Source organism: Stenella coeruleoalba (assembly GCF_951394435.1).
Source record: "Stenella coeruleoalba genome assembly, chromosome: 20".
Classification (NCBI taxonomy): Eukaryota; Metazoa; Chordata; class Mammalia; order Artiodactyla; family Delphinidae; genus Stenella; species Stenella coeruleoalba.
In genome coordinates, this window is record NC_137166.1 from 26,704,068 (window position 1) to 26,846,640 (window position 142,573).

At 47.8% G+C, this 142,573-nt stretch overlaps 3 protein-coding genes, 1 long non-coding RNA gene and 1 pseudogene across 21 annotated transcripts; 1 reads left to right on the forward strand and 4 right to left on the reverse strand.

Annotated features, from left to right (window-relative positions):
* Positions 1-354: 354 nt before the first annotated feature.
* Positions 355-5,349, reverse strand: SETD6 (SET domain containing 6, protein lysine methyltransferase). 6 transcript variants are annotated; one of them, XM_079907401.1, is made up of 9 exons: positions 4,615-5,349; positions 4,300-4,389; positions 4,074-4,218; positions 3,853-3,994; positions 3,532-3,726; positions 3,281-3,401; positions 1,473-1,653; positions 1,185-1,327; positions 355-1,058 (listed from the first exon to the last, which is right to left on the reverse strand). In XM_079907401.1, the coding sequence occupies exons 1-9, from the start codon at positions 4,639-4,641 to the stop codon at positions 753-755; spliced, it is 1,350 nt and encodes a 449-aa protein (XP_079763527.1). In that variant the 5' UTR covers positions 4,642-5,349; the 3' UTR covers positions 355-752. The 6 variants fall into 6 exon arrangements, with proteins under 6 accessions (XP_079763527.1, XP_079763525.1, XP_079763524.1 ...); XM_079907399.1 differs by having other exon boundaries at positions 355-731; positions 807-1,058; positions 4,300-5,349; XM_079907398.1 differs by having other exon boundaries at positions 4,300-5,349.
* A 181-nt stretch (positions 5,350-5,530) lies between these two features.
* Positions 5,531-85,416, reverse strand: NDRG4 (NDRG family member 4). Of its 12 annotated transcripts, none has more exons than XM_079907413.1 (18): positions 85,139-85,416; positions 84,255-84,668; positions 28,646-28,740; positions 22,759-22,803; positions 18,491-18,538; positions 15,059-15,164; positions 14,686-14,806; positions 14,536-14,598; positions 14,328-14,388; positions 13,132-13,218; positions 12,985-13,041; positions 12,431-12,534; positions 11,504-11,560; positions 11,362-11,413; positions 10,325-10,372; positions 10,106-10,141; positions 9,940-9,991; positions 5,590-7,747 (listed from the first exon to the last, which is right to left on the reverse strand). In XM_079907413.1, exons 3-18 carry the CDS (start codon positions 28,715-28,717, stop codon positions 7,593-7,595), a joined length of 1,164 nt encoding a protein of 387 aa, XP_079763539.1. In that variant the 5' UTR covers positions 28,718-28,740; positions 84,255-84,668; positions 85,139-85,416; the 3' UTR covers positions 5,590-7,592. The 12 variants fall into 12 exon arrangements, with proteins under 12 accessions (XP_079763536.1, XP_079763539.1, XP_079763540.1 ...); XM_079907414.1 differs by lacking the exon at positions 85,139-85,416 and adding an exon at positions 33,759-33,862 and having other exon boundaries at positions 84,255-84,725; XM_079907410.1 differs by lacking the exons at positions 84,255-84,668; positions 85,139-85,416 and adding an exon at positions 46,770-47,067 and having other exon boundaries at positions 5,531-7,747.
* On the forward strand, positions 60,728-62,030 carry LOC307178842. Its single transcript, XR_013825289.1, has 3 exons — positions 60,728-60,774; positions 61,185-61,243; positions 61,768-62,030. It is a non-coding gene; the product is annotated as an uncharacterized lncRNA (long non-coding RNA).
* On the reverse strand, positions 74,874-77,420 carry LOC307178840 (non-histone chromosomal protein HMG-14-like; annotated as a pseudogene). Its single transcript has one exon. The product of its transcript is annotated as a non-histone chromosomal protein HMG-14-like (transcript).
* Positions 85,417-98,502: 13,086 nt separating the features above from the next.
* On the reverse strand, positions 98,503-108,859 carry GINS3 (GINS complex subunit 3). The gene is made up of 3 exons (XM_079907422.1): positions 108,030-108,859; positions 100,739-100,972; positions 98,503-100,369 (listed from the first exon to the last, which is right to left on the reverse strand). Exons 1-3 carry the CDS (start codon positions 108,213-108,215, stop codon positions 100,139-100,141), a joined length of 651 nt encoding a protein of 216 aa, XP_079763548.1. The 5' UTR covers positions 108,216-108,859; the 3' UTR covers positions 98,503-100,138.
* Between the last annotated feature and the right edge of the window lie 33,714 nt (positions 108,860-142,573).

Genomic DNA, 142,573 nt, shown 5'->3' on the forward strand with positions numbered 1-142,573 from the left:
TTCTATGATTAAACAGTTTCAAAATGCCCATTTAAAAACGTCCTTTACCCTCATGGTGTTTCAATATTAACATCTTTATTGGAGTATAATCGCTTTACAACGTTAGATATAATTTCGAAAAGAAAAGGAGTAGGTATGTATTTAAAACTTACCTAATATATACCTTACCTTTCATGACTGTCAAGTTTTATGGCCAGAGAGGACAAAAAGTTTCAAGATTAAATAGAAATCTTACATGGGGACTTGAATGTCATTGGTGTCTCTTAAGGGTGAGTTGTGCCATCTAGGCTGCTTAAGGAATTTAAACAATTGCTCAGAGTCCCAGTGACACAGCTTATTAAATCTTCCAACAGGAAACAGTTGTTAACTAAGGGAAAGTGACTTGTTCAAAATAGACCTGGATTTGAACCAGGTCTACTTTCAAAGTCCATGTTATTAAATGCCAGACTACAACAAAATGTTATCACTATCACATTTCTGCTAACTTTGGATCAAGCTGAGAACCAAACAGCTACAAAATTTATTAGTGTTCATAACAATAAGCAGCAGTTCCCACATCTACTGTTCCCAAATCCTTCAGCATGTCGCTCTTACCTTGGAATTCATCCTAGACAACAGTTTTGCTACTTTTCCTTTTGGTATTTAGTATGAAATGCAAAACAAAAGGTCCAAATTATCCTTCAAGCATCAATGTGTACCAGCTTAGCAGAAAGTTCTTCTCCTTGACATTCCTTCAGGAAAAAGGGAACCTGCTAGTTAGTCAGTTCCAACAATTGGTGTAAGATCATCTTCTGACCATAACGAACCTGTAAGGCTTGCTGTTCCCTCCAGCTGAGTGTGGCGTAGACCTCCTTACTACTGAGTAAATCTTGCTCAGTTTTTAAGTCTGTGGCATAAGTTTGCAGGGTCAATAAAACACTGTCCCGAAGAAGCTGTCTCCATGATGCTTTGAGTTTGGGGATATTTGTGATTGTCAGGCTGTCCTCTTCCCTTTTATCATCTCCCCATCCATCCTGGTCTTTAAATTCTCTGAACTCCTCAGCAGGCATGCACAGTACCTAGAAGCAACCATGGGGCCCTTTACTTGGGTATTTCCAACCTGCCGTGACAGCATTTAAGTGTCCTCTCCATCCATGCCACCTTTCCTCGCACCTAGATCTAAAATACTTATTTTGAGCATTTACCTTGAGTGTCATGGCCAGTTCCTCTTCTGTCAGCACTTCTTCCCGCCCAATCACAAAGGCTCCCTCTTCCCCTACCATCTCCAGTTTGCATAAGAAATCCCAGCGTTCATACAGTAGGAGCCTTTCAGCTTCAACTTTTGTACCTGTAGACAGAAAGTACTGGTGTGAAAGTCAGTATACCCAAGAGCTCATTTCTCCTTAGTCTACAAAAAGGGAACAACTACTATTGGCAGAGCACCTGGGGCAGGGATGGAGACATACACCAGTGTCCAAGGTTTAATCACTCACCCTGTAACGCTGCTTCACGAACCGTCACCATCTGAATGTCAGCCGTGTCATCCGTGTTGTCAGGATACGGTTCAGTAAAGCCATACATGTGAATCAACTGCCAGTTAGCCATTTGCCCATAAGTGTTGAAAATCTCATGGCCTTTAGGAATGGGCTGAGTGGCCACCATCCGAAGACAATTCTGGGGTGGAAGGGAGAAGCTGGGGCCAGGCCCTTCCCAGGCCAGCGTCATGAAGATTACTTCCCTCCTAGGAGGGTACAGTTCCCTCCAGCAGGTATAGTTCAGTGATGGTGGGACTGACACTATACCTACCAACATTCTACCTTTAGTTCTTGTTAAGACCCTGTACTGTAGAATAAAAGTGGTGAGACTTAAAGGTCAAAGGTCATCCCCATGGTTTAGTAGGTAATCTTTGCTCAGTCATCTCACCGACACTTAAAAAGTTGCTAGCTGGCTTCCCTGGTGGCACAGTGGTTGAGAGTCTGCCTGCCAATGCAGGGGACACGGGTTCCGTGCCCTGGTCCGGGAGGATCCCGTGTGCCGCGGAGCGGCTGGGCTCATGAGCCATGGCCGCTGAGCCTGCGCTCCGCGGCGGGAGAGGCCACAGCAGTGAGAGGCCCGCGTACCGCAAAAAAGAAAAAAAAGTTGCTAGCTTTGGAGACTTCTCTGGTGGTCCAGTGGTTAAGAATCCGCCTTCCAATGCAGGGGACGCAGGTTCAATCCCTGGTGAGGGAACTAAGATCCCACATGCCACGGGGCAACAAAGCCCGCACACCACAACTAGAGAGAAGCCTGTGCATAGCAACAAAGAGCGTGCGTGACACAACTAAGACCCGACACAGCCCCCCCAAAAAGTTGCTAGCTTTACAAAAATGAAGAATTAGGCACTTCCCTTGCAGTCCAGTGGTTAAGACTGCTGGGGGGGCCCAGGTTCAATCCCTGGGCGGGGGGAACTAGGCTCTGTGCAGTGTGGCAAAAAATCAGAAACAAAACCCAAAAAACCAAGATCAAAGTAGGAACAGCAAATGGACACAAGCTTTTAAAAGTAATAGCCAGGGACTTCCCTGGTGGCACAGTGGTTAAGAATCTGCCTGCCAATGCAAGGGACACGGGTTTGATCCCTGGTCCAGGAAGATCCTACATGCCACGGAGCAACTAAGCCCGTGCACCACAACTACTGAGCCCGTGTGCCTAGAGCCCGTCTTCCGCAATGAGACGCCCACACACCACAACGAACAGTAGCCTCCCGCATGCTGCAACTAGAGAAAGCCTGCATGCAGCAACAGACCCAACACAGCCAAAAATAAATTTATTTTAAACAGCCATTTCCTGATTTTTAATCCCATAAACTTAGATCTTTTTTTGCAACTTTCCACTTAGCAAATAGAATTGATACAAACACAGCCTTGGTATCATCTTAAACCGGTCTTATGAACATCCCCTCTTGTGAAAAGTATTGACACTATGGCTGTTCCAGATTGCTGTCCACAGGGCCCGGAAACAATCTTGGCTCACTAGCACTGCACAGAACAACCAACCTATAGAACCAAATCAGTGAGGGTGCAAGGTTTATCAGAGGATTAACCCCAGCCTTCTTGTAAGGTTTTGAGATGTTTTCAGTTCAGGCGATTTCAGTGGAATACGCAAAGTACACAGAGGAGGAGATAATTCCACCTACACATTTTTAGTATGAGAAGAATGGAGTGTTTAGCTCAACTGCCAGGCCAGCATAAATAACACACCGGTTTGAATCACATGCCCAATCATCCAAGCACATAAGAACAAGAACTGGGACAGATCCACTCACTGGAGAGTATTCTAGATTGGCATTGTGATTGGCTAAGTGGTTTAGTACGTCTGCAGCAGGCACCATCAAAGGGGAGTTTGGCTCCTTTTCATCATCCTCTTCCTCCAGTGGTTCCTGAAAGCTGCCACAGAGAGAACTTTGCTAAAGCCCAGTGCAGGGTGAGAGACGAGTGGGGTTCACTGTTCTTTCCCTTCTAGTCCCTCAATAGAGTTCTAAAAAAAAGGGTCCTTTTTAAGGCTCCGCTCACTGACCTGTAGGCCATCACAAGAGCCACGAGCTGGCGGTAGAGTTCCAGAGAGCGAACCCTGGGGCTGAAAAGATCGGGGTGGGCTTCCATGAAGGGCAGCACGATGGAATAATACTCGCTGCGGATGTTGGCCAAATCCTTCTCCACAGCCTCGGGTACGCCGGTGCCCTGCAGCAATCGCCGGCGCTCCTCCTCTGGCCTGCAGTGACACCCCCACCCAGGTTCTTCACACCACCTACCGGGACTAGCGCTTGGAACCCGTGTCCCAAGGGCAGGGCGGTTCGAGCCAGGCTACCTACGGTGCTGCCTCTCCTACGGCTCTCACCAGAACATGGGGTGCTCCAAGCGGCCCAGCTCGGGCCACAGCGCAAAGTAGGGGCTCCAGGGCGAGGCCGGGGCCTGCAGCTCGTGCAGCAGCGCCAGCAGCAGCGGCACCCATCCCGACTGGCTCTGCAGCGCGCCTCGCTCTGAGGGAGACGAAGAGGTTAGGGCCCCGGCCGGCCCCGCAGGCCCGCCTCGGCGTCCCACCCCCGCCGGCGTAACCACCTCGCTCCAGCAGGCCGCTGATTGAGCAGGTGTGCTGCGACAGAAGTGCGGCCCGCGGCACCGCGAACAGCAGCTCCCCGGGCTGCACGCTCTCCCGGGCCACCATGCCGTAGCCGGCCACCGTGCCCTGCCGGCTCACCGCCACCTGAGCAGGGAGAGCGGCCGGTCAGAGCTACACCGCGCCCGCTTCCCCGCCGCGCCCGCCTCCACCCCGCCCCCCACTCACCTTGGGACTCAGCTCCAGTCCTACCCGCCGGCACCAGCTCAGGAAGCTGGCCACCGGGGCCGGGTCCTCGCTGCCCGCAAGCCCTGCCACCTGAGATAAGCAAGCGCAGTGGCGTTGCCCCGCCCGGAAGAGCTCGCTGGGGGCGGAGAAGACGGCGGCGCGCGCGGAGGAAGGGCCGGGGTTGGGGGAGGGGATGTGGAGTGCGGCAAATGACCCGCGGCAGGCCGCGCAGCCGCGTGCGGCACGGCGCTGCGGACGGGGAAGCGGCGAGGCGCGGCGGAGAGGGGTGCTCCTGCGTCTGCCGCCACAACTCACCCGCCGGCGCTTCGCCTGGGTCGCCATGGTCCAAGGGCGCGCAGCCCCGCGACTCCGCAGCCCAGCGCAGGCGCTTCCGGCGTCTGGGGGCAGGACTCTCAGGGGCGGGGCCTATGTTCCCGCCCCGGAACCACGTGATGTTCGTTTCGACTTCCACGCGGAAGAAGAGTGAGGGTTTGCACCTGGTCGTACAACCCCTGCTGAAAACATCCTTGAGGCCGGGTGTCCCCACTTGGGTTAAGAAACCGCCGGGTGCAGGAAGATGTGTCCCCTTGCCGCCTTGAGCCTGGTCTGAGCCAGGCACAACCCTTCCCAGTCTTGGTCTGTGACAGCTGAAACCCCTGGGGGTAGAAGTCCGGTTGCAGTGCAAAATCCCATTTCTGGATGAGAAGGGAAGGCCTCGCTGGAGGCCGGCTGGGTGCGCAATTAGAGCAGTTTGTGCAGGTGTTTCGGAGTTGTGTGGTCAGGGCTCCCAGAACTATTGATAGAATACACCCGCTCAGTTTTTCATCGTCTGGTAGCACATGGAGGGGCTTATTTTTATTTACTTGCTGCTTCAGTTGCTGACACACAGCAGGAACTCAGTATCTATTTATTGGATAAATGGCTGAGTAAATGAATCAGAAATGGTGGTTAAACATGGGGAAATAGCATGCCGTTAAATTTAAGAAAATGAGGCAACGAATATAAAAGTTACAGGTCTGGGTTTTGAAGTCAAATACTGTCAAGGCCACCTCCCAGCTTGTCCTCTTATTAAGGCAAATTCAGTTTCCTCAACTGTGAAACTAAGATAATTAGTATCTACCCTATGGAATTAATGTAAGGATTGGTAAGATGATGTGACAAGATATGGAAATACAGAGATAGATGGAAATGCCTGTCTTCACTCTGAACGGTCAAACCCACCTAAACCCAAGAAGCACCAGCCTCACCAGTTTAAACATTGTCTCTTCCAAAGCTTCTCATGATGGGCATGGCATCACCATACTCAAATTCTTCTTAGTTTCTTTATTAGTTTTTCAGCACAGTTAACTCTTTCTACGTTGACAAGGGTTTTTGTTTTACATTTTGTCATCTCAAAGTCTCATGACATCAGGCACCAGAATACACAAAAGTAGGCTCTTCACTTTGTACAGAGAAGAAAATAACAAATTCCATTAATAGTTCACTTTGACCAAAGAAGACAACCTCCGATGGAAAGCCATACGCCGGAGTACCCAATATACATATATATATAATGTATAGATATTTATAGATCTCATCTGAAAGAACACGGGAAAAAAAATCCAAGATTCACAGCGCTATCTACAGTAAAAGGGATTAATTCTACCAGCTTTTCAAACAGTCACATTCTATATTCAAAGGAAGCACGTGAGTGAATAGAACTAACAGACACTCCACTGGGCTCTATAATGGCTTAAGATGACAGAAGGGGGTGATGTGTGCCAAGGAAATGTGGATGCAGGTGTCCCCTCAGCCCCACACACACCCACCCACCCTCCACAGCCCTGCATTTTTCATTGCTCTCCCCTCTTCTCTGTTTTACTCATTTGAGGGCTTGTGGCAACTGATTTAGGCTCAGAGACAAATGGCTTCTGGTTCCTAGGTCAGGAGATTCTACCCAGTAAGGTGGATGAACAGGAAGTATATGGCACAGCCCTGGGCTTCAGCTGGCTGGAAGGGGCTGGGGTGTGTGGGGAGCCTTCCTCCTCTGCCTGGCCCTTGTTCATTTCAGGAAACGTTACCTCCCACCCCAGGACCCAGCAAGCCCCAGCCTGAGCCTACTCCAAATGGCTAGGATGGTGATTTGGGACTGCCAAGTCCTGCTATCTTGGGCCAGTTTTCTCCAAATGAACTCTCTCAGTGATGCCTACGTGAAACATTGGCATAGCTTGACTAGAACTCTCCCTAGAAATGCTTCCAGTGGCCTTGGCCATGCTGCTGCTGATTAAGTTGTCCTCCATGGAACCTAGGGGTGAAAAGGGGGTCTCTGGGGGAACTCTATAGGAACTCTGAGCCACCACTGCCTGCTGGCTTCCAAAGGCAGTCACCACGAAGTTCTCAGAGGCGTACCCCAGCCTTTAACCTCAGCCCTAGTCAGCTCCCTAGAGGCAGAGGACCAGGTGACTTTCTGCCTCAGGGCCTTGGCTCAGAAACGGGACAGGGCCAGGAGGCGGCAGACTGTGGGCTGGGACAGTCTGTGGGGTCCCTGCCCTCAGGGTCCTCTGTGTTCTGTCTTCCTTGGGCAGAGAAACCCCTTTCAGCCCCTACCTGCCTGGCCCTACAGCACCAGGCCCACCCACAGAGCACCAGGAAAACTGCTGTCTGGTTGAAGCGCCCCCTTGTGGCTACTGTTCAGATGATTGTCACGGGTGCTAAAATCAGAAACAGATGTGCTTGATGGTGGGGCTCCGGGGTGGGAAAGGGGCCTGCAGAGCTCCAGGGCTCCTGCCTCTGAATGCTCCCTGCTGCTGTCTCCTGGTTCTCATGCCAGTGCCTGAGCTGGACCCCGTTCCTGCTGTCCCAGCACCTACCGTCTCAAAACCCCATCCCACCTTCAAACCTGCCTGCTTGAGGGGGTCAACCCATGCTTTCTTTAATCCAGCATATTATCCTGGATCCTGGCCAGAGAAGGACTCAAAGTCTTCCCTTAGCTAATCTCCTTCTTCCCTGGAGCCCTGCCCTGACTGTGCCTGGGCCTTGGAAAACTGGAAGAGAGGGTCTAAGTCAGCCAAGTTAATGAGGTGAGGGCGGAGGGGGGGAGGGGAGGAGTGAGCCCCTCAAACCATCTGGAGACTGTTCCACTGCAGCATCTAGGACGGATCCCCTCATCTTTTTAAACAAAAGAAAAGTAACCCCATTTCCTCCCCTTCGCCCTCGCAAAAATAAACTAAAGGGGAAATGAGCTGCACAAGGATGGCAGTGGGACGTCGATGCAGGTTGGGGGGCAGGTGAGCATCTTCGTGGGACCAAGGGCTTCAACAGGACACCTCCATGGTGTGGTTGACCTGGCCCAGCCCCTCACTGCTCTCTGAGTGGGTGCAGGCCTGCGGGCGGCTGCCGTCCACCGAGCTGGCACTGGTGAGGGACGAGGTTCGAGAGCGGGCGAGACGGGTCATGCTGGCCGAGGGCACTGCAGACAGAGAGGGCACCGGGGGTGAGGACCAGCAGGCGGGGCCGGGCGCAGGCAGGCGGGAGAAGGATTTACGCAAGCAAAGCGGCCAGCGAGACCGGTTCTTCCGACGAAGGCATGGAGGCTCATCCCAAGCCAGGGCTCTACACTTGCTCTGTCAAGCCCCAGGCATGCAACGCCAGCGACAGGGAGTGAGCCAAAGGGGCGGGGGGCCACGGAGGCCGGCAGGACCCTCCTCACAAGAGCTGGCCAGAGCTGTGGCCAAAATGGGGTGTCCTTAAGCTGGAGCAAGGATGGGACATTATTTTCAACTCTGCCTCCCTCAAGAGGATGATGGGGTAGGGGGAATGAGACCAGTTCTATAAAGAAGGGCAAGAGGTGTGATGGCCCCAGACTGCCCTAAATCCTGTTTCTGCCCTTATTCAGAGTTTTACAAGCGAGACTTGCAGGAAGCAAATTCTACCTTCCTGACCTCAACTAGCCACCTGTCCAGCTCAGGCATGGCTTGCCCCTGACCCCAGGGCCGACACCTCTGAGAAGTTCTGGTTCCAACTGCCAGAGTGTTGGAAGCCACGGGGCCCATGGCAACCTAGAAGGCAGGCTGATCTAAAACCCAGCCAATCTGGAGCCCTAAATGGGACAGAGCCCACGGAAGAGCAGGACACAAGAAGTTCCCATGGCAAGATGCGGCCTGGCTGCAGCACTGCACAGAGGAAGGAGCTGGGGCTCCTGGGGTGGCGGCGGGGGGGGGAGCTGGGGGGCGGTCCATGCATTAGGGGAGGGGATGCGGGGCTACCTGCTCCTCCACTCAGCCTTCGGTCCTTCAAGTATGCAACTAAGAGAGAAGACAGAGCCAGAGGGGCAGGGTTGGGGAGACAGAACACGGGTGAAGAGGAGGTCCGGCGAGATGAGGGCGTCGAGATGGGTCAGAGAGGAGAGGAAGGCACAGAGCAGGCTGGGGGCAGGGCCAGAGCCTCAGGAAGCCCCCTCCTGCCCACCCACCGAAGCAGCGGCCACAGAAGGAACCACAGCACTGACTGATGTCAGTCTGGCCCTAGGAGTCGGGAGAGCAGGGTGGGGTGCTCGTCTCACCCCCCGATTCTCCAGCCTGGGCTGCAGCACTGGGGGCTCACGCCCACAACGCCTTTAAGGCCTATAACCTAGTGCCAGCACCCTCTCCATTCTGCTGGGGCTCACTCTCCCCGTGGACAGAACGCGGGAGGCCCGTATGACCTCCCAAATCCTTCCCAGCTCTTGGGCTGCCTGGTGGTATTTGTCCTGGGGCCCTGAGAATGGGTCCCAGCCCCATGACAAGTACTGCTCACCCACCCGTCGCAGCAGCGTCCGCCAGGCACTTCCTGGGCTCAGCGCCCAGCCTCAGAGCCCCTGCTGGGTCTCACTGTGGGTCTTGGCCTCTTGCTGCCCTACTTCTCCACAGACAAGCTGGCAGGGGGCCCCGGTCCCCTGGGGGCGGGGGGTGGGGGTCTGTTCCTGGCTGGCCCCCCAGCCTTCCCCCACAGGCCTGTCCTCCCCAGAAGGCCCAAGCTCCAGAGGCTGAGGTCTGGGGCGAAGAAAAATTCGGGCAGAGGAAGTTTGCTTCCAGGAGGAGAGCCAGGCGCAAGGGGGAGATGGAAGGAACTGAGGAGATGCACGTGTGTCAACAAGGGGGCATGTGCGCTGGTGGTGCTCATGAGCAGTGTCTCACCCCCGCACGAGGGGAAGTCGGGGGCGGGCAGGGAGCCAGTTCCACCCCTCTTTCCTCGGGGTCTTCAGATATGCCACCCCCAGTTTGGCTGCCTTCAGCTCTCCTAACACCCAGATGGCCTCACATGCCTTCCCCAGTCCCCAGACTCCAAGTCCACTCCTCTGATGCCCCTGGTACCATCCGGCATCTTCTCAGCCCTTCTCAGGTGCTGTAGGCCCAGCAGGCGCTGGGTGGGGTGGGTGACTCACCCCTAGGCAGGCTTCCCCGGCAGGACTCAGCCCCGGGCCCTCCTCCCCAGAGCTGGGAGAAGAGTCCCCGACCCCAAAAGGCCCAGCCCTGTCAGGAGAACAGTGCCCCAAAGCTGGCCTGGGACAATCAAATTACAACCTAGGTGGAGATGCCCTAGAGGCCCCCAGGCACAGCGTCAGCCCCGACTTGCTGCCTGCCCCCCAGTCTCTAGGGCAGGGTGGGGTGGAGGTATACTTACTGTAGCCCATGCCTTGCAGGAAGTACTTGAAGGCTTCTGTCAGCTTCCCGGGCTGCAGGGCGAGGGACAGGTACGTGCTTTGTTTGCCTGCCTGGGATTCAGGGGGAGGGGAGGCTTCCCCAACCCCTGGCCAGGTAAGGGACGGAGAGAGGGCCAAGAGTCTCACCTGTGTGACCTGGGGGAGCCCCCCGGAATCTGCCATCTGCAGGGGAGAGAGGGGGGTGAGCTGAGCAGGGGCCCCCTCACACCACACCCTGCCTGTCCCTGGCACACCCGGACAGGCTCCCCTGACCAGACACACCGTCCTGCTCTGCTCCCGCCTTGGCTGGGCCCCCAGGCAGGCCCCTCCCTGTGGCTGGGCGCAGGGTGGGGAGGAGGGCCTCACCTTCAGGAAGGTCGTGGTGGTTGGATCCAGTTTGGAGTTGCACTCAACCTGGGGACAAGGAACAGGCTTCAACAGAGTGAGGCGCCCGAGGGCTATCAGGCATCCCCCTGCCCCAGATGCTAAGGGAGGGTCTATCCCCAGAGTTGCGAGGCTCTACAGGTGAGGGAGGGAGTGCAGGGGGCAGACACAGGCACCTTGGCAAGGCCAAGGCCCTGGGGATCAGGAAGCAGCCCCCTGAGGGCCTGAGACCCTCTACTGCACTCACAACTGCTGCTGGGCTGGGGGCAGGGGCTGGGCAGCGGCCTCACAGCGAGCCAGGGCCACCTTGGCGGGGGAGGCTGGGAAAGCGCAAGGCACCCCAGAAGTCGGGCGTCAGAGGTGAAGGAGGGCCGAGGGTCAGCAGGAGACTCTGAAGCCCTGACCCTGCCGGGGTCGAGACGGCAGGCGCAGCCCACAGCCCTGCTCCCCGAAGCCCTCAGGCACACGGAGGGTGTCGCAGTTTGGGTGCACACTGGGGTCTTCTCTGGGCACTCCTGGACCCCTGACCCTCTGGGGGGACATGAACACCCCGGGCTGCCTGCCCTCAGAGTTCCAACAGGAGAGGTGACAAATGATCCCCAAACATAATGGATGCATGTGATGGTCAAAGAGGGACCATTGCTGTGCTCATGAATTGCTTATTTCATAACAAGTGAATCCAATTTTAGAGAAAAGAGCGATCTTAGTCTCTGGGCCTAAAATGGGTGGAGTGTGTGGAGAGGCTGCCGTGCTGCAGGGAGGGGTAGGGCGGGGCAATCAGGTGGGCCAGTCCTGGACCCAGGCCCCTCCTGTCTCCAGGCCTCCCTCACCTGAAGGATGGGGGCTGTCTCAGGCACTGGTACCTGGCAAGATGGTGGGGAAGTGGGATGAGAAGCCCACCATCCGGCGTCCCCCCGAGGCTTCCCGGGGCAGGGTCAGGAATTGGCCCCATTGGCCAGGAGCCAGTGACCCCTTTGCCCCTGCCACCCACTGGCACCAGGGCACAATCCCTCACTCACCACCCCCTCCTCGGCAGGTGCGTTATCCCCGACCACCAGCATCACAGGGCAGCTGCAGACACAGAGGAGAAGGGCTGTCTGGCCTGGGCACCGGAGAGGGGGTTACATAGGCCTGGCAGGCTGGAGGGGGCAGGGCACTCACCGGAGCGTCTTGGCGTTGGGCACTGTTCCAGGCCGGTTAATGTCCAGGTCTCTGCGGCTGCAGGGAGAGGCGGAGGTGGGTATCCCAGGACTGCATCCCGGGCGGGGCTCTGGGGAGTGTCCCAAGCCTGACGCTGCCGTATTTCAACCCCGTCCCTCCACCTGGCAATTATGGCCCAGCAGCCCTGGAGGTGCTGGGCTGGCCCCAGATTGGGGCTTACGCTCTAGCGTCTCAACGGTGAGACAAAGCCTCACACATGCCATTGGTAAACTGGGGAGACAGAGACCTGTTCTGCACAAGTAGGGGCCTGAGGGCTCCCCTCACGTGACTTCTTCCGGGACCCCCCAAGCCATGCCAGGTGGGCCCTCACATTTGGCTCTCATTACGGGCTGTGCACCACCACCTGTGCTGGGAGTCCCGTGCCTTGGAGGCAGGCAGGCCAGGGCTTCCCTCCTTCTCCAGTGTTTCTCCAGCACCATGCACACAGCAGGCGTTCAATAAATATTTGTAGGAGAAAGAGAAGGAGGGGCAGGCCAGCGGGGGGGGGGGGGGGGGCGGCCACTCCCCTGCAGGGCAACCCCTAAGGGGCTCCAAGGAGCACTTAATCCAACCTCCTCTCAACTTAGGGATGTCAGCACTGAGGCTCAGGGCAGTGGGGGCAGCAGGTGGCGCCCACATCCCCCGCTGCTCCCACTGGCAACGCCCAAGGGAGGGGGAGGAGTGGAAGAGCTCTGCTCCCCCTCTGCCCCTCGCGGGGTGTGACCCTGGGCAAGAGGTCACCCCTCTCGGAGGCTCATCGGTCCACTCATCTACGAACTGGGAGAGTGTGTTGCCAGCCGTGGGCAGCTGTACCGGGGAGGGGGGGTCCCCCAACTGCGTGAGCGCTCCCGTCCTGGTGCCGCCAGCTGGGACCCGAGCCGCCCACACCTGTTGTACATGTTCCAGAAGAGCTGCAGGTTGGCCTGGTTCACCACATTCCCGATCTGCTGCCGGTAGCTCTGCACCAACTCTGTGTTGCTCACCAGCTCCTCCTGGGCCCCGGGGACGGGGGATGAGCGCACGGGCGGCAGGGCAGTGTGGAGCCACAGACCGGGACTGGCTCAGAGGGGGCATCTCTGGCCGGAGCGGCCCCTGCCCCAGCCCCAGAGGTGTGGAGGGAGGGGGGGAGGGGGAAGGGTGTGTGGGGGGAGGGGGAAGGATGTGTGGGGGGAGGGGGAAGGATGTGTGGCGGGAGCCCACGGCCTTGGGAGGGGAGGGGACCCCGCCCCGGAGGGGACCCCGCCCCATCCGTCTCCCCAGTCCGTTACGGGTGCTGCAGTCTCGCGGCTGATCCCGGGGTAGGGGTGAGGCATGTCTGATGCCCCATCACCCCGCCACCCTCTTCCTCCTGCCCGGCCGGGAGCGGGGGGCAGAACCAGGCCCTCGGGAGAGTCCCAACCCGCCGCTCCGGCTCCCGCGTGAGGACGGCTCCGCCCCCTTACCTGCCTGAAGAGGTGGGAGAGCACCGTGTCGGGTAAAGTGCTGGTCAGGCTGGAGAGCTGCGGGCCGAGGCGGAGCCAGTGTGAGGGACGGGACGCCCCGCCCCGCCCCACCCGTCCCCCCACCCATTCCAGGCGGACCGTGCTCACCTTGGTGGCCGCCCAGTCGATCCAGCCTTTGCCGTTGGGGTCGATGTTTATCAGCACCAGCCCCTCCACCAGGTCGGGGAAGATGAGCTGCCGGGACAGGGAGACAGGGCTTGGGGGGCGGGGCAGGGAGCCCAGTCTTCCCACCTGGAAAACGGACTGTAAAATTCTGGCCCTGCCCGTCTCACAGGCGGTTGCTAGGATCTGAAGAGAAGGCCGCGCTCTGCAAGGGCTTCAAGGTACCACTGATAACCAAGTGCCTTCAGCTGGGAGCCCCTGCCCATCCTCCTCCCCAACTGGAACCTTTCAAAACCCTTTTATTTGGAATCTATCTATGCCTATTTCGCTGTTTTTCAGCCCCTTTAATATACCTTTGAAGAGGTTACTATTGCAACACTAAGGATTAAACATCTTCAATGCAATATTTTCTTTCTTTGCTTTCATAGAAAAAACCCTAGTGATATTAAGAAACTGACCTCCCCAAAGCCTGTTTTGTGTTAGACATTGTAAAAGAGATTCGAGTTTTCTGTTCGACTGTCTGCCTGTGTTAGGGGAAAATGGTGATTTATATACAATACTGAGGTCATGTCAAGGTTGTCTGGGGGTGGCTGGGAATAGTTGACAGTTAACAAAGTGGTTAAGTACTGCAGTGGAAATTGGAGTTGAAAATTCTTGGTCAGTTTTTTTGTTTTATTCTTTTTTTTTTTGAAGAAATACTTTGAATCCTAAAAATTAAGTTTTTGCTTTTAGAGATGGAAAGCTTGTGAGCTCCTACCCGACATGATGTTTCTGAAACCTCAATTTCTTTAAACCTCGCAAACTTATCATAAGTGTAATTTTAGATTAAAAAATGATTCATGTTTAAGTATTACCCTAATTAGTGAATGAGTGATTAGGATAATCCTTGTTTAGTGGCTGGAGTAATTAGCTGTATAGTTTGTTGCTAAGGGAAAGTTTGCTTTTGGATAATGGTTGAAGCAACTTATGGCTCATAGTGTTTTAAGGAATTGTATAGAAAAAGTAACCTTGTTTTTTTTAAAGTTAATTTCCTTGGAGGAAAAAAAGAAAAAAGGACTTTTCCTAAGTGAAGAGGAAGTAGGGGGAGGAGGAAAGGAAGACAGGAAGGAAAGTTCCTGTGGGGCTGCCCCTGGGAGAGACCAGTCCTGGGATTAGTTACAGGGGCGGGTGGAGAGACTCACTGCAAACTTGGCCAGCACGTAGGCTCCGGCTCCCACGCCAATGCCAATCACGTACTTGAACCTGATAGAGAGCATGGCTGGTCACTCTAGGGGTTTCCCATGATTGCCATCCACAGCAGACCCACCCATCGCCCTCAGCGCTCAGCTGGAGCCTGCTGGCTCTGCGGAGATGGTGGGCGCCCAGGGGCAGGGCAGGGCGAGGACTCACCCAAAGTGCTGCACCACACTGGGGAGCATGGCAGCTAGCTGCTCCATGGAGGGGAACTGGTACCTGCAGGCAGAGCACCAGGTCAGGCCCAGGGCAGCCGGGGGTACAGGGCTGGGGAAAGCTGGGGAGTGGGTCGCTCCAGGTACCTACCCCTGAGGAAACTGCGAGGCCCCCACCTGCTGACCGGGGGCATCCACGTGACACACCACAAAGTGCTTGGTGATCTCCTGCATGTCCTCGAAGTTGAAGAAGGTATTGAAGCACAGCTTGTCTGCAAAGACAAAGCTCTCAGCTGTGGCTGAGCCGGGAGAGGCGGGCAGGGAGGCCCATGGATGCTGCAAGGGAGGTCGAGGCAGAGGTGATCAGCCTCATGGTTCAGCGGGGAAACCGAGACCCAAATGGCTAGGGGCACAGAGCTAAGTGTGAGTGGGGATCTACGGGGCTCTGTGAAGAGGGAGGGGGGCCTCTCTGTTCCGGGAGATTCGAGGCAGTGGAGGGCCAAAGGACACTGAGGCGCACTTACGGTTGAGACCCACGTCATGGTAGGTGAGGATGGCCGGGCGGTTCCCCTTGGGGGAGCCCCGGATCACCACGTGCAGAAGGCCGTAAGGCGTCTCGATGTCGTGCTCCTGGAGGGGAGAGACAGCGCTGGACACTCCGGGCAGCCCCCAGTCCTGGCTCTTCCGGGAAATGATGCTGTGGGGCAGCCTGGGGGTTGCTGGGCCTCTGGCGGGACTTTCACCCCCATAGGGTGGGGCGTCCCCTTCTCACCACCCCCAGCCACCCCCAAAGAGGACAGACCAGAGGGAGCACCCCTTCCCAAGGCTGTTCAGCACAGGGGCAACGTGAACTGGTCTGCATGTGAAAGTTCTGGTCTCCTCTGCAAACCAGCCAGTGGGACGAGCTGCCACTGCCCAGGCCCAGGCTCAGGCCCTGCTGCACTCAGGCCTGCAGGGTCCAGTGAAGCCCATTTTCCCATCTCATTGCAGCCCCTCCAGGACAGCTCTGCCATCGCCACTGAGTCCCGCCCCCACCATGTTCCCCCTCGACTCAGAAGCCTTCAAAAGGGCCGCAGCTCCTGAAGGGGACTGGCCTCAGCAGCTCACCTAGAATCCACGGCAAAGACCCCTTGCTAGCCAGCCCAGCCTCCCACCCCGACACCTGCCCCTGGTTCCACCTCCAGGCTCTTGCTCCTGCCCCTCCGTGATCCCCAAGGCCTCCCTCAGGCTAGACTCCCACCCCCTCCCCAAAGGCCTTCTGCAGCGGCCACTCTGAGGTCCTCTCGTGTTCACGCCTTTGCTTTCGCTGCTCAGGGTCGTCAGTTCTCCAGGAAGCAGGAGCTGGATGCTGCAGGTTCAAGACCCGCTCCGGCCCCTACTGTGTAACTCTGAGCAGGGCATGCACTTCTCTGTGCCCCAGCCACCGCTGCCTAAGCCACCTCATCAGGACTCTGTGAGAACTAAACAAGCTGGTATCTGCCGAGTGTTTAGCACTTGGAAAGGGGCCCAGAAAGGGGGCTGCCGTGGGTGGGCATCTCTAAGCCCTGGGGAGGCGCCCTGCTCGCTGGTCCTTCTGCAAACTATTCCCTCTTGGCCACTCATGGGGAGGCTCCAAGAGGGTCTGTCAAAGCTGAATAAACAGCCCTGCTGGCACCAGGGGGAGTCCTGGGAACTACAGGGGGGTGGCCCCAGGGAGTTGGAGGTGGGGCTAGGGTCAAGGACAGTCAGATGTGACTGAGCACCTACTGTGTGCCAGGTGTTATGCAAGAGAGAAGGAGCTCGTTTCCCCATGTTTCAAGTGGAGGACACTAGGATGCTCAGATTCAGAGACAACCTAAGTTCTTGCCTCCGACAGGAAAGTGGAGACTCAGGCAGGGAACATCTTCTTGGAGACTGGCCTTCTTGGGTCTGGGCTCAGAGGACCACTGTCGAGGCCTGTCTCCAGTGGGGAGAGACAAGGCAGTGCCAACCCTGTGGCTCGAGGCTGCACCCCGGGAGCCACACTTCTGGGAGTCCTCCAGGCAGGCCCGAGCCCGCCACAGCCTCCCCACGGCCCAGGCCTGTCCTCCCTCAGGGCTATCAAAACAAGGAACAATTCCTGCTCACTGACCACTGATCAGATGCTTTTCATGTATCTTCTTATTTATCCTCACAGAGAAGGAAACTGAGGCTAGGAAAGAACTGACTTGCCCAAGGCCAAGTTCCGAGAAGGCAGAGGGGGACCTTGCCAGGGGCCAGCCTCAGGCTGCTTTTTTCTGAGGAAGACCTCAGGCTCCATGCAAGAGACTTCTGAGCAAGCAGCCCCTCCACAGGGTGCGCGTCCCTGCTGGGGCCCCTGCCTCATCCCCACCCCCCAGGCTCTGTTGGCGCTGGAGGGCAGGGCCTGGGGCAGGAAGAGTGCACAGTGCTAAGGAAGGTGGGATGGGGCAGGAGGGGCACACGGTGTTATGGAGGGTGGGCTGGGGGCAGGAGAGCGCGTCCACAGCACAAGAGCTGCAGTGCGCTTCCTGCGGCATAGTTCTCGGAGCGGGGTCAGCTCTAGCCAGCAGAGCGCAAGTCAGGGCCCAGGGCGTGGTCCTCCCAGATCTCCACCGCCCCGTGGGTGTGTGTGTGAGGGCAGTGTCTGCCCCTCCCAGTCCAGGTGTGGCCGCCCAGGTCCCCATGCCCCACCAGGGGCAACGGGACTAAGTCGCAGCGCTTGCACCACTAAGGCTCAGGCCCCTGGGGATGGGCTGGGCTGGGCTGGGCCTGGACAGGCCATCGGGAGCACCAGCCCGGTGGCCCACTGACCTTGGCTCAACCCTCCACCGACCTCCCTGCACCCTCTCGACCCAGGAGTGCAGATCCAGGTAATCCTGATAGAGGCCAAAGGTCCCCAAGAGGGGGGCCCCAAAGGCCGCAGCCAGACGCGCTTTGAGTCCCCCGATCCCCAGGGCCGAGGGCTCTCATTGGCTCTTGGTGACGTCAGAGCCCGTCCCCGCCTCCAGGTGGGCGCCAGCTCGAGGCACTGCGGCAGCAAGGGAGGGGGCTCTAATGTCCTCTCTCTCTGCCTGTCCGGCTCCCCTCATCTGTGACCTTGAGCGCTGCGGGGGGGGGGGGGGGCGGGGGGGCCTTCTGAGTGCGCGCAGGGCTGCTTGGATTCCTCCCATCAACCGCATCAATAATTCAAGGACCGGGTCTGCAGCGGCGGGTAGGCGCTGACGTCGTTGCCTGGGTAGAGGTCGGCCCCATGGCCTCCGGACCCGGCAGGGCAGGCTACGGGGTAGAGGGGTATGTGTGCCCCTGCCTCTCCCTCCTGGAGTTAGAACAGCACCGAGCCTGGGCACCTGCTGCCCCCAGGCAGAAGAAGGAGGCACCCTGGTACCCCCGGGGCCCCTAGCCCTGCAGGTTCATCCCTCCAGCATTGCCTTCCTACGCCCAGAAAATAAGGCGCAGCGACCCCCTTCTCCCTTCAGGGACCCCAGCCTGACGGACCAGTTAACACCATAACCCAGACTTCCCCCTACTTCTGCCTGACTAGCACCCTGCAGTCCCCCAAACAACCAAGACAACCCGCGCAGGGTCAGGAGGTGTCTGCTGGCACAGACACGCAGGGAACAGCTTCCACAGGGCTGAGGTGGTCACAGGCGCCAGGCAGAGCCAGGTGGGCACATGCCAGGCGGAGGGCACACCGTCAGTGGAATATACACATGCCTACACACCGATCCGTACAGGCTTACAAACAAGTCACAGCCCGTTCCAGTTTGTGCAGAGATTTCAGCCTTCCCCGCCCTTCCCTGCGGACCCTGACCAGCAGCTACCCACAACCGCTGCAGCAGACCAGGGTGCCTGGAAGCTGCTGGCCTTGCCCAGTGACCCCCAAGGTGAGGCGACTGAAGGCAGAACCACCACCAGACAGAGGTAGAGGGATCCCCTCCCTCCCCGCCCGCCTCGCCACCACCAGACTCCGCACTCACCCCATCCCAGCACTCCGGCATCTTGCTGAGGGAGGCGACCCGCCTCGACTAGGAAGGGCAAACAAAGGCCTGAGTCACCAGAGTCCAGAGAGAGGGGGCAACGCAAGTAGGAGACCAGCGGCTCTATGACGGGGCACAGCTCCCGGGCCATTTATATGTAGAGCCAGGGGGTGGCGGGGGGGGGTGGGGCCCTGGGCTGGCCCCTCCTCCCTGCGGGGTTTCTGAGCAGCCACTCGCTCACCCGGAGCCCCTGCTCCCAGATTGGCTTTCAGGAGACAAACTTGGCTCTGATTGGCTTCCAAGGTTCTCACTCACCCCATCTCCTGCTCCTCCCACCCCCAGCAAGACATCAGTCTTGATGGTCCCCAGCCCCTGCAGCCGGCCCACCCCCAGCACAGAGGCTCACAGCAGCAGCTGCACACGGGTCCTAGGAAGACAAGAGGCCACGTGTACAGGTGTGCCCTGTGACAGGCACACAGGAGCCTCTCAAAGACGAGCACACCGAAGCAGGGCAGGGTGGACCACACAGGCATGCCCTAGACAGCAGAGCCCTTGACCCATACCCTGGGAGCAGGGAGGGCCCGAGAGCGCCCCAAGCCCAGCCTCCACGTCAGAAAGGCCTAGATCCCTTAACCTTGAGGGGATACGGGGAGTCACTGCTGCCTGGGGCAACCTGGGTCATGACCCTACTCCAGGGGACTGCTCCTTCTCCACCCCCAGGGTCTCCCCTTGGGCAGCCCCCACTTTGCCCACATGTATACGCAGCACCTGCTCATGCTGGGGAAATGGGGCCCGGGGGCCTGGGCAGATTGCAGGACCAGGGAGATGGTGGGCGCACACCAGCTCTGCCCTCCCCCACCCCCACCCTGCAAAAGGGGCTGGAGGCCACTAGAGACAGGAGGAGGGACGGGAGGCAGCTTGTCCATGTGGGCATGCCCACCTGCCGCAGACACACCCAGCCCTCTTTCCTGGGGCCACCCAGCCTGGGGCTTGGCTCTCGAGTCTCTGGGGAGCAGGATGCTCGAGCCGCCTCCCACCTCCCGCTGTCCTGAGCAGCAGGACAGGTGCTGGAGGTCACGTGGCTCAAGATTTGGGGGTGGAGCTGGCCAGAGACATGCAGGCAGAGTAAAGAGATTAGAAGGGGCAGGGAAAGGAGAGCAGAGAAGGAGAGGAAATAGGCCAGGGAGGGGAGCAGAGGAGGGAGCCCAAGGGCTGAGAGAAGCAAGAGCAACAGAGAGAGGGAGGGGTGTGGGCCCCTGTGCCCCCATTCTGTCTCTTTGGTGAGGGAACACGCCACTCGTCCCAGCCTATGCCGACAGCCCTGCACGCTGGCTGGCTGCCCTGGGGGAAGGTGGTCACCTCCCCATTTCTGGGTGCCTAGTGACCTGGCCAGCACCTGCCACGTCTGCTATTCCTGGCCATGAACTCTGCCTGGGGGGCATCAATAACTTTCCTTGCCCCTCTCTGACCTCTCGCACTGCGGGCCTAGTGCAGAGTGCTGGGGGCCTGTGGTCTCCCAGGGCAGCCGGGGTGTGGAATGGGCTATCCCCCAGTCCCTCCTGTTCTGTCCATGTTCCCTGTTCCCTGCAGCCACTTCGGCACAGGCAGAGGCTCTGGCAATTGAGGTGGTGTGCAAGAGCACAGCCCTGTCTGCAGACAGGCCCACAAAATCCTCCCATATGCTTCTGGAAGAGGGGCAGGGTGGGGTGGCCTCCCACCCTTTCTGCCACTAAAACCCTGCCCCTTCATGGTCCCCATCCAACCTTATGCCCACCTGAACCTCTGAGTAGCCTTTCCCACCCTTGGACCTGGGAGATCTCAGACACTGCCCACCCCAAGCCACGGCCTCCCAATTCTGCTCAGCTCAGTGGTTTCAAATCCACAGACCTGAGTTTAAATTCCAGCTTCCCCACCCACTAGCTGGGTGACCTTGGACAAGATTTTTAAACTCCTCTGTGCCTTAGTCTCAACTGTCAAATAGGAATTGTGTCTTCCTCACAGAGCTGCTAGGATGAAGAAAAGACTCATACATCACTACATGTAGCGGCCTATATGCAGGCCTATATGTAGGCCTCTCCCAGGCCTGCCCAGGGGAGAGATGGGATAATCTGCGTGTCTCTCCAACCTGTTGGCCTCCTCCCTGGAGGTTGTACAGTTGTGGCTGAATAAGGCAGGCTCAGGTCCTGCTAGCCAAACCCTGCTAGTCTTTGCTGTGTGACCTCAGGCAAGTCAGTCAACAACTCTGAGCCTCCACATCTGTAAATGGTAGAAAAGCAGTGTAGCTGCTTGCACAGGTAGCCTTAGGGAGCAAGGGTAACACATAATCTTCACAAACCTATGAGACAGGATGAAGTGCTGAAGCACAGAGAAGTAAATTCTCCCACTCAGCTGGTAAGCAGTGGAGCTCAGCACCCCGGGCCTGAGGTCACATTAAGAGTAGGAAATGCTTAGTACCGTATCTCCCACGTGCCATACTCCATCCAGATGCTTTGCACATGTTACTTTATTTTATCCTCTGAACACCCACTTTACAAACAAGGAAAATGAAGCACAGAGAGGTTCTGTAACCTGCCCAACATCACACAGCCAATGGGTACAGAGCCAGGAACCACACGCAGGCAGTCTGGCTCTAGTGGCCACTAGTCACAGCCCAGGGTCTGAGTGCCCAGCCCAAGGGCACCAACCCTGACCCTGCAAACACCCAGGGAGGGCTGAGCTGCCTGCCTCACTCTACAAATGAGGTAGTGACCTGTACTGGAGGTCAGGTGGCAGGGCCAGGACCTGGACCCAGGTCTTCCTAGTTCTAGTTTGTCCTTCTGCCTCCCCCACTGGCTGGGCCCACTGAGGCAAGGGACTGAGCAGGATAAAATCCCTGCCAGGCCTTGGCCCAGACAAGGGCCCTCCTGGCAGCTGCTTTACTGAAAAAACAATTAAAAGAAAAAGCAGCCGCTGTGTGGTGTACCCAGAGTACACAGTAAGGCACCTTTCAACACACGCTGCACTTTACCAAGCAAAGGATCTTGAGAACCAAGGTCCCACACACATGGGGTGACCACCCTAGTCTGGGCCCGGCAGATGGGTGCAGAGGACCCCAGGATTCTCATCACCTATTTCACCCTCCAATCTGCCTCCCAGGGTGCGTGTGTTTTGGGGGCTGGCAGTCAGCACCGTTGGCGTCCAGTGAGTCCCACTCAATGTCGGGCAGGGGCTGATTGCTCTGGACTTTATTTCAGCAGCCCCGTCCTGTGGAGGAGGGTCTGTTTGTTCACACATTCCAGCCCTCATTTGGAGCAGGGAGGACAAAGGGAACTCTGGCTGGGCCTGGGCCACCTTGTGGACACCTCCCCGGCCTCATCCTGTCTTCTCGAGCTCCAGAGGCCTTTGTGTTTGGAGCTGGTGCTCCCAGGAGACCAGAGCATGTGCCCAAGGGCCACTCTGATGCCTCTGCTTGCGTCCTTGAAGGACGGGTGACCCAGGGTCAAAAGCACAGTTCGTATCCAGATCCTCAGATCCTGGCTGCAGCTCCGTGCGCCTGGGAGAGGAGCCGGCAGGCCACCCCTCCTTCCACGTCACGCCTGCGTCCAGACCACAGGGCTGAGGCTGTCACGGGGCTGGGAGACTGACCCAAATTGGATGGTGGCCTGGGGGCTAGCTCCTGCCAGCCAGGAGGAAGGTCCCAGAAAAGCCTGACTTTGTTCGGTAGGTTATGATGGCCAGCGGGGCCCTGGAGCCCTGTGAGGCTCCCATTGTGTCTGCTGTCATGCCTTTTCTGAGACCCGGAAATAAATGGCCACTATGGGACTCACAGGGGAGGAATGGTTGGCCAAGTGAGCAAAATCAGAAATCATCATGCAGAGAAATAAAAACAAAGAATGATTTCAGTTTCACAGGGAATCTGGCATCAAACTAAAGAGGACATGGTTGTCCTGGGCAACTGTTGCCATGGAAACGGGAGCTATTTCAGAGCATCAACCTGGCTTTCATAGGAGGAAAGTGCTGATTCAGATGACAGCATCCTCACTCCCCCAGACCTCTCCTCCTTTCCCTGTCCTGTTCAAGGAGAGAGGGGGCATTTCTCCACGGGACAGAGGGGAGGCAAAGCCACTGTGAGCAGTGGGGGTGGTCCTGGAGGCTTCCAACTGCCCAGTCCCTGTGGCTTCAGGCTGGGGGCACGTGGAAGGGCTGTGAGCCTCCTCTGAAACAGGCTGGGTGGGGGAGGGGCCAGCCAGCAGCTGGTCCCCATCTGGGGAGGCTGAGCAGAGACCTACCTTCCAGTCTGTGTCCACAGCCAAGAGGAAGGTGTCGGAATTCTCCTAAAGCAAGGCAAACAGAGGGGGTGGCTCGTTAGGCCCCAGGCTGGGCCAGGCAGGGAAGGCAGGCGGCCACAGGGGCTCTGCCTTGAGCAGACTCACTTGCTGTTCCCCAGGCTATCTTTTTTTTTTTTGGCCACACCATGCGACATGTGGGATCTTAGTTCCCAGAAGAGGGATCAAAGCCGGCTCCCTGCAGTGGAAGCATGGAGGCTTAACCACTGGACCGCCGGGGAATTCCCTCCCCAGTCTATCTTAATGTTAACAAAAGTGACAGAGGGCTTCCCAAGCGCCGGGCATCAGGCCATTTAGTACCTGACAGATGAGGCTACGAGCAGCTACACACATTGATTTTACCTGTTAATTTTTTTTTACCTATTAATTGAAAACGTGAAGATTTCCACTTTGCAGGTGAGAAGGGTGAGGCTCAGAGAGATGGAAGCACATGGCTAGAAAGTGATGGAATAATCTCTGACCCCAAATTCTTGCTGTTCAGCACTTTGCCCGCTGTCCCCACAGATGACTTTTGAGGTGCCCATCAGGGCACAAGCGCAGAGGCGGGCCTATCACACCCACTTTAGGGATGGAGAAGCTGAGGGAGAAGGGGGCTTTTCTGACCTGCACAAAGGCGCTGTCTGGGCCTCTGCAGTAGCTGCTCTCACCTTTCCACACCTGCCTGCTTCATGCTCTCAAAGCACCAAAATCCCCTGCTTTTAGGCTCATTTATGGTGACTGGTGTGAGTCTCTGATTGGTGCCCATCCCTCCCACTGGACTGCAGGCACCGAGACGGTATGGACCACGTTTGGCTCAGCTCTCAGCATAAAGCCTGGCATGGACCAGGCTCCTCAAACACAAACAGATCTGGATGAACAAGTCTACCTTCATGAATGAGGGGAGCACGGTTTACATATACCCACTGTTTATAAGGTGGCAGAAACGGAGAGTGGAGGAATGGGGGCCTGAACCCCATGTGTCTGCGTTGCCAGGCTCTCCCCGATGCAGCCCGGCGGCCCTCAGACACTCTACACCCGCCCTGGGTCTCTGTCTGGGGAAGGAACCTCATGGGGGGATCCCACATATCCAGGAAGAGCAGAGATCTGGGGCCTCTGCCCTGCCTTCTACTGTGTCTGTCTAGAACCCTCTCTGCTCTCCTCTGCTCACTGTGGGCAGATCACTTAGCTTCCAAGCCTCAGTGTCTGTGAGGATTAAACAAGGGGCACAGAGAGCAGTCACTCTCTCCTTGGCACTGCTGCACTGGACTCTGTGCTACAGATGCTACTGAATACATATGTGGATAAATGAGACAGACGAGAACCAGGATATTATGGGAGGACAGCGAGCGAAGGGCAGGGCTACTAGGTGCAACAAGGAGGAAAATGAACCCAAGTCACAGGAGCAGGGAGGAAAACATTGAAAAGCAGCGAACCTGATGTTTTCACCCACCTGCATTCTGGCAGTTGGAGTGGGAGGGGTGATGGAAAAAATCAGACAGCACTAGAGGCTCTCGCACGAAAAAGGAAAGCCAGCTCTCAGATGAAATCAACAATGGCTCTCCTCCCCTCCTGGTTCCTCCAGGGCCTGGGGGCTCTGCCTGGGGAGGGGAGGAGAGCATGGTGGCCACTCCTGGACCCTCCAAGGAAGGGGGCAGGGGTCTGGGGGAAAGGGTCGAGGCTGGTTATCAATGAATCCTCTTACCTTGGAAGATCTTGCCCGAGGGGGGGCCAGGGAAAGAGATGCAGGAGATTTTCAAGGGGATGGGAAGCTTCAGATGGGCAGGACCCCAAACCAAGAAACAGCAGGCATAATACAAGCCAATCCAGAGACACTGGAGGCCTGGGAGGAACCACATGGACATTCCAAGGAAAACCGGTGGGAGAGAGGGCCCAGCTGAGAGGAGGGGAGCAGGCCCAGGAGCGGCCTAAGGAGACCCAGGTGGGGATGCAGGCATGGGGAGAATCAATGATTTTTCCACGGAGCCCTGGACACACCAGGCAAAGACTTCAGAAGCAAGCGAGTCTGAAATGGCGGAGGGACGGTGGGTAACCGTGTGGAAGTATTTGCTCCTCAGTGCATTCAGGGAATTTGCACCTGGGAGGTTGAGGAAGATTTAAAAAGTGAAAAGGACTGGCACTTCTGTCCCGTGCAGCTGGACAGGGGAATCTGTCCGTGGGTGTAACCGCCTGGGAGAGAGAGGCAGAGAGCGAGGCAGAGCTTCAAGACAGGACTGCACCAGTTGTCACTGAAATCTGGAAAGGCCACACTGGGAGCACCTAGGAGGATTTTGGGGGGTTGAGGATGGGGCCATTAGTCCGCCTTGGGAAAAGCAGATGTGACCAGTGACCAGGTCTACAGGGCTTGTGCTGACCCGAGAAAGGAGAGAAACTCAGCTGGGGATTCGCAGCCTCCGTGGAGGACTGAGACGCAGACCATCCTGCAGGGGAGCCAACTCTGGTCCAGGTGGGATGAGGTGAGAGACACCAAATGCAGCAGGAAGAAGGCAGAGCCCGGGGGCTGGTCAAAGGGGCTCAGGGAGGGAGGGGCAGCGAGGTGCTGGGCCAGGCTGGGCAGAGAAGGGGTGCGAGGGGCCCTGCCAAGGTGGGGGGTGGAAGAGACAGGCATGGAACGTGTGAGGCCAAGGTGCCCTGCGCGCTCTGTGCCACCCACAGCTGCGCACCCCGTACCAGCAGGCAGCCCCCTACCCCTGAGCCCTGGTGATGAGTGCAGGGGTCCCTGAGAGCCACCATCCGGCCCACCACGCCCTCACAAGAAGGCTGGTGTCTGCTCGCATGCCTCGAAAGATGGGCTGTTTGTGGGGAGGAGGGACTTTTCAGAGAGTTCTGAAAAACTTCTTTCTTCTTTCTTCTGAGCTGCATCACAATCTATAGCTTCCACCCGACCCAAGTCTTTACTGAGAGCCTACTGTGTACCAGGCACTGTGCTAGGAACTGGGGAGATCGGGGAACCAAACGGACAGGGTCTCTGCTCCAGGAGCCTGTGGGGCAGAGCCCGAGAGCCCTAAGTGCCAGGCCCGGAGGGTGTGCGGGTGTCAATATTAGAGCCGGTGGTCGGAGAAGGCCTTCCTGAGGAGGGGGCATCTGAGCAGAGCCTGAACAAAACGAAGGGCCAGCCCTGAAGAGTCCTGCGGCTCGCGTGTCCCAGGCAGACGAAACAGCCGGGAATATGACCAGCCTGTTCGAGGAAGAGCAGTGAGCCTGGGAGACAGGATAGGAGCCAGCAGGGGGAGGGGGTGCAGAGCACACCCTGGGCCCCGGGAAGGACTGTGGCTGCAACTCCGAGTGCGACGGCAGCCACTGGCCAGCTGGAAGCAGAAAAGTGACATGATGTGTGGAATTTTTAGTTTACGCAAAAAGGATAAAATTACGGGGGTACCTTACCAAAGCCAAGAACAATAGTTAAAAACAGGCCTCAGGAGGGACGGTGGCCAGTAATAGAAATCAAATCTGGTCAGTCTAAGCAAAAAAGGGAAATCTATAATTAGGATACAAGGGTGCCTTACCAAGCCGAGGGCAGGACTCAGGAAGGGCTGGAACAAGTGAACGGAACACATCAGAAAGCCAGGAATGACACGATGTAGTTTACAAGGTTGTACAGAGCAAGGAGACCAGTGGGGAGGCTCCTTGAAGCAGAAGGAAGGCGGGTGGGGCTGCCGTGCCAAGGCGAAGAGTGGAAGAGAACATGCGAGGCCAAGGTGCCCTCAGCTTTCTGTGCCGCCCACAGATGCACACCCGTACCAGCGGGGAGCACCTGGGCAAGAGATGATGGGGGCTTGGAACAGGGAGGAAGTAGAATTAGAATCAAAAGTCTACCAAGTGACCAGCTCAACAGCTGTTCCCCGACCATTCCTGGGGGTTGCCCTCAGGTAATCAGGTCTCATAAGTTAACTTGAGGTTCTGTTTTAAAAGTAAAACTGCACCCTAGGAATTCCCTGGTGGTCCAGTGGTTAGGACCCCGCGCTCACACTGCTGAGGGCCCAGGTTCAATCCCTGGTCGGGGGCGGGGGGGGGGGTGGGCGAAACTACGATCCCGCAAGTGGCGGGGCAAAAGAAAAAAAAGAAGACTGTACCCTTCTTGGGGACAAGACTGCTGGCCTCATGTGGTTGGGCCCCTGGCACCTGGACAGCCACTCTGTCCCAACATGTGGAACTCAGCAGCTCTTGGGCTTATCTCCTTCTGGAGGGAGAATCTGGGAGGCTGGGGCAGAGCAAAGAAGGGTGTGCCGAGGATCCAGGGACTGGGCTCCTGGCCTCCCCACCTGTAAAGCGAGGGGGGCTGGGCGGCATAACCAGCAGGGACCTACAGCCGTGATGCCCCCGAATTCTATGAGCAATGGACCCATAGCTTTTCCCTGCAGGAGGGAAAGGGAAGCTGTGCTGGGTGTTACCACAAGAAAACGTAAGAATCCGCCTGCCAACGCAGGGGACACAGGTTCGAGCCCTGGTCCGGGAAGATCCCACATGCTGCGGAGCAACCAAGCCTGTGCGCCGCAACTACTGAGCCTGCGCTCTAGAGCCCGCGAGCCACAACTACTGAAGCTCTCGCGCCTAGAGCCCGTGCTCCGCCACAAGAGAGGCCACCGCAATGAGAAGCCCGAGCACCGCAATGAAGAGCAGCCCCTGCTCACCGCAACTAGAGAAAGCCTGCTCACATTAACGAAAACCCAACGGAGCCAAATAAATAAAATTAAGAACATTTTTTAAAAATGCTATTAAAAAAAAAGAAAACGTGGGTAGAGCTAATTCTGAAATCTAACGCCTGGTGTTCAGACGAGGGCCCTTTGGGATAAAATAACAACCTCAGATGCCTTGATGCACTGCTCCTGGAAACACTGCTGGTAATACTTTCCCTCATACCTCAGGGGCTTATGAGGAAAAAAGAGAGGCTGCAGACATGAAAGGCCCAGGTAGTTGGGGAAGCATCGTGACCCTACTGGAGGCAGCACTGCCCAGCGGGGACCCTCTTGGGGCTCAACAGCCGCCCACAACCAGGGGTTGAATACGGGCCTCATTCCCCGAGAGCTGTGTGACCCTGGCCAAGTGAGTTAACCTTTCTGTGCCTCGGTTTTCTCATCACTAAAATGGGAATAACTCTTCTACAGAGCCTCCCAGCCTCAAAGACAGCCAAAGCCACAGCGAGGTTGGCTGGGTTTTAGCTGCGTGGGCGTTCAGCCCACCGGGAACTCTCCCAAGGCGGGGACAAGGCTTCTCAGGGTGGCTCACGGGATGGAGGGCCATCTCCTAGCCATCAGCAAGACTACTTGTCGTGAGGTGGATGGACCTAGAGTCTGTCACACAGAGTCAAGTAAGTCAGAAAGAGAAAAACACCGTATGCTAACACATATATATGGAGTCTAAGAAAAAAAAAAAAGATCATGAAGAATCTAGGGGTAAGACGGGAATAAAGACACAGACCTACTAGAGAATGGACTTGAGGACACGGGGAGGGGGAAGGGTAAGCTGGGACAAAGTGAGAGAGTGGCATGGACATATATACACTACCAAACATAAAACAGAGAGCTAGTGGGAAGCAGCCGCATAGCACAGGGAGATCAGCTCCGTGCTTTGTGACCACCTAGAGGGTTGGGATAGGGAGGGTGTGAGGGAGGGAGACGCGAGAGGGAAGAGATATGGGAACATATGTATATGTATAACTGATTCACTTTGTTATAAAGCAGAAACTAACACACAATTGTAAAACAATTATACTCCAATAAAGATGTTAAAAAAAATAAATTAAAAGAAAATAGACTAAAGGGAAGGCGCGCGGTTTCCTTCTCGGTCACGAGGTGGCGCCCTCCGCCCTCAGGACCGCGAAGGGGCGACTCACCAGCTCAGTGGCGTCCTGGCCCCGGAGCAGTGGCTTCTCCTCGGGGAATCGCAGCTCCTGCAGGCCGGCCATGGTCCCGTCGTGGAGCAGGAGCCCTAGCGAGGGAAGGCGAGGACGAGGGTTGGGCCCTGCTGCGACAGGCACGCCTGGGCCCTGCTCGGACTCTCTCGGCGGGCGGAGGGGACAGCGCAAGCCCGGGCTGGGGCAGGGGCACCGGGGACCACACCGATCCCTCCATCCCCGGACCCCCGGTTCCCAAGCGCAGGCCCAGCGCGGCGCTTCACCCGGGCAGCAAGGCTCCGTCTGCAAGACTCGCCTGCTTGGCTCAGGGAAGGTCATTGTATTATTTGGTCTTAAAAGTTAAAACATGTTCCCTGCCTCCCCCAAAAGAAAAGGAAGAAAGAAGCAAGGGCGGGGGGAGGAAGAAAGGAAGGGAGGGAGGGAGGAAGGATGGAGGGAAGGAAGAAAGAAAAAAGGAAAAGAAAAGCAAGGCGACACAATACAGGATGACCCTTGAATAAGTTCAAGTAAACTGCATTTATTAAGAAACAGAGGGACAAGTGTGGGGAAGCCAAACACAGGGTCGGAAGCACCCTGTGGTCAGAAGTGGACAGTGGGCTCCGGGAGGACACAGAGGAAGAGAGCTGAGGGCTGTCCTGAGTGCCTAGAAGGACAGGCCTGGGTGAGGATGGCTCTGAGAGGGCAGAAGGGCGGGCCTGGCAGTGTGGCAGGCAGAGTGACATTGAAGGTGCTGGTCATGATGTACCACCAGCAGGGAGGGATGACACAGTGACCACTCAACCCACAGCCTCCAGGCAGAGGGGCCCAGACCCTAATGGCTGCGTGTTCGTGGGAGACCCCGGGCCTCTGAACCTCAGGAGAGGAAGGGGTCATATGTGCACGTGTGTGCTTGGAGGATCCAGTGGTGGGGGAAGGCAGACAGAGGGTGCCAGGACCCCACAATCTGTCTGTCTAGCCTGGCACTGCCATTCCTCACTTGGATTTCAGGATGGCACAAATCATAGTGCACCAAGAGAAACACTAGGCAAGGAGATGAGCTGGAAATTCACAGAAGAATTACAACTGGCCAGTAAATACACGGGACAATGTTCAAGCTCACCAGAAGTCAAAGATATCCTTTCTTTTTTTTTTTTGCCAATGGAATTGGCAACGTTTGCAGTGCTGGCAAAGATGCACCCCAACTGGCACTTTTCGCATGCTGCTTGTGAGCGTATAAATCGGTACGTCTTTCTGGAGGGCAGTTTTACAGAATGAATTAAGATCATTTAAAAGGTTCTTACTCTTGGACTCAGCAATCTTCTCCCTGGGAGAAATTTCCTAAGGAAACCAGAGACGGCACCTAATGATTTATCTGTAAGAATGTTCACCACAGTGCCATTTATAATCCAAAAAAAAAAAATCCAAAACAAGCTAAAAAAGCGAAATGTCCGTAAGTAGGGCACTAGACAAACTATGGGTAAATAATTTGTAAAAGATTATTTAATAACATGGTAAAATGCTTGTGTTGTAATATATTTTTTTTAAAAAGCAGTTATAAAACATACAGTATTATCCAAATTATGAGAAATATGAATAGTTCCATAAAAAAGCCTGGGAGGCTTTTCACAAAGTTAACAGGCATTATCCCTGGGTGAAGGACTGAAAATTAGGGTCTACAGTCTGAAATCAGGAAAAAACAATATTTAGGAAAGACCGTTTGTAGATCACTAACAACTCTTTATTCTTGCAAAGCACTTCACATCTCCCAAGGTACACTTTCCTGCACTATTAGATTTCACCCTGATGGGAAGTGCGGCCTGACCTGGAAGGATGGAAGGATGACTTCCTATCCTTCCTCCCATCCTCCCTCCCACCCCTCTTCCCTTCCTTCCCAATTCTATTTTTAGTCTTTCTCAAGAGTGAAGCCCTCAGACTTTCCCTTCTGCCCTGAAAGGCTGACAGTCCCACTAGCTGGTTGGTCAGAAGATGCCCCCCCGCCCTGCCCACCCCTGCTCCTTTGGCTTCTCCCCGTGGAAGCCCTAGTGACTGGGGAGTCAGCGCAGTGGCTTCCTGGGACCCAAGGGCACATGGCCTTGGATGGAACCCATTGCTGTGGCAGGGAGGTCCTGAGACCAGGTCGTAGCTCCAGACCCTGCCTGGGCTTCCTTCCATCCTGTCAGAAGCAGGGAGCACCAGTCCTCCAGAATGCTAACATAGACGGCGCCTTGTAATCGCATGGGGCTCCCCTCCTGAGTCTAGTCTGGGTTGAGATGTGCTGGGGCTGGGCTGGGAGCCGCTAGCCACTCAGGCCTCCTGGAAGATTAATCCAGAGCTGTGCAGCCCCCCTGGGAAAGCCTTGTCCCCAGCATGAAAAGGCCAGGCAGGGAGGCCCCTGCCCACCCAGATACCCAGGTCCCTGCACCTTAGTGCCATGCTGGAGCTCTCAGTTCCCAGCGGCTTCTGGGGAAACCAGCTAACACAACGCAGACGGGCTGTATTTTTAGAAAGGCGTCCTCTCCCCTCTCCCCCATTTTCTCTTCCACCCTCTCTGACATGCGCACACTCATCCATCCATCCGGGTGGGGAGCTGCAAGAAGGGCCACCCTGGAAAACTCTTCTCCCATTAGGGCCTTTTTAGCCGCCAACCCCCCTGAATACTGAATTCAACTAAAAGCTTTGGCAGCACTGGGGTGTCCCCGCCCTCTCCCAGGCCTGTTATGAAACCACAGTGGAGACCATCCTCCCCAAGGACGGTTCTATTAAAAGGGCTGAGAGTGGGCAGCGCAGGGACAGATGGGCTGTGATGAGGGGGTGGCGGGGAAGGGGGCTGCAGAGAGAAACCTCATAATCCAGAGAACTGGGGATGTGTCAGCCTGTGGAAAACAGGGACAGCCCAGGGCCCAGCAGGTGATGTGGGGCTCGGGAACAGAGGCCGGAGGGGACATTCCCACAGGGTGGTGGCAGACGAGTTTCTTCCTAAGAAAGTTATGATTTTAAAAAAAGCAGCTAGATGATGTTACAAGAAAATGAGATTCCCATCAGATCAGTATATTGTATGCCTGAAACTTATACAATGTTATATGTCAACTGTATCTCAATAAAGCCGGAAAAAATTTTTCAGAAAAAGAGCGTGAATGTGTTTGTAAATATTCTGGCATCCCTTGGCCCTGAGAAGGTGTTTTTTGTTTTGTTTGTTTTTTTTTGCGGTACACGGGCCTCTCACTGTTGTGGCCTCTCCCGTTGCGGAGCGCAGGCTCCGGACGCACAGGCTCAGCGGCCATGGCTCACGGGCCCAGCCGCTCCATGGCATGTGGGATCTTCCCGGACCGGGGCATGAACCTGTGTCCCCTACATCGGCAGGCGGACTCTCAACCACTGCGCCACCAGGGAAGTCCCCTGAGAAGGTTTTTAAATGTGTTATTTACTTCTCTAATCATGACAATTGCTATAAAATAAAGTTCAGAAAAATCAAAAATAATAAATAAAAGAGAGCGTGAGATTCCTATCAACCGCCCACAAGGAAGCCTGAGTCAGGTTTGTCAGGAATCAGGGAGCAAAAGGCAAATGGGGTGCGAGATCCCAGGGGTCTGTGAAGCAACAGCAAGGGACCTTTTCACTTTGCCTTTTTTCCCCTCTTGATCCCAGATTCTCTAAAGGCAACACAGAGTGTTAGAACCAAATGGGCCTGGGGTGAATTCCAGCCCTCAGCTTCTCGGTGGTCCGGCCTAGCGTCCCTGGAATCTCTTCTGTATCACTCACTGCCTAGCTTTATTTTGGGCAGATCACTAAGAGGATTGCTTACCTGCAAAATGGGAGCAGTAGCCTTCCTCTGCCCACCTCAGAGAGCTTTGAGGTACAACAGAGACAACAGATAGAAACATGCTTTTTAAATGGAAGATTTCTGTACCCATTTGGATGGGACAAAAATAACATAAGTGACTGGGGTCCTCCTAACCTTCCTTTGCCTCCTTAAGACAACTCTGCAGTTTCTTTTTCTCTTGTCTCCTATTTAAGGAAGGGTTCATACCTGCTGGCAGGGAGGCTCCGCTGATATTTCAATAAATGGACAGGAAAGGGATGAGGGAGAGAAAGCCCGGGCTCTTTGGCTGGGGGACAGAAAGGAGCTCCCGAGCAGCGTGAATGTGGGTGGATTCTTTATGGGGAACTGCATTGCTTTTCAATTACTTTTGGTTGCTGATTCGTGCTTCTTTAAACGTGATTCTATCCTGGGCCACGTGAACCCTCACACTTATTAGGGTTAAAACTATAAACAATTACTATGATCATTCCTGAGCCTTGTCAGTAAGTGCTTCAATTCAATCGATCAGTGGCAGTTACACAAGCTATGGAATAAAGCAACTGCTGAGTGGGAGCGCGGCTCAGCAGTAGTAGGGGGCGTTTGGAAACACACGTGGGGATTTTGGGTTGTCTCAGCCACTGGGGGCTCCTAGAGCATTTAGTACCCGGGAGCCAGAGGCGTGGAAGGTTGTGTGAGGACAGTGCTGCCCAGCCAAGCATCGCTCCCCACCCCAAAACACCCAGACCTGTCCCACCAAGAAATGCAAGAGCTGAAGGTGAAGGAAGGCCAGACATCAACAGGGTAAAGTTAGCACATGCAGGCGAACCAGACCTTGTGGGACAGGGAGAAACCAAACTGTAAAAGCGGAAGGGCTGTGGAATGGCTTTTTTTTTTTTTTAACCACAGGAGTGAGGGGGCCTCTTCGCAGGTCATGGTCAAGGTCTTGGTCCAAGATGCCCTGTGGATGGTGCACTCCTGAAAGTCCTGATTATAAGGTCCCGTTATTACAAGAAAAGCCACAAGCAAGTGGAACAGGGAGCAGAGCCAACCTGGCTTGGCCAGCTCTGCCCTGGGGGAGGGGTCTGCGCCACAGATTAAGAACGATGTCGCTAAGGGCAGGCAGACGACTGACGTTCAAGCCTGAGCACCTGAGGTCCTTCCACCCACACCACGCCAGCCCTGTGGTTTGAAAAGAAGCCCCAGAACTCAGGGACCCCAGAAATCAGAAACTCAACTTCCAACTGTGCTATGTAGAGGGTTTCGAGCCTCCGGGTAGCTGGCCCCTCATATCATTCTCTCTGTCCCGACCCTTACCTCAGAGGGTTGGGACAGCACAGTAGGTCCATTCTACCCACAGGAAGCACGTGCCTTTGTTCATGCCGTTCCTTCCGCCTGAAATACCTTTCCCTATCACATCCCTACAACAACAACAATAATGACGAAAACGATTGTTAATATTTTCTGACACTTGATATGTTTTTGTTGAATGAGATGGAGTGAAGGAATGCTTCTTCACCCAGACTGCAAAGTATTAAACGACTGGTAACATTCAGCGTTGGTGAGCTTGTGGGGAAACAGCACGTACTCTCATACACTGTTGGCTCAACTGCAGTGGGTTCACCTTCATCTGGAGGGCGGGTTGGTAGTTTGTAAAAATGCAAACATCTATCAACTTTGCAATGATATCTCTAGATATTTATCCTAAAGAAAAACACTAAGAGGCTGTGCACAGGGATGCTCACTGCAGCACTCTTTGGAATAGGAAAAAGCTGAAAACAACCCAAACAAATGTCAGGAGAATGGTTAAATAAACCATGGCCCATCTACACCCCAGAGCACCATGCAGCTATTTACAAATTAAGGCAGCTCCACTCAAACAGATAGGGAAAGCATTCTAAAATATGCAGTTAAGAGAAAAAGGAATGCCGCAGAATAATAAGTATAAATAAATAAGCCCCATTTATGTAAAAAATACATGCATCAAACAGGTACATATATTTGCAAATTAAATCCTCAAATGAATCAGGGTAACAGTAATGCTCACCTCTGGAGAGGGATATGGGTTTGGAAGGGTCTAAAAGGAGACTTTACTCTACACAGCAGACATTATCAAATCTAAGATACCATCGCTCATAGCTGACACTAACATTTTATGCACCAAAAGAAGAGAAAAAACACTGCCAATTAAATTAAGGCATAATACTGTCTCCTACCTTTTAACTTTTTATTTTGAAATAATTACAAATTTAGAAAAATCAAAGAAAAAACAAAGCACAGAAACTTCCCATATACCTTTCACTCAGCTTCCCCTAATGTCACCATGCTACAGAACCTTAATACAATTAAGAGAAACCAGGAAAGAAAATACTGATACAATATGGTGAAGTAATCTGCAGACCTGAGATGAATTTCACCAGTTTTCCCAATAGTCTCCCAGTCCAGGATGCCACATTGCACAGAGTTGTCATGCAGTCTCTTCCAATCAGGGACAGTGCCTCAGTCTGTCTTTTATGATGTTGACACTTGAAAAATACTGATTAGTTAAATCTGTAGAATGTCCCTCAGTTTGGGTTTGTCTGTTGTTTTCTGATGATTAGACCAAGGTGATGCATTTTTAGTAAGAATACAGCAGAAGAGATGTGCCCTTGTCATTGTACCATTTTATGGGTTACAAGATGTCAATCTGTTTTATTATTGGGGATGTTAAGCTTGATCACCCGATTCAGGTGGTGTCTGCCACGCTTCTCCAGTGTAAAGTTACTATTTTTCCCTTTGTAATTAGTACGTATCTTGTGGGAAGATACTCTGAGACTATGCAGACATCCTGTTTCTCATCATACTTTCGCGCACTAATTTTAGCAACCATGGATGATGCTTGCCTACAGTTATTACTGTGGTATTTGCTTAACGATAATTTTCTATTTCCATCATCTCTTCTACATTAACTGGAATTCTCCTCGAAGAAAAAGAGCTGTCTTTTCTTCTCCATCTACTTATTTATTCAATTACTTATTTTATTCTATGGGTTATAATCAATCTCTATTATTACTTTATTGCTCTGATTGTCCCAGATTTGGCCATTGGGAGTTCCTTCAAGCTGGCTCTTGGGTCCTTTCACCACGCGCCCATCATTTTTTTGAGTTGTTTCTAATTTTCTAGCCCTATATGATGTTCCAAACTCATCTTGCATTTTTTCTGCCTCAATCACTCACACACACACACACACACATTCTATATCTATGTATCTGTATATCTATTAAAAGTCTGGAATTTATACTGATACCTCTAATTCCAATTCAACACCTCTCAGTTTATTCTAACTTCCCCCCTTTCTTTAATTGTAATTGTTTTTCTTCCACAATGAGAAACCTGGTTCTCATTATCCCCAATATTTTTATTTGTTCACTCCTAGTATACACACAAAGTAATTTCAGAACTGCTACTCACATAATGAGTTCTTACTATTCAGAACTTTGGGGACTTACTTTATTTTTTTAATATTTTATTCTTTTAGACTTAGGCCCAAAATTTTAAAAAAATATTTATTTATTTATTTAGCTGTGCTGGGTCTTAGTTGCAGCACGCGGGATCTTCGTCTGTGCAGGATCTTTTAGTTGCAGCATGTGGCATCTTTTAGCTGCGGCATGCGGGGTCTTTAGTTGCAGCATGTGGGGTCTTTAGTTGCGGCATGTGGGATCTAGTTTCCTGACCAGGGATCGAACCTGGGCCCCCTGCATCGGGAGTGCGGAGTCTTAGCCACTGGACCACCAGGGAAGTCCCAGACCCAAATTTTTAAAAGCATCTAGCACTCTTGCAAATTCTTTTTTTTTTTAAATTGAAGTATAGTTGCTTACAACACTTGTAAGTTCTTAAAAAGGAAAATACAAGTGAAATAAACTGTGTCGGGTCTTCCTAAAACTTCTTCACATTCAGGGTCCAGTGCCTCTGAATCACTCCATCTTGAAGTTGTTGCTGGCTATGCTTTTCCATGAAGTCCCAGCTCCTCTGACATTAAGATCATCTGTGGTGCAGCATTTCCCAAGAGTGCTCTACTACTGATTCCAGGATTTCTCTCCAAGCAGCAAATTTTGGTGTACATGTGATGGCAAGGACAGTAGTCCTGGTGCCCAACTTACCAACAGAGACTGTATTTTAGAGATGTTATGAAAAAAAGGTGCATCTTCGAGTTGCCATAACATAGTTTTTTTTTTTTTTGCCGTACGCGGGCCTCTCACTCTTGTGGCCCCTCCCGTTGGCCCAGCCGCTCCGCGGCATGTGGGATCTTCCCAGACCGGGGCACAAACCCGTGTCCCCTGCATCGGCAGGTAGACTCTCAACCACTGCGCCACCAGGGAAGCCCAAAATAGCTCTTTTATAAAACTTTCTTCTGTTGAGGTACAGCAGCAATGTGTGAACTCTGTTTCTGTACACATGTGGTTCCAGGTATTAAATGCAGACATAGGGGCTTCCCTGGTGGCACAGTGGTTGAGAAAAAAAAAATTGCTATAAATGCAGACATAATAAGCCTCCAATCCCCAGACCAAGGGCAAGGGCAGACAGAACTGGAATCCCAACAACACACTCCATGTGAGCAGCTTCTGTACGGAGCCAGTAAAAAGTCCTACTGGGGCAGAGACTGTTAATTGTCCCCCAATACCTGTTCTCTTCTTCTTCTTAATAGATTCCCAAATTTTAGACAAGCAGGTAGACAATGGGAATAAAGCCTATTTATGACCATGTGACAGCAATCAGCCAGTTAGATGTAAGTGGAAGCATGTGACTTTGGGGTAGTGCTCTTAAAGGGAGGAGACATGTCATTCTTCAACCTTTCCTTCCTCCTGCTGGCTGGAATATAGATGTGATGGTGGGAGCTTGACAGCCATTTTGGACCCTGAGGCTGGATACTAAAGGTGGCAGAGTGGCAATATAGAAGTCTAGGTTCCTGAGAATCATGAAGTCATAATTCTGGATGGCCTATCTCTAGACTCTGCTTATGAAAGAGGGAAACACACTTTTATCTTGTTTAATCTATTTTTTAAATGAGGTATAGTTGATTTATAATGTGTTAGTTTTAGGTGTTGAGCAAAGTGATTCAGTTTTTTATATATATATATATATATATATTTCAGATTCTTTTCCCATATAGGTCATTACAGAGTATTGAGTAGAATACCCTGTGCTATACAGTAGGTCCTTGTTTATCTATTTTATATATAGTAGCACATATCTATACTTTGTGTATCCCAAACTCCTATTTTATCCCTCCCCCCACTTCCCCCTTTGGTAACCATAAGTTTGTTTTCTATGTCTGTGAGTCTGTTTCTGTTTTGTTGTTGAATCTATTATTATCGTGGGTTTTCTGTCACATGTCATTGAAGCTAATCTAAACTCGGGACAATTTTCTTGGAGACCCAGCCTATAACATGCTAAAGGAACTCAAAGAAAAGGAACAGGACGGGGCTTGCCCAAGGGGACACAGGGAAATTCTAGGGCTGATCCAGAGCCCACAGCCTCCTCTCTGCATTGAACAGCATCCTCGCTTCAGGGAGTGCGCCAGCCCCTTCCAGCACACAGTAACTGCATCAACACGAGTAACTAGGACCCACATCCAAAAGTTAAAAAGCTCAGTTTGGCACTTTCGGCCACAAATTATCAAGTTTCTTTAACACAGGTGCCTCAGTTCAGTCCTGTATCTTTGCCTAATTTGGCAAATGTTCCAGAAACAAAGATACGCTTGTCCTGGATCTTTGCGCCAGGTTCAAAGGGGTAAGCCGAGGCAACAAGCCTCCTCCAGCTCGGAGGTCTGCAACGTGGTCGGCAGGAGAGAGCGAGGCCAAAGGGGCAGCTTTCTCACTGGCTATTTCTCTCCTGGAAAGCCCCCTTTCCCTCTGAATTGCCTCACGCGCTCGTGTTCTGAAGAACGGCACACCCACCTGGCAGAGGAGCGCCCGCTCCAAGCAACTCCCAGGGTCTTCCTGCCTCACATATGATGTCTGCAGAAGGGGGGCCCTGCTCAACCCCAGGCCATTTCTTCTCATAACAGCACCTGGTTGTGGAAATGGCACCCCTGCCCCATCCTCAGTCCATGCGGTACAGGGATGACCACACCCCCAGGGGCGGCCAGGGGCGGCCAAGTGCCCCAGGCCTAAGTCCTTCCTTCCTTCCTTCTTTCATTCATTCATTCACTCACCAGATATTGATTGAGCAGCTACTATGTGTCAAGTACTATTCTAGGCACCAGAGATAAAAGATTGATCATTACAGACAAAAAGTCCTACCTTTGTGGAACTTGCAGGAGAGGGGGTAGGCAAACAATCAACAAATCTAAGTAAATATACAGTGTGTCAGACATGCCAGGTGCACGAGGAAGCAATGTCACAGAAGGGGAAAGAGCATGGGGCTGGGGGCTGGGGGCTGCGATCTGAAACAGGGTGTGAGAGCAGGCCTCACTGAGAAGGTGACCAGAGCAAGGACGTGGAGGAGGTGAGGGAGGGGCCCTTGTGGATGCCTGGAAGAGCGCTCAGGGCAGAGGGAATAGCAAGCGCCAAGGCTGTGAGGCAGGGGTTTGCCTGGCGTGTTCAGGTGGATGTGAGGAAGCCAGCGTGGCTGGAGCAGAGTGAGTTGGGGGAGACAAGGAGGAATGCGGCCCAAGAGGGAAGAGCAGAGGCATCAGATCACGTTTCGTCTAAAAGGTTGTTAGAAAAACTCCGGCTTTTCCTGAGTGAGATGCCTTGGAGGGTTTGGAGCAGTGGGATGATGTGACAGGATTTCCTTCCATGTTCTATGTGTAGAACAGACCTAGGGGGTGAGGGTGGAAACAGGGAGACCAGTCACTGTATTAATCCGGGAGAGAGATGCTGACGGCCGTTGTGGAGGTGGTGAGAAGTCCTCAGGTTCTGGGTATGTTCTGAGGGTAGCTCCAGGGGGGAGCTGCGGATGGATCAGCTGTGGGGTATGAGAGAGAGAAGAGTCAAGGGTGATTTGGTTTTGTCCTGGGCCACTGGAGGGGGAGAGCTGCCATTTATGAGCCCGGAAGACCTTGGTAAAAAGAGGTGGGGGGAAAGCCCAGGCGGCTGGCTTAGACCTGAGTCAGGTGGGGCTGCAAATGGCAGGTGGTTATTAAGAGTCTGCACTTCAGGGGAGAGTCTGGGACTGGAGACGTCACCACACAGACGATGTCTGAACGCATGAGACTAGATGAGGTCAGTTAGGGAGTGAGTGAGGACAGAGAAGCGGCCCCAGGATGAGCCCTAGAGAAAGGAGATGAGGAGAAAGCAGTAGAGAGTGTGCAGGAACAGCTGGAGAGGTAGGAGCGGGGTGCGGCAACCAAGTGGACACACTACATTTGGCTTCAGAGACAGTTCAGGGAGAGGTGTGGGTTCCAATCAGGGCAAGGCCTTTGCTGGAATATTTGAGAAGCTCTTTGCTGGGGTTATCAGGAGGATGGTATGTGAGTCAGCAGCCATTTTGCCACCACGAGGAAGGGACTGACTTGGGGCCGAACCAACCCAAAGAATGGAACTGATAGGAGTGGGGGAGAGAGAGAAACAGAGCCTGATGGCCTTCAGCGGCCATAGGTCCACTGTGCTGCACAGACACCCTAGTCTCCCTTCTTTGTGTCAGGCTAAGTTCAGTTTCTGTCACTTGCAAGGTCTTTTCACCTGCATGGTCCAGAGGGGCCAAGCGAAGCCCAGCACCCACCTGTCTGGCAATCACACAGGGTAGCCAGGCCTGGGCGTGGGGTCAGAGGGCTCATGGGCTTGGAGGCAGGGCTTCCCTACCACACTTGAATGGCAACACCACGGTCCACCCTGGCAGTTCAGGCCTTTTCCAACCCAGGCACTTCCATCAGGTGAATCCGAAGATGCAATGGTAAAAAGGAGCCCCAGAACATTCTGCGGCCTGTGGTCCTCCTGGATGACCACTTCAGATTGCAGGGGACCTCCAGGCCACCGCTGACCACTGTCCCTCTCTGCCCTGTCCCAGGATGCTGGGTTCACATATGATGTCTGTCTCCAAAGCAAACAACTCTGGAGCTGGCAAGGGCTTTGGGCGCAGTGGGCTTAGAACACTCACTTGATGGACGAGGAACAGGGGTACGCTCGGGTGGGACAGGCCAGGATTCTCACTTGCCCGGGACTGGAGCATCTCCCGGCACACAGTGCCTGCCGTGCACTGCCCCCAACACGTGAACTGAAAAAACATCTCAGTCCCAAAGGTCCTGGTGACGGGGCTTAAGACGTATGGCCATTCTGGTTGGAGTACACCTTTCATCTGTGGTTTGGAGTTTACAGTACCTGAGGATTAAGGAAAGGGGAAGGGCGTGCCATGAAAGCTTTTCTGTTATGACACAGAGACTAGGTTTGTGGCAGGCGAGCAGAAGCTCACATCCTACCGATGCTTGGGTGGGTGATGCTCTCGTGCTCACAAAACAGTGTCATGATGATCTCCCCGGCTGATCCTCGGAACTACTCTGTGGGCTCAGCCCAAGGTCAAACAGCCAGGGCCTGATCAGAAGCAGGTTTCCAGACCCCAAGCCCATGGCCACAGGGCCAGCCTCTACGGTGGCTGAGGCACCGGGTCAGATCTGCAGGCACCCCAGCACTGGCTTCCTGGCGCTGCTCTAACCAATCACCACAGCCTTGGTGGCTTCAAACAAGACGTGTCTATTGTCTTACACTTCCGGAGGTCAGGAGCCCAAATCAGTGGCCCTGAGCTGAAATCAAGGCATTGGCAGGACCACTCTCCCTCTGGAGGTGCTGGGGGAGAATGTGTTCTCCCACCTTTTCCAGCTTCTAGAGCTGTGTTCCCTGCATTCCTTGACTCGTGCCCCCTTCCTCCATCTACAAGGCCAGCAGTGGGAGCAAGTGAGGCGTCTTGCTGCAGACGTCACATTACCTTCTTCTTCTGTGGTCTGCGGCTGCATCTCCCTCTGGCTCCCATTACAGGAATACATGTGGTTGCATTTAGGGCTCACCTGGATAATCTCCCCATCTCCAGATCCTTAACTTAAGGACAACTGCAAAGTCTCTGTTGTCATATAAAGTAACGTTCACAGGTTCTAGGAATTAGGATCTGAGTATGTTTGGGGGCCATAATTCAGCCTAGCACGCCTGGACACACGCACACGCACACCCCACGACCTTGCAGCCCCATCTGCGTTACTCACTTTGTCTGTATCCTCTTCCCTATAAACATGGAAAGCCAACTTCAATACCCATGGTGAATGACTCTTCCTCTCTCGAGTTTTCCAAGAACACACCCTCCCAACAACCCCGGAATTCAGCTCTCCTTCAGAATTCCTGTAGGAATTCTGGTTTCACCCGAACCCCAGCACTTAGCACTTAGCACTCTCCCCTGTACATTTGTTCATTTTTCCTTTTTAAAAATAGAACTTGAATTTCACGCAATACACATTCACTGAGAAAAGTCAGAGAAGCAAAAGAGCAAAAAGAAATAAAAAATCACATACAATCCTAGTAACCAGAGGAAAACACTGTTAACATTTTTGCTTATCTCCTTTCATTTTCAGTGCTAATAATCTATACACTGAAAAAAAAGGTTTTTGTTTTTTTAAACTGAAACGTATTTTGGACTCTGGAGCCAGATAACCTGGTGCAAATTTCAGCCAGTTACTTGCCATCTGTGTGACCTTAAGCAAGTTACTTAACCTGTGCTTCAGTTTCCTCATCTGTTAAAAGGAGGAAATAACGGCACATACCTCATAGGGTTGTTATGATGATGAGTTAACATACAGAAAGTGCTTAGGACTGTGCCCGGCACATGACAAATGCCATGTTGTGAGCTGTCCTCACGTTATTACATGTATATAAGGAGACATCTGTTCAGGTGGGTAAATAACTTTTGGTAGCATAATTCACAGCTGCCTGGGGTTCCCTGGTTTGAATGCATTCCTATTTATTTAACCTCCCCTACTGTTGGGCATTTAGGTTGTTTCCCGTTTTTTTCTTCTCTTCTATAAACAACTATGGGATAACATCGTTGAACAAACACCTCTGAACACATCTTTATTTTTTCCTAAAAATTCAACTGCTGAGTCACAGATGATACATATTTTTAAGCTTTTGATACATCATTGCCAACTTGCCCTTCATAGAAGTTGCACCAGCGGAACAGCTTGCCCATCTCCCCACGCCCCGCTTAATGAACTGCTCCCTTCTCCCCTCTTCCTGCAGGCCACGTGTCCCCTCACACCTATCTCTCGCAGTACCCCAGCGAAGCAGTGATGTTTACTAAAATGGACGAACTGGACATGAGGATTCAGGGTCCTATTTTCAGCCTCCTGGGGTAAATCAATGCCTCCGTTTCCCCCACATATAAATATATGGGTCAACACACCTGCCAACAATCAAACACTATTTAAATACACATTCCATGCATTAAAATGATACCAAAATTCCAGACTGAACTGGCAAAAGGCTTGCTTTCTAATCACACCTCAAGTATATTTTTTAAAGTTTCCACCGTCTAATACTGAGGCTCCCAAGGGACTATTTCAGAGCCCTCAATCTGCCATTTTAGATCTCTGACTCTGAACCATCTTGGAGACAGACCATTGGAGTATAAATGCACAGAAACCATCACCTTTCTACTGCAAACAGACGAATGTCCCACTTTTCCCCATCTCACGAAGAAATAAAAAAGGGCACCGAGAGTCTGCCCTCTGGGGACTCTACAGGGAGCTTGTGTGTGGGCAGGACAGAGTTCCGGGCTCCTTCTCACCATGCTAATGAGGAAGGGCCTTTATTCCCATTTATTGATAAGGAGACTGAGGCTGAGAGAAATTAAGAATTTGCGCGGGAGCTGACAAGTGGAGAGGAAACCCTGAAATTCACATCCTCTGATTCCCAAATCCCTGCCCTCCCTACACCGGAAAACTCTGTAAAGGTGTCTGGAATTCTAAGTGCCGGCCGCCTAGGCATCGCTCGCCTGTGAAGGAACAGCCCCTTCTTCCCTCTGGAACAAAAAGACATGTTCGGGCTGCGTGTGACAACTCATGGGCATCCTTCCAAGCCAAGTGAGGGGTACCTGGCTTTGCCCACCTGGTGTCAGAGCTGTGGATGTCCGGCCAGCAGGGCCCAACCCCAGATGTCGTGCCTCACCTTGTCCCAGGTGACGGGAACCTGAGGCCAAAGCAGGGTCCCCCAGAGGCACATCTCAGGGAGGCCTGGATTGTGTGGAGAACCCAGAGGAGGAACTGGAACTTCCCTGAGGAAGGGAATCTGATGACTGGAGCACAGGGGGAAGGAGAGGAGACTCCAGGACCCAGAGAAGGCAGCTCGGGGACAACAGCCCTACACCTGCCATTTGCTGCCTGCCTGCCAGATGTTGCTCTCAACGTTTTACACGCACACAGTCTCACACCTGTATGGGAGGTACCACAACGAACCTATTTCACAGATGAGGAAAGTGAAATGCAGAGCAGCTATGAGACTGGCCCGGAGCCAGGCAATTAGAAACGCATGGGGGGACTTTCCTGGTGGTCCAGTGGTTAAGACTCCGTGCTTCCAGTGCACAGGGTGTGGGTCAGGGAACTAAAATCCCACATGCTGTGTGGAGAAGGAAGGAAGGCAGGCCGGAAGGCGAACACGAAAGATTAAAAAAAAATAAAAAAGAAATGCATGGGATGGCTCAGGGCTCAGGACTCAGGTTTGAAACCCAGCTCCACCTCTTCTCAGCCGCAGGACGTGAGGCAGAGACTGACCTCATTGGTAAATGATCATGATGATAAAATGGGAGAATGTGAAAACTATAAACAGCTAAATAAACATGAGTTTAACAAAAGGTTCAGTGAAATAATTTCCTAATGCTGGTGTGGGGCAAGGAGTTGGAGATCTCTAAGAAATCATCCTGGAGACGCTGCTGAGCCTGGACTCAGTCAACAACTACTGAGCACTTGCTGTATGCCACCACAATAGACCGGCCACCACCTTGTGACCTGCCCATCATCCAACAGAGGAGACGGGTCAAAATCTCACAGATGCACGTGACACGGGTAAAGTGGGTGGCGACAGATCCAAACTTCCTCGTGGCCAACCGGCCAGCGCAGCTGGACCCCTCCATCACAGGCACAGCCAAGACCAGGAACCTGAGGGGAGATGAAGCCCACGAGGTGCCCACCAGGGCCAGGCCCCATCCGGGTGTGCCACCTCTACTATCTCAGTGAGCCTCACGCCAGCTCTCAGAGGGAGGGGTCAACATTTCCATCTCTAAGATGAGAAAACTGAAGTCAGGGAGGTTAAGCAGCTTATCTGAAATCACAGGGCTGGCCAGAACCGGGGCTGGGATTTGAACCCAGATCAGTGGGACTAGGAAGAGGATGGGAGGCAGCTGGAGAAAGAGGGAAGGCTAGAAAAACCACTGTGGCGCGGCTGGCAGGGATGCCTGTCTCCCAGGGCCTGGTGAGAGGTGCAATGGGAGTCCAAGACTGATGACAGTGACCGACGGAGTCCTGTTCCAGACTGGCCAGGGGTCTAGAGAGCCTGTGAGAACCGGGCACGTCTGTCTGATGAGGGAGGAGGGGCCCTGACCCATGAACCCAGAAGACGAGGGTACACTGTATTGGGACCCCAAAGCCTGGACCCCCGTTGCAGCCCTCACGCATGTCTCCCACGAACACTCCTCCTCCAGGCCCTTCTGGGGCTGGAAGAGGAGAAGGGGAAGGATCTAGGAGTTCTGTCCTGCATGCAGGGCTCTAAAAACCCACGGCGTGGTGCAAACTTCCCCTCGCGGCGGGGGGGGGGGGGGGGGGAATTAACAAGTTCAGCCGCTGCTGTGGTTCCCTTTGGAGTCAGGAGGACTGGCCTGCCGCAGGTGAGCTCTACAAGGCAAGCTGGCAAGGGATTGGGGGGGGGGGGTGCCAGCCGCACGCCTAACTGGGCTCAGATCTCGCGCTTCTGAGCACCTGGCCGGTGTTTCTAGCGCTCCAGGAACAGCGCCCACCTTCTCTTCCCTCTGAGCTTGGCATGAGCTAAGGAGTGGCCACTGTTACTTGAACACGTACTCACAGCCCGAAACTTCACCCAACTCCCAGCCCACCCCATCCCACACACTCCAGGCCCTCGGGCCTCTGCTTCACGTCACATCACTCCCAGTTCAAGCCTCTCTCACGTCCCAGGGCCTCTGCGTATGCTGGTCCGTCCATCCTTCAGCCTGTAATGCCACCTCCCACTCGGTTAATAGAAGTTCTGTCGTTTAGGGTCCAGTTCAAACACTGCCACTCGCTCAAATCTATCTGCTCTCCTCCTGCCCCCCCCCCCCCGACTCCAACCTGTTTCCTGAGTGTGTCCTCACACTGTTGCCCCCTTCCCTTTCTTGTAACAGGGCTCCTGTGCTGTTCCCTTGCACTAGATGGTAAGGTCCTCCAAGTCAAGGATCAAACCTCCCAGGCGCCAGGGGACGATTTCTGGAATCCACATGTCCATCCAGTACACATTGATCGAGCACTTCGACAGCCCAGGACCTGGTGGGATCTGGACTTCCCAACTGTTTCCCTTTCTTAGCCCCCATCCTCCTGTCTAGGTCTCTCCCCACCTCTCCCTTGGGGAGACCACAGAAGCCACCTGTACTGTTTGCCCTTCATGCCTGGGAGAGCGTCTCCACCCTTCAGACCCCTGGCCCCTGTTCCGCCTACTCTTCTGGGCAGACCCAGTGTCCTCTGTTATCTCCAGCCACAGCACTCAGGATATGGTTTCCAGTGGGGTGTCTGGCCATTTCTTCACAGGGGCCCCAAGGCTGAAGTTTCCCAGTCACCAGGGCCCAATCTGGCTTCCCACTTTCCTGGCCACTTGGCCTCTACTCCGAGCAAGTAACTTCTCCTCCCAGGGAGAGGTGCTCAGATTCTCACGGGGAGCAGGAACTCAGAGGCCCACGGCAGAGGTCCTGTTGGGAGCCCAGGAAGCTCCTTTCTTGGGGGGACTGAGTGACACTGATTGAAGGGCAGGGGCTCTAAGCTCTCTTTCCCTTTTTGGGGACCTGCCTAGAGCTTGACTAGTCGGAGACTCCAGGGGGCCAGTCCTCAAACGCGCGCCCCTGCGGCAAGCGCTCTACCCACCCAAACGCCGGGCCCCTCAGAGAGCAAAGCCGAGCAGGGCACCGCCCCAAGTCCTCTCCCGGGGCCAGGCTCCGCACAGGAACCCGCAGCGCACAAGCTAGGACTTAGCTGGTATCTGCACCCCCTCCTCCTGCTCGAACCCGAGCCACCCCAAACCCGCGCCCACAGCCACCAAGCCCCGCTCCAACTCGGCAAGTAGCGGGCAGCGAGGGCCGCGCAGAGGGGCAGCGGCGGAGAGAGGCCGGCGGTACCTGTCAGCAGCTCTATCTTGTGTCCCAGCACCTTCATGTCTGCGCCCCGCGCTCAGCCGAGCAGGGGAGAGGAGCGCGGGAGGCGAGGAGGGAAACAGCAGGAGAGCGAGAAGTGAAGCAGGAAGAGCAGCCGGGAGCCGGGAGAGCTCTCGCCGCCCCCCACGCCGTGCTCCCCCCTCCAAACAGGTTTAAAAAAATCCACCAATTGCACGGCCGCGCACCCCTCAAAGGCGCCCGCCGCCACCTGGTCCGGGTGAACTCCGGGAGGCTGAGAGAGCGCGCGGGGTGGGTGCGGGTGACACTCTGGGAGGCAGCGGGAGTGGGCCCCTGTGCCGCCGCCCCAACAAAGAGGCCCGGCCGCCCCCGAGGTCGCGATCAGGGAGGCGCGGGCGGCCGCGGGGCCGTGGCCCTGGGGGTCCGCGCCTCTGGCCGGGAAGGCGAGGAGGAAGAGCCCGAACGGGGCGGAGTGGGCTGAGGCGGGGGTGCCGCCCTCGTAGGCGAAGTGTGGCCCGGCGACAAGGCAGCCCGCTCGCGGGGGCTGCGCCGGGGCGGGGGGCCGGCCGCGGCCGCAGTGGCCGGGGAATGGGGGGAGATGGGTCTCGGGGCGCCGCCGACTCACCTAGGGTGAGGCGAGCAAGACAGACGCGCAGGCGGGGAGCCGGGCCTCTGCGCTGCTGCAGCCAACGCGCGGGTGCAGGTGCAGGCAGCGCCCGGCCCCTCTGCAGAGCCGCCGCTGCTGGGGGCGGGGGCCGGGCCGGGGGTGGTGCGCCGCGGGGGGCGTGCCCACGAGGGCGTGGGGAGCGTGGGCGCTCGGCCCGGGTGCTGGGCCGGGCCTGGGGTCTGGACCCGGGAGGCGGTTCTGCGCGCTCGGCTTCCGCCTCCCGCTGCGGCTGGAGTGGCCAGTGGGCTGGCGAGCTAGACCCCCGGACACACGAACCTAGCGGAGACCCCGGGTCGATCGGCCTGCTCCTCACCTCCTGCAGGCGCCCGGAGGAAGGGTTCCCCGCTGCTCGGAGTGCGCCGGGGGCGGTGGGAGGCCCCGCCCGCGCCGCCAGTCCCCTGGTAGCCGCGTGGCGTCGGGCTCCCGCGGGAGGGAGCGGTCTCTGCCCCAGTCTTTGTTTAGATTCCCCAGGAGCCTGGAGGAGACAGCACCCCCTCCCCCGTCCCTGTCGCCGGCTGGGAGCTGCTGGGGAAAAGCCCTGGGGGGTTGGGAAGAGCCAGGCGCTGAGGGGGATTTGGGTCGTCGTCCCCCGTTTTCAGAGCCCTAGGGTTTCCTTGGGGAACTCATGCGGGAGTGACTCCAGCCAGAGGTGTTCTGGGCCCTTGCCCCGCCCCCTCCCCCCGAATGTGTCGAGGTCCCTGCTCTCCCCCATTCACCCTCCATTATCTGAGCGAGCAGGAAAGGGAACTGGGGACCCCTTTTGTGCTCAGGCTCGCTCTGGTCAGGCCCAGTGACGTTGCTCTCACACCTGTTACCCCAAAAGAGGGAACACCAAAGTCCCTGGATGGAGTCCTCCTGTAGGGTGAATGGAAATGTGATGACCTGAAAAAATTTACTTGGGCAAGACAGCTCAAGAGGAGGGCTCCTGGAGACAGGGGTTCTATTCAGGCTCTGCCACTGACCTTGGGCGGGGCTCTGCCCCTCCCGATTCCAGCCTTTCCGGTGCAGAGTGACTGTGTTGGACCAGGTCATCTGGGAGGTCCGGGATGGTGCGGGCTGAGACGTCAAAGGATCCTTCAGTGCGTCTCCCCCTTCACTGAACCTTTAACTGGGCTGGTTTGTAATGAGGTCCCAGCTTTCCCTCGGCTCCAGGCTTCCGTGAAAGCTACTATGACTTTGAATTAACCGACTCTGCAACGTTTAGGAAGCTGGTAAGATTTGGTGGCCCCAGATGGGGTGCACATTCCTGCTTGGGGTGCAGTATATAAACTGCACAGAAGGCAGCAAGCTTGGGTCCTCCTTACAACTCTGGGGCTCACCTTGGGGAAATTCTTGCCTCTCAGTTTCCTCCTTTGTAAAGGGATGATGAGGGGAAGTGGTGACAGAGTAAACCTCTACATCCAAAACGTCCAGGAAACTGGTTCTACGTATACAAGCCTGGAACCGGTCCTTAAGAGTACAGGCTGGTTCTATAATTTCCCGGCTGTGTGACTTATTCTCTCTGAGGCTTCATGTTATACTCTGTAAAACTGGGATAATGCTGACCTCAGAGGGCTCCTAAGAATTAAATGATGGCATAAAATGCTTAGCATAGTGCCAGACACATGGATGAAGTGCTCAATAAATAGTCCTTGTGATTACTGAGGATAAAACTGTTATTATTGCATTATAGGTTCTTTCAGGCTTTTCTGAATTCTATCCTTTCCAATAATTTCAGGCCTGGTTATTGAATAAAACTAACTGTTGATGTTCTAGTAACGTAATTCATGAGGCCTAGCCTGTTCTGAATTGGAATACAGGCCCCAGGAGGATGTAAAAGGCTGCCTAATAAGAGCTTTGACACTGTGACACATCTGCACACAGACAGATCTGTGTGTGGAATGGTGTCTGCCATAGACTTGGACTAATGCAGACAAATCCATCTGGTTTAGATGATTCATGAACCCCAAGTGGGCATTTGTGTGTGGGGGGTTAGGTTGAGGATTTAAACCCTAAAAAAATAAAGCTTTAATAGATGATGAAGCAATGTGATTCTGAGAACACTACCAGGGAGCACTCCTACCAGGGAGCTATTGCATCAAGAAAAGGTGCTTAGGGGACTTCCCTGGTGGCACAGTGGTTAAGAATCCGCCTGCCAATGCAGGGGACACGGGTTCCAGCCCTGGTCTGGGAATATCCCACATGCCGCGGAGCAACTAAGCCCATGTGCCACAACTACTGAAGCCCTTGTGCCTACAGCCCGTGCTCCGCAACAAGAGAAGCCACCACAATGAGAAGCCTGCGCACCGCAACGAAGAGTAGGCCCCGCTCACTGCAACTAGAGAAAGCCCGCGTGCAGTAACAAGACCCGACATGGCCATAAATAAATAAATTTATTTTTTAAAAAAAGGTGCTTAGGACTTCCCTGGTGACGCAGTGGTTAAGAATCCGCCTGCCAATGCAGGGGACACGGTTTGATCCCTGGCCCGGGAAGATCCCACATGCTGTGGAGCAACTAAGCCTGTGCGCCACAACTACTCAGCCTGCACTCTAGAGCCCGCGTGCCACAACTACTGCAGCCCGCACGCCTAGAGCCCATGCTCCACAACAAGAGAAGCCACCGCAATGACAAGCCCACGCACCGCAACGAAGAGTAGCCCCTGCTCGCCACAACTAGAGAAAGCCTGCATGCAGCAACGAAGACCTAACACAGGCAAAAATAAATAAATTTATTTAAAAAAAAAAAAGAAAGAAAAGGTGCTCATGGGATAGGCAGGGAGGGAGGCCCTGACCCCTTCTGGAGGAGTCAGTCATGCTGGGCAGAAGAGTCCCAGCTGAGTGAGCAGAAGCACAAGCTCTCAGTTCCTTCTGCTCCGGGGCTCTTCTTCATCCCTTTGAGGGAGGCAGGGTGTTTGGGGGCAGGCTGGGTGGCAGGGTTTTTAACAGAGGAAAGCCAAGCGTGGCAGATGGCCAAGCTGTTGGCTGGGACGGGGGGGCTCCAAGTCATATCCCTCAAGCCTTGCTCCTCATTACCTGAAAGATGCTGCTAAAGTTGTGGCCCTCTCTGGACTTCCCTTTTCCCATTTGTAAACCAGGGAGGAGACTGGCCTGTACCTCAGCTAGAGACGAGACCCAGCCTGTCTGAACATCTCTTTGGGCCTTCATTTCCCCATCCGGAAACTCAGGCTACCGAATCAGTCTGGGTGACTGCAGGAAACAGAAACCTACTGTCTGATTTAAGCAAAACAGGGTTTGTTAAAAGGATGACGGGCAGCCCTCAGGACCTCAGGAGCCAGGCCCAACCCTGTAGCATTGGTCTGGGGTCAAAACCACTGCTGCCATCCCTGGGAACAGATGCTGCAGCCAGCACCGCCCCTGGGCAGGGACACGGGGTGCTGGCATCAGGACCATGGCTGCCTCTGAAGCCAGAGGGGCTGCTGCTGCCACTGCCACACTGTCACCAGAATGGACTTGGTATGGTCTCGGCTTGTTCGTGTTACCAGTTTCTAATTCACAGTCAGGAATGTGATGTCTGATTGGAGATGCCTGTAAAAGGCACTCTGTTGAAGCTTCAAGGGAGGCTGGGAAAAATGTGTTTTCAGTTCCTCTAGTAGGAGGTGGACTCTGCCTCATAGGAAGGGCATGTCAGATGCTGATGGCCAAAAGAGTGGCCAGTGCCCACTTCAGATAATAATGGACTTGTTGTGAAACTGCTGTGAGATGACACACATGGGCACTTAACTCGGAGCCTGGCATGGAGGAAACACACCATCCCGGGTCACTGAGAGTCATATCACACTGCAAGTCTACAGTGTCAAGTGATAATATTCCTACATCCTTTACTCTTTGATTTTTCAGCAGGTGAAAGACAAAAGGACCTTGAGAAAAGTATGGCTTGCTGCCCTTCCAGATGCAGAGGCAGCTCCGGTCCCTTTGCCAGGAGGACAGGTGACTGGGTTTTTCCACTGTGGTGATGAATTGGGCTGAGTCACCGTTCCTCTCCAGTCCCCTTGTGACCGTGACTGGGAGCAAGTGAAAAGAAGCAGCAGGTGGGGTCAGGGGTGCAGGGGAGCCTGGGGCCATTGAATCTCCCTCTGTTAGCAGGGGGAGGTTGAGCAGGAACTGTCCCCCTGTCCCCACAAACACTCCCCTCACTAATGATGAGTAAGATGGCCTCAGGGAGAGAAGAGAGGATCCTTTCTCTTCTTTTATAGGCTTGGTTGAGTGCCTCTTTGGTGCCAAGCCCTGTGCTGAGTGCACTGGAGAACCAGAGCAGACCAGGCACTGACCTTGCCTTTCAGGTTTGTGCCCCAATGGAGGAAACCACCTCAGAGTGCCATAATCTGGGTACTGGGCGGACTCTGCTAACGTGCAATTGAGGTTACCGTGCAGTACACGGGGGGCCTGGAGCGGTCAGCAAGGGCTTCATGGAGGTAGGGGCATCTGAGCCTGCAGAGAGGTAGAAGGTCAGCAGATGGAGATAGAAGAGAGGGTGTTCGGGGGAGAGCATCCATCCATCCTACAGTGGGTCAGCTAGGCCCCATGCTAAGCTCAGGGAGGCACAGAGCTGAGCATGTTGCAGCCCTGCCCTCTGACAGGAGCTCGTGCATTTAGGTGGAGAACGCTGGGTGTGCGTGAGCAGATGGTGAGGAAGCTGGAATGAGCAAGTAGGCAGCGGTGAGTGTCTGGTCTCAGGCTGCCTCTGGAATTTCACCAGCCACCAGATTATCTGCTCCCCGCTCCTGGGCCACCCTGGACCACACAGTGGCTATGTTGCCACCCCCTTTCTCCCATAACATGTTAAGACCCTCCCCCTTCAGTGCCTGCCCTTTGCTCTCCAGGAGACTCCAGACACCCCAATCTGTCCTCCCCGATCCAAGAGGACAGCAGAACCTCCTCCCTGTCCCTTTGAGAATGCCATTCCACCTCCCCTGGAAGCTCTACCAGACACATGGAGCCCCAGTATGTGCTGAGTCCAGGCAAGGGGTAGGTCTGATAATATTTTTTTAAAATTCCAATAGTCATATATGCTCAATGCAGAAAACTCAATGCAGAGGAAAAATTAAAATCACTCATAATTCCATTGCCTAAAGATAACCAGTGTTAACATGTTAACATTGGGACAGAGGGGAGGGGTATGTCCTTCAGCACGTGTGTGTGTGTGTGTGTGTGTGTGTGTGTGTGTGTGTGTTTCCCCCCAAGGAATCATACTGCACATATTTTTGCCACTCAATCTTTTTTCACTTGCCAGTATATCGTGAACATTTACCCTGATAAAAACAATTCTTCCGCAATGTAATGATAATAGCTGCACTGTACTGTGTGGATGCTTCATTATTTTCTTAGCCGATCCCATGTTGGGCATTTAGGATGTTTCCAATTTTGCATTGTTGGAAACAGTGTTGCTAGCAATTTACCCCAAGATGCTGCTTTGCCCACATCTCTTGGATGACCTCCTAAGGCCACTCTGCAGCCTCCCTTTGCCTGGGTGCTTGGTCTCTGATCTCCGCCAATGCCAGCCCATCCATCCTTGAAAGGAGACCTGTGTGTGGTGTCCCGATTGGCTTCGCACCTATGCAGGTTCTTGGGGGAATCTTGGAGAAGGAGTGGAGTGGTTGCCAGCCCCACCTTCCCAATTGTGCTAATTTCACTTTAAAGCCTGAGTTTTTTTGATCTTGTATGTGTAAGGTGTTACCACTGGAGGAAACTTAGTTAAGGGTACACAGGACCTCTCTCTATTATTTTGCAACTTCCTGTAAATCTATAATTATTTCAAATAAAAAGCTAAAAAAACAAACACACCCAAGGCAGTCCTGAAGGGAACTATTTGGCCCCAGATTCAGAAATGTTTTTTTTTTTTTTCTTTTGCAGTACCGGGCCTCTCACTGCTGTGGCCTCTCCTGTTGCGGAGCACAGGCTCCAGATGCACAGGCTCAGCGGCCATGGCTCACGGGCCCAGCCGCTCCACAGCATGTGGAATCTTCCTGGACCGGGGCACGAACCTGTGTCCCCTGCATTGGCAGGTGGACTCTCAACCACTGCGCCACCAGGGAAGCCCAGGAATGTTTTTAAGTCCACACTTTGTCACAAGGTCCAGAGCTAAGAGTTCCCTATCTCAGTTTCCCCTGAAGGATAGGAAGTGTTCCAGGGAAAGACAGCTCTCCTGGTGGGTGCTGGGTGGCCCTCCAGGCTTTCCTTGATCCTAACTCTGCTGCTGGCCCCAGTCGTGAGCCTGAGGGACCTGATCAACCCCACTTTCAGCGGGAAGGGAGGACCAAGAGGTCAGGGAGGAGGCACAGCTTTCCCTGGGCCCCAGGGAGCTCTTACGTAGAAGTGAATTTGCAGAAAGCAGACGAAAAGCTAAGATTTGCTCTTTGGAGGAGAACTAAGCCATTCTCCTTCCAAAGCGGACACACGTGTCTGGAGAAGCCTTTGTCCTGCAGTTCTGGAGAGAATGGCCCCCTTTCTACAGGGTGATTGTCCCAGCCCCACCCCAGGCCTGAGCTAAAGCCATGCCCAGAGTTGGGGTGCCATGCCCCAGACCTAGGGCGGACCCTATGGTAGGCTGCCCCGGGCACACCTCCCTCTCTGGGGGCTGCAGTTCCTCAGCACCACAATGACAGGATTGGGTTGAATCAGAGGTTCCAACCAAGTTTCCAGACAATAGAAACTGAGGAACCGACAGAGGATGCTGTGTTGAGGGTCCCCAAGACCACCCTCAAGCTTGATGATTTGCTAGAAGGACTCATAAAACTCAGAAAAGCCATTTCCTTCATGGTTACCATTTACTGCAGCGAAAGGACACGGATCAAATCAGTAAAGAGGAAGGGTGCACGAGTGGAGTCCAGGAGACACCAGGCGCAAGCTTCCAGTGCCCCTCCCAGTGGAGTCGCACAGGGGCACAGTCAATGCTTCCAGCACTGATGTGTGATAACACAAGCAGAGTACCAACCGCGGAACGCTCACCTGAGCCTTGGAGTGCAGGGTTTTTACTGGGAGTCGGTCACATAGGCATGCAGCACCTGCGCAACTGACCTAAGCTGCTCAGTCTCCAGGCCCCCAGAAGTCAAACTGACACAGTGTGGCCCAGGGCCTCGGGCCTCCAACACAGGCTTTCCCCAGAGGTCACACTGTGAGTGTTAACTATCTGGTCAGACCCATACAGTGTGGCCCAAGGCCTGAAACACACACAAACACTCCCGCCAGGCAGCAGGAGCACCAAGGACTAGTCCTTTCTTTGGAAAGTCCAGGATTCGAGCAATCCCAGCCTGCTGAGCTAACCCCTTGCTGCACAGATACCAATCATTTATTTTGCCACAAGCACACGCACACTGTCGTCTATTATCACCATGATTTCATACAAGAAAAGAAGTTTAGCTCCAAGAAGGTAGTCCGGACATCATGATGTGATAGGGGTTAGCGCTCCCCAAGAGAAAACAGGTGGCCCTACATTGTTGGCTTTGAAGATGAGGGAAGGGGCCAGGAGCCACCAGTGTATACCAAGACTCTGACATATATGCTTTTCTTGTTTGTCCACAATGCTTTGTCCCCAGTCAAGGAACAGATAGGCTGAGAAGCTCCCTCTGGCTCCTGCGTTAGCTCTGGGTCGGGTGTCCCCGCTCTTGGGTAGGACCAGGCTTTGCTGAGGGTGGGAGGGCTCAGTCTGGGACCCTCCTTAAGTGTCCAAGCCAGTTTGTCCTTTGTTTTCTTGCGCCTTGCTGCTGTTGCAGCTTATCCTGGGAAAGAGACGAGCCTGTTCTTTTTAACAAATGCCCTGGCCCCTGCCCTGGCCCTTACCTCAGGCTCCAGGCACCCCTAGTTCAAACTCTAGGCTAGACCAGATGTTCTTCTAAGGTCCCACTTCATCTCGTTTCCTCATGCTCCAGCCTCCATGCATGGAGCTGAGCCATCAAAGGCCTGGGCTGTTGGCCTGAGCGGGCCTTGAGATGGGGAGTCAGAACAGCCTTGGGTTTCACCATCTACTACCTGGGTGACCTCGGATAAGTTTCACACACTTGCAGAATTTCCTCCTCTCTCCAACAGGTCTAATTATACAGCTGTGAGGAGTTAGTGAGTTGTTAACTGAAGAGCCCTCAGCTCAGGGCCCAGCACCTAGTAGGGGGCCATTGATGAGTGGCTGTTAGGACAATGAATTTTGTGGTTCCAGGTACAAAGTGTGGGGGCAGGTGGGATCCTCGAGATGAGTACAGTGGGCGCAGTACTGCCTTGGAGCTGGGTGTTTAGAAGCCAGGAGGTCTTTCTGGCCTCTGGACTTTGGGAGTGGAAGCACAACTCATGTACACAGCAGGAAGAGACCTGGTGGGCTATTGGGGTATCATGAGGATCGAGAGGCCTGTTCACCACAGGGCCTTTGCACGTGCATTCTTTCTGCCCAGGGACCCCTTCCTTCCACTTCCTACACTTCCCTGGGCTAATCCTGCTCATCCCTGGGGGTGTCAATTTAGACTTCACCTGACTCCCTGATTCCCTGACTGCCTTCCTCTGTGCTTCCATCATACCACATTCTCAATAATAATACCAATAATAATAGTCTGCCATTTAAGAAACCCTTACTATATGCCAGGCATAGTGCTAAGAGCATTACCTACATACGTTATCTCATTTGAATCTCCCAACATTTGGAGAGAGAGCTATAGTTATATTTTTCTGATTTTACAGATGAAGAAACAGGTTCAGAGAAGTGAAGTAACTGGCTCAGCTGTACAGTGGTTGTCTGTGTGCCGGTCCATCTCCGCCCTGGACTATGAGCTTCCTGAGAGCAGGGACTGTGTCTTGTTGGCTGTTAAGCCTCAGCATCCAGCACTGGGCCTGGTACTTACGATGAGCTCAGTAGGTGGGAGCCCTCCACCAATATCTGTTGAATAAATGAGTGAGTGAGTGAATGACTGCAAAGTACCAATGCAGCACTTGGCTCACCGTGAATGATCTGTGGTCACATACGTCAGTGTCCTCATCCCTGGAACCCGTGAATATGTTACATTACTGGGCACAGGGGAATGAAGGCTGCAGATGAAGTGAAGTTGCTTCTCAGCTGACTTGAAAGGAAGGAGATGATCCCGGATTATCTGGGTGGGCCCGATGTCATCACATGGAGCCTTCAAAGTGGGAGAGGGAGGCAGGAGAGAACCAGAGAGACGGCAGCATGAGGACTTGGCTTGGTGGCATTGCTAGCTTTGAAGATGGAGGAAAGGGCCGTATGCCAGGGAAAGCAGATGGTCTCTAGAGGCTGGAAAAAGCAAGGAAATGGATTCTCCTCTAGAACCTCCAAAAGGAGTGCAGCCCTGCCAACATCCTGATTTTAGCCCAGGGAGACCCATTCCAGACTCTGGGCCTCCAGATCTATAAGAAAATGTATTTGTATGTTTTAAGCCACTAATGTGGTAATTTTTCACATCAGCAATAAAAACTAGTACGGTGCCCAATGCCTGACGCTGAGGAGCACACCTAGGTCACTTATTAAATGACTGTTGAGCTGAATTAGATTATTACCGTATGTACCCCACTCACTATCAGGAAAGACATACGAGAAAAAAGTATTTTTGTATATTCTGGATTTACTGCATCAGAGGCGTAAGCGGCAGGTCTCAAGTCTCAGGATGGGTTAGAGTTTGATCCTAGCCATTGGCTTGGCAGGCTGGGCTGAGTGGGGTCACAGAGAATGACATGAGGGGCCTTCTAGGGAAAGGGAGCCCCAGGGTGTGAGTGAGCAGTGCTGCTGGGCAGGTTGAGTCAGCATCCTGGACTGCCCATGGCCTCAGGCCTGAGGATGCCATCTTTGGGTGAACGCCTGCTGCTTCCATAAGCAGAAGGGACACCATGCACTGAGTCTGTACCTCTGCTGGCAGGTCCTAACAGCTGTTAGTCGGCTCAGGCTGCTATAACAAAATACCATAACTGGGTGGCTTATAAACAGTTCTAGAGGCTGGAAGTCTGCGATCAGGGTGCCAGCATGGTCAGGTCCTGGGGAGGACCCTCTCCCAGGTTGCAGACAGCTGTTTTCTCACTGTGTCCTCACATGGGGCAGGAGGAGTGGAACAGAGCGAGCCCTCTGGGATCCTTTTATAAGGGCACTAATCCCACTTCTGAACACCCCACCCTCATAACCTAATCACCTCTCAAAGGCCCCCAACTCCAAATACCATCACATTGGCAGGGGGGCATTAGGATTTCAATATATGAATTTGGGGGACACAAACATTCCGTCCATAACAAGCCCTACTGTGTAAGTACCATGATGATACCAATCCACCAGAGGAGAGAATAGCCAGCTCTTGTGTCTTTCTCCACTGTGCTGGGCACTGTACCAAGCACCCTTAACTGGTTCGGCCCTCATAATGATTCCATGTGATGGGTGCCATCGTTATTCCCATTTTACAGATTAGGAAACTGAGGTCTAGAAAGGTAAAGTTACTGCCAGTAATTGGGCCTAAACAAAGGCAGGGGGGCTCCAGGGTCTCTGTTCTTACCCACTGCGCTCTACTGCCTCTAGATGGAATAACGATTGTAAGAGCAATAAGACCACCTCACATTTGGATAAGACCTTTCTGTTCACACTCATTTGCATCCTCTTTTCTCTTGTTATCCTCACAGTGGCCAGTCATTATGATTAGTACCCCTGGCTTACATTTTGGGAAACAGCTCATGAGACGGAGGTCCCAGCCTTCCTCAATTCAAAGCAAGGGTGGGATTCCTTCCTGGGTCTCCTGGCTCCAAATCCAGAGTCTCTCTCTTCCACCAGCTCCTGCCTCACCCTGATGCATTATTTATGGCCCATTACTTACCTCCTGTAGGCACCCAGATGCTGCCTGCTAGAGCTGTGACCTTGCTGCATCCCATGGCGAGGACCAAGGACCTCGCTCTCCTCTCTCCTCTCCCCCTCGAAGCCTCTCTGGGTCTTGGCAGGCCCCTGGGGTGTGGCACAGCCAGTCCCCTCTGCTGACTTGTGAGCACTTTCCTCTTTGCCAAGCCAGTCAACACATCCAGTGAGCTCCCGGCTTCCTGAGAAAAGCAGCGGCAGCTGCACAGTCCAAACTCACCATCCCCTTATCACAGCCCTGGCTCGAATCACCAGTGTGTGTGTGCACGGGAGGATGGTGTGTGTATGTGCATGTGTGTGCATGTGTGTCATGAGAGGAGGGCATGTGTTTATGTTATATATGGAGCAGGAGAGGGGCATGGATTTAAGAGCTCACAGTTGAACACGTTTGAGTTGCCTCTTCTGGGTCTTGTAGCCAAAAGCTAAGTCACCGTGGCAACTGGGAAGTGGTGCTTAGGTCAAGAGCTAAGGCTGGGGGGATTCCCTGGTGGTGAAGTGGTTAAGAATCCGCCTGCCAATGCAGGGGACACGGGTTCAAGCCCTGGTCCGGGAAGATCCCACATGCCGCGGAGCAACTAAGCCTGTGTGCCACAACTACTGAGCCTGCACTCTACAGACTGCGAGCCACAACTACTGAGCCTGCGTGCCACAACTACTGAAGCCCCCGAGCCTAGAGCCTGTGCTCTGCAAGAAGAGAAGCCACGCGCAATGAAGAGTAGCCCCTGCTCGCCGTAACTAGAGAAAGCCCACGTGCAGCAACGAAGACCCAACGCAGCCAAAAAAAATTTTTTTAATTTTTAATAAATTTAAAAAAAGAGCTAAGGCTGGGAGCAGGATCCCCAAGGCCCCTGGAGCCCACAGCCTTAGAGCTGTGAGACATTGAGCAAGTTGCTTAATCTCTCTGTCCTTATTTGCCTCCTTGTTTACTTCCCTGAGTGGAGGATTAGACAAGAATTCCTGTGAAGCAACTAGCGCAGGGCCTGAGGGACAGCGAACGCTGATACACACCTTTTGACCAGGCACCCTATCCTGCCTTCCTCTAGGCAAGGAAGGACTAATTTGGATCACAAACTCTTGGGAGGAAGGGCACCTGGGGACGGGGAAGGAGAAGCAGAAGCTGAAGTCTTGCAGACCCGACTGGTTGGTGTCTAGGCAGCAGCTGGGTCACCTTCAGCTCAGTTTCCATGTCCGTAAAATGGTCAATAGCTGAAGTTAATAGTTGCTTAACATCATGGCTGGCACCATGGAATTCTGGAAGATGAGAATGAAAACTCCAGGAAATTACTTCTTGTACGTTTTCCCTTTTCCTCAGAATTTAAGGCTTTTGGTACATGTTAGCACATAAAACCAGAGGGCAGGCATTTGTTTCTCCTCCTCGATTTTAAACTCAAAACTCCCAGGTCCTGAGTGATTAGCTGAAGTTTCTCAGAATCATCTGGAGACCCTGTGACCCACACAGCCCCTAAGCCTTGACTCCGGGACCCTGGTTAGGAGGGACCAGAGGCACCAACGAATCTGTGACTTTAATAATCTTCCTCAATGATTCCAAAGCAGGTGGCCCACTGTGAGAAATTAGAGACCAATCCACCGGCTGGGGATTTTTCCAGATGCCCCTGGAAGGAGTCCTTTCAGAGTCCTGTTTCCTTGTCCTCCATCCTAGGACCCTGAGAATGGAACGAGTGGGCTTCCCCAAACCTCACCACCTCCCACTTCCTCCAGTTTAGCATTGCTGGTATCTGTAGCTTGATTAATTAATTAATTAATTCTGTAGCTTAATTAATCACCGTAACTATTCTTGGACCCAGGACAACTGACGTTTGTTCTGTGGATGCCCCTCCCTGGAAGCACAGGGGAGTGAGCAAAGCTGGATCCCAGCAAAGTCTTCCCCAGACTTGGGAGCCCAACTTGAAGAGCCTGCCCTTGAACTCCTGCCTATTGAATTGAAAAGGACACACACTGGGTAGCTGCCACGTACAGACCTTGGGCCACAGAATGAGGTGCAGGGAGCAGGCCTGACAATGCCCTGTGGACTAGAGCAGAACTGCCCCAGCCAGCATGCAGACCCCTGAGCAAGAAAAGCAAACACTTGTGGTGGTAAGCCCCTGAATTTGTGGGTGGTTTGTTACACAGCATTATTGCAGCCATAGCTGACTAGTTCACCAGGATCAATCTATTTTTTTCAGAGGCTCTTGAGGCTAACTTTGCCTGCTTTAATCTTGCTGTATGATTCCTTGCCTATAGTGAATCAGCAAGTCTGGTTCTAAGGTTCCAAGTCACTTTGGTGACGCTGGTGGTGCTTTGTCCCCTCCTACTCCAGAACTGGCTATGAACCTCTTCCATCTCATTCATCCTAGGAGCAACCACAGGAATCACCTGCAAGCATTAACTGCTGACCACAGACTGCTAATCCATCTGAAATGTTCTATATATTTGTCACCATAATCCTATGAACTAGTAACTGAGATTATCCCCATTTTATAGATGGGAAGATCAAAGCTTGGGGAAATTCACTAGCAATCTTACCGCTGGTAAGTGGTGGACAAAGACTCTAGCCCAGATCTCCAAGCCTGTGCTCTTCACGCCTCTTCCCAAGAGCTTCCTCATGTTGGTGGAAATGCCTGTTTTCCTGACACAGCCCCCTCCCCAAGCCCTCTTCCACACACCCTTCTCCAGGGCCACCTTCCAGCTTCAGGTCCCGCAGCCACTTCCCACTTGCAGTGAATATACTTGATCCCTGATGCCTGGAGTTAATTATTTCAAAAAGACATTTGGAAACTCAGCTCTGTGGGGTCTAATGTGTTCCTTTTTGCTAATTTAATAGTTCTGTCTTTCAAAAATGAGTGTGCTTTTGAAACATGTTCGCTGGACTGTCATTTCATTACCCTCCAGAGATATCTTCCCATTGTTGTTTTTTTCTTTGAACCCATGCTCACACCAGCCCTGTGGATCTCAGAGCCGAGACCTGTGTTTTGTGACTGGGGTGTCTCCTTCCCACAGGTAAGGCCCTGACTGTCTGTGTGCCCAGGCTCAGCAATCAGGCAGAAAGAAAGTCTGAAATCATGAAAAATCTAAAGTACTGGATCATTTTTAAAAGAGTCAGCTTGGGTTCTTACTGGCGCATTCTGTTCACCAAATGCTAAAATGGTTATTTCTGGGTAGTGGATTTTAAGGGAGTTTCTAGTTTCTTCTTTACCCATCTCTTATCTGTTTTACTTTTCATTGTTTTTAATTTACAAAAGCATGTATAATTTTAATAATAAAATATAATTAAAAATAATATGCATGCTATAAGAGGAAACTGACCCTTCTGGCAAAGTGTCAAGGCAAGTCTGGCTTTTATGAATTTGTTAAATGAACTTTTATAAACTTGTCAAATGACCTTTTATGAATTTATTAAAGCCACTCCAAGAAGCAGACCTCTCTCTGAAAATGAGTAGAACTCTGTGCAAAGAGGGAAAACAAGACCCAGGCTAACAATTCTGTTTGTAAAATAATTTTTGTGTTTCCGCCTGCCAATGCAGGGGACACGGGTTCAACCCCTGGTCTGGGAGGATCCCACATGCCACTGAGCAACGGGGCCTGTGCGCCACAACTACTGAGCCTGTGCTCTGGAGCCCATGAGCCACAACTACTGAGCCCACGTGCCACAACTGCTGAAGCCCACACACCTAGAGCCCGTGCTCCACAACAAGAGAAGCCACCACAATGAGAGGCCTGTGCACTGCAACGAAGGGAAGCCCCCGTTTGCCGCAACTAAAGAAAGCCCACGTGCGGCAATGGAGACCCAACGCAGCCAAAAATAAGTAAATAAATAAATTAATTTTTAAAAAATGGGATGGAACCTGAGTTTTTAAAACGTTAACTTTATTGTTTGTTAAATCTTAGATACTGCTCTTCTTTACCCTTGGGCATGATTTGACTTAAATTTGCAAATCGACTGAAGGGTAGATCTGTTTCTATAGGTTTTCACTTAACAGACACGAATTGAGTTTTGCCCAGTGCCAGGCAGTGTTCTAGGTTCACAGGCTTCAGTAAGGGGCAGGGATGGATCCCCAGCCTTGAGCAGCCACTGCTCTGGGAGAAGGCAGTGGTGCCAGCACTCACACAGCTGGATAAGTGCTCTGGGAGGACACTAGGGAAGCCCAGAAGAGGCAATTCTTTTCTCTCCCTGAGAAAAATCAAGGAAGGCTTCTCAGAGGAGGTAACTGACACATAGACGTTTACCCGGAGGAGCAGGTGACATTCCAGGAGGAGAAGGAAGACATTCCAGGCAAAGAGAAGAGGAGGTACAAACTCTCCTGGGGGTAGTGTTTGTAGAAAGGCTAGAATTGTGTTCATGAAATAGCAAGTTGCTGGCTGTGACTACAATTTAGAGTATATAATGTGTGTGTTTGTTGTATGTTGAATAGCCTTGAATGATGGGCTAAGCAGTTTATCTGGTTGGCGATGGGGAGCTATCAAGAAGTCTTAAACAGGGAAGTGGCATGATCACATTTGCCTTTTAGAATGGCTGCTCAATGGATGTATCCAGGAAGGTCCACGTGGGCAACAGAAGCCACGTTAACCATAGAATGGAGAAAATTTAATGTAAATAATTACCTAGGTCAGAATGGCCATCATCAAACAGTCCACACACAATAAATGCTGGAGAGGGTGTGGAGAAAAGGGGACCCTCCTACACTGCGGGTAGGAATGTACATCGGTGCCACCACTATGGAGAACAGTATGGAGGTTCCTCAAAAAAACTAAAAATAGAGTTACCATATGATCCAGCAATCCCACTCCTGGGCATATATCTGGAAAAGATGAAAACTCTAATTCAAAAAGATTCATGTACACCAATGTTCAAAGCAGCACTATTCACAATCTCCAAGACATAGAAACAACCTAAATGTCCATTGACAGATGAATGGATAAAGAAGATGTGGGGTATATATATATATATATATATACACACACACACACACACACACACACAATGGAATACTACTCAGCCATTAAAAAGAATGAAATATTGCCATTTGCAGCAACATGGATGGGCCTAGAGAATATCATACAAAGTGAAGTAAGTCAGACAGAGAAAGACAAATATGATATCATTTAGATGTGGATCTAAAAAAATACAAATCAACTCACTTACAAAACAGAAACAGAGTCACAGACATAGAAAACATATTTATGGTTACCAAAGGGGAAAGGGAAGGGATAAATTAGGAGTAATAGATACACACCACTATATATAAAATAGATAAACAACAAGGACAACTGCATAGCACATGGAACTATAGTCAATATCTTGTAATAACCTATAATGGAAAAGAATCTAAAGCCATACACCTGAAAACTAATACAATACTGTAATTCAACTACGGTTTAATGAATAAAATTTTAAAAAAGAAAAAATAATTACCTAGATATATTTATCCATCTATCCATCCCTCTATCCATCCATCAATCCACCTTATTTTTTAATGTATTTCAAAGCAAATTACAGGCATCACTGCACTCCCCTAAATACTTCAGCACACTTGTCATTCATTAATGTTCAACTTTGTTGTTTTTAATCAAATTTATATACAATGAAAGGCAAAAATCCTAAGTACACATTTGCTGAATTTTGACAAATGAATACACCTGTGTAACCCAAACTACAATCAAAATATGAGACCTTACCATTACCCTAGAAAATTCCTTCATGGCCCTCCTCAGGCAATCCTTGCCTCCATCCTCCAAGAGACAACCACTGTTCTGATTTTTTTCCCACCATTTTCAGCATCATTGACATTTTGGTCCAAATAATTCTTTGTTCTTGGGGGCTGTCCTGTGCATGACTTAGCCTGTCCTAGAATTTCGTATAAATGGAATACACTCTTTTTCGTTTGGCTTTTCCTACTTAACATGTTTATGAGATTCATCCATATTACCATGTTTTTTTTTTTTTGAGGCTTACAATGATCTTTATTTTTTTAATTTTTATTGGAGTATAGTTGATTTACAATGTTGTGTTAGCTTCAGGTGTACAGCAAAGTGAATCAGTTATACATATATATATATCCACTCTTTTTTTTCATCCATGTTAGCTTGTGTATCGTTGTTTGTTCCTTTTATTGCCAAGTAGTTGTTCCTTTTTTATTGGCAAGTAGTATTCCATTATAAACCACAGTTTGTTTATCCATTCTCCTGTTGATGGACATTGGGGCCATTTCTAGTTTTTGGTTATTATAAAAAAAGCTGCTATGAACATTTTTTTGCAATTTTTTTTTTTTTGGTGAGCATTATGCTTTCATTTCTCCTAGCTAAAGAGCTAAGAGGACTTTCTGGGTCATTGGGTAGGTGTATAATTAGATCTATCAGATAACACTCTTCCCTCTTCCTAAGTGGGTTTGAACCATTGTACATCAATCTCCCCGGGGCAGGTACCAACCAGAATAGCCTCTACACCCCAGAGCCCGTTGAAATGATTCAAACTAGCCAATCCTAAGCCTGCTTACCTTGCATCACTGCCTCTTTCCCATAGAAACCACGGTAAAGGCTCTTCCCCACGCTTTCCTCCCGCTCCTTCTCCCTCCCTGGTGCTTCCCCGTGTGGCCCCGTGTGGCATGGCACAGTGTGACCCCTCCTCTTGGGATCTGGGAGCCACAAATTATCTTTTTAATGGCAATCATCTCTTGATCTGTTGGCCTTACCATATCTGAATGATAATAAAATCTACATTTTAAAACAATGAGCAAAAAAGTCTATCTTTCTTTTCACTAACCTCTAACTCAACTCAGCATTTCCCTTAATTATAGCTGTAGGCAACAAACCACAGTCATCTCAGCAGTATTAGTGTCTTTGCTGCACGAGAAATCACAGGTTTTTTTATAAATTTATTTATTTTTTAAATTTTTGGCTGCACACGGGCTTTCTCTAGTTGCGGTGAGCGGGGGCTACTCTTCATTGCTGTGCGCGGGCTTTTCATTGCGGTGGCTTCTCTTGTTGCGGAGCACGGACTCTAGGCACGCCGGCTTCAGTAGTTCTGGCTCGCGGGCTCAGTAGTTGTGGCTCATGGGCTTCAGTAGTTGTGGCTAGCGGGCTCTGGAGTGCAGGCTCTGTAATTGTGGCGCACGGGCTTAGTTGCTCCGCAGCACGTAGGATCTTCTCGGACCAAGGCTCGAACCCGTGTCCCCTGCATTGGCAGGCGGATTCTTAACCACTGCACCACCAGGAAGTCCCTCACAGATATTTTCATATCACGATAAGTGTTACAGATAACTTGAAACACTGTTTTTGTTCGTCACTACTTTGAAATTATGATAGTTAATAAGCCTGTAGCAGGATGGGGAGCTCAACAGGAGGGTCCTGAGCAACCCAGTCTAGGATCCAAGCACCAGCTGGCCTCCTGTGAATCAAGGAGAAAAACCCAGGACCTCAACCTAAAGAAAGTGAGCAGCCCCACAGGTAATCCAGAGGGGTGGCAGGATGGTTCACTAGACCAGCCAAGGGCACAGCCTTGAGACCACTGGCCACTGATTGGCAGTGTCCTGCGGTTTTGTACTGAGTGTCCCGGCAGCTCAGGACATACAGGCATACCTGGTTTTATTGTGTGTTGTTTTACTGCACTTTGCAGACATCGCATTTTATACAGATTGAAGGTTTGTGGCAACCCTGCATTGAGCAAGTATATAGGTTCCATTTTTCTAACAGCATTTGCTCGCCTCATGCTTCTGTCATGTTTCAGTAATTCTTGCAATATTGTAACATTAAATAATTTAAATTAAACATTACGATAAATAACACACCACTGTATAGTGTAAATATAACTTTTACATGCACTAGGAAACAAAAGAAGTCTTGTGACTCGCTTTATTGCGATATTCACTTCATTGCAGTGGTTTGGAACTGAATTCATAACATCCTCGAGCTATGCCGGTATTTCCTGGGATATAGAAGATATACGTGATGATTTTGAGTGAATAACCTAACATATAATTAAATAGCAGTAAATATCAAGTTAAGTCTTTCCTTTCAGTGCTGAGTACGCAAAGAGGAAGTCTCTGCTCGGTGCTGGCTGTCTTTAATGCCTCTCTAGCTCTGGCTAATCCTTTTGAACAAAGAGCCCAGCCTCAGGCTTAGAATCACTGCATCTGCATTGTACACGTATTTGCCATAGTGGTATACTTAAGTTAAAAAAGGGGGGTACTTTAAAGAAAAATGTTAAGTAGATAACAGTCAGGTGGCATGCAAATACGGCAGAAATCTGACGAATTTGAGGCACATTTTGCCAACTGATGTCCCAAGGCCTTTTGAGATCTTAGGAAATTCCCTATATAATAACCATCTCTATACTCTGCCCCTCTGTGAGGTCTGCTCATTAACTCATTCATATCTATGGAAGAACCAGTTTACTAAGCACCTCGGGGTGCCAGACCCTGCCCCTCCCCACATGCACGCAGAATTCCATCTCCTGCTCAGGTCGCCTTCTCTCCAGAAATGTGCCTTTCCCTGCCCCTCTTTTAATCTAAGAATCCCGTTCCTGGATGAGTTGAAAGTGCTCACTCAGGGGTTGGTGAATCTGCATGGAGCTATGGCTATTGCAGGCTGTCAGCGTGGGGAGTTGAAAACCTCTAACCTCAGGGTCCCTAGAGTGATAGGTGAGGCTCTTACCCCTTGGGGTACCCAAGGAGTAACCAGTCTGCCTGTGAGGCACTCTCAAAAAAGAAGGGGAGGGCTTCCCTGGTGGCACAGTGGTTGAGAGTCTGCCTGCTAACGCAGGGGACACGGGTTCGAGCCCTGGTCTGGGAGGATCTCACATGCCGCGGAGCAACTAGGCCCGTGAGCCACAACTACTGAGCCTGCGCGTCTGGAGCCTGTGCTCCGCAACAAGACAGGCCGCCATAGTGAGAGGCCCACGCACCGCGATGAAGAGTGGCCCCCGCTTGCCACAACTAGAGAAAGCCCTCGCACAGAAACGAAGACGCAACACAGCAAAAATAAATAAATAAATAAATAAACTCCTAAAAAAAAGAAGGGGAAAGGTCAGACTTTATCTGGTATCCACAAAGCCACTTAGATGAGAAGCCCTTCTGCCTACATCTGACATTCGCCAACGCTAACCACAAATCGGCACCTTATCAGTTACCCCTCACCAGCCGTGTTGTAACCAAGTACAACCTGGAGACACTGTTGTCTTGGTTCATTCTCCATTTTCATAAATCTGCAATTGCTTTGGGTACGTATGTGTATTGGAAGAGTTGTACATGGCAGAAACCTAATTTAATCTGGCTTATACAAGACAATTTAAAAGAAAAGAGGTAATTAATTTACTTATTGAACTGAGAGGTGTGGGGATGCAGCTATTTCAGGCATGGCTAACCCAAGACTCACATGCTGTCAGGCCTCGGTTTCCCCCCGTCTCTGGTTCTTGCTTCCCTTGTGTTTGCTTCAGTTTGGGGCTCTGTCTAGTGGCCAGATAGAGACAGGAAGTGGTCCCTACCTCCTCTCTGGTTTCAGGTCTGGCAGGAGCTCAGGGGCGTCTAGGGTTGTGACCAGGGCCCCCGGCTTGGTCACGTGCCTGCCTGCTCCTGGGAGCCAGTGATTGGCTCAGGGTGAGGGGATCCCTCACTCTTCCCCAGGAACTGGGCCTGACGTCAGCTTCTCTGGGACAACGTGAACCACAGGGATGGTTCCCCAGAGAACAATAGGGGTATGTTGGCAGAAAAAAAGATGTTCTTGGCTTCACAGAGATGCTAAATGGAGCCAGGGTTGGACCAGGGGTGGTTGATTCTAGAGCTTGACTTCTAAGCCTCTCTGGCCTGCGTCCTGCCTGTATCCCAGAGCCCCTCACAGAGCCTGGCAACAACAGGCACTTAATTCCTGTGCATTGAGTGAATTTCTTGTTGCTGCGCTTGCACACCTGCCTGTTGGGACACCTTGTTTCTCTGGACAGGCATCCATTGCCTGGCCTCTCACCCTCCAGAAATTGAATCCTATTCTCACGTGTGAGCCCCTCCCAGTGTCTTCTTTTGCAGCAGACCTCAGTCTGAAGTGAAACATCAGGAAAGAATCCAGCCTATTGTGTTATGAACACACACGTATACATTTGCATACCCAGTGAGTTCCTGACGCATCCCTTCAACCTGGGTTGGGGGAGGAGCTGGAGGCTTTAAAATGTCAGATCCTGGGGAGCTGGGAGCCATGCAGAGATTTCCCTTGGAGCAAGGTATGTGGGAACAGTGACCTGGCACGGACCCTTGCCAGCTCAGGGCTGCGCATGGGGAGTGTGGTACCAAGTGGCTGACAAGCTGGGGGCTCAGCTCCTTGGAAGCAATCAGGCAATGCGGTGTCAGTCATCAGCCCTGGAGAACCTGACGGTGGTGGGTGCAGCTCCCTGGCTGACTGGTGCCCAGCCCTGAACCTAACGACGGAAATGAACCAGAGGCTTCAGAAACACACTCTGTGCCTGGAGCTGCACCGTCTTAGCTCAGGATGACGTAACAAAATGCCATAAGACTGGGGGGCTCCCTATTAGCACGTGATAGATGAGTGGATGTTCAGTGGATGTGGCAGTGTGTGACTAAGAGGTCACTGGAATGGCAGGGGGGGTCCTGTGGGTTGGTGTAGGCCCTTCTCCAGCCACCCCGGAGAAGGCTCTGGGCCCCCTTGATCTGGAGGATGTCTTCCTCCCTTTCCTGTTTAGGTTGCTTGAGCCCCAAACTCTGGGCATGTCTTCATGGGAGGTGCTAGGTAGTCTGGTTCACACCACTTGCGAGTCTTGGCACCACTCGGTGCTGGTTGTTGTGATGGGTGCTGGGTGGGGTTGGGTGGGTGCTGGTCTGGAGGGAAAGCAGCCGTGAGGGTGAGCCGAGTCCAAGGTCAGTCTTGCCAGCTGGCTCACCTGCCTGAGGTCATGAGGCCAACGCCACATAAGCACCAGGACTTGAACCCGGCGCTGATTCTAGAGCCCTGACCCGCATCCACCCTTGCTTCAGAATAGACAGCACAGTAATTATGGAAACTGTCATTTATTTGTAATCTCACGCCAACAGCCCACTGAGAAGGACGCACTCAGATTTATCTCCTCTTGGCCACTGTGGCCCTCACGGCCCGTGAAGTCCTGGGGTATCCAAAGGGTGTCCTCCGTTCTTAGGCCAAATGGAGAAAGGCACAAAGCCAGGCTGGGCTGGCTTTCCTTCCCTGTGGGACCTGCAGCTCCACGCTCTCCCCGGGGGTGGGGGGCGGCGGGGGGGAGCAGCCCTGCAGACTCTCCCTGTGGGCATTGCTGATGCTTTTCCTGGGCTGCAAGGAGACTCGGTGTCTCCACACAGCACATCCCACTGGGAATGGGGTCTATTTATGGCTCTGAGAGCTCTGGCCAATTCCAGGCCCTGGAGCACTGGATTCCCAAGTCTGGGCTGGGCCATTCTGACTCAAGGAACACAGTACCAAGGAGATGGGAAGAGGTGAGGTGTCCAGGCCAGGGTTCTAAATCCCAGCTCTGCACAAACCAGTCATGGGAGATCTTCAACCAGTCACTTAATCTGCCTGGTCCTCGGTTTTCTCATCTGTAAAATGGGGATAATAATGCCACCACCATCATCTCAGGGTGGTTGTGAGGATTAAAGAGGGCAAAGCACATGGAACCCCACTGAGGCTCTAACACCCATGTGATCCAATCCTGGCGCAGGGTCTCAAAGAAACACAGCCCACTGAAGTTCCAAAAAGTGTTCCCATCTTCTTGAGCACAAAGCGGGTCCAGGTACAGACGGCACAGGCACTTCCAGTCTAGTGACCATTCTCTGTCATATCATACAGCTCCCATGGGATGTTCACTTTCCTTTCCAGAAAACTTCTCCTTCACTCACGGATGTCTGCCCCACCCTTGCCAGGCCTCTGCACTGCTGCCAGAAGCCAATTCCAGAAGGCACTGCTCACAGTGTATTGAATGGACGAATTGGCACAGCAGCCCTGTACCCCTTGCTGCAGATGTGCTGCCCCTGACCTCAGTTCCCTCGGGATGCTTCTTCTCCTTTCTATCTCCCAGAACCTGTTGGGCAATGGCAGTGCCCTCCGGGGATGGTATGGAGGGAAATGGAGTGGGTGATGCCAGGGCCCTCGCCTGCAGGCCTGGGACAGCAGGGCACACACAGTTTAATACCTGCAGTCCTGTCACTCGCGGGCAAGTTCATGGTTCTCTAAGGTGGCATTTCTAGAACCACCTAATGGAAAGTCTCGCTGCAGTTTTCTATCTAGGCTGCAGTGGGCTTGGAGAATGCTTCCAGTCAAGGATGTAAGACCCTGGGATGAAGCAATGCAGGCCCTCCACTGCCCCTGCGGAAACGATTAGCCCGAGTGGCCCCACTCAAACGGGACACGACGGTTCTTGGTATCTTCCAGGTGGTGGATTTGGACGCATCTGCAAATCTTTACTGAAGTGAGAAGTGTCATCAAGGATCAGAGAGAGCAGGTCACTGGCAATGTTTTGGAACCAGAAAATACCCAAGCACACAGGCTCCCCTGGCAGCGAGGCCCGGGAGTGGGGTAGCCTCACCCTCCACGGCCAAGAGCTGCGAGGAGAGTGAGGCTGAGGGGCTGGTGTGCCGGCGGGCTGCCTGGGATGCCGGTGCGTACAGGCCACCATGGCATTGGAAATGCAGCAAGCAGAGGGAAGGTTGTATTAATTAACCAGAGCTCTTCTCAGGGGAAGCCGTGTGTGGGGTAGAAGGAGTACTTTGGGAAGGAGTGAGGATGGAATAAGTAATACTGATACAAGTGATAACAACTGCTAACTGGATCCTGAGGCAGGTGACGAAGGGACTCCGGGGCTTGCTTTGCCAAGTCAGGGAGCAAGTTTGGGTCTGAGGAAGGCTCTCAAAACAGTACAGAGGACTTCCCTGGTGGTCCAGTGGTTAAGACTCCACACTTCCACTGGCTTCAATCCCTGGTTGGGGAAGTACTGCATGCCACTGCGGTGTGGCCAAAAAAAATTTTTTTAAGTTAAAAAAAGAGTCAGTGCAGAGACTGGGCCCTGTATCAGCCCTTCCTTCTACGATTCATAATCAGGGTCAGCCAGGAATACTAGGTTGCAGGGCTGCCTGTCCAGGTGCCCTCATATCTCAGTTAGGACATGGCTAACGGAACCAGCATCCCTAGGCCTTTTTTACCTGCTTCATTCTGTCTCCCGGTAGAAGGCTCCTATTATAGTTGAATTGTGTCCCTAGAAGAGATATTGAAGTCCTAACCCTTGGTACCTGTGGATGTGACTTTATTTTGCAACAGGGTCTTTGCAGAAGTAATCAAGTTAAGAAGAGGGCCCCCAGTAGAGTGGGCCCTGATGCAATAGGACTGGTGCTCTTACAAGAGGGGAAATTTGGGCACAGAGATGGACATACGCAAAGGGAGGATGATGCAGAGACACAGAAAGAACGCTGTGTGATGACAGAGGCAGAGACTGGAGTGATGCACCTGCAAGCCAGGGAATGCCAGGGGTCGCCGGGAGTCACCGGATGCTGGAAGGGGCAGGGAAGGATCTTCGCTGAAGCTTGCAGAGAGAACTTGGCCCTGCTGATACCTTGATTTCAGACCACCTGCCTCCAGAACTGAGAGGCAAGAACTTTCCATTGTTTTAAGCCACCCAGTTTGTGGTACTATGTTACAGCAGCCCTAGGAAACGAATCTAGTGCTTCCGATACAAGTATGTGTGAGCCCTGTGTGGAAGCATTTTTCCTGGTCTGGCCCAGCACACCCGCCGTTGGCTGGAGTGAAAAATGCCCAGAGACTTCCTTTTTTAAATTTATTTATTTTAGTTATTTATTTTTGGCTGCACTGCATCTTCGTTGCTGTGCCCAGGCTTCCTCTAGTTGCCGCGAGCAGGGGCTACTCTTTGTTGCGGTGTGCAGGCTTCTCATTGTGGGGGCTTCTCTTGTTGCAGAGCACAGGCTCTAGGCACATGGGCTTCAGCAGTTGTGGCTCGCGGGCTCTAGAGCGCAGGCTCAGTAGTTGCGATGCACGGGCTTAGTTGCTCCGTGGCATGTGGGATCTTCCCAGACCAGGGCTCGAACCCGTGTCCCCTGCACTGGCAGGCAGATTCTTAACCACTGCACCACCAGGGAAGCCCCCACAGAGACTTCCCATGAGGCTATTCCACAAAGCATAACTTAGAGAACTCTGAAGTCTACACAAACTAGCCTTGGCTTTCTCTCTGTAAAAGAGGAACCAGGAGGGAATTGGCTCTCTCCAAACTCTAACTTGCTTTGCATTTGTAAAACCACCCAGCTCCATCAGACAATAAAGTGCCAAAGAATTATCAATCCTTGAGAGTTCGCTCGGCCAAGTGCTGGGTGGGGCCCCAGGGGGCTGAAGGGAGGTGCCTGTCACACAGGTGTGAAGCCTGGGGGCTCCCAGGGTATCTCCTCTCTTCTGGCATTGGAGGAGGCCTGCAGCATCTGGGGCCAACATTTGGATGGCCTGGCCGCTCTGGCGCTAATGACAAAATAAATTCCCAACATAAATTCAGTCCCTGGATTCACAGAAAGATAGACAAGATGAAAAGGCAGAGGACTATGTACCAGATGAAGGAACAAGATAACACCCCAAAAAACAACTAAATGAAGTGGAGATAGGCAACCTTCCAGTAAAAGAATTCAGAATAATGATAGTGAAGATGATCCAGGACCTTGGAAAAAGAATGGGGGCAAAGATTGAGAATATGCAAGAAATGTTTAACAAAGACCTAGAAGAATTAAAGAACAAACAAAGAGAGATGAACAATACAGTAACTGAAATGAAAAATACACTAGAAGGAATCAATAGCAGAATAACGGAGGCAGAAGAACGGATAAGTGACCTGGAAGACAGAATGGTGGAATTCACTGCTGAGGAACAGAATAAAGAAAAAAGAATGAAAAGAAATGAAGACAGCCTAAGAGACCTCTGGGACAACATTAAACGCAACAACATTCGCATTATAGGGGCCCCAGAAGGAGAAGAGAGAGAGAAAGGACCCAAGAAAGTATTTGAAGAGATTATAGTTGAAAACTTCCCTAACATCAGAAAGGAAATAGCCACCCAAGTCCAGGAAGCGCAGAGAGTCCCATACAGGATAAACCCAAGGAGAAACACGCCGAGACACACAGTAATCAAATTGGCAAACATTAAAAGACAAAGAAAAGTTATTGAAAGTAGCAAGGGAAAAATGACAAATAACATACAAGGGAACTCCCATGAAGTTAACATCTGATTTCTCAACAGAAACTCTACAAGCCAGAAGGGAGTGGCATGATATACTTAAAGTGATGAAAGGGAAGAACCTACAACCAAGATTACTCTACCCAGCAAGGATCTTCTTCAGATTCGATGGAGAAAACAAAAACTTTACAGACAAGCAAAAGCTAAGAGATTTCAGCACCACCAAACCAGCTCTACAACAAATGCTAAAGGAACTTCTCTAAGTGGGAGACACAAGAGAAGAAAAGGACCTACAAAAAGAAACCCAAAACAATTAAGACAATGGTCATAGGAACATACATTATCGATAATTACCTTAAACGTGAATGGATTAAATGCTCCAACCAAAAGACAAAGGCTGGCTGAATGGATACAAAAACAACACCTATATATATGCTGTCTACAAGAGACCCACTTCAGACCTAGGGACACATACAGACTGAAAGTGAGGGGATGGAAAAAGATATTCCATGCAAATGAAATCAAAAGAAAGCTGGAGTAGCAATACTCATATCAGATAAAATAGACTTTAAAATAAAGAATGTTACAAGAGAAAAGGAAGGACACTACATAATGATCAAGGGATCAATCCAAGAAGAAGATATAACAATTATAAATATATATGAACCCAACATAGGAGAACCTCAATACATAAGGCAACTGCTAACAGCTCTAAAAGAGGAAATCAACAGTAACACAGTAATAGTGGGGGACTTTAACACCTCACTTACACCAATGGACAGATCATCCAAAATGAAAATAAATAAATAAACAGAAGCTTTAAATGACACAATAGACCAGATAGATTTAATTGATATTTATAGGACATTCCATCCAAAAACAGCAGATTACACTTTGTTCTCAAGTGCGCACAGAACATTCTCCAGGATAGATCACGTCTTGGGTCACAAATCAAGCCTCAGTAAGTTTAAGAAAATTTAAATCATATCAAGCATCTTTTCTGACCACAATGCCATGAGATTAGAAATCAATTACAGGGAAAAAAATATAAAAAACACAAACACATGGAGGCTAAACAATACGTTACTAAATAACCAAGAGATCACTGAAGAAATCAAAAAATACCTAGAGACAAATGACAATGAAAACATGACGATCCAAAACCTATGGGATGCACCAAAGCAGTTCTAACAGGGAAGTTTATAGCTATACGAGCCTACCTCAAGCAACAAGAAAAATCTCAAATAAACAATCTAACCATACACCTAAAGGAACTAGAGAAAGAAGAACAAACAAAACCCAAAGTTAGCAGAAGGAAAGAAATCATAAAGATCAGAGCAGAAATAAATGGAATAGAAACAAAGAAAACAATAGCAAAGATCAATAAAACTAAAAGCTGGTTCTTTGAGAAGATAAACAAAACTGATAAACCATTAGCCAGACTCATCAAGAAAAAGGGGGAGAGGACTCAAATCAATAAATTTAGAAATGAAAAAGGAGAAGTTACAACAGACACCGCAGAAATACAAAGCATCCTAAGAGACTACTACAAGCCAACTCTATGCCAATAAAATGGACAACCTGGAAGAAATGGACAAATTCTTAGAAAGGTATAACCTTCCAAGACTGAACCAGGAAGAAACAAAATATGAACAGGCCAATCACAAGCACTGAAATTGAAACTGATTAAAAATCTTCCAACAAACAAAAGTCCAGGACCAGATGGCTTCACAGGTGAATTCTATCAAACCTTTAGAGAAGAGCTAACACCCATCCTTCTCAAACTCTTCCAAAAAATTGCAGAGGAAGGAACACTCCCAAACTCATTCTATGAGGCCACCATCACCCTGATACCAAAACCAGACAAAGATACTACAAAAAAAGAAAATTACAGACCAGTATCACTGATGAATATAGATGCAAAAATCCTCAACAAAATACTAGCAAACAGAATCCAACAGCACATTAAAAGGATCATACACCATGATCAAGTGGGGTTTATCCCAGGAATGCAAGGATTCTTCAACATACGCAAATCAATCAATGTGATACACCTTATTAACAGATTGAAGAATAAAAACCATATGATCACCTCAATAGATGCAGAAAAAGCTTTTGACAAAATTCAACACCATTTATGATAAAAACTCTCCAGAAAGTGGGCACAGAGGGAACCTACTTCAACGTAATAAAGGCCATATACGACAAAAAAAAAAAAAAAAAATTCAGTCCCTGCTTTGAGCTCGGCTCTTTGGTGAAGTTTTCCCCTATAAATCATATCTTAGGCATTTTTTTTCATAATTGAGATTTTACTGATTGTTTTGAGGATCAGTACACACACATTTCAATTTGTACACAATTCTCAACATACATACCAAAAATCTAAAAAGTCACGTAGCTGTGATTCTTTTCTGAACAGTTATTCCAGGGACTTTCCAGCTTAAAATTTGAAGGCAAAATTTCCTTCACAGGATATCAAGTACCAATATCTTCAAATATTGATAGGCTGTTACATTGTAAGTCCCACTAATTCACAATATCATATACACTACATCCTCAAATTGTCAGTCGTTCACAGCACATTAACAGTTACGAGAACTGGACTACCACCGACCAAAGATGTTACAGAGTGCACAAAACTCTGCCCAGGAGAGCCAAGAGCAAGGGGTGAGTGGTTTGCTTTAGGAAACAATTCTACCAAAAGTAACATGGGAAGAGAAGTAATGTAAAGGGTTTAAGACATTAAATGCACAACTGACTCCAAACTGCCATTTAGTACGCTTTGTATTATAGGCTATAAAAGCTACCCTCCATCTGTGGAATGTTAAGCTGACACACAAGACAAAGCCTCGCATATTCAATATCCCACTATTTTCTGGTTGTATCAAAAAATAAACAACCACCAAATGATTTCACCTCTTAAAAAAAGCATTTACACTCAAAAACTGGGATGAGGTGGGATTCCCTCCTTTTTATGTTTCTAGAGCTACTAAAAAACTTGCATTTACGAAATAGTTGATATTCCTCTGGATTGTACAAGAAAGGAGACAGGGACCACTGATTGGACCAGGTGTGTGATATTAATCAGATTTGGCTTCTTTCTCTCCTGCTTCATCAGAAGCTGGGCTCTCCTCGTTTTTAGTTTCTCCATCTTCTGCAGCTAAGTCTTCTTTAGTCTCTTGGTTAGTCATTTCAGCCTGTTTTCCCTTTGCTCCCCCCCTTTTTCCTTTTGTTTGCACTTTTTTGTCTGAAGATTTATCCTTTCCTGCCGCCTTTTTTTTGGCTTCGTTTCCACTTTTGCAGGAGGCGGTTTAGCGGACAACCTTGCCCATCTCCTCTTGGGCTCCTCTTTCGCCGCCCCCTCGGCGGAGCTGACCTTCCTCTTGGCATCGCGGCGGCGGGGCGGGCGCGTGCCCGGTGCCTGCGGGCCGCGGCGCACCGAGAGCCTTCTCGAAGCTGGGCTGCCTGGCCGCTGCCGCTTCTCTCGCCGCCCGAGCTGGGGGGACCCGCGGCGGGAGGGAGAACCGGATGGAACCGGATTGGGAGCCCACCCCCAACATCTTAGGCATGTAAAGCCCTGAAGCTGAGCCAGTTTTGACATCGTGGCTTTTACCTACTCTATTTATAATGTCTCTATTAGCTTCCTCCCAGGTTAAGGGGCCAAATCTACCTGCTCTTTCTATTCTCCGAAAGCACAAGGAATTGAAATGGCAACAAACAACTAGTCTAGCTTGATGCTGGAGATGCTATTATTTCACTGTTTAGACAACATGAAGTTTAGAAAGGATAAAGTCCTGCCCCAAGGTCAAAACAAGCCAATGACACAAGAACAGGACAGAAGAGATGGGACTGAGGTAGATTTAGGTGTTCAGTTCATTTCTAGCTTAATGAGCACAGCTTAATGCGAGATTCCCAGACACAAATCGAACAAGATGCTTACTCTGTACCAGTGGGCAGGGTCTAGAGCAGTGGGTCATTCTGGGATTGACATTTTGAGAGGAACATGGGCACATTGGGAATTGTCAGGAGGGCAGTGACCAGGATGGCTACCATGTCTATATGAGAGACAATAAATGAATTGAGAAAACGAGTTTATACTTTGAACTAGAAATTTCTAGGTCTCTTGCTGAATTAATTTTCTACTTCTGCTATAACAAATTACTATGAACTAGGTGGTTTCAAAGAACACAGATTGAAAGGATTCTGGAAAGATAGTTGGATGGGAAGCATCAGCAATCTATCTCCCCCCGCCCCCCAGACAACAATTGTACTGGCAGAATCTGTCTCATGTAAGTATTTTGGAACTCTGGAGTCTATTGAAGGATTGCAACTTCCAGGGGAAGGCTTGGACAGGTAAACTGTGCTTCATTTTGGTCAGTTTCAGCTCTGAGCATAGCAGTTACCCATCCCCCCATTCCCATGGTGGGCAGCTGTTTGAATACAGCTTGTGGGAGCCAGGTTGGGCAGAAGAGGACCCTGTGCTGCAAATGTTGGCGATCTATGCTGACTGCCCATTGCTGCTTCTGATTAGATTGTTGCTGCCCCTCCACCTCCAGCTGAAGTGACTTCCAGGGGATTTAAAGGGTGGGTGCCCTTTACTGCCCTCTTCATTTTTCTCTTTTTCCTCCTTTTTAGAGCCAAACATTAAAGACAAGGATACTGTATTAGGGTTCTCCAGAGAAACAGAACCAATATGATATATGTAGATTGATATCTCTATATAGATATCTCCCTCTCTATGTATATCTATATGAAATTTATTATAGGAGTCAGCTCACGTTACAGAGGCTGAGAAGTCACATGATCTGCAGTCTGGAGAATCAGGAAGGCCATGGGCATAATTCAGTAAAATGCTGAAGGCCTGTGAACCAGGGGGTGAGGGGCTGCTAGTGCAAGAAACAGGAGCTCTGATATCTCTGAGGGCAGCAGAAGATGGACCTCCCAGCTTAAGAACAGGGAGATAATTTGCCCTTCCTCCGCCTTTTTGTTCTATTCAGACCCTTGATGCATGGGATGAGGCCTGCCCACATTGGTGAAGGCAGATCTTTTTCACTCAGTGTATTGATTGTCTTCTAATCTCTTTGCTAATCTCTTCTGAAAACACCCTCACAAACATACCCAGAAATAATTTTTTACCAGCTATCTGGGCATTCCTTAGCCCAGGCAAACTGACACAAAATTAACCATCAGACATGCAAAACAACTGCATATATGGGGGAAGTTAGCAAGTGATCGTGCATGCCCAAGGAAAGGCTCTGAAAAGACCCAAGACTTTAAACTATACCTCAGCTGATCCTTGTCACATAGATAGCCTACAGCAATGGGAAGCAAACAAACAAAAAAATGCTATTAAACAAAGCAGTAACAAAAAACAGCAAACTCTGGGTAAGAGGGAGAATCTGGTCTCCATAATTACCACATTAGTAAATCCAAATATTCAATTTTTTTCCAAAAAAATCATAAGGCATACAAATAAACAGAAAAGTATGGCCCATTCAAAGAAAAAATAAATAAAACCAACAGGAACTATCCCTGAAACAGACCTGATGGCCAATACAGCAGACAAAACAACTTTTAAAACAACTGTCTTAAAGACGCTCAAAGAACTTAAGGAAGATTTGGAAGAAGCCAGGAAAATGTATGAACAAAAATGGAAACATCAATCATGAGACATAAAACCTAAAAAGAAGCCAAAAAGAAATTCTGGAGCTGAAAAGTATAATAATTGAAATGAAAAATTAACTAGAGGGATTCAAAGGCAAATTTGAACAGCCATAAGAATCAGTGAACTTGAAGATAGGACAATGGAAATAATCAAGACTGAGAAACAGAAAGAAAAAGATTCAACTCAAAGCCATATGAAGAAACAAAGATCCCAGTAAAGGTACATAAACAAGTAATTATAAAAGCTAACATTATTGTAACAATGGCTTATAATTCCACTTTGTTTTCTAAATGACTTGAGACTAATGCATTAAAAATCATTATTAGTTTACATTATTCTGGGGCACACAATGTATAAAGGTGTAATTCTGTGATAACAACAGCAAGGGGTGGGGATGGAGCTGTAAAGGAGCAGAGTTCTTGTATATTATTGAAGTTAAGCTGGTATAAATTCAAATAAGAGTGTTATAACTTTAGTATGTTAACTGTAATCCCCATGGTACCCACAAAGAAAATAGCTATAGAATATAAACAAAAAGGAATGAGAAAGGAATTTAAACATTTCACTACCAAAAAAAAAAAGTCAACTAAACACTAAGGAAGACAGTACTGTAAGGCAGGGAGTGAGAAACAAAGCCGTAAAATGTATAGAAAACAAATAAGATGACAGAAGTCTCTCCTTCCCAGTAACTACTCTTAAATGTAAATGGATTAAACACCCCAGAAGACAGACTGGCAAAATGGTTAAAAAAACACAGTCCAACTATATGCTATCCACAAGAGACTCACTTTAGATCAAAAGTGAAAGAATGGAAAAAGATATTCCATGCAAACAGTAACCGGAAGAGAGCAGGGGTGGCTGTACTAACACTGGACAAAACAGATTTTTTTTTTACAAAACAGATTTTAAATCAAAAAGTTTACAAGAGACAAAGTAGGACATTATATATTAATAGAAATTTGATATATCCTCTTGCTGTAATATTATAAACACATTTCTAATGACATACAACTGAATAAATAAAGCAAAATTTGACAGAATTGAAGAGAGAAATAATGGATAGAGCAAGCAGACAGAAGTAAGGAAATAGATACAACAAACCAACTATATATAACAGACACTGCACACTCTACCCACCACCAAAAGCATACACATTCTTATGTGCACGCGGATATTTTCCAGGTTAGACCATATGTTAGGCCACAAAAATTAAGTGTCAACAGATTTAAAAAGATAACTATCATATTTTCTCTGACCACAATGAGATAAAGTGAGCAATCAGTGACAGAAGGCAAACTGGAAAATCCACAAATATATTGAAATTTAACAACACACTCTTAAACAACCAATGGATCAAAGAAGAAATCACAAGGTGAATTAGAAACTCCTTAGTTTTAATGAAAACAAAAATGCAACATACCAAAACTATAATGTAGCAAAAGCAGTCCTAAGGGGAAAATGCACAGCTATAAACACATTAAAAAAAACAGATCTCAAATTAATAACATAACTTTACAAGTTAAGGAACTTGAAAAAGAACAAACTAAACCCAAAGCTAGCAGAAGGAAGGAAATAAAGATTAAAGAATAGGGGACTTCCCTGGTGGCGCAGTGGTTAAGAATCTGACTGCGGAGCGGCTAAGCCCGTGAGCCAATGGCCACTGAGCCTGCGCGTCCGGAGCCTGTGCTCCGCAATGGGAGAGGCCACAACAGTGAGAGGCCCGCGTATCGGGGGAAAAAAAAAAAAAAGTGCTGGGAAAACTGGATATCCACACAGAAAAGAATGAAGCTGGACCCTTACCTAGTGCCAAGTATAAAAATTAACTCAAAATGGATCAGGACCTAAATGTAAGACCCAAAACTATACAACCCGTAGAAGAAAACAGGAAAAAAAGCTTCATGACACTGAATTTGGCAATCATTTCTTGAATATGACACCAAAGGTATAGGCAACAAAACAAAAAAGATAGACTGGACTTCATGAATATTAAAAATTTCGTGCATCAAAAGATAAATATCAACAGGGTAAAAAGGTAACCTGCAGAATGGAAGAAAATATTTGCTAATCATATATATAAGGGTTTAAAGTAAAAAGCAAAAATAAACAAATGGGACCTAATTCAACTTAAAAGCTCTTGCACAGCATAGGAAACCATCAACAATACAAGACAACCTGGGGCCTCCCTGGTGGTGCAGTGGTTGAGAGTCTGCCTGCCGATGCAGGGGACACGGGTTCGTGCCCCGGTCTGGGAAGATCCCACATGACGCGGAGCGGCTGGGCCCGTGAGCCATGGCCGCTGAGCCTGCGCATCCGGAGCCTGTGCTCCGCAACAGGAGAGGCCACAACAGTGAGAGGCCCGCGTACCGCAAAGACAACAACAACAACAACAAAAAACCCCACAAGACAACCTACTGAATGGGAGAAAATATTTGCAAATTATATGACTGATAAAGGATTAATATCCATCATATATATAAACAGCTCATACAACTCAACATTGATAAAACAAACAACCCAATTTAAAAATGCACAGAAGAACTGAAGAGACATTTTTCCAAAGAGGGAATGCATATGACCAACAGGCCCATGAAAAGATGCTCAACATCACTAATCAGGGAAATGCAAATCAAAACCACAATGAGTTATCACCTCACACCTGTCAGGTTGGCTATCATTAAAAAGAACATGAACTATAAATGTTGGCAAGAGTGTGGAGAAAAGGGAACCCCTGTACACTGTTGGGGGGAATGTAAATTGGTGCAGCCACTATGGAAGGCAGTATGGCTGTTTCTCACAAAACTAAAAACAGAACTACCATATGACCCAGCAATTCCACTCCCGGGTATATATATATATATAAAACAAAAACCAAAAACACTAATTCAGAAAGATACATGCACCCCAATGTTCACAGCAGCATTATTTACAATTGCCAAGATATGGAAGCAACCTAAGTGTCCATCAACAGATGAATGGATAAAGATGTGATATACACACACACACACACACACACACAATGGAATACTACTCAACCATAAAAAAGAACGAAATTTTGCCATTTGCAGCAACATGGATGGAGTTGGAGGGCATTATGATAAGTGAAATAAGTTAGAAAGACAAACACTGTATGATATCACTTATATGTGGAATCTTAAAAAATACAACAAACCAGTGGTTTACCAATGGGGAGAGAGAAGAGGGAAGTGGCAATATAGGGGTGGGTGAGTGGGAGGTACAAACTATTGGGTGTAAGATAGGCTACAGGGATGTATTGTACAACGCAGGGAATATAGCCAATATTTTATAATAACAATAAATCTAGTGTAACTTTTAAAATTGTATAAAAATTTTAAAAATTAAAAAAAAATGGGCAAAGGAACTTGAATAGGTATTTCTCCAAAGAGGATATACGCATGGCCAATAAGCACATGAAAAGATGCTCGGTATCACTAATCATTAGGGAAATGCTCATCAAAACTACAATGATATATCACCTCACACACATTAGAATGGCTACTACTAAAAACAAACAAACATACAACAAAAAAAACCCAGAAAACAAGTGTTGGTGAGGATGTGGAGAAATTGGAACCCTTGAGCACTGCTGATGCGATATTAAAAACTAGTACAGGGACTTCCCTGGTGGCACAGTGGTTAAGAATCCGCCTGCCAGTGCAGGGGACAAGGGTTCGAGCCCTGGTCTGGGAAGATCCCACATGCCGCGGAGCAACTAAGCCCGTGCGCCACAACTACTGAGCCTGCGCTCTAGAGCCCACGAGCCACAACTGCTGAACCAGCATGCCACAACTACTGAAGCCCCCATGCCTAGTGCCCGTGCTCCAGAACAGAAGCCACCGCAATGAGAAGCCCATGCGCTGCAAGGAAGAATAGCCCCTGCTCACCGCAACTAGAGAAAGCCTGAGTGCAGCAATGAAGACCCAACGCAGCCAAAAATAAAATAAATTAAAAAAAACAAACAAACTGATACAGCTGCTGTTGAAAACAGTATGAAGGTTCCTCAAAAAATTTAAGATAGAATTACCATATGATCCAGGAATTCCACTTCTGGATATATACCCAAAAGAGCTGAGAGGAGGATCTGAAAGAGGTATTAGTACTCCAATGCTTATAGCAGCGTTACTGACAATGGCTAAAACGTACAAGTAACCCAAGTGGTCACTGACAAATGAATGGGTAAACAAAATTTTCTGGTTTAAAAGTTAGCTTTTTTGTTTTTTGTTTTAAAACACAGCAAAAAAGAATCTACAACTATCAAAATCTGCAAAACACCTGTAGAAAGGAGCTACCTTTTTTGAACTGTTTAATTAAAGCTTCTCTAGGATTTACACACCCATTTTTGATCATTAAGAGCATGGAACTTCTCACACCTGTTTGTGTCTCCACGGGCTTTAGACCCCAACATATTTACACACTTTAGTATTCTACATCAAATCAGCTTTCATTTAGCCCATTTATATTTTTTAAAAATAGAAAAGTGAAACAAAAACAGATTTAATTTCCTTCTGAAATCTGTTATGTAAACGTTTTGTTGAATTTAAACATCACAAGTTTGATAAAATTGTCAACGAGGTCTCTCACCCAGCCCACAGCCTGTGGAAAATCTTAATTACAGCAGATTCAAATACATCGCTACACTGTCAGCTGTTTTTTCTGCTTGGAATCAGCTACCTTGATGTTCTCATACTGTTTTAACCACCTCTTGGCGTCTCAGCTAAGAATGCCTGTCTCAGTTCTGCCTAGAAATCCACCACCATAAAATGGAGCATTATTCAGCCTTTAAAAAGAAGGAAATTCTGACATATGCTACAATATGGATGAATCTTAAGAACGTTATACTAAGTGAAATATGCCAGCCACAAAAAGACGAATACCATACGATTCCACTATATGAGACATTTAGAGTGGCCCAAATCAGAGACAGAAAGTAGAAGGTTGGTTGCCGGGGCAGAGGGGAGGGGGCAACGGCGAGTTATTGTTTAATTGTTTACGAGATGAAAAGAGTTATGGAGATGGATGGTGTTGATGAAACATTATGCATGTATTTAATGCCACTGAACGGTATACTGAAAAATGGTTAAGACAGTAAATTTTATCACTGTAAAATTTTTACCACTATAAAAAAATTGGAAAAAAAACCCCAAAAATTGATTATCTCACAGTTCTGGAGGTCAGAAGTCCAAAATGGGCCGGCAGGGCTGCATTCCTTCTGGAGGCTCTAGAGGAGAGTCCATTTCTTTGCCTTTTCCAGCTCCTGGAGGCTGTCCGCGTTCTTTGGCTTATGGCGCCTTCCAGCAATGGCGTCACCCCAAGCTCTGCTCTGTCAGCACCGCGTCTGCTTTCCCCCGGCTTCCTCCGCGCAACTCCTCCACCAACCCTGAACCTCCTGCCTCCTTCTTATAAAGTGCCTTATATTGGACACACCTGATAATCCAGAAGGCTTTCTCTGTCTCAAGAGCCTCAGCTTAATCACACCTGCAAGTCCTTTTGCCATGGAAGGAAACAAATTCACAGGCTCTGAGGACTAGGACGCCGGCGTCTTTGGGAAGCCATTACTCTGTTTACCGCAGTTGCCTAGAGAAATACGTGAGTGTGGGAGGGGGTAGGCGCAAGGGCTTCAATACTGAAAGCAGGGGTAAGCCCACGTCTGACAATAGGGTTGTGGTTGAACAACCGTGCAGACACTCTGTAGAATACTACGCAGCCATAGAAGGAATGAACTGGATGACACGGAAGGCCGTCCATGGTGCATTTTTAAATGAGAAGGACAAATTTCAGAAATTCTTAATTCATTTGTTTAACAAATATTTTCAGTGTCTATCATGTTCCTGAAGCTGGAAGTACAGAAGTGAATTAAACAAGGGTTTATACTCTCTTTCTGTATAAAAACTGTATGCAGAAATAGGTGTGTACAGGGAAAAAAGGGTCTAAGCTGGTAAATAAATACTGGTATGTTAACAGCGGGTATCTCGGGAGAGGAAGAGCAGGAAGTAAAAGCGGTGAAGGTTTGCCCTTCTTCTTTGGTTGTTTTTATATAGTTTTACCTTTTCAATGAGCATTTAAACTTGCTTGAAGTTGGCTAAAAATTTAAACTGAGGTACCGTTATTAGGAGAAGTTATCTATTATGTCTAACCCCATCTCATAATGACAAAACTGTACCACCTGCAAAACAGAAAGAAGGGAGGGAAGGGAGAGAGTGGAGACAAAGAAACATCCAGCTGATTGGTGTTAACTTGGAGCAGGCAAGGCTTGCGGGGCACTTAGCCAACAAGTGGAGCAAAGTGTCCCTCCCTCCCCGGCGGGAACTGGCAGCTCCTCCGGGTACGATTCTTTATAAGCTCTCCTGTGGCACCGGCCCTGTGCCTAGTGTACGCAGTAGGCAATCAATGACATATTGTCGACCAGCCGAGTCACCGATGGGAGCGCCTGTAAAGGTGTAGATGACACCCAAGCAGGAGGGGCAAGCGTCCTGTCAGGGCTCAGCTTCCACCCCATACGGCAACACCCACACCCACCAGCCTCACTTCCACAGCCATTCGTCTCCCCTCATTTCTAGCCATTTCAGATCAAAGTCTGGTCCTTCCCAAGCCCCCAGAACTTCCTGGTTTATTTGAAGCAGAGGTTCTGCGGTTGGAGGAAGTGGGTAGAAATTCCAGGTCACTTATCTCCGCCATGGTGTCCCCAAGATGAACTTGTGGTTTGCTACTTCTTTGCCCTGAACTGCAACCTCTGAGCTGGCCTTTCTGCCCCCTGCATGTGTCTCTGGGGCTGATGCTTCGTGGCTGCGGGGTGCAGGGAAGACAAGAGGGGTGAGGCGTGGGGCCCAGGGACCCTCGACCCTGGGCAATGTCATCTCACACTTGTAGACCTAAGTTCCTTTGATAAACATCATCTGAGAATCACACACCTGGCAAACAGGCTGTCCCGGGAACACGGCCCAGGAACAAACAAAACAAGCTTGTGTCTTTCATTTTGTTCTTGGTTCTTACTGTTCTAGGAAGAAAAAAAAGAAAAAAGACTGGACTTGAGTAGGCGAGACATTCACATGCTTTACTCAGAAAACAAGGAACCTCTGATTTTCTTGGAGAAACGTTGAGAGCTGTCTTTTCCTTTTAGTGCCCTTAAGCATAGACTGAAACAAGGAAGACATAATTTCAGTTCATTCCAATTGTCCCCTTGAACACCTACTTCATCCTTCCTAGACTGATCGTTGGACAGAATTAAAACTGCTCCCAAAGTGTAGTTTGATTCAGCCTGCGGGCCCTCCGTGAAGTGTCCCTGCCGCCTTCCGGCTCTGTCCTCCTCTCCTCCTGGATTCCCCTCAGGCACACCCTGCACGTCCCTGCCCCCAAGCCCTCATACCTGTCCCCTCGGCCTGGAACACGGTCCTACCATTTCCCTGCCTCCTTCAGATCCCTTCAGAACCTCAACCGCCACCCCATCCCAGCCCTCCCACCCCAGCCCTGCTTCATTTCTCTCCACAGCACTTGTCACCTTCTAATAGGTCACGTTGTTATTTTGTTCACGGTCTACCCCTTTTCTGATGTAAACTCCACCAAGGCATGGATTTTCATCCATCTGTTCACCACTGGAAACTCAGTCCTAGATAATGATTGAATCTGAGTCTTTATAGAGGAGTTTTGCATTATGTATCCAAAATCTTATAAATACGCTAATGCTTCCACGCAGCTATTCGACATCTAGAAATTTATCCCTGGGAAGTCATCACAGAAGTGTGCAAAAATAGAGTTAGAAATGTTATAAAAACCAAACACTGGAAATAATAAGAGCTGACATTTAATTAGCACTTACCATGTGCCAGACCCTGTTTTAAACATTTTACGCACATGAACGCTTTAAACTCCCGACCACCCTATAACCCACCTATTATTGTCTGGATTTTACAAGTGAGGGAACGGGCAGAGGGACTGAAGAGCACGCAGTCGAGCCAGGATTTGATGGGGTGCGTCTGCCTCGAGTCCATATTCTTAACACCCTATGGGTTACATGAGCTGTGCTTCAGCCACCCTGAGGCATTCGATGCAACCATTTAAAATGATGCTGTAGACAATGAATTTTTTCTGTTGGGGGGGACAAGGGACATGAACCCCTGAAATTATATGTAAATTGCGTGATCATACACATTGCTGGGAAGGAGGCAGCTTTATCAGATTCTCAGACATCCAAGAACCAGCGTTGTAGAATAATTCTTCTACATACGTAGTTCAGGTGAACGTATCCTGCACATGGGTTATCAACTGTTCAGCACAGTCTTTAAAAAATTTCTTTTTAGTTTCCCTCCTTCCACACAAGCTTTCCTCGTCTTGTCCCTAAACCACATTAACAACCTAGAAAAATCACCAGAGAAGACGCTTTAATGACTTGAAAAGATCTTTGTGAGATACAGTAAAAAGCTCAAATAACTATATGTTAATAGCTGTTATTCCTGGGTGATGGAATTATGAGTGTGTTAAAATTTCTTTTCTGGTCTTATTTGTATTCTGTGCACGTTTTGCAAGAACATGAATTACTTTTTGTAACCAAAGGAATTTTTTTTTTTAAGAAAATGGCACATTTGGGAAGGATAATTTGGAAGAAGCTATGAAAATTTTAAGCGTACCTGCCCTTTGATCCAGCAATTCCATTTCCAGGAATCTGCTGGACAGAAATTCTTGCCTGTGAGCCCGAATGTAAGTCCAGCGACATTCATGAAAGCATTGTGAAAATTAGTAAACAGCCCAAACCCTCAGAGAAGGTGAGTAAATAAAATAAACAAAATAAAATATTCAATAAAATATAATACCACCATATTAGAAAAACTGTGCAGCTGTTAAAAAAAAGAAAACACGGTAGCTAGATCTCTGACTCTCCCACAAGATGTATTATTTGGTAAAAACAATGGACGAGCGTAAGAGTGTAAAGGCCTTGAAAGGGGTCTGGAAGGAAGCCGCCTGTTTGTTGATGATGGTTACTTGCAGGGAGGCGCTGGGAGCTGGGCAGGGGAGGTAATGGTGAAGGGGACTTCATGTTCTGTTCTGGATTGTCTGAATCTTTTACATATTATTTATGTAACCAAATACAACACACACAGTTAAACTATGAAAGTTCTAAGATTAAAAAAGCCTCCAAACTCCGAAGTGCTTTCCCCCCACCATGCGGCTGCTCAGGGGCTCCACGTCCAAGATGCCAGGAAGTCTCAGGAAGGACCACGATCCTGGTTACTGTCAGGATTGGAAGCAGGCTCAGTCGCCGGGCAGGGGCAGGTGGTTATGTAAACGGGAGCGCAGACCTACTGCACATTCTTATGCCCTAAGCATGAGCAGCGATCGTGAGGATCTTGGAGCAGCTTGGAAATTAAGTGACAAAAGCCCAGTGGGAAACTACACATAGCGCGCCCAGGGTAAAGGCGGAGGGGCCACATTGTTGGCCAGGTGGGATTATATCATCTTGGCCAAACCTGTTTCTCCCTGGGGCTTTCTCATCACGGTTCCGAGGCCACAAACCTGCACACTGTGTTCCAGCCGCCCTGGCCTTTCTGTGCTGTTTCCTGCCCGGGGCCTCTGCTCTCGCTGCCTCTGTGAGCCTGGCTACTCCTTATACCCCCAGCCCTCTCACAGTTTCTCCATCACATTAGTCTGCGTACCTGCTTCCTGGGCCTATGCTTGTCTGAAATCGTCATGTCTACTTGATTCCCAATCTCCCCCACTAGCCAGCACTATTCTAGGGCTTACCGTGGGTGTGGCACGGCTCTAAGCACTTTACAGACCACCCAGTCAGTTCTTTCAAGACCCTACAACACCAGTACAATCATGACACCCATTTTACAGATGAGCAAAGTGAGGCGCAGAGGTACCCCACTTGCCCCCCAGCTGGGCAACTCTAAAGTGGCCAACGTGGGCTTCGAACCCAGGTGGCTTCAGCCCAGGACCTGAGTCCTTCATTACTAAATGATCCTGCCTAAAACCACGAATGAGATGAAAACCGGCACCCTATTTACTTTTTGAAGATTGGAACTGGCTGGAGGAGCAGCCAATGAACTTCACTGGCCACACCGGTACCGGACATGCCACGCCCAAGCTTTTAACGCCTGTGGTGATCTGAGGACATGATTTGACCTGTCTTTTCCTGGATAGAACAGGCCATAGATGAGAGAGTTCGCCAACTGCTTTTTGTGGACTTTCAAATTATTGACTCCATGAGCCCACTTCCCTTAGGTAATTCTCAGCAGGGTCTCACTGCATAAAGGGGGCCAGCCCTAACACCTGTGGAAATGCAACTCTGGCAGCGCCCCTGGCTGCAAAAAAATAGGGCTCAATGCCCATTTGGGTTCTATTTTCATTAAAACCCCATTAACCTGCTCTCTCAGGGTGATTAAAGTGTCCAGGACTGAGGCTCTGCAGTGCTGTAGGAGGCGGCTTTTTAAAAGTGAGCGTTCTGTTCTGTTCGCAGGCGGAAAACTTTCTTTTCAAAAGGACCCCCGGGGGTTGACGTCTCAGGCTGGTTCCCAGCCCCAAAGTGGGTTTTCTTAACAGATAATATGGTAACATCCTCTGCAGCTGGTCTTGAGTTAGCTGAGGTTGAAGATTAGGTAATTTCTCTGCTACTTGGTGTTTTTTCCTTTGTTTTTTTTTGTTTGTTTTTGGCCTGATTTTTGTAACTCAAAACCAGTTTAAAGTCTTCCAATGAATGTTCATTCCTTCCACACCTTGTAAAAGTCTAAGCACTGCCCCAGGGCACACGGAGGCCAGGTGTGAAGTTTCACTTGGCAGAGCTGTAGAGATGCATTTCTGTCTCTACTTTTTTTTTTTAACATCTTTATTGGAGTATAATTGCTTTACAATGGTGTGTTAGTTTCTGCTTTATAACAAAGTGAATCAGCTATATGTATACATATATCCCCATATCTCCTCCCTCTTGTGTCTCCCTCCTACCCTCCCTATCCCACCCCTCTAGGTGGTCACAAAGCACCGAGCTGATCTCCCTGTGCTACGTGGCTGCTTCCCACTAGCTATCTATTTTACATTTGGTTGTATATATGTCCATGCCGCTCTCTCACTTTCTGTCTCTACTTTTGCACCTTGAAATCAGCCAAACCCACGTGAGCCGGGCCCTGTCCTTCTTCCGTGCCCGGGTGGGTGCGACCCGCTGGCCGCGGTGTGCCCCCATCACAGGACTCTGCATTTTAACACTGGGGCACATTATGGAGCTGGGCAGCTTGCAACTCACCATTCAGTACATGGAGCATCTACTGGGTACAGGCTTGGTCCTTTGTGCTCTGGGGGATGCAGTAGGTCTGGGGTGGGGCCTGAGAACCTGCATTTCTAACAAATTCACAAGTGATGCTTATGCTGTTGGTCTGGGGACCACACTTTGAGAATCACTGCTATAAGATCTTGCTTAAATGTCACTCCCCTGGAGGCCCTCCCTTCCAGCCCCTCTGCCAACCTTGGGATGGCGCTTCAGCCATAGGCTCTCAGGCAATTTGTATGGCTTCTTGCTTGTGATGGCCTGGCCCCTGCTTCCCTCCCCCACTTCACTATCTGTCACTCTCATCCTTGGCCTCCATGCTCCTGCCACCCAGGCCTGCTTTCCCTTCCTCAGAATAGGCCAAGCCACAGACCCCACTTCTTCCTGCCCCAGGACCTTGGCACTTGCTACCCTCACTGCCTGGAATGTTCTTCTCTGGGCTCTTCACCTGGCCGACTGCATATCCTAACTTAGAGAGGCCTCCTATGAACCCAGTTTAAAGAAGGTCCCCTGAGCTGTTCCCCTTCACACGCCCTTTAATTCATATCACAGATCTTGTGTTAATCAGATCTAACCCCCCTTGAGAATGTAAACTCTACAAGGGCAGGGAGGAGTGACCATTCCACTCCCCACTGTAGACCCGGTGCCCAGCGCTTGCACAGGCTAGAGCATCACTGGAGAAGTGAAGGAATGGGATAAGTTTCTGCTCTCAGTGAAATCCACTTTGGAAGAGGCCGGAAAACCTGCCAGGCTTGCCCTGTGGGCTCTTCTTTCTGCAGACCTCCCTGCCATTAGGTCAACCATCAGCCTCTAAGCACTTTGTTTTGAGCGAGGGGGTGGGGTGGGGATGGAGGGAGGCAGTGGAGGTTTGGGAACAGCCAAAGTTGCAGCTTAGACACATAATCAAATCCAGAGGGCTGCACTGTGTTCTGCCAATTGAGATACCAGATTAAGCAGGCCAAGGGCCCCTGGGGCAAGATGCCATGCAAAATAACTTTTCAAAAATAGCAACTTGTATCTCAGGAATGAGCACGAATTGTCAATGACATGAGCAGTGTTTTGAAACAGAAAGAGGAGTCCTATTTATATTGCAGATAACGGTTATGTGATATAGGCATAACTTGGGCCAATTTTCCCAAAGGAGATGTTTAGGAGTGATGGCGTGGTGATGCCTGGAGAAGCTGTGTTGGAAGGACCAAAGCTGAAGAGAAAGACACCTAGTGGTGTGGTGGGAAGAGGATGTCCATGGTTCCTGGCCAGGCTCTGCTGCTTACTGGACAATACAGTGGAGCAGCTAAGATCTCCCTTCAGGATCAGCTGGATCAGGGTTCCAACCCTGGGCTCAGCGCTTGTTGCTGTGTGACCTTGGGCAGTTGCTTAACCTCACTAAGCCTGTCTCTGTCTCTGGAAAATGAGGGGAAACAGTAATTTCTCTCTCAGGGTTGTAAAGAATAAACCAAAAAAAAAAAAAAAAGAATAAAAGAAATAAAAAGATAATGTGTATAAGGTGGGTATCGTAGTGCCTGGCACAGAGTAAACACTCAATAAATAATAGATGTCATTAGCTACAACACTTAAAAAATTTTAATTGTGATTAAAAAAACCTAAAACTTACCATCTTAACCATTTTTAATGTACAGTTCAACAATGTTATATACAGTCACATTGTTGTGCAACAGATCTCTCGAACTTTCTCATCTTACAAAACTGAAACTCTTACATCTAGGTTTTTAACCCATTTTGAGTTAATTTTTGTATATTGTGTTAGGTAAGGGTCCAACTTCATTCTTCTATAGTAATACTTTTATATTGAAAAATTCCTCTTACCTATTTGTGCCTATTTTCTCTTTTATTGAAAAAAGGTAGGGTCTTCCCTGGTGGTCCAGTGGCTAAGGCTCCACACTCCCAATGAAGGGGGCCAGGGTTCGATCCCTGGTCAGGGAACTAGATCCCATGTGCCACAACTAAGACCCGGTGCAGCCAAATAAATAAATAAATATTTAAAGAAAAAAAAAAAGGTAGGTTAAGGACTTTTCTATTCATCAAAAGATACTACAAAGAAAATTAAAAGACAAGCCACAAACTGGGAGATTTTTTACAACACAGATAACTGAAAAAGGATTAGTATCCAGAATACTCCTATAGGTCAGTAAGAAAAAGACAAATGTCCTCAGAGAAAAATGAGCAAGACACAAAAAGGAATTTCACAGAAGAGGAAGCATGAATGGCCTATGAACATATAATAAAATATTCAGCCTCATTAGTGCTCAGGAAAATGCAAATCTGCATCACCATGAGGTATTATTTTATACCCATTAACTGGGCAAAGATTAAGAAATCTAATAATGAGGACTCATACCGAGCAGATGGGAGAGTAAATTGGTACATTTTGGCAGCATCTCGTGCAGTTGAGCACTCACAGACCCTACAAGCCAGCAATTTAACTTCTAGGTGAAACTTACCCGAGAGCAACTCTTAAATAAATGATTCAGATGTGAGGATGAATGTGCACAGTGACAATGTTTGTAATAGAAAAAAGGACTGGAAACGAACCAAATGTCCAGTGATAAGAGGATGCTTATAGAAATCGTGGTATGTTCCCAGAATCGAGTAACATTCAGCAGTAAAAATGAGCTGCAAAAACATGGTTGAAAGTTAAAACGTAAAATTGAGTGAAAGAAGCATGTGGGTGGCAGGGTATTATTTTGACAGAGTTCAAAACCAAATCAAAATAATATTCATTAGATATATAAAACAAGGCATAATAAACATAAAACCCAGAACTGTGGTAACTCTGGGGGCGGGGGCAGCAGGAAACCATGCAAAAGGAACCAGAAGTATTGATTATTTTCTAGAACTGAAGTGAGTGAAAGTCCCTGGGTATTCTTGTTATTATAACACTTCATAATCTAAAGATATGTTACTGGCATTCTTTTACATGTATTAAATGTAACATGATAAAGAGTTATTTTACCAGCCTGGAAAACAGTTAATTCTTACGGGCCCTTTCAGCTCTAAGCTACTGGGTAGCAGCTACCAATTGAGGGAGATTTGATAAGAAACTCTCCACTCCTCTACCATCTGTTTATTTTGGGAAGAATTTGGAAGGGGCAGGCGTGGCACTGCCTTGGAGGCCTCCAAAACAAATTCTGGGCACAAAACCCAGAGTAGAGGCTGGAGGTTTGTGAGAAGAGGCACAAAGAATGATCCTGTGGACAGGAGGGAGCGAGCTGGGTGAACTGTGGCTGACCCGGCTCCCAGGCCATCCTCAAACTGGGAAAACTGTTCGGCTTGCACCTTCCGACACTGTGGCCCAAATCTGACAGGGAATGAGTGGGACATCAGGCAGACACCTACCGTCCATTACACTTCTAGAAGGGAACAGGTGTGGAATCACTGAACAAAGGGGTCCCACAGAGAATATTACTAAGAAGTCACCCCTACACTATTTCTCTGTCTTTGGCTTCCCTGGGTTAAAGGCCATCTTGGGGGCCTGAAGACATAAGCTCTTTCCTGAGAGATTTATTTCACAGTGTGGGTCCCCAAGGGAACTTGCCACATGGTGTGGATGACATCGAAGGAGGTGGGTATGCTTGAGCCGTAATTAAGCAAGGCAATCCGTCCACCTCCGTGTAACTCAGCTAAGCAAACGCTATTCTCTCAACAGGTGCATCTACAATAAGCCAAGACATTTTTTTCCTATGGTTTCTTTGTTTTACTTGCAGCAGCAGAAAAGCCTTTTTAAATCACAATGGTCTATGGATATAACAGTCTTTCGAAATGGAGTGAGGTTTTTCAAATTTTATTGATTTCTTTTAAAAATGCCTTAAAAAGTAGAGAGCTTGATTATCACTGCTGACTACACACGAACATGATGTATCATGTTATATGGTGAGCTCTCCCTAAAAATCTTTAAAACGATCTAGAAATTCAGCCAGTAGGATCCTCTGAAATGTTGATCAAGGGCTGAGCTGCCTCAAAACCTGAGAAAACACCTCCTGGACTGCTCAGTGACAGGAAGAGAAGTACTTTACTTAATTCTTATCTGGTCTCTTGGATGAAGAAATGCGTGAACATAAAATGCTAAATTAGAAAATGACAGTGTCTTTTGCAAAGTTTTTAAAATGTTTTCCTCTTGAACCTAAGAGATAGCCAAGCGCCAAGGCCTCTTGTTCCCATTAAGATAAAGCCACTCTCCCGGAACACCCTTTGTCATCTCTCCCTCCAGTGACCCCGCCAATGGTGGCTTTTAACACTGGTTTCTGTCTTTCTTCAAGCATCAAAATGCCTCCTCACCACACCTGAATCTATTCATTGCCCCTGAATCTATACTTTTTAGCTCCTCATCTGCTTTCCTGCATCCAAAGAAACTGTCTTCAGGGAAGAACTTTAGTTGCCAAAAGGGAGCCACGCAAATCATGTGAGAATCCAAGAAACTTCTCTCTCAAGGGTGATACAGGAGCTGAGAATGTCATAAAGATACAAACCTCTGGGCTTTTTTCTTTTTTTTTAATTGGCCATAGGTGGGAGATGTTTGCAAAGATTAGCTGGTTCTCTGTGCTCCCTTTACGGATTCTGAAACAGTAGCAGTTCCCAGGCACTATTTTCAGAGCTGCGCTGACATTTGTTAATAATGTTAGGGTAGAAAGCCCTGCTCATTTTAAACTCATTTAGATACAGAGAAAATTGGCTAGTATGTGCCAGAAGTGAAAGGGGGAGAATATCAAGTTACCGCCCTCAGGGAGAGAAAGGAGAAGTTTTAAGTAAAATGAACGAGGCCTTTTCCCATCAGATGCAAGTACTGGGGAAAAAGTGAAAATTTCAGGTGAAAAGCAAATACTCTGTCCCTTCTTAACTAGCTCACCAGCAGCTTGCTCCTGTGCAAGCCCTACTAGGTCCCTAGTTGGCCCCAGTTATGCAGCCCAATGCAACGACGCCTTTCCAATAAGCCTACCTTCTGAAATGAATATAGGGAAGAATCTAATACTGTTTTGCTTCCCCAAATTGCTCTAAAAAATTATTGCTCCCTAAATGCAACGTAGAACTTTGGATTGGATTCTGGAACAACAAAAGGACATTAGTGGAAAATCTGGTGAAATCTGACTAAAGCCTGTGGCTTAGTTAGTAATACTTGATAAACGTACCATGATTACGTAAGACATCAGGGAAAGCTGGGTGAAGGATATAGGGGAACTCTGTACTATCTTTACAACTATTCTATAAATCTGAAATTATTTCCAAATAAAAAAGTTTAACGAAATGATGCCCCTTGAGTGGACTTCACTCTGATCTCTGACAGATAGGAGGCCTCTGGCTTCTGGGCGTGGCCTCCTCGCTTTAGACCAGGGGTCCCCAACCCCTGGGCAGACCGGTACTGGTCCTGTTAGGAAGCGGGCCGCACAGCAGGAGGTGAGCGGCGGGCAAGAGAGCGAAGCTTCATCTGTATTTACGGCTGCTACCCATCGCTCACATTACCGCCTGCAACCCTACCCCCACTCCGTCTGTGGAAAAATGGTCTTCCGTGAAACCGGTCCCTGGTGCCAAAAAGGTTGGGGACCGCTGCTTTAGACCACAACGCAGGCAACAGGAGAGCACACCCAGGAAGGAGAATGCTTGTCTCGTGTCCCAGAGGAAGGCTGCTTGGAAAGCAAGCCGCGTCTGACTGTGTCTGATTGTACTGCGTCTCCTTTGATTATCGAGGCAGAAAGGCAGAAGCCTGGAAAAATCAACAAAACGATCTCAAACAAAAGCACGCTGGGCCTGTCACATGTGTTAATCATTTGCTCTCGGAAGAGGGTAACTTTGTATTTTCTCAGACTTGCCCTTGATTCACTATACATTTTATTCACTATTCATTAATGATGGGAGATTTATTGTTCATTCAAAATGCCACTATCAAGAGTTAGCAAGAGAATTCCAAATTTTAGGCACTTTTCTTTAGGTTCAGGGCATTTAGTTGTCTTTTAAAAATTGTTTCTATGGTAAGACAGAAATAAAGACACAGACCTACTAGAGAATGGACTTGAGGATATGGGGAGGGGGAAGGGTAAGCTGTGACGAGGCAAGAGAGTGGCATGGACATATATACACTACCAAGCGTAAGACAGATAGCTAGTGGGAGGCAGCCGCATAGCACAGGGAGGGCAGCTCGGTGCTTTGTGACCACCTGGAGGGGTGGGATAGGGAGAGTGGGAGGGAGGGAGACGCAAGAGGGAGGGGATATGGGAGCGTATGTATATGTATAACTGATTCACTTTGTTATAAAGCAGAAACTAACACACCATTGTAAAGCAATTATACTCCAATAAAGATGTAAAAATAAATAACTGTTTCTATGTGTAATCAATATTAAGATTTTCATTTTACCTATATTAGATAAGGACTGTTGAAATTAAGGTTCTTGGAGTAATTCTTATAGTTTAAGCATCTATCCTATATTTTGTGCCACAAGTTACTTCAAGTATAGATTTTTCTCTTGAACACAAAGATACCTACTTTCAGAAATGTATGTACGGCCTCTGCAATTATTTTCTTTTGCCAAGATCAGTGTAAAATATTATATTTTCACTTAAACACCATTGTCCCAGATGGTGTAAAGATGAAAAGCTCTCCTGGAATTTCTTGAAGGCTGGTGGAACAGAAAGACTCAGAACAGGACTTGACTTCTGTATGAACTTGAGTGAGCTGCTCAATAATTCTGCATTCCAATTTCACTACCTCAGACACAGTAGTCCAGAAACTTCTCAGGTCCAGTGGTGCTCAGAGATTAACAAGCTCTATAAAATGTTCAGAAATCTCTTAGGCAGAAGGTGAAATTTTTGCTTAAAATAAGGAACAAATTACTTCTGCTGTGGAAGCAGTAAGAAAATTCAATACCAAATCACTGGGGTAAGGATGGACTTTTTCACAAATGGTGCTGGTATGACAGAGGGGCCTTTTTCTGACAAGGGAGGGTTTTAAGCAGAGAAGTAATAAGATCTGATTTATTTTTGAACAAGACCACTGTGGCCGCTCTGGTGAGAAGAGTCTAAAGGCGGGGAAGGGTGAATGAATGCAGGGAAGGAGTTGGGAGCTGACCTCAACCATCCCGGACAGGAGTGGAGGTGGGCAAGAGGCAGGCAGGTTCTGCCAATGACTTGAAGGTTGACCCAAAAGATATGAGAAAGACGGCCAAGGAGGACTCCTACGTTTCTGTCCTGAGCAGTAGGGAAGGATGTAGTTGTCAAAAACAGAGATGAGAAAGATGATAGGAGGAGACTGTGAGAGTAAGATTAGGGCCTCAGTTTCAGCCCTGTGGGGTCAGATGTTGAAGTGGAATGTCAAGCAGGTGGCTGGCTGCAAGTCTGGAGTTGCGAAGGGAGGTCTGGCTGGAGATGGAATTTGGGAGTCATCAACGTATAGATGGTGGTATTTAAAACTTGACACTGGAGGGAGTCAGAATGGCTAGAAGAGATCCGAGGACTGACCATGGAGCCATCCAAAACGCAGAGATCAGGAGAGTGGGAGGAAATGACCTGGGAAAGCAAAGCCTTGGCCCTTCCTCTCGGCAGCCCAACTTGTACCACAGGGAAAAAGCCTGAAGACAGTGAGGTCTTTTGTATGTAATTAAGACCAGAGTTACCTGGGAACAGAGCCTTTAAGGGGAAAGAGCACACATTCCTCCTTGTTTTTAAGAGTGATATGGTAGCTGAGCCCATCTGTTGACTTATTTTGAAAAATTCTCTTCTTTGAAGGGACCAAGAGACTGATTTGGGGGAAGGTTGCTGGGGAGAGGGTTAGTAACTGACAGCCTCGAAGGCAAATCTGTAATTGGAGATGGGCTTCGGAAGCTCCCTGTAATATAATTTGTTCAAAATTTAAAATGGAATAAATTCTACACGTGCATACCCACATATTCTTGGTATGTGCCTCTGAGCCAAATTTTTTTTAATAAGAAAAAAAACCGGCAGCAGCCTTAGGATTGACTTTAAAAACAAAGCTGTCTGTGAATCCAAAAATTAAAAAATATGTTTTTCTCACTGACTATGAATTATCTCTGGGCCCCTGACTATATGTAAATGCTGTGACAGCAATGGAAGTCCCTCTTTTCAAGGACACAGCTCATCCCTATGGAGAATGTCCCCCATATTTATGAGTATTGTGCAAACAAAAGAGCAGTTGCTAAAACATGGAGTTATTGGGGCATTATTGTCAAATACTATCAAAGACAAAATTTTCTGTTAGCTTTGCCTGATCATCTGTAGTACTCGAGTTACAGAAATAGTACATGTACAGAACGTATTCATGTGCAAAGTGGATCATTTATTTAGCACCAAAATCAAATTATAAAAACATCAGTTCCATCTTAAAACAGGCATTTAAAAAATATTTCTGACATTCTAAGTTTGCATCAAGACGTCTGTACAATCTGGAGACCCAAATCCCACTGTAATTTCCAGTGACAAAGGCAATTTTCACTAGTTGTGGGAAGTTGGAAGGGGACCCATGGTGTGGTGATAACTGCCCTTCAAAAAGTCCAGTGGGTCCCAGGGATGCTGTTTCCTACTCTGCCTGAGGTTTCCTCCTTGATCTCCAGGGAAAGAGTTTTGTGGTTGCTTAAACAGAGTCTCAGTAACTGGTCAGGAATCTGTTATATAATAATATTGCAAAACTTACTGAAGAGTAAAAAACCATGACCGAGGTCTCTTGCCCACTCACATCTGCCATGCTAAGCTTCTCAAACAGGGCTCTTCATAACCAGCAACCCTGAAGCCCTGATTTCAATGTAATAAGGGCTGGTTAACACCCTTTAACAACTACTTTGCGATTCCAAACAACTCCCTGACAGCTTTCCTAGGGAGAGCATGGAATAACTGTGCGGGGGCTCTAAAGATCTAGAGGCAAAAACAAGCTCAGTTTAACCATTTCCCGCCTAGGCGTGAAGTCCAGTTCATGAAGCCCTCCTTCACAGAAGAGGAAAGCAATATCTTCTCTTTAGTAAAAGCCTTGCCACTCACGGGGCTTTCCATTTTCCTTCCTTATTCTTTTTTTTTTTTTTGCGGTATGCGGGCCTCTCACTGTTGTGGCCTCTCCCGTTGCAGAGCACAGGCTCCGGACGCGCAGGCTCAGCGGCCATGGCTCATGGGCCCAGCCGCTCCGCGGCATGTGGGATCTTCCCGGACCGGGGCACGAACCCGCGTCCCCTGCATCAGCAGGCGGACTCTCAGCCACTGCGCCACCGGGGAAGCCCTCCTTCCTTATTCTTGGCAACTGTTTTTTGAAACTGGGTAACTCCCCATAGGCAGGTGGCAGGAGATATTTACAAGTAGAGCCAGCATCCTGGCGGTACTGTCCTTTGTGCAACCATGAGGAAGATGAGGCAATTAAGCTCAAGAGGACATTTTGTGAACAGGTTAGGAAGGCCCATTTGTACCCGTCCTTTGGAGCTAGTGAAACTGGATATCTAAGGCTGTCCAAACTCCCAGGCACGAGGAATCCCAGTTCCAACGCTATTGCGATATACGCATTCATGATCCTTATTTATGAAGGACTTTGGTTTCTCCTTGGCTGTGGGTTCCTGGGCTAAGTAGGTCTGGTCTGTGGGTCAGCAGGTGGGATAGTCCTGGAAGACTTATAGGGCCAGGGACATCCTCCAGCATGTTGTTTCCCCACCAGATGGTAGCACTCCCGACAGTGCTGCTGGGAATAAGTCACAAGATGGGACATGATTCTGGCCCTATACAAGGTCAACTAGGCTCCTATCAAGGACACACAGAGGGATAAGTCTACAGGGAGCAATTCTGCGTTCTTCTGGCCTTCAGTCTTCCATGTCAGTGAATTTTCTCTTCGTGTAGTTCTGAACCAGGTTGGAAGCTGTGATCTGAGAGGCCTGCCCCTTCTCCCAATACTGAAAGTCATTCAGTCCTTTCTGCCCTGTTTGAAACAAGCCTCTCTCCATCTCATCTAGCCTGGCTACCAGCGCCGAAGTGTCTTCGTTGTAAGCATTCTGGGAGGAGTCCATGATGCGGCGGAAACGTCCAACAAACGTCTGAAGAAGCGAGAGACAGAAATCAGATACATTTTAATCCCTGAACATTTAAATGGCACGAAAGGCAAGAATATGGTTTAGGACTTAGAAGGAGGTCTGCATCTCCTCTGCCACCTGTAATCAAGTATCTTATTTCCAGGACTTCCTGTTGGTCCCAACTCTTAGCAAGCAAATATGAAGAGCGACAGACAAGCCATATTTACATGTGTATATAATCAGCAAACACAGTCTAATTGTAGGCTGACCCAGAATAACAAGAAACTGATTGTATAAATCATACACTCCCCAGGTAAGAGTAACATCTGGTGGCTGCCACGGCTGGCTCCTGAGACATGTGCAATGCCATAGGTTTTCACGTCAATAACTTGCCTGCAGGAGAGACTGGGAGATGTCTGTGTTCTCTGGACTGTCAAAATGCAGGAGTTGGGAGCCGAACCCGTAGAAATGTGGTCCCATTTTGTGGAGGTCCACCACGTTGGCATCTGCACTGAACACGGTCCTCCAACCCTCCTGGTAGATTTTGGGAAGTTCCACAGAAAGGATCCGGCGCTTGTTGTCAAAAAGTCCTTTTGCCAGCCACAAGGGGAGTTCAAGCTTTGAGCCCTGTATCGCACAGGATTGTAGGGTTTAAAAACAAGTAACATAGTAGGAAATGTGTGTGACAAAAAGGAAATGCACATGGCCTGAGGGAATATCAATACCACCTGTTCTCTTTAGGGGCATAACTGTCAAATACAGAAGATACAGCTGTGACTCGAAGAAATGAACTGTGTGGGCTGAAGTTTTATGTCATGATGGAATGGAGAGAGGAAAAGGATTTATATACCAAAAACAAAGTCGAGAACAAAAATGTGGCACAAAGGGAAAGTTTTCTAACTAACATAAATAAAAACTGTCCAATTGCAGATACTTCAGAGATATAGTAAACATTTCTACTTTCTTTGAAGATTCAACATCTATTCCACATATGCACTGTCTGACTACCTACTATGTGCCAAGCACCTCTCTAGGTGCTGGGGAATATAAAGAAAAATAGAGTCAGCCTGAGCTCAGGCTACAGCCCCTCCCCAGCCCAATACGCAGCTTTAAAGATGACAGAAAAGGTAAATGTCTCTATTTTTTAAAGCCTTAACAGAATTAGTAAATAGATGAGATGGCCACGATGCAAGCAGTTTCTGCAGTCCAAGCTGCAGAAACATTAAAATGAACAGACAAGAATAGCATATGCAAGGGCCTGTTTTTACCTCAAAGGTCTGCAAAAAAGTAACATTTATACTCCTAAAAACAGGCAGTTAAAAATTTGCAGAAGCTACAAATTGAAGCAATCAGCTCTATATAAAACAGCTAGAGATTCAGCCAGCATTTTAATATCCCAATGAGAATCTGAAAAACGTTCTCCATTAAGATCATATGGACTCCACTTTTTTTAAAAAAAACCACTTTATCACTGTGCCTCATTCATTCTGTAATTAAGTTTGTACCTTTTAATCTCCCTCACCTATTTCACTCCTCCTGCCCCTCCCTCCCCTCTAACAACCATCTACTGGTTTGTTCTCTGTATCTGCGAGGCTGTTTCCATTTTGTTATGTTTGTTCACCTGTTTTGTTTTTTAGACTCCACATATAAGTAAAATCATACAGTATTTGGCTTTCTCTGACTTTTTTTTAGAGGTTTCCTTTTTATATATACAAGACACATTAATCCATTAAATTTGAGGACACAGTACAAAAAAAAGACTTCAACTAACTCATCTGACAGTGTTGTTCACACTCATGATGACACTTTTTGTTGGTGTTGTTTTGTTTCCTTAATAATAAAGGAGGAGACTTAGGGCTGTTGGGCTGATATATATTTGTGGGTCCCCCCTCGCACCTCAGCCACACACCACCAGGGTGAACAGGAGGAGGAGAAGGGAGGGCAGGGCCCACAGCAAAATTTCATAATCTTGAATGCAAGAAGTTAAAGAGAAACATCCAAAAAAAAAAGGCAAGCGTAACTGGGTTAAGGAGGCAACAAAGGCACAAACTCTCACAGAGGAGAATTGCTGTTAAAGGTGGGGGTGGCTTTGAGGGGTGGGTGAGCAGAGCTTTTGGTAAACCTCACAGGACTGGGGAGAAAAATATTTGATTCAAAGCTGCCCAAGCAGCCAGGACATGAGGGGTCAAGATCCAAGAAAGAAGAGAAAAAAGCAAAGTCCAATATTTGGCACTAAATATCAACAGTAATTAGGCTCTGACTTTAAAATAAATAAAAAATCAAATGGAAATTCCAGAGCTGAAAAATGCAATCATTGACCTTAAGAACTCACTAGATTAAGTCAAATTTAACAGTTTTACCAGATATAACATAGACGAAGTGAGGATCATGAATTGGAAAAAAAAAACAGTAGAAAATAACCAGACTAAAGCATGGAGAGAAAATACAGAAAAGAGCCTAAGAGGCATATGGAATATGGTTAAAAAAAAAAAAAAAAAAAAAGTCTAACATACATGTAATTTGAATCCCAGAAGGGGAGGAGGGATAGATTGAGGCAAAAGAAATAGCTGGAGATAATGGCCACGAATTTTCCAAAATTAAAAGGAATATAAAATCACAGATTCAAGGAACATTATGAATACCAAGAAGAATAAATATTAATAAGACTTCAACGAGGCACATCTTACTCAAACTGCTGAAAAACAAAGACAGAGACAAAAGCAGCTATTAGTGGAGGTGAGGAATATATTGCCTTTAAAGAAGAAACAATAAGAGTTAAAGCCGACTACAAAGTGCTGGCAGAAAATAACTGCTTACTAAAATTCTATACCGAGTGAAAATATCCTTTAAAAGCAAAGGTGAAAAAAAGGCATTTCCAGACAGAAAGTGTGCACTAAAAAGTTAACACAGCAGCCTGAGACTGCTCTCCTTAGAAAGGCCTGCTTGTAAGGATGACCTTGGTTGGTATCTGGGAATTTGGGTTTCAGGAGAGTTCCCACCATTCCTGGGACTGATAAGAGTGCCTCAATAGGCCTACACTGCTTTTGTTTGTTTGTTTGTTTTTTGCGGTACGCAGGCCTCTCACTGTTGTGGCCTCTCCCATTGTGGAGCACAGGCTCCGGACTCGCAGGCTCAGCGGCCATGGCTCACCGGCCCAGCCGCTCCGTGGCACGTGGGATCTTCCCGGACCGGGGCACGAATCCGTGTCCCCTGCATCGGCAGGTGGACTCTCAACCACTGCGCCACTAGGGAAGCCCGCACCTACACTGTTTGTACAAACAATGTGGCTTATGCTGAACCCCTGCTTTCCTTCTTGGAGTCTGGAATCTTGGTATGTGCTAGGTAGAGAGTGCCTATATTAAACTTCCCCCAGTAAAAACTTGGGTACTGAGTCTCTAATGAGCTTCCCTGGTAGACAATATTTCACACATGTTGTCACAGTTCATTATTGGAATTAAGTGTGTCCTACATGACTCCACTGGGACAGGACTCTTGGAAACTCGTGTCTAGTTTCCTGCAAACTTCATCTCATGCACCTTTTCCCTTTGCTGATTTTGCTCTTATCCTTTTACTGCATTAAAATTTAAACACAAGCATGACTATCTGATGAGTCCTGTGGGTCCTCTTAGTGAATCATCGAACCCAACGTTGGTCTTTAGGACCCCTTGTACAGACAGAAATGGAGAATCTATCACTAGAAGACCCAGAGTAAAGAAATCAAGAAGGGAGAATGAAAATGACCCCAGCAAGAAATATGGAAATGTAGGAAGGAAAAAAAAAAGAGAGTAATGGAAAGAGTAAATAAGTGTGTAAATATAAAAATAACAATAAATGACAATAATGTTTTATAGGATTTAAAACGAGTCAAATTACAATACAACAATAACATAAAAGAAAGGAGGGAGAAAATGGAGTTAAAATGTTCTTAGGGCTTCCCTGGTGGCACAGTGGTTGAGAGTCTGCCTGCCGATGCAGGGACACGGGTTCATGCCCTGGTCTGGGAGGATCCCACATGCGGCGGAGCGGCTAGGCCTGTGAGCCATGGTCGCTGAGCCTGTGCGTCCGGAGCCTGTGCTCTGCAACGGGAGAGGCCACAGCAGTGAGAGGCCCGCGTACTGAAAAAAAAATGTTCTTAGATTCTAGCACTGACTGTGAAGTGATGAAAGTAGTAATTCATATAACATTTTTGGTAGTCAGAAATGATTGTGTAATATTTAAGGTAGCCACTAAAATAACAGAAGAATAAATAATAAAAAGGAAAATGGATAACAAAAATTTGATTAATACACAAGAAGTCAAAAAAGAAAAAGGAAACTAAAACAGATGGAACACAAAGAAAATAGTAGGAAGGTAAAAATAAACACAAATAAATCAATAATTAAATAAATGTAAATACATTAAATATACCAATAAAAAAATTGTCAAACCAAACCAAAAAACCCCAACTATATGCCGCTTAAAAGAGTCATACCGTAAATATAAATATAAAGACATATAGAGGTGGAAAATAGAAGGATGGAAAAAAGTTATGCAAACAGTAATCAAAAGAAAGAAGCATTACTAGAGATAGAGGGACATGTGACAATAATAAAAGGGTCATTAAACCCACAAGAAGAATATAAATACTATTTAATTAACAGAATTAAAAAGAGCAAGTGACAAACCTATAATCATTGTGGGAGACATTAACATTTCTCTTTAGATAAATGAGAAGTAGCAAACACAAAAAAACTGTAAGAATATAGACGATCTCAACAAAACAAATAACAAACTTGACCTAATTTACAGATATAAATTATGTATTGCAGACCATTACTTCACAATATAGAGCTTTTCAAGCATATATAGAAGGGTTAAATTGATCTTATGCTGGGGTTTAAAGCAAGCGTTAACCTTCAAAAAACTGAAATCATTCAGACTATGTTCTCTGCCACTGTGTAACTAAGCCAGAAATCAAAACCCAAAAGTGTACATAGTAAAATCCCCAAATGTTTGCACCTAAGCACCAGTCTTACGAATAATCCATGAGTCAAAGAAGAATTCACAATGGAAATCAGAAAATCAAATTAAAACTTGTGAAATCTAGTTAAAGCTAGAGGAAATGCACAGCTAAAAATGTAAAAAGGAAAGCTGAAAAATCAATGACCTAGGTACCCATCTCAAAATGTGACTGGGTGGAAGAGAACAAAGAAAATCAAGTCTGAAGAAAGTAGAAGGAAAGAACCAATTAAGATAAGAATTTAACGACCTAAAAATAAAAGTACAAATGAGAAAGTTGACAGAGCCATTACTTAGTTCTTTGAAAAGACTAACACAAGTGATAAACTCCTAGTAAGACTAATTAAGAAAGACATCATAATTTCTCCATATCAAGAATAAAAATCAGGGGACTTCCCTGGTGGCACAGTGGTTAAGAATCTGCCTGCCAATGCAGGGGGACATGGGATCGAGTCCTGGTCCGGTAAGATACCACATGCCGCGAAGCAGCTAAACCCGTATGCCACAATTACTGAGCCTGCACACCACAACCACTGAAGCCTACGCACCTAGAGCCTGTGCTCCTCAACAAGAGAAGCCACCGCAATAAGAAGCCCACGCACCGCAATGAAGAGTAGCCTCCACACGCCACAACTAGAGAAAGCTGGCACGCAGCAACAAAAACCCAACACTGCCAAAATAAATAAATAAATTTATTTTTTTTAAAAAGAATAAAAATCAGGACACAGCTATAATTGCACAGATGTTTAAAAGATAGTAAAAGGATATTTGAACATTATAACACTATATTTGAAAATTTAGATGAAATAGTCAAATTCCTAGGGGAAAAAAACAAGGTACCAAGAGTAAAACAAGAAAAGAAAATCTGATAGTCCTGTGTCTATGAATGATATTAAATGTCATTAAAAACCTTCCGACACAAATCTCCCATGCAGAAGAATCCCAAATAATTTATGCAGACACTGTGCCCTCAAAGAAGTGGGGCACAACTCACCACTCCTTAAGTATGGCTGCACATAATGACTTCCTTCCAGAGAGAAAAAAGGTGGGAAAAAAGAGTAACTTTACAGAGAAGAATCCTGACAAACCCCACCTCGATCAAGTGATCAAGGTATCTGTCAACATAAGTCATGCTGATGGCATGTACCCTTGATACGATGTGGTAAAAACGGCACTTTTACCTCTGTGGTCTTCCTCCTCCAAACACAGTCTAATCATAAAGAAAACCATCAGACAAATCCCAAATGAGGAACATTCTCAACAAAATACCTGGCCAGCACTCCACAAAATTCATGGCCATTAAAAACAAGGAAAGTCTGATAAACTGTCAAAGCCAAGAGGAGCCTAAGGACACATGATTACTAAATGCAATGTGGTGTCCTGGATGGGATCCTGGAACAGAAAAAGGACATTAAGTAAAAACAAAGGAAATATGAATAAAATATGGACGATAGATCTGTATATCAGTGTGTAAGAGAACTAAATCCTTAACTACTATAATGGAAAGTCAATAAATAATGTCTAAATTTTTTTAAAAAATCAAGATAAATTTAAGGGACTTCCCTGGTGGCGCAGTGGTTGGGGGTCCGCCTGACGATGCAGGGGACACGGGTTCGTGCCCATGTCCGGGAGGATCCCACATGCCGCGGAGCGGCTGGGCCCGTGAGCCATGGCCGCTGAGCCTGCGCGTCCGGAGCCTGTGCTCCGCGGCGTGAGAGGCCACAGTGGTGAGAGGCCCGCGTACCGCAAAAAAAAAAAAAAAAATCAAGATAAATGTAAGAACATTACTTAGAAATACGGAGGTGAATTTTGAAGAAACTGTGAAAAAAGTAGACAGATCCTGTGGAAATAGAAAGGGGCATGAGGGAAGCAAGGCAGAACCTGCTACTTTTTGTTATAAATCTCTCGGTACCATTTAACTTTTTAAACTCTGCATATGCCTTACTTTGATAAAAATTAACTCAAAACAGACCAAACAAAAGCACCCTTCTAAACAAAACTTAGGTTAAATAGGAAATCAAAAATAACCATTACAAGCCATGTTCCTGGGACAAACTCGAATTTGAAGTCCTGCAGTCCTAGGTTCGAATCCCTTACAATGAGACCCTGGCCCAAACTTTCTGGGCTTCAATTTCCTTATATGTAACAACACCTAACTATAGGGTTGTTGAAGGACTAAAGGGGTAATAGATGGAAAAGTATACTCCCCCCACCCCATCCATGCCTACACTAAAGCCCTCAGGAAATGGTTGCTGATACCGTCTTCATTACGCAGGAATGAATCTAGCAATCTGCGGTTCCCAGACATCATCTACTCTATACAACCCCAAACTGTTGTGTTCTAAGGCAAAAGTGATCAGAACCCTGGTCCTCAAGTATTCCGTAGGCGCCAATCCTTAAGCATCAACACACGTAGGGGTGTAAAGACATTGCTGAATATGGATAGTTTCAAAAATGAAATCCGTGTTGCAGGGAGCCTGACGACCCACTATAAATTTAGTTTCCGTAGGGGTGTTGAAGGCTAGGTCGGCGGGGGACCAGCGGACAAGACTCCTTAACTCACGGCCCTGCCTCCCCGTAAAACTACAGATCCCAGAGGCAGCGCGCCCAGCGACGCGGGCCGCCCCCCCCCCCAAGCTCGCAAGGCCTATCGGGAGTTGTAGTCTTTCCGGGCTGGATCGCTTACCTGAGGGATTGCGTTGTCAGCCTCGGACCCTCCGCTCCGGTCTAGGAAGAAAGTGCCGAGGCGCGGCATAAGGATCTCTGTGCGCACCGGGAGCTTCTCGTGGGACATCAGGATGTCGTCCAAGGAAAGAAAGTTCTCCTCAGGCCCCAGCGCACCCGACTCCACCCGGAAATAAGCCTCGGACATGGCGGCGGCTTGAGCTTCTCCGTTTCCACTCTTGGTGATTCGGGAGAGTCAGGGATGTAAAAGAAAGAGGAGGCGGCTGAGGCCGGTCAGGACTGTGAGCGTTGAGGATGTCGCTGCGGCCACCAGGCTGGATTCAAACGCTTTTACCGCGCCCGGGGACGGGCCAGACAAGAGCAGTCGATCCAGGCGGATCTGCCCAGGCAGAAGCAATCGACAAAGTCTGCGGATTTGGTTCAGCGCTACCCAAGGGAGGGGGAGCAGTAGGTGGATCCGCCTGGAGATTTTTTGCAGCTCTGTAGCCCAGTGTGAGAACTTTAAAAAGCAGCTGGAAATGCCTTTGAAACTGCAAGATGCATTTGCACTGGATTGTCTTTATGTGGTCCTTTAAACGTTTATATGAAATTTAAAACACTTTGCAACACGTTTGGGGGCTGAAAAAAGGATATCATTGCACCCTCTCTCCCAGGCTTGATCCGTTCTGACCTGTTTACTACAGTTTGTCAATCTCTGTGAATATCTGTTAATCTTGGTACTTGAAAGAAACATTCAAAACAAAACAAAACTCCAGCACTAGCTCCAGATAGTTATTATGGACTATTTGTAGTATTTTGGAGGAGGCGTAGAGTGGCAGGAAGGGTGGAGCACAGCACACGTGGCTTGCAAAGGCCCTGAGTCTACTTCAGGGCCCCCCCGGTTCACCTTAACATCAAGTGGCCATCTCCTTTTGTGGCTTTTATTTTAAATCCTTAAGAGAGGAAATCTGATCGGCCCAGTTCATCTCTTTGAGGCAGGCACATTGGTCATAGGTGGCCAGCCACTCTGTAGATCGGGTGCCTGTGTCAGTGCCACAGGGACAGGGAAGGGGTCCTGTTACAGGTACCAGACTTGGGGGCTCAGGGGCATGGGTGGTGGCAGAGTGTTGAGAGAGGCACTACAGAACTTATTTCATAAAGAAGGACATTTTCTGGGGCGACTAGAGCTGTGAGCAGAGGGTTCCTAGGAAAGGAATGTGTGTTAACCATGTTTTTTATGTTGTGTATTTTATGATGCTTTGACATCTTGGGGCCTTGCAGCCCCGAGGGAACTGTTCCTCCCAGGGTGAGCTAATTCCTAGAGTAACAAACAACTTGCCTATGAACCTGCCTGCCATGTACAAAGCAACTGATCCAAAGCCCACATCCCAACCACTTCCTTTATCTAACTCCCACATACCAAGCCAATATTTCCCCTGCCCTAAATCACCCCAGGGCCAAGAACTGGACAACTAAGAGACCAACCTTATTCAAACTATCCACTCCTAGGTTTGTTCAGACTTGCCTACTCTGCCTCACCCATTTCTTCCCACAGAAACCACAGTAAAGGTTCTGGGCCATATTCTCCCCTTGCTCCTTGTGCCTCCTGACTGACCCTGGTACTCCCCTGTGTGGCCCTGCATGGCATGATGTGCCCCCTTCCCTTGGGAGTAATAAAACTTCTTTCAGTGGCACTGACCACTCTGTGTCATCACTCAGTGACCAATATAAGTTAAATCCTGGGCATCGTCAAAACCAGAAGCGGTGGGGGAGTGGGCCACATTATGGAAAGACTTGGGTGCTATCCTAGGGAGTTAGACTATTCCATAGGAAATGGGAGAAAAAGTGTAAGGTTCTTGAGCAAGTAGTAACATATATCTGAGCTTTAAGAAGAGAATTCTGGCAGTGGGGTGAAGAAGGGAGAGATTAGATGCAGGTAAGTCGGTCTGGAAGCTGTTCCGTGGGCAGTACCTGGCAAGCAGTCGGATATAGGAAGGAACGGACAGAGAGGGTCAGAGATGACTCAGGTTTTTAACTTGGTTGACTAGGTGGATGGAGGTGTCACTAATTGCTGTACAGAGCACGGGAATATGGGCGGTTTGAGGAAAATACATGTTTGATTTGGCACTCATGGAGTCCAGGAGCCGCTGAACAGGCAGGTGTGCAGCCCAGTGGAGAAACCAGCGTTGAACTTTCAGTTATCTGTTTTGTGGTAGTTACATGAGAGTCTTTTTCTTTATCTTTTTTTTTTCCCTGCGATGCTCGACTTGCGGGATCTTAGTTCCCCGACCAGAAATTGAACCCTCACCCTCGTAGTGAAAGCACAGAGTCCTAAGCACTGGATCGCCAGGGTTATCTATTTGTGGTAGTTACATGGGAGTCCTTTTCTTTATCATATTTTAAATGCTCAGTTTGCTACACAATCCAATACAAAAATAAACATAATTCATATCCAAAACTTATGATTTCTAGGATGAATGGATGTAGGGTACTGGATATAGTTTAGGATAGAAATATAAGTTAATTTGTCTAATTGAAGGCAATGTAGGTTATTTGCTGACAAAGAGAGTAAGCTATTTTTTATGTTGAAACTGTTGAGATGGATGCTTAATGATCTATCAGTGCCAAAGAAAGGCATTACTTTTGTACAGAGACTAGAATATTGGCTCTAAACTCAAATACCACAGTTATTTTGATACTAAGGTAACAGGCCAGTGTTTAAGATGAAATCAGAGTACCTTGGTTTTCTTATTTAACGTCCTGGCTCATCCATGAAACTATTATTCATTTCGTGTATGTTTTTTCTCTATTTAGTCTGTTTTCTCCTTGAACTAATAAGTGAATAAGCCAGAAAAAGTGAAATGAGTGAAAGTTTGAGCTTATGATGCTAAACAATTACATTAATTCATTGACAAAAGGGGCACATAGTTTATCAAGTATAGTTCTGTTTATAGCCTAAAGAGCCAGCCATGCTTCTTTTTTTTAAGAAAGCTTGTGTCCCTTAGTCCCCAGCCAACCAATCTACATACCAGAATTACACTGAACAGAATTTCAGTATATTTATAATATTCAAAGTATATTCAATATATTTACAATACATGGAATTTCTGTCTTCTGAAAGGTATCTGCTGGATCCCTGAAAAATAGAATCATTTTCCCACTGTAATCATTTCAAGATTGCAGAATTGTAGAACTGTGTAGCATATACAGACTTCAGATAAAGCAAAACTACAAGCAGCATTAAATCTGTGTTTTTTTGAATACCCGTGCTTTCTAAATTTCTTCCATTGAGTGGGGAGGCTGTGATGCAAGTGACAGAAATCCAAATCCAGGGGTGGGGGCAGGGGAAGACCTACGGGGGGGCGGGGTAAGGAAAGAAACAAAGAAATACATTGGACACCATCCTTCAAGTTGCTTGCTCAGCCAGAAGTTTCAGGGTGTTCCTTGATCCCTCTTCCCTTACACCCTTAACTGGTCCATCAGCAAATGTTGGCTCTGCCTTCATACTATTTCCAGAATCTGACCATTGCTCATCACTCTGGTCCAGGCCACCATCGTCCCTTGCCTGGATTTTTCAGTAGCTTCCTATTTTAGTCTTGCTTCTGCCTATGACCTCCTTATTGTTCCTTGAAAACCCCGGGCACACTCATTCCTTAGGGCTTGGCACTGTCTGTTCCTGCTCCCTAGATTGCCTTTCTATTGGATTTCCACATGGCTGGTCCTGTTTCGTGTTTCCTCCAAAGTCACCTTGAGTAAATGAAGCTTTCTCAATGAGACCTTCCCTAGCCCTTCTATCTACAGTTTTAACTCTCCCCCACTGGCACCAAGTATGCCCTCCCCTTTCCCCCTCAGCCCTGACTATTCTCTAATGTCCTACGTATCTTACTTATTTATCTTGCTGATTATCACCCCTACTGGAACATTAGCTCCGTGAGGGCAGGGATTCTTTTTGGTGTATCTTTCACTGCTGTATCCCCACAGCTTAGTGCATGGTAGGCACTTCATAAATATTTATTGAATGAATTTGTGGTTCTTTATTTATAGTAATTATATTATTTTCCTTTAAAACATGAAGTAAAAACAATGAATCAGTTTTAAGTAAATAATAGTACAAGTGGTGTACAGATATTACAACAGGAGCAAAGGGTAGCAGTGAAACATTGAAAACACTGGACTTAAGTGATTAAAAATACTTTGCCAAGGTACAGGTTCCAGTCACATGTAACTTTCTACATCCATAAGCTCCAGTCAATAATAATGCTGTGATGAAAGCTCGTTGACTGGACCCTGCTCAGTTAAATGTGTTGAAGTTTGGTGCAACAGTATTGAATTTGACTTTTATACCAACTGTGAAAATGGAATGCTTAAGAGTCGACAAGATTTAAAATGGCTTAGTCTCCTATCTATGAAACATTTCCAGCAGCCATTTATACTCAATTGCTGTGTTACTTCTGGGATCTGACAGGCCTGGGTAGAGTCCAACTTCCAACACTTCAAGTGGTTCTGAGAGCTCGGGTGAGTTATTGATTGGAAACTTCTTTTCTTTTCTTTTTTTAAGTTTGTTTTTGGCTACGTTGGGTCTTCGTTGCTGCATGTGGGCTTTCTCTAGTTGCAGCGAGTGGGGTCTACTCTTTGTTGCGGTGCGTGGGCTTCTCGTTGCGGTGGCTTCTCTTATTGCAGAGCACCGGCTCTAGGCGCACAGGCTTCAGTAGTTGTGGCACACAGGCTCAGTAGTTGTGGCTCACGGGCTTTAGAGCGCAGGCTCAGTAGTTGTGGCACACGGGCTTACTTGCTCCGTGGCATGTGGGATCTTCGCAGACCAGGGCTTGAACCCGTGTCCCCTGCATTGGCAGGTGGATTCTTAACCGGTGTGCCACCAGGGAAGTCCCAGGAAGCTTATTTTCTGCGTCTGTAAAATGGGAATTATATGATAGTAGCTCAAGAGTTTTGGTGAAAGTGGAATGAATGAACCAGTCTACGCAGAGCGCTTAGCTCAGGGCCTGGCCTATAGTAAGGGCTCAGTAAACATCCTCAGTATCATCAATATTCATATGCATTTGTTCACTGCTGTATCCTTAGCGTTCCAAATGATACTTGGCACGTAGCAAGCACTCAATAAACATTTGTTAAGTAACTATCGTCATTCATTACTGTCATCATTGATAAAGGCTTGGCTACGCTTGCCCGCCCCCCCATTCAAGTTTCTAAATGTACTCGAAGATGATAAATGATTATTCTTCAACTTTTCCCTGAAAACATTGTTAGAATTTATCTCTTATGAGTTCAAACTCTTAAAATTTTTTAATTTTGAAATTACAGTACTATGTTTGAAAAGTTATTATGTAAGGTTAATGGATTTAAATCACTGGAGTTCATTTTTACATAATTTAAATGTTCTTTTGGTTGAGCTATTTCTTGAGCGCTGCTTCAAAACGCCTTCAATGAGATCAAAATAAACTGATGGGCATAATGCAACCTTATGTGTGGGTACTGCCGATTTTAGATCCTTCCCACAATCTTCAGCAGAAATTGTAGATGCATCTTATATATTCAGAGACTTTGTGTGTCACCCTCATAACTTGGCAAAGGAGCAGATATCGCATCAGTATAACAGAGGTAACTCATTTAATCCAACTTTTCTTTTTCTGTGTTCCCAGCTCCATAAAAATACCCTTTCCTCCCATTCTTATATTTTTATCTTTTTCTGGTAATTTATTATATAATTGAATCCATGTTCTGAGAGCCAGAGTTTTTCTCAGTCCGAAAGAAGAGGAGTGGCAAGTAAATCCATTAGTTTAAGGAGAATATGGGGGAAGAACAAGCTGTCGTTTATTTATCAAGTTATTCAGATGCCTTAGACTTCCCTGGCGGTCCAGGGGTTAAGACTCCATGCTTCCACTGCAGGGGGCACGGGTTCAATCCCTGGTCAGGGAACTAAGATCCCACATGCTACATGGTGTGGCCAAAAAAAAAAAGATGTTCAGACGCCTATTAGACACCCTGGGGCTGCTGATGTGAACGCGTAGAACAATGTGACGTGTTCTGGGCTGTTAAGGATATTGGTGCCCAGTGAAGGAAACAGTAACATGAGCCGTGTCCAAAATGTTGTGGAAGTTCAGGAAGAGTGGGGACTTCTGACCTGGACAGCAGAGGGGTTTACAAGGTCTTTACAGAGGAAGGGGCATCAGAATGGGGCCTTCAAGGGTGAGTAGGACTTTTCCAGCAGGCCCACGAATGCGAGGAGGGGTCATCCCAGACCCAAGGATCAACTTCAAGCAAAGATGTGGGATCATGGAAGTTCAGAACCAAACTTCTTGCCTTTCACACCAGTCCCTCCTTTTGCCTTGCATCTGCTGGTTAATGGCTTCACCATCTGCCTGATTACCTGTATCTTCATATGGCAAGTAACAGGAGAATCCAGCTCAAACCAGCTTAAGTGACAAGGGATTCTAGACTCCAAAACTTGAGTCCAAGACTTCATGGTCGGTTAGTGCAACAGCCTCCCAAGACTGTCACTAGAAATCTAATCTTTGCTTTGCTCTGTACATAGTCATGTCCAGTTATGGCTCATTCCCCTGGGGGTCACAAGATGTTTGCCAATTAAGTCAGGTCTACAAGCATCTTTATTCTTGTCCAAACAAGGAGATCATCCGGTCCCAATAGAGAGTTCTGACATTCATGGTCACTGACAGGTTTAGTTCACATGCTCACTCCTGAACCCAAAGCTAGAGCCAGAGCAATGGAATGAGCTAATTAGTGTAAGTCACTCAAGGCCCACCTTGAAAGCTGGGATGGGGTCAGTTTCCCTAAAGCACATGGGCTGCACAACAGGGGAGACTGGAAGCCAATTTCTGTGTGACAACCTAGGTGCTTTTAGGAAAGCAGAAGCTGGGTAGAAAACAAATAAATGTCTACTGCAATCACTATCCAATTCAGGACCCTGGGAAGAATTCAATATTACTTCCTCTCTCACCTCCCCATATCCAACCTTTCAATAGGTTCTGCTAATGCTACCTTTTTTTCATTCTTTTGTCCATAAAATTGCCTTTGTTCAAGCCCTCATCACTTCTCACCTGTACTCTCAAAATGCCTCCTGACCGGTTTTTCTCTGCCTCTGCTCTCTCCATCTTCCAAAGTTTCCCTTGCACTATTCTCATAGTGATCTTTCTGCCCCAAAGATCTGATCTTATTACTACCCTGCTTACAACCCAAGTGGCTCCCCATGGGTTACAGAATAAATTCTAAACTCCTTGGTAAGTCATACATGTCTTCCATGATCTGTGTATCAGTTTGCTAAGGCCACCATAACAAAATACCACAGACTGGGTGACTTAAACAACAGAAAAGTTCTCACAGTTCTGGAGGCGGAAAGTCCAAGATCAAGGTGTCGGCAGGGGTGGTTTCTCCTGAGGCCTCTCTCCTTGGTTGCAGATGGCGCCTTCTTGCTGTGTTGTCACATGGCCTCTCCTCTGTGCACGCACATCTCTGGTATTTCTTTCTTATAAGGACACCAGTCATATTGGAGTAGGGTCTCGCCCTTATGAACTCATTTTACCTTAATTACCTTTTTAAAGGCGCTAATTCCAAATATAGTCACGTTGGAGGTTAGGGTTTCAATATATGAATTAGCGGGGCGGGGGGGCACAATCCAGTCTGTAATAATCTGGTTTCTATCTTCAGCCTCTGATAGTTACTCATTGTTACCCAACAATACGGTTTCCCAAGAGCAAAGATTAGCTAGAGATATCTGATTGAACACAACCACACACACCGCCCTTCCTACTTCCTGCCTCACATGTCCTGAAACGACACCTTCTGTCTCTCTGTAGGTATTTCTGTCTATACGTGAAACCCATAAAAACACAGGAAAGCAATAAAGAGTGCCACCAGAAGAGCAGATTATTCACGAATTCCTGTAAGATAGAAAGCAGGTGGGATCAGATTGACAGAAAAACTGGAGCAAAGAAAAACACAGCTTAAACATGGATAGAAAAAAACCCAGAAACAAAACTACTACCTAGGAAACTAGAACAGTTCAGGGATATTCTAAGCTCAGCCAACAGACACCTAGAGCAGGAGGAGGTGCTGGGGCAAGAGATGGGATATCTGTACACATGAGAGCCAGGTCAGGGCTTGCTTCCATAGCACAGGGTAAAACTGGAAGAATGTCAGAAAAATTAGCATGGCCCCTGGCTCAAGGATGATGTGAACTTGTAAAGCATTCCGTATTTTTGATAGTATCGCCCCACAGATTACATGCTAATCACAAAGAAGAAAGTGTACTTTTACAATGCAAGGATCTGATGGTCACCACCCAAAAGAAGTGATCCAACCTAACATATCAATGACGGGAAAACTTGATATTATGTGTCTATAGATGTCAGGCAGTATAATGTATGCTGAATCACCTATGAAGAATTCTTGCCAAAATAGTTAACCTGATTCCAATCAAGCCTCTTGACTCAACTCTATAAGAAATGTGGGAGTGAGTGAGGAGGGTTTAAGAAAACGTTAAACGACACCAAGAAGAAACAAGTAGAAGAAATCAGAACGTGGAGCCTCCTAAGAGGGCACCTAGTAAAATACTGTCTCAGGGAATCTGGTGTGTTGACTGTAAGACAGAAGTTTCTGACCTCAGAATGGCTTAACATGATGCGTCACAACCCTCTCGGGTATACAAAAATCTCTCTAAGAATCAAGGGCCTGCCTCACTGCTCCTCTCAGCTAGACAGTAATGCTTCTAAGACTTCTAAGGGAGTGGTCTGATAGCAGCATCACAGGGAACTCAAGATAAAAAAAAAGACATCAGGGCTTCCCTGGTGGCGCAGTGGTTGAGAGTCCGCCTGCCGATGCAGGGGACACGGGTTCGTGCCCCGGTCCGGGAAGATCCCACGTGCCGCGGAGCGGCTGGGCCCGTGAGCCATGGCCGCCGAGCCTGCGTGTCCGGAGCCTGTGCTCCGCAATGGGAGAGGCCACAACAGCGAGAGGCCCGCGTACCACAAAAAAAAAAAAAAAAAAAAAAAAAGACATCAGCCTGATCCTGATGTCATGAGACTTTGGAGGACTCTTGAAAATGGTGTGTGTATTTTGCATGTGAGAGAAAGGCGAATGCAGACGGTCTTCAACTTGTGATGGTTCTACTTACAACTTTTCAGCTTTACAATGGTGCAAAAGTGATAAGCATTCAACAGAAACCACACTTCAAATTTCGAATTTTGACCTTCTCCTGGGCTGGTGGTATGCGGTACGATACTCTCTCGTGATGCTGGCCAGTGGCAGCAAGCCCGCGGCTCCTGATCAGCCAGGTGGTCATGAGGGTAAACCATCAGTACACGTACAAACACCCTGTACCCAGACAACCACTCTGTTTTTCACTTTCAGCACAGTATTCAATAAATTACATGAGACATTCAACACTTTGTTATAAAATAGGCTTTGTGTTAGATCATTGTGTCCAACTGTAGGCTAACGTAAGTGTCCTGAGCATGTTTAAGGCAGGCAAGGGTAAGCTATGATGTTGGGTAGGTTCGGTGTATTTAATGCATCTTAAACTTGTGATATTTTCACTTTATGATGGTTTATCAGGATGTACCCTCATCATCAATTGAGGAAGATCTGTAATTTGTGGCCAGAATGCAGACCACGGCAGTTTTTAAAACATAGCTTCAAATTCTCTGAAACTGGGTGGGCTTTGTGACTACTTCAAACAATAGTGTATGATGGAAGGGATGCAGTGTGACTTCTGAGGCTAGGTCATAAAAGGAATGCAAGTCCTATTCACCAAAACATTCATTCTCAGGGCCATGAGCCATTATATAAGAAAACTGACTACTCTGAGGCCACCATGCTAGAGAAGCTACATGGATATGCCCTGGTGGGCATTCCTAGCTGAGCCAGCCTTTCAGCCATCACAACCAAGGTGTCAGACATGAGAGCAAAGGCATCTTGGATGCTTCAGCCAGTCCATCTGCCAACTGAATATCACCACTGACTTTTTTCAACGTCATGTGAAACAAAGAATCACTTGAATTTGTGGTCCACAAAATTGTGAGATATAAGATAGTTGTTTTAAGCCACTGAAGTTAAAATGTTCTTTATATAGACAACCAGGGCATAATTTGGCTCTTCAGAAAGTCAGTGTCATGGGGGTGGGGGAAGATGGTGTGTCAGTTTAAAGGGCTATGGCAACCAAATATAGTAAGTCAGCCTTGATTGGCTCCTGGTTCAAAAAACTAGATGACAAATACTTTGGGGACAAGTAGAGAGACTTGAACACAGACTAGTGGATAATTTTCAGGAAATTATTGTAAATTTTGTTAGATATGAACATAGTATTATGGTTGTACAGAAAAATGTCTATTTCTAGGAGATGCTTCCTGAAGTAATTATAGAGCAAGTGTCATTGTGATCACAACTTACTTTACAATGGATCAGCAAAACGATCTCACACACACATGTGCACACAAAGTAAATATAGCAAAAGGTTACAATTGTTTGAATCTGGGTACTAGGTATATGAGTGTCCATTATACAATTCTTTTAACTTTTCTGAATGTGAACATTTTTGTAATAAAGAGTTGAGGGGAAAAAAAGATCAGGGAAAATTATGAAAACGTTCCCAACTTCATTAGTCATCAAGGAAATGCAAATTAAAACCAAAATGCGATACCACCCACCAGAACGGCTAAAATGAAAAGGACAGAAAGTGTTGGCAAGACTGTGAAGCAAGTGGAATTCCTTCATAGACCACTGGTGGAAGCATAAATGGTACAACCATTTTGGAACACTGTTGGCAGTATCTACTAAAGCCCACGTATATCTACCCTATGATTCAGCAACGCCTCTCTCAAAAGAAATCCATATTCATGTTCATCAAGAGATATGTACAAACACTATTGATAGAGGTCTCAAACTGAAAACTACCCAAATATACATCAACAGGAGAAGGAGTAGATAAATATACACTCATAAACTGGAATGCTATACACCCACAAGAATGAAGAAACCACAACCACACATGATACTGTGGACAAATCACACAAACGTGCTAAGTAAAAGAAGACAGACACCAAAGGGTACACACTATATGATTCCATTGCTTTCATAAAGATTGATTCGAACATTTTAATAAAGATAACACAAATCTACAGCAGTAGAAGTCAGGATAGTTACCCTTGGAGGTGTAGTGACTGGAAGGGGACACAAGGGTCCAGGATGTTGGTAACGTTCTCTTTCTTGATCTGGGTGCTGATTACAAGGGTGTGCTAACTTTGAGCAATTTCCTATGTCCTCTGCCTGTCTCTCTAGAAATGCTGGGTTTCTGGTATGCTCCTCACTCTTCAAGTTCACTCATGCCTCAATGTCTTTGCCATGCTGTTCCCTCTGCTTTGCACTGCCTTTTCCACCTGTCTTCGCCTGGCTAGTCTCTACTCCTCCTTTACTTCTCAGATCAGAAGTTCTCTCCTCCACAAAGCCTTCTCTAACCTCCAGATTCAGCTAAATTCCTTTTTTCCATCTGTCCTATACAGTAGCATCCACTCTAGACAGTTATACTAATACTGTATTACACTGAAATTCTTTGGACTCCTCTGCTAGACCACAAGCTCTTTGAAGGCAATAGTTTCATTCACTGACATAAACCAGTATTTGGTGAGTTTGCTAAAGTGCCTCAACTAAATCTCCCTCAATATACGTGAACGAAATGTGTCATGAGCCCTATATTGTTCTTACTTATTTATTTATAATAAATTTATTTATTTTTGGCCGCGTTGGGTCTTCGTCACTGCACGCGGGCTTTCTCTAGTTCCTGCGAGCAGGGGCTAGTCTTCGTCGCGGTGCGTGGGTTTCTCACTGTGGTGGCTTCTCTTGTTGCGGAGCACAGGCTCTAGGTGTGCGGGCTTCAGTAGTTGTGGCACGTGGGCTCCGTAGTTGTGGCTCACGGGCTCTGGAGTGCAGGCTCAGTAGTTGCGGTGCATGGGCTTAGTTGCTCCGCGTCATGTGGGATCTTCCCAGACCAGGGCTTGAACCCATGTCCCCTGCACTGGCAGGCGGATTCTTAACCACTGCGCCACCAGAGAAGTCCCCCTGTATTGTTTTCAAAATACAGCCTGGAGACCCAGATTGAATAAAAAATAGTGATACTATCTAACTTTGATATATGAAAAGATAATGCAATACTTTTCTAATTTTTAGAGAGTCACTTTTTAGTTTTATAAATTTGATTTCATTTTAAGCAAAGTTTAAACTCCTCATCTTAAAACCAGCAACTGTAACAAAAAGATACCCTTTTTTTCACTTATCAGATAGGCAAAGATTTTAAAAAATTGAGAAGACACTGTGTTAGACAGGACTATATATTGGTTTGACCTCTTTGGAGGGCAATTCAGCTACTATCAAAATATAAAGTGAACATATTTTTTATGTAGTAATTCTATTTCTAGAATTTTTCTATAATATCCTACACATGTGTGAAAAGATACATACAAGGACATTCACTGAAGCATTGTTCCTCAGAGCAAAAGATTAGAATCAACTAAAGGCCTATCAATAGGATGCTGGTAAAACAAGGCCATTTTACTATGGAACACTACAAACCCATTAAAACGAAGGAGGCTGGACTTCCCTGGAGGCACAGTGGTTGAGAATCTGCCTGCCAATGCAGGGAACACCAGTTCCAGCCCTAATCTGGGAAGATCCCACATGCTGCAGAGCAACTAAGGCAGTGCACCACAACTACTGAGCGTGCAATCTAAAGCCCATGAGCCACAACTACTGAGCCCGCATGCTGCAACTACTGAAGCCCATGCACGCAGAGCCTGTGCTCTGCAACAAGAGAAGCCACCGCAATGAGAAGTCCGCGCACAGCAAAGAAGACTAGCCCCTGCTTGCTGCAACTAGAGAAAGCCTGCGTGCAGCAACGGAGACCCAACACAGCCAAAAATAAATAGATAAATATATTTTTTTAAAAAAGAAAAGAGGCTGATTCATATTACTGATCTGATCTGATATCCGAGTTATATTCTTTTTTAAAAAAACTATTGATTTTATTGATAAAGATAATTGATAAAGAATGCAAGTCAAAGGTACACATCTGAAAACATCAACTTTAAACTCTGATTTACTCAGTATTAATTTTAGGTGATAGATTAAGTAAAATTAATGATACAAGCCAAATGATGCCTGCATCAAATTCAGTGTGCATAATGCTCTTGACAGCATCAAAGGAATTAAATTGTTTGAGGAAAACCAGTGATTATGTTTATCAAACATCTGTCACTGATGCTAAACAGATTGCAGAATCTCGTGATTTTGACACCAATTTTTTCACCCTTAAAAAGAAACATGAAAAAGAGGAAAAGATCTTCATTTGAAAATCTTATGATCAGAAGCTTACATTCTTTTTTTTTCAACATCTTTATTGGAGTATAATTGCTCTACAATGGTGTGTTAGCTTCTGCTGTATAACAAAGTGAATCAGCTATACATATACATATATCCCCATAGCCCCTCCCTTTTGTATCTCCCTCCCACCCTCCCCATCCCACCTCTCTAGGTGGTCACAAAGCACCGAGTTGATCTCCCTGTGCTATGCGGCTGCTTCCCACTAGCTATCAGTTTTACATTTGGTAGTGTATATATGTCCATGCCACTCTCTCACTTCATCCCAGCTTACCCTTTCCCCTCCCCGTGTCCTCAAGTCCATTCTCTACATCTGCGTCTTTATTCCTGTCCTGCCCCTACGTTCTTCAGAACCTTTTTTTTTTTTTTTAGATTCCATATATATGTGTTAGCATACAGTAGTTGTTTTTCTCTTTCTGACTTACTTCACTCTGTATGACAGACTCTAGGTCCATCTATCTCTCTACAAATAACTCAATTTCGTTCCTTTTTATGGCTGAGTGATATTCCATTGCATATATGTACCACATCTTCTTTATCCATTCATCTGCTGATGGACACTTAGGTTGCTTCCATGTTCTGGCTATTGTAAATAGAGCTGCAATGAACATTGTGGTACATGACTCTTTCTGAATTATGGTTTTCTCAGGGTATACACCCCCCCAGTAGTGGGATTGCTGAGTCATATGGTAGTTCTAATTTTAGCTTTTTAAGGAACCTCCATACTGTTTTCCATAGTGGTTGTATCAATTTACATTCCCACCAACAGTGCGAGAGGGTTCCCTTTTCTCCACACCGTCTCCAGCATTTATTGTTTGTAGATTTTTTGATGATGGCCATTCTGACTGGTGTGAGGTGATACCTCACTGTAGTTTTGATTTGCATTTCTCTAATGATTAGTGATGTTAAGCATCCTTTCATGGGTTTGTTGGCAGTCTGTATATCTTCTTTGGAGAAATGTCTGTTTAGGTCTTCTGGCCATTTTTGGATTCGGTTGTTTGATTTTTTGATATTGAGCTGCATGAGCTGCTTGTAAATTTTAGAGATTAATCCTTTGTCAGTTGCTTCATTTGCAAATATTTTCTCCCATTCTGAGGGTTGTCTTTTTGTCTTGTTTATGGTTTCCTTTGCTGTGCAAAAGCTTTTAAATTTCATTAGGTTCCATTTGTTTATTTTTGTTTTTATTTCCATTTCTCTAGGAAGTGGGTCAGAAAAGATCTTGCTGTGATTTATGTCATAGAGTGTTTTGCCTATGTTTTCCTCTAAGGGTTTTATAGTGTCTGGGCTTACATTTAGGTCTTTAATCCATTTTGAGTTTATTTTTGTGTATGGTGTTAGGAAGTGTTCTAATTTCATTCTTTTACATGTAGTTGTCCAGTTTTCCCAGCACCACTTATTGAAGACACTGTCTTTTCTCCATTGTATACTCTTGCCTCCTTTATCAAAGATAAGGTGACCATATGTACGTGGGTTTATCTCTGGGCTTTCTATCCTGTTCCATTGATTTATATTTCTGTTTTTGTGCCAGTACCATACTGTCTTGATTACTGTAGCTTGGTAATATAGTCTGAAGTCAGGGAGCCTGATTCCTCCAGCTCCGTTTTTCTTTCTCAGTATTCCTTTGGCTATTCGAGGTCTTTTGTGTTTCCATACAAATTCAGAAAGTTACATTCTTAAGTGGAAAAAAAAAACCCACTGCAACAGGCAAATAAATAAATAAAAGGAAATACAAGACATACAGCATGGAAAGGAAGGAATAAAATTCTTTCTATTTGCAGGAAAAAAATAATGACAACACCCGATGCTGGAGAAAATGCAAAGAAACTGGATTGCTGGTAGGAATGTAAAATGGTAATTTTAAAAGACGCTTGGCAATTGCTTATAAAATTAAATTTAAGAGAGAAGAAAAATATTTCAGGAAGCCTGGTCTAAGGGGGAAAAAAGGCCTAAAAATGAGAAGTTTGAAAATCTTGACATTGCTGTGAATTTATGAATTGACATCTTCACTTTGGAACCATCTCTATTCAATCAAGCAAAAAATACTTATTAAACACCAACTTTGAATAAAAGAGGGGATTGCAGAATTTATTTTTATTTCATTTATTTATTTAGTTATGGCTGTGTTGGGTCTTCGTTGCTGCGTGTGGGCTTTCTCTAGTTGTGGTGAGTGGGGGCTACTTTTCCTTGTGGAGTACAGGCTCTAGGTGCGTGGGCTTCAGTAGTTGTGGCATGTGGGCTCAGTAGCTGTGGCGCACAGGCTTAGTTGCTCCGCGGCATGTGGGATCTTTCCAGACCAGGGATCCAACCCGTGTCCCCTGCATTGGCAGGCAGATTGTTAACCACTGCGCCACCATGGAAGTCCAGAATTTATTTTTTTAAAAGCTCTTTTAATAAAAAAAAAAAAAAAAAACCAGAATCTTCTGAAAATTCACCATTCCTTTGGTTTTCACATCATAGGAACTAAGTTCTATCCGTGGCCAAAAGAGAACTCTCTAGGGACTTGGTCATGAGACATTCCAAGGCAATTTCCGATGTGCACAGTCCCACGGAGTTGGTCTGAGTCATTTGGGATGCAATGGAAAAAACTCCTAACCGAACATCAGATCTGCTGCCTCTAGACCAGCTGTGCTACCCAAGGTGACTCAGGCAAGTCGCCAACTCCCGCTTCTGTAAATTGAGGGAGCTGGCAATCTGAGTTCTGTCCTTTCCAACTCCAGCATTACCCATCATGGTCCTTTACCATTTGTCTATTGGTCTATCATCAGGGATAGAACGAAGAGTTTGACTGTGGATTTCCTTGAGGCAACAACATGGAGCTCAATCAATGACTGAGGAAGACAGGGCAGGAGAGGAGGAGGCCCCCAGCAGTGGGGAGTTGCCCCACCCTGCCAGCCAGGTGAGAATAGACTCTCTCCCAGGAGAGAGGTCTGAATGAGACAAGCAGACCCTCCATCCACGAGTTTCCTCTTGCCCCTAACCTCATGGATGTTATACAATCCCATTTTCAGGTGTGCTCCTGGAAAATCTCCTCTGTGCTCTATGCAGGGATGCCCATTTCCATCTTCCCAAACAAAAGAGTTTAGAATACTTCTAACTTGTGCAAATCCAAAGGGATTATGTATTAGTCATCTTTAAAAAAATAATTTTGATTATAGCTTTCTGAAGCTTGAGTTTCTTGAACTTTCATTTACAATTCAAGCATATAAACACTGATTTTTGAGAATCTGTTCAAACTGACCATAACAGAGTTTAAACATCATTTCTGTAGGGGGTTTTGTCTTTGCCAACCTCATTTATTTATTGAGTCAAGAGAGTCAGAATGTAATCCCCAGCTGTCTCCCCATGCCACTTGACACCCCTGGGCCTTTGGGAAATGGTGGGTTTTGAGGGTGTTTTGTTGGTTGGTTTGTTTTGACAGCAACAGGGAATTTCATCAAATGGAGTCTTACCTTTTATCTCCAACTCAAAAACAGGCGCTCCCATGAAGAGGTCTCTTCTCAGCTTCCTGGTTCATGGCGTGTCCCTAAGATGCTGCAAGGAAAACTGAGGAGCAAATGGAACCCCAAGTTTCTTTTTTTAAAATTTATTTTATTTTTGGCTGCGTTGGGTCTTTGTTGCTGCACACGGGCTTTTCTCTGGTTGCGGTGAGCGGGAGCTACTCTTCGTTGTGGTGTGCAGTCTTCTCATTGCGGTGGCTTCGCTTGTTGTGGACCACGGGCTCTAGGCACGCAGGCTTCAGTAGTTGTGGCACACGGGCTCAGTAGCTATGGTTCATGAGCTCTAGAGTGCAGGCTCAGTAGTTGTGGTGCACAGACTTAGCTGTTCTGCCGCACATGGGATCTTCCCGGACCAGGGCTCGAACCCGTGTCTCCTGCATTGGCAGGCGGATTCTTAACCACTGCACCAGCAGGGAAGCCCCCTAAGTTTCTTTTGCTGCAGAAATAGCACTCTAACCGCTGCCACCCAGGGCTGCAGACACTTTCCTGCAGCGCCAGTCAGCCTGGTCAGCCTCTGCTTTGAGTTCGTTTAAAACAAAGTCCAGGTGCTAAGCAGCCTTGGAAAATGAGGCAAATGAAAAAGCCACCTGACACCAATGAAGAAAAAGAAAACACCAAAATTTAATTACAGTTTTAACACTTTCAATAAGTTGACAAAAGTAGGCAGCTTGCTTCCTTCCTTCCTTCCTTCCTCCCTCCCTTTTATTTTTCTTTTTAAAGCATCCTTCTAAGACGAGCGATTAGACACCAGGTTTCCCGGTTTGCTTTTGAGCACTTTTCTTTTGACGCTTGCAAAGAGCAGCTTCGCTGCCAAAGAATCCTCAGCATAGAAACCTTTTTACTCGTTAATTTTACTCGTTAATTTTCTTCCGTGCCACGTCTGGCTGCCCTTTTGAGAAACGTGAATGTATAATGTTGTGAGCAAGATCGCCCCCCGTGGGCCGGAATGATCATCGCCCGTAAGCGCGGGTGTGGCAATTGGTTGGCGGCGCGACTTGGGGAATGAACACGAGTTCGCTGGCCGGCCTTTCTTGGACAACGGATGGATATAATGTTTATGTGAAAATAAATGTGAGCTCAAAACTTACCCAGTTGAGGAAAAAAATGTTCCCATTTTTGTTGCAACTCTCCTGGAATCCACTAAGCCTCTGGAACAATTTGTGTTTCCCAAAACGAATAATGTTTTACAAACTCATTTTGTCAAAGAGAAGCTAAAAATATGGAATTTTATTGATTTATGAATTATTACATTTTCAAGATCGATCTAACCCATAAGTTCTTTACAAAATACGTTTGCTTTGACGTCCATAGGAATAACTAGAACCCTCATTATAAGTGGGGGGGGGTAAGCAGTGACCAGTTTTTACCCAGCACTGCTGACATCCAGTACCGAAAAAGAATGTTCACCAGGTCCCTTGCCTCAGACTGCACAGCCTCGCAGCTTGCATCATGTTCTGTTTTTCGAACATGCCCAGTGAATATCCTTTTTAGGTCCCCCTTGTCACTCTGAGCACAGGCAGCATCTGTGCAGATCGGTAGGTCATTCCTTTTCTGAAATGCGTTTTTCAAGCAAATATTTGTAATTTAGAGGACACACGTTGAAGTCAAACAGATCTGGGTTTGCATCCCAGCTCCACTACTTATACTGGCTGTGTGACCTTGGGCAAGTTGTGTAGCCTCTCTGGGCCTCACCTTTAAAATGTGGCTAAGAAATCATACCTCATATCGTTGTTGTAAAGATAAAATGAGATAATATGTGCTAACACCTTGAGGAGAGAGTTTGGCCTGTAGCAAAAATAAATGTTATCGGTATTTCTGTATGTAGATTAAATGTATTAAACTGGCTTTGCTCCCTGACTTCTGGAGGCAAGAGTATTTCCAAAAGTTTTGCCTTTTACTGATTCAGCTTTTTAGAGCCACTTCGACCCCTTGTACTGAGGCCAACAAGCCTTATGCTTCCCTGGTTTTCCAGTTCTCAGGTGAGGAAAGAGGCTGCTGCACCCCTGAAAGAGGTCACACCACGGTGTCCTTGAATTTGACACTGGCACCAGAATCTATACAATTTTGGTTTATCTAAATAACTAGTGTTCATGAACTTGAATTGTTTTGCAACTGAAGAAGTGCCATTTGAAAATTGTTCGTGGTTTTCTATCTCTGGGGTTGAGTGATCACTTTTGGAACAGTTTCCTTCGCTGGGGGAAAATCACCAGGAGGGGCCTTTTAGTCACACAAATATAAATAGTTCGTGGTGGCAACCATGTGGTCGTTTGTAACTGAAATACCAATGCTTTAGACCAGGACGTGCTGTGGAGCCATGTGAATGGTGAAGGCAGCTACAGCCCGACTATGCGCTTACAGAGTTAGAGAGCGTTGGGCCTTAAAGATCGATTCACACTGCACCATCTCAACATGATTTGTTCTTGAGGGATATGAGAGCCCGAGAATCACCCACAGGAGATGGGGAGCAAAAGCCGGCCCAGGCAGGAAGATATCAGGAACATGTTGGCCTCCCCTAGGGCGCACTCATAACGTCTGGTTACGAGGCGGGGGACCCTGAGCTGGGGGAGTAAGGGACCTCTCTCGAGGGGAAGGGGCTGTTCCTGGACTTGATGAGGGGTACACTGTCAGAGGCTCCTGAGGCTGACAGGTAGGCTGACCTGCCAACACAAAGGAAGCAGGCACTGAGACAGAGAGGAGGCCATGTAGAGAGAGATTCCTCGAGCCACTAAATTAGATTGTCCAGAACCAAGGCCCGAAAATCTATTAAGCCAGAACCACAGTTTGGGGACCACTGTTCCAGTTCAGTGGTTGGCAACCTTGGCTGCACGTTAGAATCACTGGGGGAGCTTTTAAAAATATATATAGATGTCTAGTACATACCCAAAATAATTGAAAGCAGATGTTAAACAGACTACTAGTACTACTGTGACTATTGTACTAGTCATAGTAACCAAAAGGTGGAAACAACCCACATGTCTATTGATGGATGATGAATAAACAAATTGAGGTATATCCATGTCATGCAGTATCATTCAGCCTTAAAAAGGAATGCAGTACTGATACAGGCTCCAACATGGATGGACCTTGAAAACATTATGCTAAGTGAAAGAAGGCAGACACAAAAGGTCTCATCTTGTGTGATTCCTTTTTATATGAAATATCCTTTTAAATGAAATATCTAGTTAAATCTATAGAGATAGAAAGTAGATTTGTGGTTGCCAGGGGCTGGGGTAAGGGGAGACTGGGAGTGACTGCTTAATGCACACCGGCTTTTACTCTAGGGCGATGACGATGTTTTGGAACAAGAGGTGGTGGCTGCAAGACACTGTGAATGTACTAAGTGCCACTTAATTGCTCACCTTAACATGGTTAATTTTATGTGATGTGCATTTCACCACAATAAAAAATAATGATATTTTAAAATATATATTATGTAAATGCCCAGGTCCTATCGAAGACTAATTAAACCAGAGCCTCTGGCGTGTGACCAGACACGGACATGTTTAGACGCTCCCAGGCCATTCCAGGGTGCTGCCCAGGCTGAGAACCACATCCACAGGGTACTCACTGCTGATTTTTCAAGAGTGCAGCACTTACCTCACACCTGGTCCTGCTCCAGATCTCAAGCAGGTGTCCTCGCCTTAGGAAGATGTCTTCAAAGGTGCTTCCTCCTCCTGTCCCTTCCCCTGAATGCTCCAAGACACACAGGATGCGCTTCTTCCCAAGCACTTCCTGCTCTCAGCTGCCCACCGCGAGCTTCCTGGGGGCGGGCACCAGGCCTTCCTTCCTGTGCACTTTCCCCAGGGCCCAGCCCAGGGTCTGGCATGGAGGGGAGCCTCAGAAATGTTGAGTGAATGAGTGAGGGAGTGAGCAAAGGGAGGTGGGTGGGTGAGTGAATGAATGAACCATGGTTCACCTGTCCCTTGTGTGTCTTCCGTCTGCTCAGTTTGCCCTGAGCTTTCAGCAGAGAACCTCTGAAAGCTCCTTTGGGAGCGGGACTTTCATTCCTCCTACAGGCTTATTCCAGCAAAGTTGAGTACCTTCAGTGCTGGCAGCTGGAAGGCGTTTCAAACTTCTTAACTGTCAAGCTTCTGACGCCATTACATCCAGCCTCCTCTGCAGGCTGTAATCACCTGGACAGCAATAAAGCACTGCTCGGGCTGGAGTCCCACACCCAGCATCTGATTCAATTGGTGTGGGGGTGGGAGCTGGGTCTAGAGGTTTTTAAAAGGCCCCAGGTGATTCTAATGTGCCAATTCGCAAACTACTGGGTGCAGTATTCTTGACTCATCTGGTTCCTAAAAGTCCCTAACCATTCAGAAACTGACCTGAGTTTCCCTCACATGGAAGCAAAAGGACGTTTAGCACAAACATGGTAGCTGCTTTGAATATGCTCTAGAATTTGATGCCACTTCTTTGAGTGTGATCACCAGCTTGAGGATCAGACAGCCTCTGGGGGAGACGATCTGCTCCCCTGTCCACAGGCCGAACCAGGCAGTCCCGAGGGGAGAGGGAAGGGCTTGCGCAGCAGTCAATGAGGAAATAGTCTGGGGCCTTCCCTGGTGGTCCAGTGGTTGAGACTCCACGCTTCCACTGCAGGGGGCACGGGTTCGATCCCTGGTTGGGGAACTGAGATCCTGCGTGCTGTGTGGCGCAGCCCCCCAAAAAGAAAAAAAAGTTCTGTGGATGTAGCCTAATGCTGTTCAAGACAGAAATCTTTAGGGACTTGAAAAAGCTGGAGGGTTATATCTTTCTTTCCTGTAAATAAAGAGAAAGAGCAAGGTGAAGCCAGCCTCACCCTGACACTCCAAGGCTTTCACATTTACATGCATCATATTATCTATTAAAATGTAGCAACAGAGCATTTCATATTTTCAGTTAAAATTAAAGTCCATATATTTGTTTTGTTAAAATTATTATACCTTGCTGTTGAAGAAGCAAAATGCCTACACCCCTTGTTTTAATTAAATAAGCTTAAATATTGGTTGTGTTGGGTGATATCTCGCCGGTAATGTTTGTTGTTTTTCTTAATACAATGTGACAAAAATATTCACTTAAATGTTCATGACTAATTCTTAAGTTAGATATGATCCTGTCCAATGACTTCACAAATACTGGCTTCCCTTAGTTTGGATTTTTAAAAATTATTATGGTAAAGTACACCTAATACAAAAATGACCATTTTAACCATTTTAAAGTGTACACTGGCATTCAGTAGATTTACAAGGCTGTTAACCATCTAGTTCCAGAATTTCTTCATCACTGCCAAATCCATTAAGCAGTCATTCTCTGTTCCCTCTCTCCCCATATATTTATTGTATGATTCCATTTTAATGTAATATCCACAGAGACAGAAAGCAGATTATTGGTTGCCTGGGGCTAGAGAGGAGTTGTTGGGGAGAAATAGGGAGTGATTGTCAATGGGTATGGATTTTTTTTTTTTTAGTGGTCATGAAAATGTTCTAAAATTGATTACAGTGGTGAGTGCATGAATTTGTGACTATACTAAAAGCCACTGAATTTTAAACTTCAGGTGGGTGAGTTGTATGGTATGTGAATTATATCTCAATATATGTTTTTAAATAAACAACAAAACACTTAATATCTGAGCTCAGAATAAGCCTCAGAGTTGTGATAGTTACTGTTTAGAATTTTTTTAATTAAAAAAACTTTTTTAGCGATATGCAATTGACATATAACGTTGTGTAAGTTTGAAGTGTTCAACATGTCGGTTTGACCCTTGAACAACTCGGGGGTCAGTGGCTCCGATCCCGGCCCCACCACTCCCCACTTGCAATTGAAAATGCACAAATCCAAGTATAACTTTACGGTGGGCCCTTTGTATCCATGATTCTGTCCTTGGATTCAACCAACCTCGGATCATGTGGTAAGTATTTATTGAAAAAAATCCGCATATAAGTGGACCTGCGCAGTTCAAACTCGTGTTGTTCAAGGGTCACCTGTACTAAGTTTATTCTTACGCTAACGGTGGGGAGTGGATACAGCGTAGATACACTGGACAAAGGGATGATTCACGCCCTGGGTGGGACGAGATTTCATCATGCTGCTCAGAATGGCGTCCAATTAAAAACTTATGAATTGTTTATTTCTGGAATTTTCCATTTTCCAACCACGGTTGACCAAGGGTAACTGAAACCGTGGAAAGCAAAACTGCAGATAAAGGGGGGCAACTGTATTGTTTTCTTATTTAATCATTATTTTTATGATTAGGAAGAAAACAATTGTGTTTTTTTTTAAAGATAATTCAAATGCCCAAGTAATCGCCTTCTTATGCTACCTTAGATCTCCAACTTTAGACCCATACATGAATGAAAAGCAATTGATTTGGGGGTGATCCTCTTCTTGCACAAGGCCCCAGAGGAGGCTGGGGCAGGTGACCTGGCTTCAGTAACCGGCAGTTTTAACAGCAGGTTCTATTGCTTGTTTTCTCAGTAAATGGCTGAAATATCCCAAGGGGATGTGTAAAATTCACCTACTTTCTTGAATATTTATTTGGGGCTGTTGCTGGGACTAATGCAGTAGTTCTAGTTTGATGTTTAATCACAGCTCAGAAATTCCGTTGCCACAGATACAGAGGGCCAGGATGATGTCATTGTTGCCATGTGCCTCATGAGCAGGTTAAAACTGACCTTTAAAACTTAAGCTTAATTATCTTCACTGTCAGAACAGGCCCGTAGGGAATATGCCTTAATGAATTCATATTTTGACAATCATTTCCTTCTTTCCTCATCATTAAAACTGATTTTCTGGGTCTGCCTCTGAATCCACATGGGGCCTCTCTGACTTGCACATTTTCCAGATCCACATTAAGGTAAAAATGCTTCTGTGCACCTGCCTTCTCCCTGGAGAGGAAGGACTGAAAGGAGATCCCAGGAAGAAGGTGACCTAATTCCTTCTCTTGGTCCCTCCATTCTCTCCTTCAGTGGGATCACCCTTCAGGAGCAAAAGAATGGGGTGGGGGTGGAGAGTGTGATGATCCAAGGCACACCCCCCTTCTTCCCGTCTCCCTCACTCAACACAGTGATATCTTGTTTTATAAATGCTCTGGAAAATCAATTCTATATTGAAACTCACTGTGATTTGATTTAAAGAAAAGTATCCTCACAAATCATGTGAAGCATCAGCCGTGCTCCCACGCTGCATGTCCATGTGCATGGCTGCAAAGCCCACAGCCCACGGCTTCAGCTGGTCCCGTGCAGATGAACACACAGACGTCTTCATTCATTCGTTCTTTGAACAAATGTCCTAGAAATTGAGGAACCAGCAGTGAACAGAAGAGACAAGGAAACAGCCTCATGGAGCTACTTTAGGTGGGGAAGACTGAAATGAAACAAATACTCTCAGAAGGCACCCTAAAACCCCCTGGTGTCAGGTGCTGGGAGGGTGCTATGAGTGCCCATTTCTGATCTATGGGGTGGGGTGGGAGAGGGGAGGTTCAGGCAGAGTGTCCCTGAGGAAGTGACATTTAAACTAAGACCTAAACAACGGCACTCCAGATTTTCTGTATAGGGGATGATTCAGGACAGTATTCAGCTTAGTGAAAACGACAACTGCTTATGTCAGAGAAGGGGAGGTGATGGATAAGTCTCCTCTAAACACCCCTTTATCACCAATACTGGACATGATGAATGAGGGAGTCAGAGGGAGAAAGTGCAAAGGCCCTGAGGTCAGTCTCCTCATGGGATAATCAGGTAAAAGATCTAAATACAAATTGTCATTGTAAACAAGTGGTTCTCCAACTTTTTGGTCTCAGAAACCCTTTACTCTATAAAAATTATTGGAGAGTCCAAAGAGCTTTTGTTTATGCAGAGTATAGCTACCAAAATAAATTATTAGAAATTAAAAACATTTAAAACTATTATTCAATTTTTAATTCTTAAAAAAATAATAAACCGATTACATGTTGACACAATACACTTTTTGTGAAAAATAACTATATTTTTCAGGACAAAAGACAATTAGAAGAAGAGTTGCATTATTGTACATATTTGTAAATATCTTTCCTCTCTGTCTTAACAGAAGGCAGCTGAATTCTCATGTCTGCTTCTGCATTCAGTCTGTTGCAATATTATTTTAGTTGAAGTATATGAAGAAAATTTGGCCTCCTACAGATAGGTAGTTGAAAAAGTTAGGCTATTTTAATGGCCTTTTTAGATAGTTGTAGGTATCCTTCTTTGATACCATGCCAAAACTCGACAATTGATAGTTTTCCCTTAAAGGTTAGGTGCAGTGTGGAATCTGAAACCATAGCAATAAATTTTTTGTATTCTGTTATATTGAAATTCATTGGTCTGCCTTTGAACGGATCTCTTACCCATGCATAGATTTTTTAACATCATGTTTTGGTCATTTGGAAAATATTGGTTCATTGAGTTGTGTAGATTTTCCACATGTTTTCATTATGTAAAATTTTAAAATCATGTTTGTTAATATCACCACCAATCCCATCAGAAAAATATGTAAGTGTTGGAAAGCTCTCAAGTTCACAGTGGTCAATACAATTTTTCCAAATGCTAATTTTCACTTGAAAGCTCAAATTTCATTATTGCCAACAAATATTTCAGTTGTTTTCATTGAAATGACAGTTTCACTTCATTTATTTTCGAGAAAATGCCTGCCAAATACTCAAGTGTGAATGACCATAGTTTGTAAGTCATACCTTCAAGTAAAAACGATGTTCCACAATAAATGGGGCTAGTTTGGCTGGCAACTCAATCACAAAGTGCTTTTCCTTGAGATAACCATTGTCCTTCAGTTTGCAGAAGAAATGTTTCATGCTTACTTCCTATTTCATTGTGCAGAATATTTTCAAAGTATGTACTCAAAGGTCATGGTTTAATATAATTACTGATTTTAATGGCTTCATCAAGGATGTTATTAAGTGAAAATGCTTTTTTTCCCCCTATGAGTGTCTGATAGTGAGGAACCAAGTCAAGTTCATTGATAGGACTGTAAAGGCAAATGACACATACTCTCTCCCTTTGGAAATCTCACGTTTCCATGCAGATGACACATATGTCCACAAACAATTCTCATGTGGCTCAGTGGATAAGAGCCCAGGACTTGGAGTGACAGAGACCTGGGTTCAGAGCCTCAGTCTTAAGCTTTCTGAGCCTCAGTTTCCTCACCTGTAAAATGGCAATAATATTACCTACCCTCAAGTTTGTTGTGAGAATTAAATGAGCTAATAATACGATAATATGTCTCACATATTAATAGTAGCTGTTTTAAGTGGGGAAGGTGGACTTGAGTCTTAAGGACTATATGTATACAAAATGCAGAATTTATCAGAGTCAGGGACAGGGGTTGGGGGCAGGGGGGAGGGAGACCTTCCAGGAGGAGGGTAGATGGGCCATGCCTGGGGCACTGCTGACGTGGTGAGGTCTGGTGAGCTGGGTGCTCGACAAGAGGGGGTGAAGGGGTGAGGCTCAGGGGTTGGCAGTAGCCAGATGGCAAGGGGTTTGTGGCCATGCTGGGGCTTCTTGTCTGTGGGAGAAGAGATCTAGGCAAAGCTGCCTGGAGTAAGGTGATTGGCAACAGGATGGGATGGTGGACTAGAGGAGGCAGGAAGGGGGCAGGACTCATAGGAGGCAGGGGTGGGGGGGGAGCAGCGGTGAGGAGCAGAGAAGGAGCCTGGGGAAAAGCCTGCCCTGTAGAGGACATCAAGGGCCATGCTGAGGACGTGGGCTACAGTCATGACACTCTTCTCGCTTTTTTTCCCATCTCACGCAACTGTCAGTGGAGGTATTCTTTGCCCCAAATTTCCTGTCCCTCCTCTCTGTCTCAGTAAGCTCATGTGGATGAATCTAGGCTGTCTATTTCTGCAATGAGGCTGAATATCTTAACTGCCAGTCTGACAGACGGATCACCAGTCTCTTCAATTGTTATTTTATAGCGAGGGACACCTGGAATCCTTTCCTATGATTAGCTGGCTGATCTTATTTATTCACATTTTATTCTAAAAAAAGAACTTCTCATTTTAACTCTTGCTCAGCAAGTGCTTGTTGGCCAATAAATGTTAAAGATACGATGTATTTTTTGAAGTACAATAATCTTTGTTAATAATTATTTATAACACAATGTTTTAAAGATTAACTCTGCACCTTTGAGCTCCACAGGAGCGCCAGGACTGCAGCCTGCATCTGGCAGATGTTCCTTCCTACGTAACAGTGACAGGTGCTTATTCAAGAGGAGGCATACAGAAGCCCAAAGCAAAAGATGCCCACCACTCCCCACCCCCCTCACACTCTTAATCTATTCCTCCGGGGTGTGGATATGGTCTGTCACATGCGTTCTATGTCTATCTTTTCATAATGTGCTTCAAACAAAAACAAAAACAAAAAACAAAGCCAGAGATGAACTCACAGTCCGTTTTATAGCTTGCTTTCTCCTTCAATAATAGACCACCAAGGCCTTTTGGAGGTCCCGGCATTGAGTGGCACCCCCTTCTATGCACAGGCTGAAGAGTCCTGTCCATGCAGGATTTGTTCTTAAAGGCATCGGTAGCCTTGAGCACGGCCTTCTTTACCAGAAAAAGCAGACTTTGAAGCCTCCGATGCAATCTGCAAGGGGATCCTTGGAAAAAGGGCAGCTTTTGTCCTTGAATGGTGCCAGCCTGTGGCTGGATGCCATGGCCTCAGAAACTCCAAACCTCCCAGACAGCAAGAGGGTCTTGGGTGGAACAGCCAGACCTACAGAGAGCAGAAGGCAGAGTCAGCACATGCAGGTTTGCTGCTAGAGCAGATTCTTGCTTTAAGGGATACCAGAGCCCCAACAAAACATGTTTAGGTCACATTTTCCATTTCCTTCAAGACTTTGGTCACTGACATTGAGAAATACAATGACAAGTTGATCTGTTCTATGTCTAGGAAAAGTTCCTCCCAGGAAAACTAATTGTTACATTGACTCAGCACAGTCAAGCAATGATGTTTCTTTAGTGCAATGGGTTACACAAAAAGTCCTTTATGCTTCCATATGGAGACCTGTACAAAAACACTTTCTGCAGGATTATTAATAATTTTAAAAATTGGAAACAATTCAAACGCCCATCAGCATGAGAATGAATAAATAGAGACATTCATAGATGAAATACTTGACAGCAATTAAACTGAATGGAGTAGATCTTAAAGTTGAGTGAAAAAGCAAGCAGCAGAATATTATATGTGAGACTGTTTTAAAAACACACAAAATGCTGTGTTTTGTTTATGGATATGTGTGTGATTTGTAGTAACATGGTAGTGATGACCTTGGGAGGGAGGGGAAGAGACTGCCCAGTTGGGCCACATCAGGGACTTCCCTGGCCCCTGTAATGTTAATTTCTTTCTTTTTTATTGTAAAAAACATAACAATGTTTACCATCTTAACCACTTCTAAGTGTACAGCTCAGTAGTGTTGTGTTAACATATTCACAATGTTGTGAGATAGACCTCCAGAACTTTTTCCTTGTGCAAAACTGAAACTCCCCATCCCCTCTCCCCAGCTCCTGGCAGCCACCCACTTTCTGCTTAGATGAATGTGACTACTCTAGACACCTCATACAAGTGGAGTCACACAGTAATTATTATTTTTTTGTGACTGGCTTATTTCACTTAACATAATGTACTCAAGTTTCATCCATATTGTACCATGGATTTCTTTTTAAGGTTGAATAATATTCCATTGTGTGGGGCTTCCCTGGTGGTGCAGTGGTTAAGAATCCACCTGCCAATGCAGGGGACACGGGTTCAAGCCCTGGTCCGGGAAGATCCCACATGCCGCAGAGCAACTAAGCCCGTGCGCCACAACTACTGACCCTGCGTGCCACAACTACTGAAGCCCGCACCCCTACAGCCCGTGCTCCGCAACAACAGAAGCCACCGCAATGAGAAGCCTGCACGCTGCAATGAAGAGTAGCCCCTGCTCACCGCAACTAAAGAAAGCCTGTGCACAGCAACGAAGACCCAACGCAACCAAAAATAAATAAATAAAATTTAAAAAATACTTTAAAAAAATAAAGCTTACTGTTTAAAAAAAAAAAAGATGGTGGGAGGCTTGAAAGTCAGACAGGTCTGGGTTAAAGTCTGGGCTCAAGGTACTTATCTCCTGAGTCTGTTTCCTCATTTATAAAATGGAGATAATAAAAGTCACCTGGCAGGAGTGTTTCAAGAATTAAAATAATATAGGTAACCCCCAGAAAATACGTATAGCCCTGCTGTCCAATAAATGGTGATCATGATTTCATCAGTCATGATGATGGTTGGCAGACAGAGGAAGTCTTCTTAAGTCACTTGCTACCCTCCTGTAAGACTGAAGCATCCATCCTACCTTACTCTTCTTTTCCTCTCTTCTCCTATTCCTCTTCTGCTTCCAGCCTCTGCCCCCATCTTCTCTTCCTGTTCCCCTTTGCTCCAAGATCTTCCCACGGGCCTACCACATGGCAGGCTGGTGTAAGGTAATAGGGAGTGGTGGGGCCTGTGGCAGTCTGAGAGCACAGCTGGTATGGAGGGGGCAGCCACCTCTGAGCTCTAAGTTGCCATGCTGGAATGTGGGCCCAATGTTACCAGATATTTTGGGTTGGTTTTTTTTCTTTTGAGGGAAGTCAGAAATCCAATATTTTAAGGGAAATCTTTGGATTTTTTTAATTGTTGGAAATAATTCCAGTTTTATTCACTACTACGGGGTCCAAACTGAATTCTCAGATGGGCCAGTTCCAATCTGTAGAGTGGCAGCCAGTCACCTCTGAGTGACAAAAGGGCCGTGTGCATGGTGGGAGGTGGTAGGAATGGGAGCTCTTCACGTGTGTACAGATGTGCAGGCCTGCATGTATGTGTGTGCATGTGCATTTTACGGTTGTCTCCAGTCCTAAGCAATGAGAGAAGAGTGGGTTCCCTGGAACATTTGGTTTTCATCCTTCTCCTCCTCAGTGGCTGCTGAGGCATTGGTTGTATGGGATCTGGGCCACTAAAGATCTGTCACATGGGGTCACTGCCTCTGCTTTTGGATGCTCAAAGCTGCATCGGAGACCCTGGTCTGGGAGGTCTCTAGGCCCAAAATTCCAAGATGACGTCCAAACCTCCTAGTTCCCTCTGCCCTACAAATCTTTAATGCCTGTGTGCACACAAACTCATGCCTCCCTTGGACTTTTCTGTCCTTCTAAATAGGCAAGATTTTCTTTCTCACACAAACTGCAAACTGGTGGCTGCTGATGGAATCTGGCCATGGCTACCCCCTTAAAATAGGGTCCCTGTTCTCCAGCCCCACAGTTCCCACTGCTCCCAATTCAACTCCACAACTACAACGCTGACAAATACCAGTGGTGTTTTAGCATCACACTTGTCTTGTTGTTTTCTCACAGTTGTATAAGGAGGAACATGAAATAGTTTTTGTACCTAAGTCTCTATCAAAAATTAGGAAATGCAAGATCAATGGACAAGGTTGCATGTTTCATGAAAAGTGTGAGGGTGTATTTCTTTGTGGAAGTGGTGAATATTCCTTTCTGTTTAATATGCAAATAAAATGTGTTTGTATCAGAAAAATGCAACTTATGATTGCATGACAAAGTAGGCCATAGTAAGAACTACGATTGGCATCTACAGAAGATCAGTGATGAAGAATTGATGAAAATAAAAGGGACTAAAATTTCAAAAAGGTTTGATGTTGAATGGAATGTGATACTGAATGGAAGGGAAGTGATGCTGTGGTGCAACTGTTTTATGATGTGTGTCACTCAGTTATGGACTGCAGTGGGAGAATATCACTGCTTGTCAGTGACTGCTGTTGTTCTTATTGGGGTTTTTTGTTTGTTGTTTTGGCTGTGCTATGCAGCATGTGGGATCTAGTTCCCCGACCAGGGATCAAACCTGCGCCCTGCATTGGAAGCACAGAGTCTTAACCACTGGACCACCAGGGAACTCCTCTGTTGTTCTATTGTTAAAGAGACCTTGGGCGTCCCTGGTGGTGCAGTGGTTAAGAATCTGCCTGTCATTGCAGGGGACACGGGTTCGAGCCCTGGTCTGGGAAGATCCCACATGCCGCGGAGCAACTACTGAGCCTGCGTGCCTGGAGCCCGTGCTCTGCAACAAGAGAAGCCACCGCAAGGAGAAGCCCATGCACCGCAACGAAGAGTAGCCCTCGCTCACCGCAACTAGAGAAAGCCCGCACACAGCAACAAAGACCCAACAAAGCCAAATAAATAAATTTATAAAAAAAAGAAAAAGGACTTCCCTGGTGGCGCAGTGGTTAAGAATCCACCTGCCAATGCAGGGGACACGGGTTTGAGCCCTGGTCTGGGAAGATCCCACATGCTGTGGAGCAACTAAGTTCGTGCGCCACAACTACTGAGCCTGTGCTCTAAGAGAGCCCATGAGCCACAACTACTGAATCCCACACGCCTAGAGCCCGTGCTCCGCAACAAGAGAGGCCACCACAGTGAGAAGCCCGCACACCACAACGAAGAGTAGCCCCCGCTCGCCACAACTAGAGAAAGCCCGCACACAGCAACGAAGACCCAATGCAGCCAATTAATTAATTAATTTTTAAAAAAAAGAGAGAGCTTATTAGGTAATAGTCATTTACCAGACATGTAATAAAAATTCTTAGGCATAAAAGATACTCCAAGCACAAGACCAGTGGATCAGTCAAGTTTTCTTTGGTCAGAAGCAACAGAAACTGCCTCTGATTCTTACTCAGTAAAGAAGATTGCTGGTGGGATCTGAGTTAGTTTACAGAAGATCCGGATGTCCGGGATGAACCCTCAGTGTGGCAGCCGAGCCAGCAGGGCCTGCCTTTGGCCTGGCCCAGTGGCTCCAGCTGTTTTGGTCTTCCTGCCCTTTGGCTCAAGACTTGAGTTCCAGGGAGGGGAGGATCTGATGGGCCTGCGTGGGGTCACAGATCCACCCCGGGCCTGTGAGGATACCAGGCCTGTGTGGTGTTATAGCCCTAATTCACAAAAATGAGGGGATGGCTAAAAGAGGTTCTGTGAAGTATAAAAACAGTGATGAAAAATAGAAGTGTAAATACTGTAATTCAGAAAAGGAGTGGCTGGGACCCAAGTGTGATTCACTTCTGCTGGGATAAATGAATCTGAGAACATGATGAGTTTGAGAAAGCAGCCAAAAATCAAAGTGAAGAAAACCAAACAACAGCAACGAAGAAATCCAAACGCGAAATAGGAAGTACCACGATGACTACCTGGAAGTTACATTTTGCTCTACTAGGAGTCCATGGGTCCAGTTTCTGAACGTGTGGTCTGTGGTAAAGCTCAGGCCTTTTTGGTTTTGAGCATCACTGCAGGTTGGGTGGTCTGAGGAGCCTCTCACTGCAAAACAGCACAGAGGACACACCCTGTGACTGATCTTTGCTCCTACGAGCTTTAGGAGAAGATTTCAAGAGAAGTGAGCCGAGGCCTGAGCTGTTAACACGGTTGCTTTAGAGGCAGGTGCTCTCAGCAGCACAGCTGTTAAAATACTTAACTGGCAGAGAGGGTGGGAAGCCAAGCCACAGTCCCTGGTAGTGGCGCCCTCTGGTGGCCAGAGGCAGAAACAAACTCTCTGGAAGAAAGTGTCTCCAGTTTAGATACAGAGGACACCCATAGATGATGAAGAAACTAACTCTCATCATTAGGAAGGCACTGGGAAGGCAAGCCACTTTGTCCAAGAGTTAGCAGATAACACAGAAAACATATTTAGAGTTTCTCCACCTCTCAAATAGCAGATCCTGGAATTTTCAGATACCAAATATAGAACAGATATATAAGAAATGATTAAAGAAATAAAGGATGCAAATGACAAAGATGAGGACCAACAAGGTACAATGAGAAAAAGAGACCTTAAAAATGGGTATGCACAGAACTAGAACAAAAAATTTCACAATTTGTATGGAAACACAAAAGACCCCGAATAGCCAAAGCAATCTTGAGAAAGAAAAACGGAGCTGGAGGCATCAGGCTCCCTGACTTCAGAATATACTACAAAGCTACAGTAATCAAGACAGTATGGTACTGGCACAAAAACAGAAATATAGATCAATGGAACAGGAAAGCCCAGAGATAAACCCACGCACATATGGTCACCTTACCTTTGATAAAGGAGGCAAGAATATACAATGGAGAAAAGACAGCCTCTTCAATAAGTGGTGCTGGGGAAACTGGACAGGTACATGTAAAAGTATGAAATTAGAACACTCCCTAACACCATACACAAAAATAAACTCAAAATGGATTAAAGACCTAAATGTAAGGCCACATACTATCAAACTCTTAGAGGAAAACATAGGCAGAACACTCTATGACATAAATCACAGCAAGATCCTTTTTAACCCACCTCCTAGAGAAATGGAAATAAAAATAAACAAATGGGACCTAATGAAACTTAAAAGCTTTTGCACAGCAAAGGAAACCATAAACAAGACCAAAAGACAACCCTCAGAATGGGAGAAAATGTTTGTAAATGAAGCAACTGACAAAGGATTAATCTTCAAAATTTACAAGCAGCTCATGCAGCTCAATATCAAAAAATCAAACAACCCAATCCAAAAATGGGCAGAAGACCTAAATAGACATTTCTCCAAAGAAGATATAGATTGCCAACAAACACATGAAAGAATGCTCAACATCATTAATCATTAGAGAAATGCAAATCAAAACTACAATGAGATATCATCTCACAGCAGTCAGAATGGCCATCATCAAAAAACCTACAAACAATAAATGCTGGAGAGGGTGTGGAGAAAAGGGAACCATCTTGCACTGTTGGTGGGAATGCAAATTGATACAGCCACTATGGAGAACAGTATGGAGGTTCCTTAAAAAACTAAAAATAGAGCTACCATATGACCCAGCAATCCCACTGCTGGGCATATGCCCTAAGAAAACCATAATTCAGAAAGAGTCATGTATCAAAATGTTCATTGCTGCTCTATTTACAATAGCCAGGACATGGAAGCAGCCTAAGGGTCCATCAACTGATGAACGGATAAAGAAGATGTGGCACATATATACAATGGAATATTACTCAGCCATAAAAGGAAATGAAACTGAGTTATTTGTAGTGAGGTGGATGGACCTAGAGTCTGTCATACAGAGTGAAGTAAGTCAGAAAGAGAAAAACAAATACCATATGCAAACACATATATGGAATCTAAGAAAAAAAAAAGGTCATGAAGAACCTAGGGGTAAGATGGGAATAAAGACACAGACCTACTAGAGAATGAACTTGAGGATAAGGGGAGGGGGAAGGGTAAGCTGTGACAAAGTGAGAGAGTGGCATGGACATATATACACTACCAAACGTAAAATAGATAGCTAGTGGGAAGCAGCCACATAGCACAGGGAGATCAGCTCAGTGCTTTGTGACCACCTAGAGGGGTGGGATAGGGAGGGTGGGAGGGAGGGAGACGTAAGAGGGAAGAGATATGGGAACATATGTATATGTATAACTGATTCCCTTTGTTATAAAGCAGAAACTAACACACCACTGTAAAGCAATTATACTCCAATAAAGATGTTTAAAAAAATGGGTATTCAAAAAATAAAAATGTTTCTTTGTTGAACTGCAAAAACCTCAAGAGGATGGCTGAATAGTAAATTAGACACAGGTGAAGAGGGAATTAGTAACTAGGATGTGTATCCACAGTAGTCACCCAGAATGCAGCACAGTGACCAAAAGATACAAAT

Coding starts and splice junctions, on each gene's coding strand:
- NDRG4 (XM_079907410.1), bottom strand. CDS start 46,806: ATGAAGGTGCTGGGACACAAGATAGAGCTGCTGACAG. Junction 22,804..28,645: donor GCCAGGACGCCACTGAGCTG/GTGAGTCGCCCC, acceptor GCCTTGCTTTAG/GAGAATTCCGACACCTTCCT. Junction 18,539..22,758: donor CTGTGGACACAGACTGGAAG/GTAGGTCTCTGC, acceptor TGCCCTTCCTAG/TCGAGGCGGGTCGCCTCCCT.
- SETD6 (XM_079907398.1), bottom strand. CDS start 4,641: ATGGCGACCCAGGCGAAGCGCCGGCGGGTGAGTTGTGGCGGCAGACGC. Junction 3,995..4,073: donor CAGCGGCCTGCTGGAGCGAG/GTGGTTACGCCG, acceptor CGTCTCCCTCAG/AGCGAGGCGCGCTGCAGAGC. Junction 3,727..3,852: donor TTGGAGCACCCCATGTTCTG/GTGAGAGCCGTA, acceptor GTGTCACTGCAG/GCCAGAGGAGGAGCGCCGGC.
- GINS3 (XM_079907422.1), bottom strand. CDS start 108,215: ATGTCCGAGGCTTATTTCCGGGTGGAGTCGGGTGCGCTGGGGCCTGAG. Junction 100,973..108,029: donor CTGACAACGCAATCCCTCAG/GTAAGCGATCCA, acceptor TGTGCGATACAG/GGCTCAAAGCTTGAACTCCC. Junction 100,370..100,738: donor TCTCCCAGTCTCTCCTGCAG/GCAAGTTATTGA, acceptor TCGCTTCTTCAG/ACGTTTGTTGGACGTTTCCG.